Source organism: Rhodamnia argentea, chromosome 2, assembly GCF_020921035.1.
Source record: "Rhodamnia argentea isolate NSW1041297 chromosome 2, ASM2092103v1, whole genome shotgun sequence".
In the NCBI taxonomy this organism is placed as follows: domain Eukaryota; kingdom Viridiplantae; phylum Streptophyta; class Magnoliopsida; order Myrtales; family Myrtaceae; genus Rhodamnia; species Rhodamnia argentea.
Window position 1 is genome coordinate 10,758,967 of NC_063151.1, and position 108,254 is coordinate 10,867,220.

Here is a 108,254-nt window from a genome sequence, read left to right on the forward strand (position 1 = left end):
AAATTCCACAAATGTACTTCTATCTCTGGCTACATGGTCTGTGGCGCCAGAGTCTAGAGTCCACAAAGGAAGAGATTCGGTCAAATATACATAACTAGATACAAAACTAACACTTTTAAGTGTGTACGGGGTTTCTATCTTCTTCGGCTCACCACGGTCGTGCGTGAAGTGACCTTCTTGCCACAATTATAACATTTCCTCCTTGAAATGTTTTTCTTCACTGGGATGCTCCCTGTGCCATTCTTCACAAACTTTGGTTTCTTACCGGATGGTTCCGCTCCTTTATACGCCCTCTTTGTGAACTTGCCGGGATGCTTGCGTTTGAAGCCCGAAGTTCCATGTGAGCTAGATCCAGCCATATAAACATCGGAATGCACTTTGGCTACCAAAAGGCGATCCTCTTCCAGCTCTAAGTGACGCATAGCATCTTTGAAAGTTTTCACATTCTCATTGTGGATCGGGTTGACTTTCATATGCTCCCAATTATGGGGCAAAGAGTGGATAATCGCCTACACTTGCTGTTCATCGGATAATATATGACCAGCATCTTTCGGTTCACTAATCATGTCCGACATCTTCCTCGGATGTAGCCTTATATTATGCCCATGTGACATCTTATATGTATCAAACCCGATCGTGAGCTGTCTCGACTTAGTGACAGAGGTCTATCCAAATCTTGCCTTCAATGCATCCCACATATCCTTACCATTCTCATGTTGTCCGAACTCTCGCATAATGTCATTATCCATACTGCTCAGCAACGTAATGCGAGCAATCGAGTTCTTTTTCTTCCAAATAGCGAAGGCTTCCTTGTCCCTTCTATGTTGTGTAGTGTTACCATTTTCTGGTTCGGTCATGATAATGTTTAGAGCTTCTAGTGCCTCAAGCTCTTCCAGCACATACTGGATTTTCATACTCCGGATTTCATAATTCTCTCCATTCAATTTCTCTCCTTTGTTGAGCTCAGCAACAATATTCTTTGATGCCGTTGCCATAGTATCTGAATATTAGACATTTTGCACGATTTTAAGTCTATTTATGCAACAAATGCAATTGTATTTATGCATCTTGATTATATTGATATATTGTTTCTTAAAAGACTCCAAAATCAATGATTCACTAAGTTCTTCATCATCATCTAGATATTCTAATCTAAAAACCCTATATCAATATAATCATCCATATATGCTCATCATATAGTGACAAAAAAATAATGAGCACTCCCACTCGGATATAATTCAACATCATTGTATTAAACATATGACATGTTCATAACAGAATATATAATTAAAAATATAATATCCACAATGAACATTGAATCAACAATAACAAGTTCCCAAAAATAAATCCTAACTTAACATAGAAATTAAAACTATCAAGAAAAATCTAAAGGTAATCACGCGTCGTGACCCTTATATTGGTTTGACAATTAACCCAAGTAACTTCCCTAATCCAAGGAAGAGAATCTACAAGTTCTCTTGGAGGATTTTCAACTATATTAGGAGCCCATATCGGCACCTTAGGAAAACCTCTTTGAGAACCTATGGTCTTATGCCAAGGCGCATTGTGCCTGCGCCAAGACCCATTCATCCCAAGTGATGACGTCTTCGTTGCTCCGACCTTTATGAACTCTTGTAAGAAATATAGCACGAACAACTTATAAGAAGTAATGAAATCTATCCAATACACTTGAGTCATCGATCCGTGCCATTCCTCGGGTATGGAATTCCTTAGAGAATAAAAAGCATCCATATAGGTTATAACACGTCCAGCCAAAAAAATCTCTTGGATCTTGTTGTTGACCGTTATCGCATGGGTTATAATGTCACATACATTATCCCATCCGTAATGAGTCAATTGTTGAATCTTCTCATTAAGGGCTAGTATTTGCTCGGGTTCCCTTGGTATTCTTGGCGTTTTTTAACTTCGCCTTGCTCATATTTCCTTAGGACCAGGTCTTGATGGCATTGTTCCAGCATCGAATGCAAAATAAAGTGGATTACTAAAATCCATCAATCAAGCAATAATTACGAATATATCATAACCAATAATACCAAAATCAAATATCACACAAGACCCAATAGATTGACCGAGTTTTTTTTTTTTTTCGGGTCAACGGGTCAACCGGGTCGAGTCTATAATGGGGCTTGAGTCACGAGCCGGATCCGGTGAAAACGAAATGGACCAAATCTGGTGAAAATGAAATGGACCAAATCCGGTGAAAATGAAATGGGCTGGCCCATTCTTTTTTTTTTAATAAAAAAAGGCTAGATCTCGTATTGGGTCGAATTTGGCCCAATATGCCGTGGGCCGCAACAACGTACACGGCACGCGGGCCGGGCCTCTACGTGCGCTGCACATGCAACGCGGGCTCGGCCGCTCACGCGCCCCGCATTTGGCCCGTGGCCCGCCGCACGCAGTTGCTTTGTCGGCGCGTGTCGGCGGGTAGCCGACCGTCCGGTGTTATCCGTGCACCAAACTTCCGTCAAAATTTTCATCTCTTCAAGAGACCACAATGGTATATTTAAAACTCAAATTTAACGAACAAAAATAGACATAAAAAGGATGAAACGCCACGGCCTTGAGGGACTCCGCCCCTTCGCGGTGCGTGGCACGCGTGCGGCGGTGTGCAGCGGACCCTCGAGGCCGGCTACCACTCGAATTGATCGTCTCGATGAGCCTGTTCTAATGGTATATTCAATTTACTATTTTGATGAACGAATCAAAACTAAAACGCTATCAATAGTAATGGCGCGATTGAGGTTAAAAAAAAAATCCTTAAACCATACCAAATCATCACAAAAACTGTCACACCCCGGGTCCTGTCCAAGCACGTGAGCATCCCTCGCTACACTAAAAGTACGTTCACTCGTAAGCTAACCCGGGATCTCGACGGCGTTGGAACGAGCAAGAACAAATGATTAGGCGGAAGCACACATCTCCGAACGTTCATAAATTATACAATTGACATTAGAACAACACAACACAAATATACTTATATTACAATTTACAAGTTGGATACAAAATACGTACTTAATACAACAACGATACGTAAACGTAGTTCTAACGATAAAGTAAGTCTTGAAAGACAGACCCAAGGACAGATCGGTAGACATCACGGCCTTCGACTTCATACATCAAAAGTAGACCTCAAGCATTGCATACTAATACATATAAACGGATACTGAAGGAACATAGGCCAAAGGCTGGGGTAGGGCCAATCACTAGAGTTGATGGACTCCTCCGCATCCTCCTTTGGGTAGATCTCCATGTCGGAAACGGGTACGTCGGCCACCTCTACCTAGTGGTCCTCATCCACTATAATAATAACCTCCTCCTCTCGCTCGGGCTCGAGATCAGGGAAGTCGGGCTCGGGGGCGGTTGGATCGGGTATAGGAGCAGAGCCATCGGGATCTCCCTATAATAGTCCGGTGAAAGCCCAAGAGGGTAACTCATAGGGCAATATCTCCGAGGGTTTAAATGGACCAAAACGCCTACCATTTTCCTCAACATACCAGGTCTCGAACCAATGGGGCACCCTATGTACCCCTCCCTCGTCAACCCATATAGTGCTACCGTACCGCATCCGGGTCTTATTTGGTCCTAATGGGAAGTTAATCACATGGGTATCTATATCCTTGGGTAGTCCAAAACGTCGTGCCGGCATCTTCGGGATGTGGGATCTAAAAGTTTACCCCACGGGGCGGGATAAACGATTCGGGTAAGTCGAACTACCCCTAGTCCGGTTTACGGGTACCACAAAACATTGGCAATAAACAAACATATAAAAAGAATTTTGAGCGACAAATACAATTAATCAAAATAAGAATCAATCAATTTCACATAGACCAAGCATAACTGGAAAATCCACATCGGAGGTAAATCGCAGGCAAAAAAGACACAAGGTAGAGCATGGTAGTAATCAAAACGATCGAACAAACGGCGACAAACTCGACCGGTAGTCATCTTTTGGTAACTTTTCCATTTATTAGACTCGGGATCCCAACAAGTTAGTCTCTTTGGCGGGTCTCGATGACGTCTGTCTATAGGCATGCTGCCCTCATCTACTTGTATATCGGTTCAGCAGAGGCCCCGGACCTTCTTTTGTACTCCAATCACCACCTCGAGCCTCCACTAGCCATTAACAAAATTTCACTTGATTAAAAGGGACAACCTTGCCCTTGATCTGATTTTCGATCACTTTCTTGATCGATCATCAGGTGACTATTGAAACGATCCAATTCACCCCGACAATCAGTATTTCACTTCAAACAACATTTGATAACTCAAGATCTCAAGCGACTGGGTATGTCATTATTCAAGTCTAACCCGTTTAACCACATTTCAGAGCATTCTCGAACCCGACATAGTCGGCCCAACATACCATGCACAAATAATGCCATAAAAACATGTAAAAACTCATGTTCTTGCGAAACCGAGCACAAGACAAACCAAGTATGTGTTATCCATACAAGGACCGAGCCTACACAGCCATGAGGCAACAATTTCATGCTTGTTTAAGGTGAAACCTCACGCCACCAGCAAGCAATTGTGAACACAACTCAAGATAATAAGCGATATCTACCACTTTACACTATGAGATCACTCAACTCATGCACTTTAGCTTCCCGGCAAACTAGTCAAGGGTTAGAACGACTTACTTAGGCCTCTAAGTGACTCAAAAACACCACTCAAGGTTAGCAAATTCACCGCACGGCTCACGAACTCTAGCTGGCGTAAAGCGGCTGCCTGTGCACCTCATGGTCTCGGATGGCTTTAGGGAGCTACAGAGATCACATGCACACAAGGTCAGTTCGACTTGAAAGAGGACTCACATACGAAGAAAATGGCGGTGGTTTGAGGTCACAACGACGTTGGATGAGGGAGATATGCCCGTTCAAAGATGGGGGTACGGCGACAGGCGTGGTGGCGGGTGAGCATGAGAGTGGGAGGCCAAGAGGGAGAGAGAGCGAGAGAGAGATGAAGAGAGTGAGAGTGAATGAGAGAGTGGAGAGTTCAAATGAAGAGGAGAAAGAGGAGGTGGAGTGTTTGGCTAGTAGAGATGATGGATATGATGGGAGTAGGTAGCTCACTTTGTACTTGTGAAGGATAGTTGACAAGAGATGGTGATGGTTGTCAATCAAGCCTATCAATGTCTTGTCTTCTTTCTCTTCAATTTGGGCTGACCAAGGGGGAGTTAAATGTCCATCTCGCCCTTCCCAAGTTTAAATGGGTGTAAGAAATCTCGGGGGCAAAAAGGTCATTTTCCCTGTGCGGTCCAATTTCCACTTTCTAATACTTATGGAGCGCTATCCAATCTTTACTATCTTCGATGAGACGTCGTCCAATTTATTAGTATTGGAATCCTCAAATGTCCGGTCTCTAGTTTCGAAGTCTACTTCGCGCTCAAAATCGACCGATTGGAAATTCAGTACATCTCGGACCGACGGGCAGCTCATAGGAGTTACGCATATCGACCCGTGATTTATGTCACATTTAAGAATTATTCGAACCATGGCGACCCTAGTTGTCATGTAACCGTGAGGGTAATTGCCGGTCTCAAATGGACGCGATCGTCAGAAATCGGTTTAGGGTCATTTGCAAATCGCGCTATGGTCCAGCGGTATTACCCGCGATCCAATTGCATGACACTAACAAATTGTTCTGATACCGATCTTAGATCGGCCGGTGATGATTCAAAATATACCGTCGACAATCCTTATGGTCGGGGTGCTAGTCCGCGGTCGAGTTCTTTAATCCACGTACTTAAATCCTAGTCGGCCATTCCCCTTTGGTTAATCGACTCTAGAGAGATCAATTTTGAGCGAGATTACTGAAATACATCAATATTCATTTTATTCATTCATAGACTTCGAAATGAGGTCGGAATTCAGAATGTCACAATTCTTCCCCCCTTATAGAAATTTCATCCTCGAAATTTACAAGACTTTAACTACTCAAACAGATAGGGGTATTGACGCCTCATCGCTTCCTCCCTCTCCCGGGTAGCTCCTTTTGTTCCGTGGTGCTCCCGGATCACCTTTACTAGTGAGATCATTTTGTTCCTCGGGACATACTCCTTCTTGTCCTCTATTCTGATTGGTCTTTCCACATACGTCACTCGATCGTCCACTTCTATAGCTTCATAGTCCAATACATGAGTTAGGTCCGGTTCGTACTTCCTCGGCATTGACACATGAAAGATGTTGTGGACCTGGGATAGGTTTGGCGGCAAGGCAAGTAGATAGGCCAAGGTTCCAATTTGTTCTAGTATCTCAAAAGGATCAACATATCTTGGGCTCAACTTTCCTTTCTTTCCAAACCGAGATAGTCCTCGCATCGGCGATACTTTAAGGAAGACATGGTCTCCCACTTGGAATTCCAAAGGTTTGCGCCGCTTGTCGGCGTAGCTTTTAGCGCGGCTTTGAGCGGTCTTAAGCCTTTCCCTAATGACTTTCATCGCCTCAACAGGCTGTTCTACTAACTCCGGACCCGTTATGCTTCTCTCGCCAACCTCATCCCAACATATCGGGGTTCCGCAAGCTCTGCCATACAATGCTTCAAATGGTGCCATTCGATGCTACGTTGATAGTTGTTATTGTAGGCGAACTCCACTAGGTGCCACTGTTCTTCCCAACCTCCTTTGAAATCTATGACACATGCTCGTAGCATATCTTCCAGTGTCCGAATCGTCCTCTCGAGTTGCCCATCCGTCCGAGGGTGGTAAGCGGTACTGTACTGCAGTTTCGTCCCCATTGCCTCTTGTAGGCTTTTCTAAAATGACGCGGTGAACTTGGAGTTTCTATCCGACGTAATCTTCACGGGAACTCCATGCGGTCGGACTATCTACCGCATATACAGCTCGGCGTATCTGTCCATGGCGAAATCCTTTCGCACTGCCAGGAAATGTGCAGATTTGGTCAACTTGTCCACTATAACCCAAATAGAGTCATGATCCCTTTGACTCCTTGGCAAGCCCATCACGAAATCCGTCGTGACATGTTCCCATTTCCATTTGGGAATCTCTAAGGATTGCAGCATTCCACTGGGCTTACAATGTTGTGCCTTTACTTGCCGACACGTTAAGCATTTGGCTACATGCCTCGCCACATAAACCTTCATCCCGTTCCACCAATAATGTTGTCTAGATTCTGGTACATCTTCGTACTACCGGGGTGGATACCGTAGTTACTCCTATGGGCCTCTAACAAAATCTTTTCCTTAAGTTCTCTGTCATTGGGCACGTATAGTCGTCCTCCGAACTTCAGTATTCCGTCCTCAGAAACTTGGAATTCCGGTCTCCTTTTATCCGCCTCCGTTTCCACTATCTTCTGCGAGTCGGTGTCCGCGAATAGTAAAGCCTTGATTACGTCCCGAATTTCTGGCTCGACTCTCAACGTCGCCACCAAACTAGATAGCCGACGGACTTCAAATTTAAACTCAAAATCTCTCAAATCCTCTAAAAACGTCTATCCCTTAACTAACAAAAGCGCGATGCTTGATTTCCTGCTCAGGGCATCTACCACCTTATTCGCCCTTCTAGGGTGGTACAGAATCTCACAATCGTAATCCTTTAGTAGTTCCATCCATCTACACTGCTTCATATTTAATTCCTTCTAGGAAAACAATTACTTTAAGCTTTGATGGTCCGTGTAAATTTGGAGCCTTTCACCACACAAATAATGCCTCCAAATCTTCAATGCAAAAACGATGGCCGCAAACTCTAAGTCATGCGTTGGATAGTTTATCTCATGAGGTCTCAATTGTCGCGAGGCGTACGCAACTATCTTCCCGTGTTACATTAGCACACAACCTAATCCTTTCGGAGACGCATCGTTGTATGTCTCGTAGCCTCCTGGTCCAGAAGGAATGGTTAAGATAGGTGCGGTTGTCAATCTATGTTTCAATTCCCGAAAACTCCTCTCGCATTTATCTGTCCATTCAAACTTAGTCTCCTTCTTGGTCAATCTCGTCAACGGAATCGCTATCGACGAGAATTTCTCCACAAACCTTCGATAATAACCAGCCGGTCCCAAGAAACTTCATATTTCAGATTCTGACGTGGGCCTTGGCCAATTCACGACCGCCTCAATCTTAGCGGGGTCAATGGAAATTCCTCCTCCGGAAACTATGTGTCCAAGAAATGCTACCTTTTCCAACCAAAACTCGCACTTGCTGAACTTAGCATATAGCGAGTGACCCCTCGTAGTCTGTAGCACAATCCTTAAGTGCACTTCTTGATCCTCTTTACTCCTCGAATAGATCAAAATGTCGTCAATGAACACGATGACAAACTGATCTAAATATTCCTTAAACACACGATGCACCAAGTCCATGAATGCAGCGGGAGCATTGGTTAATCCAAAAGGCATAACCGTGAACTCGTAATGTCTATACCTTGTCCTAAAGGCAGTCTTAGGGATATCCTCCCTTTTTATCCTTAACTGGTGATACCATGTCCTCAAATCGATCTTCGAAAAGACCGACATACCTTGCAACCGATCGAATAGATCATCAATCCTTGGTAGTGGGTACATATTCTTAATAGTCACCTGGTTTAATTGCCTATAATCGATACACAATCTCAATAATCCATCCTTCTTTCTTACGAATAACATTGGTGCTCCCTAAGGTGACGCACTTGGACGTATAAATCCTTTGTCTAACAACTCCTGCATTTGCACCTTTAATTCTTTTAGCTCGGATATCGACATCCTATACGGGGCCTTCGAGATCGGTTCTCCCCCATTAATCAACTAGATAGAAATTCTGTTTCTCTTTCGGGTGGTAAACCTGGTAGGTCCTGGCGAAAAACATTAGGAAACTCTCGTACAACGGGTATATCCTCAAACTTTGGCTCTTCTATTGTCGAATCCATAACGACAGCCGGATAAGCTTCACAACCTTCATCAATTAACTTTGTCACTTCCAATGACGACACTAAAGGGATCAAAGTTCCTCCTCGACTCCCTACAAACTTGAACCTAAGACGACCAACTGGATTAAATTGAATCGTCCTACTACCACAGTCAACCACAGCTCCTAGCTTTCCTAGCCAATCCATTCCAATTATCACATCGAAATCATACATCGAAAGCACAGCCAAATCTATTTTGTCCTCTCTATCATTAATCACTATCTTGCGGTTTGCACACCCTAGTGTAACCGACACACCATCCCTTAAAGGCGTTACCACATGCAAAACTACTTCTAATGGCCTTAAACTTAAGCCAACCAATTCAGCAAATCGGGCAGAAATAAACGAATGTGAAGCTCCAGGGTCAAATAAGGCATACGTAGCGTGATCACAGAGAGAGACCGTACTCGTGACCACACCGGGCGTGTTCTCGGCATCCTTCCTCGTCACCGCATAAATCCTTCCTTGCGCCGGCGGTCTGTTCACATTTGCTTGCGGCGTAACTCCCATTTGCGGGCCCCTTGAGGCTTCAATCCTTGGGGTTGATTCCCTGGGGCTCTGTCCGGACAATTCTTCATTTGATGGCCATGTTGACCACATTTGAAACAAGCACCAGTCTGCAACGGGCATGGTCCACTCCCATGCCTTCTCCCGCATATGCGACAACTCCAATTACTACGATGGGCGGGCTTTCCAATATTCCTTCTCACCGGAGGGACAAATCGTCCGTTGTTCACCATCCGTCCTTTGCCTTGGTTCCGATTGTCCCTAGGCCGGTTAAACCGTTGCACATGAGTAAACCTTCTCCTGTCTCTCATGTCTTGCTCAATCATCTGACCTCGAACATACATCTCTTCATTGGTGTTCGGATTCAAAGCTATCAGCTGGCTACGAAGCTCTAGTTGTAACCCATCTCGAAACCTCATAGCCTTATCTTCCGGGTTCTCAACCATCCTCGGGGCATACTTAGCCAACCTTGTGAATTCTGCCTCATATTGCTCTATCGACATGTTCCCTTGACGGAGATCTTGAAACTCTCTCATTTTGCGTTCTCGAGCAGCCACAGAGAAATACTTATTGTTAAACACTTGGGCAAAGGCAGCCAACGTCCGTCCCACACCGTCGGGGAACACTATGCTACTCGTGGCCATCCACCAATCATGAGCCGTATCTTGCGGCTGATACGTTGCCGGGGTTACCTTTTCATTCTCGGTACAACCTATAACCCTAAAACACTTCTCCATTTCAGCGACCCACCTATATGCCAACTCTGGGTCACCTTTCCTATTAAATCTGGATGGCTTCAATTTGAGGAACCTCTCGATCAGCTGACCTAGAGCCCGAGCTTGCATTTGCTGACCAAGCACGTTTTCGCCTACATGACCTAGATTATTCCCTTGATTCCCCCGTACAGCGTGAACAGCAGCTGCTGCGGCCTAGGCAGGCTGGGCCGCAGTCGCCTAGGCAACCGTAATGCGATCCTTTCCTCGGCTTGACTTGCTGTCGAGGTGGCTCTTTCCTGGGGCTGCCTATTTAGTAACTCTCCAATTTGCTCTAAAGATCCGAGCATACCATCCACTCTTGGATCTTCCACTCGTGGTGAACTCGAGCTAGACGCTCCTCGGGTCCATCTACCACGGTTACTCATTGTTAAACACACGGGGTTCCTCGGCAACTATAATTTTAGTTAGGAATTAGGGATCTAAGCCAACTAGCTACCCAACTAAGCAATTAGAACAACGACAGACCAACATGCATCATATATTCAAACTCGAACACACACCACATTAACTAGTTCTTTGCATACCAAGCAACCAATCATCAATTCATCGAATTTCGATTCATATCTCCGGTCCTCCCGCATCCGCAGCTTAGCAATATCACTCAAACAGTTCAACTTCCGTCACGCAATCGAATCATGCCACTGTTCAGTATAACCAACATAATGCCAAACACATACGCCAATTCGAATGCCATGCACTACGCGCCTATAACACCTATTCACCTAAGGGTCTCGGTACCTATCGTTCTAATATCAGTCCACCTTATTACTCCAAGCCTCAACCTCATGGATCGAGCTAACCTTGCTATGATACCATTCTAACCAGAGTGTCACACCCCGGGTCCCGGCCGGGCACGTGAGCATCCCTCGCTACACTAAAAGTACGCTCGCTCGTAAGCTAACCCGGGATCTCGATGGCGTTGGAACGAGCTAGAACAAATGATCGGGCGGAAGCACACATCTCCGAACGTACATAAATTATACAACCGACATTAGAACAACACAACACAAATATACTTATATTACAATTTACAAGTTGGATACAAAACACATACTAAATACAACAACAATATGTAAACGTAGTTACGACGAGAAAGTAAATCTTGAAAGACGGACCCAAGGACAGACTGGTAGACATCATGGCCTTCGACTTCATACATCAAAGTGGACCTCAAGCACCGCATACTAATACATATAAACGGATACGGAAGGAACATAGGCCAAAGATTGGGATAGGGTCAATCACCGGAGTCGACGGACTCCTCCGTATCCTCTTCTGGGTAGATCTCCATGTTAGAAACGGGTATGTTGGCCACCTCCACCTGGTCGTCCTCATGCACTATAATAATAACCTCCTCCTCTGGCTCGGGCTCGGGATTAGGGAAGTCAAGCTCGGGGGCGGTTGGATCGAGTATAGGAGCGGGGCCATCGGGAACTCCCTCTAATGGTCCGGCGAAAGCCCAAGGGGGTAACTCACCGGGCGGTATCTCCGAGGGTTTAAATGGACCAAAATGCCTACCGTTTTCCTCAACATACCAGGTCTCGAACCAATGGGGCATCCTATGTACCCCTCCCTCGTCAACCCATACAGTGCTACCGTACCACATCCATGTCTTATTTGGTCCTACAGGGAAGTTAATCACATGGGTATCTATGTCCTTAGGTAGTCCAAAACGTCGTGCCGGCATCTTCGGGGTGTGGGATCTAAAAGTTTAGCCCACGGGGCGGGATAAACGGTTCGGGTAAGTCGAACTACCCATAGTCCGGTTTACGGGTACCACAAAACATTGTCAATAAATAAACATATGAAAAGAATTTTGAGCGATAAATCCAATTAACCAAAATAAGAATCAATCAATTTCACATAAACCAAGCACAACTGGAAAATCCACATCGGAGGTAAATCGCAGGCGGAAAAGACATAGGGTAGAGCATGGTAGTAATCAAAACGACCCAACAAATGGTAACAAACTCGACGGCTAGTCGTCTTTTGGTAACTTTTCCATTTATTAGACTCTGGATCCCAACAAGCTAGTCTCTTTGGCGGGTCTCGATGACGTCTGTCTATAGGCATGCTGTCCTCATGTACTCGTATATCGGTTCAGCAGAGGCCCCGGACTTTCTTCCGTGCTCCAATCACCACCTCGAGCCTCCACTAGCTATTAACAAAATTTCACTTGATTAAAAGGGACAACCTCGCCCTTGACACGGTTTTCGGTCACTTTCTTGATCAATCACAGGGTGACTATTGAAACAGTCCAATTCATCCTAACAATCGGTATTTCACTTCAAACAACATTTGATAACTCAAGATCTTAAGCGACTAGGCATGTCATTATTCAAGTCTCAACCGTTTAACCACATTTCAAAGTATTCTCGGACCCGACATAGTCGGCCCAACATACCATGCACAAATAATGCCATAAAAACATGTATAAACTCATGTTCTTGCGAAATCGAGTACAAGGCAAACCAAGTATGTGTTATCCATGCAAGGACCGAACCTACACAGCCACGGGGCAACAATTTCATACTCGTTTAAGGCGAAACCTCATGCCACCAGCAAGCAATTATGAACACAACTCAAGATAATAAGCGATATCTACTACTTTACACTATGAGATCACTCAACTCATGCACTTTAGCTTCTCGGCAAACTAGTCAAGGGTTAGAATGACAAACTTAGGTCTCTAAGTGACTCAAAAACACCACTCAAGGTCAGCAAATTCACCGCACGGCTCACGAACTCTAACCGGCCGAATCTGGCTGCCTGCGCACCCCACGGTCTCGGACGGCTTTAGGGAGCTACAGAGATCACATGCACACAAGATCAGTTCGACTTGAAAGAGGACTCACAGATGAAGAAAATGACAGTGGTTTGAGGTCACAATGACGTCGGATGAGGGAGATATGCCCGTTCAAAGATGATGGTACGGCGGCCGGCGTAGTGGCGGGTGAGCGTCAGAGTGGGAAGCCAAGAGGGAGAGAGAGAGAGAGAGAGAGAGAGAGTGAATGAGAGAGTGGAGAGTTCAAATGAAGAGGAGAAAGAGGAGGTGGAGTGTTTGGCTAGTAGAGATGATGGATATGATAGGAGTAGGTAGCCCACTTTGTACTTGTGAAGGATAGTTAACAAGAGATGGTGATGGTTGTCAATCAAGCCTATCAATGTCTTGTCTTCTTTCTTTTCAATTTGGGTTGACCAAGGGGGAGTTAAATGTCCATCTCGCCCTTCCCAAGTCCAAATGGGTGTAAGAAATCTCATGGGCAAAAAGGTCATTTTCCCTGTGCGGTCCAATTTTCACTTTCTAATTCTGATGGAGCACTATATAATCTTTACTATCTTCGATGAGACGTCGTCCAATTTATTAGTATTGGAATCCTCAAATGTCCGGTCTCTAGTTTCGAAGTCTACTTCGCACTCAAAATCGATGGATTGGAAATTCGGTACATCTCGGACCGACAAGCGGCTCTTAGGAGTTACGCATATCAACCCGTGATTTATGTCATGTTTAAGAATTATTCGAACTATGGCGACCCTGGTTGTCATGTAATTGTGAGGGTAATTACCGGTCCCAGATGGACGCGATCGTCAAAAATCGGTTTAGGGTTTTTTGCAAATCGCGCTATGGTCCAGCGGTATCACCCACGATCCAATTGCATGACACTAGCAAATTGTTCTGATGCTGATCTTAGATCGGCCGGTGATGGTTCAAAATATACCCTCGACAATCCTTATGGTCGTGGTACTAGTCCATGGTCGAGTTCTTTAGTCCACGTACTTAAATCCTAGTCGGTCATTCCCCTTTGGTCGATCGACTCTAGAGAGATCAATTCTGAGTGAGATTCTTGAAATACATCGATACTCATTTTATTCATTCATAGACTTTGAAATGGGGTCGGAATTCAGAATGTCACAAAAACGACTCGGAATCAAGTAACACACGCTCTATACCAATGTTGGGAAACGGACTCCCGTTGTAATTCAATCTAATTTGCGGAAAACATGCCCAATTGAATCACTTGAATCACCGATCATGCAAAGTACATCATGAGAACGTACCTTATTTGTCATCGGTTAAAAGCCCCTTTATGCGATCTTGGAGTTTCTTCGTCGAGCGTCAATCAACAGATAATTGAGAGGAGGGTTTTCTTTCTTGAATGAATATCGTCACGGAACAATAGTGAGAAGAAGGGCTTTTGTATCGTTTGAAACAACGTGACTTTTCATGTTGGTTTCAAACGATAACTGCTAAGGGGGTGTTGTTGCCCACATGGGCGCACACCGTAATCCCATGAACCCCATTCAATATTATCCAATACTTCCTCACAACTGAAACTTGTAACATGGTTAAACTTGTCCACGAAATTTTTGCACTTAATTATAACTAGGAAAATTTTTAAATAATGACATGAAGTGAAGCTTATTTCAAATAAGGGCTTGAAGTAATATTATTTTTTGAAATGGGGGCATGAAGTGGTTATGTCGGTCTCAAAAAAGAGTTTGACCTCATCTGGTCAAAAAAAATTTCATCCTTTACTTTTTTTATTCTTTATTTTTTGGTTTTGCAAAAAATAGAAAAGCTAAAACTTAAGAGAGAGAGAGAGAGAGAGAGAGAGAGAGAGAGAGAGAGGAGAAACCTAGCCTTGCATGTGTGGTCGTTGCCACCTCATCGTCGATGGGGCAGCGACCACAAGCGGGAAGCCCTCCAGCCCCTGTATTTTTCAAATTTTTAATTTTTTTTAGTGTTTAATCTAATTTAACTTAATTATAAGTTTTAATTGTCTTCAAACAAAAATACTTTTGACTAGTTGGAATATTTATTTGGTCGGCGAGGTCAAATTCTTACACTACAAAAAAACACGAATTTAGCCACAAAAAATTTGCGAAGAAAAAAATTCATCGCTAATTTCCGACGAAAATAGCGACAAAAGTAATATTCGTCACTATTTGCGACGTAATTAGCGACGGAAAAAAATTTTGTCGCTAATTTGCAACGAAAATGATCACGAAATGGTTTTCGTCACTAATTTGCAACGAAAATAGTCATGAAAAATATTTCATGGCTAATTTACGACGACAATGGCCACAAAAAAATTTCGTCGCACATTAGCAACGAAAACAGCCACAAAAATATTATTTATCACTATATCCTTTGCGACGAAAATCGGCTTCATCGCCAATTAGAAACGAAAGAACACGTTTCGTCACTAATTAGTGATGAACGTCTTTTTTCGTCGTAAATTCTTTTCTTAAAAGTTGGCAAAAAAAATTAATGTTCGTCACTAATCAGCAACAAACTGTTCTTTTGGACGCAAAATTAGGACTATGAATAAAAATAACAAAGAAAAAATTAAAATTAGCGATGAATAACTATTTTTGTCGCTAATTTAGTGACAGAATGTATTATTCATCGCTAATACTAGGAATGAAATTAACAAAGAAAATGTTAAAATTAGCGACGAATCACTATTTTCGTTGCTAAGTTAGCGACGAAATGTATTATTCGTCACTAACATGATATAAATAAAAATAACAAAGAAAATGTTCAATTTAGTGACGAATCACTATTTGCGTCGCTAATTTAGCGATGAAATGTATTATTTGTCGCTAATATGATATAATTAGCGACGAACAATGTTTTTCGTCGCTAAACTCCTATTGAGCATTTAACGACGAAAACCAAATTTCTTTGCAAATTTGTTGCTAAGCATTTAGCGATGAAAACCTATTTCGTCGCTACTTAGAGACGAACGTTGATTTCGTCGTAAAATTAGCACTATGTAGCGACGAATCATGATTTTCGTCGCTACTATGATAGAAATATGAAAAAGGAAATATTCAATTTAGCGACGAACTGCTATTTTCGTCGCAAAATTAGCAATATGAATAAAAATAACAAAGAAAATATTAAAATTAGCGATGAATCGCTATTTTCGTCATAAAATTAGCAATATGAATAAAAATAACAAAGAAAATATTAAAATTAGCGACTAACTGCAACGAAATGTATTATTCGTCACTAATACGATAGAAATAAAAATAACAAAGAAAATGTTCAATTTAGTGACGTATCATTATTTTCGTCGCTAAATTAGCGACTAAATGTATTATTCATCGCTAATACGATATAATTAGCGATGAACAATTTTTTTCATTGCTAACCTCCTATTCAGCATTTAGTGACGAAAACCAAATTTCGTCGCAAATTTGTTTCTAAGCATTTAGCGACGAAAACCTATTTCATCGCTACTTAGTGACGAACGTTGATTTCATTGCAAAATTAGCATTATGTAGCGACGAATCATGGTTTTCGTCGATAATATGATAGAAATATAAAAAAGAAAATATTCAATTTAGTGAGGAACTGTTATTTTCATCGTAAAATTAGCACTATGAATAAAAATAACAAAGAAAATGTTAAAATTTGCAACGAATCGATATTTTCGTCGCTAATTTAGCGACGAGATGTATTATTTGTCACTAATATATTAGAAACAAAAATAACAAACAAAATGTTCAATTTAGCGACAACTCACTATTTTTGTCGCTAAATTAGCGATGAAATGTATTATTCCTCGCTAATACGATATAAATAAAAATAAAAATAAAAATAAAATATAATTAGCGACGAACAATGTTTTTCATCGCTAACCTCCTATCGAGCATTTAGCGACGAAAACCAAATCTCGTCGCAAATTTGTTGCTAAGCATTTAGCCACGAAAACCTATTTCGTCGCTAATTAGCGACAAACCATGCTTTTCGTCGCAAATTCTCTTCTTAAAAGTTAGTGACGAACAGACATTTTCGTCGCTAATTAGCGACAAATAAGAATTTTGTCACTAATTACTATCCTTAATTTATATTTTTTTCCAGGTTTATTAGAACCATTTTTTTATATTTATTACATTTATAAAGTAGTGAACAAACAAAAAATGGAGGTCAATTTTTTTGATAAAATGTAGCTTACAAAAATATTCAACTCTGATGAGATACTAAATAGAGTAGAGTAAGGATCTAATTAAAAACGATTTGTTTTGCATAATATTAAATCACCATAAATATATATTGTAGTTGTGTCGTTCGGAAAAATGAAATCAATCGATTCTTTCTTCTAAGATGGATAAGGTACTATCAGTGAATAAGAGATGTTCTAAATCAATTAATGAAGTTTTCAAAAACATTATTAGAAAAAATGAAGTTTTTTTCAAAATTGGGAAAAATAATTTCTTTTTTATTTCGACTAATAAAATATCATGAAAGCTTAAGAAAGGCATTAATTGGGGGAAGAATCTACCCGAATAGGATTTTTTTAGGAACATATCGAGAGATAATTGGATTTGGTTAGACAATGTGTGGTTGGTAAACAAGGATCGCTTTTTTTAGCAAGGTACTGAATGTATCGTCAAATATTCAATATGATTATACAATATCTAGTTTCATTCAAGTAATGGATTCTAGCCAATTGAAAAGATCTTCTCATCAATCCAGAGATCATTTCAATTCCATTAGTAATGAGGATTCGGAATATCACACATTGATCAATCAAAGAGAGATTCAACAAATAAAAGAAAGATCGATTCTTTGGGATCCTTTCTTTCTTTAAACGGTGAATGATTTAAATAAGAAACCCCTATAATACGTCGTTTAGCTTAGCTTATTTATGCTATTTAGCGACAAATAATTAGCGACGAACGGTTAATTTTGTAGCTAATTAGAAACGGAAAAATATTTTCGTTGCTAATTAGCGACGAACTCCCTGTTTCGTCGTTAATTAGCTACTTAGCGATGAATTTTAGTTTTCGTCGCTTATTAGCGACGAACAATTATTTTCATGTTCGTCGCAAAAATGTAAACCGATCTCTTTGAATCTTCCAAAATTTTCATTTTCCGGACTTCTCCCTAGATTTCTCTCTCATATCTTATGTAATCTTTCTTTCGACGTTAATTTCTAAAACCCTCCCGCCTATACATGGCCACGGGCTGTGAACCGCCGGTTCCGGTTCATGGCCATGCTTGAATCGGAACAGGCCCTTGAAGGGGCAGTCCCGGTTTCGGTTTCGAGCCTATCCCCGGCTCGACCCAATTTTAGGCCGTTGGGGGGAGGGAAGAGCCGTTCGGAACCAATTCAGAATAACATGTTCCGGGCCGGTTCCAAATTTTTTTTAAACCGTAACCGGCCCATGGGGAGCCGAGCCGGTTTTGGTTATTCCACGGGCCGATTCCGGGCCCAAACCGGCCTATGGCCGTGTCTACTCCTGCCTAAGTTTCAATCCCATGTGCTCTCTCTCTCCTACCTTGACCGAGCGACCCCTGTATGACGTCTTCTTCTTCTTCTTCGTTTCTGCGTCTTCTTCATTTCCTCTTTCCTTCTTGTTCTTGCTTTTTTTTTTCTAGTTTAGTCGAGCGATCCACCTCCACCCGACTACTACATCTTACATCACCACCCTCCGTCCACTCCTGACACTAGCCACGCCTCACGGCCGGCCGGCCTCGCACGAGCCGCAACCAGGTGAGTCGCTTATAGCAACCATTCGCTAGCCTCGTTGTTGTAAACCCAAGACCTTCGCCCTACGACCCTCTTCCACCTAAGCTCCGCCGCCAACAAGCACCGCTACCCATCCACCTCCGGCCACTTGAGCTGGCTAAGACCCACAAATCTGATGACGAGCCCGCCGCGATTGACGATTTGAGCTCCCTGCTCGTGAACCCAATGCTTACCCGAACCACCTAGCCCTTGCTCGGCTCGGCCGCCACTTGAAACTTGCAACCCGAGACCCTCAACTCGTGGCCCAGCCACACCTCTCTAGCTGCCATTGCCACGATGCCCCGAGTTCGAGCCATCGCTCGCGAGCCTAGTTGAGCTCGAGAGCTCCGAGATCCACGAGGCCTAAGTACCGACCCGCGAGCCAGCAGCCCTGCCGTGCCGCGCTATCGTCTTCGACAACCTCGGAACCACCATCCAGGCACTACCCGAGCCCTAGCCATCCGTGGCGCCGTCGACTAGCCGCTATTGATTGTGGAACCGTGAGCCTCGTGACTCGAACCCGTTAAGTTGACCCAACCCGAGGAACCCGCCGACTCCTACGGACCCGACCCGGACCCGAAAATACGATACCCCAACTTATAGACTCGACATGACCCGGTGATAGAACCGTGATACCGATCGTCTACGATCGACCCTACATCACCTCTAGCTTGAGTGCCATAAGCCCGTTAGCCGCCAGCTCTCTCTCTCTCTCTCTCTCTCTCTCTCTCTCTCTCTCTCGGTTCACTCTCCCATCCACGGCTGTCACGGCTCTCTCTCGGCTCTCGGTTCACTCTCTCGTCCGTGGCTCTTGTGACCCAGCAGCTCCACCCCCGCCGTTCACCGTCCGCTGTCCTTGCATGGTGAGTCTCATCCCATTTTGTCGCTATCTCCTCGCCCAAGCCCGAGGAACTAAGCGATTAGTTCACATCTCGCATGTGCAATGGGATGATAGATGCGGATATCAGCACGCAAAGTATCACAAGCGTAAGTCCTCACATTCGCAAGTTTCCATCCACTTGTTTTTTAGTAATTTTAGTTTCAATCTAGCTAATTCAATCTTTGTGCTCCTTAAATGTATATGCTTTATGTTTTATACTTTGATCCGGAAACTTTGTCACCATTACCTCTTCTGTTTAGCATTATGTCAAGTCCGAATAAGATTATAACATCTTTGAGGATCACATGAATATTATAATATATCCTACTATAAATGAATGATAAAGCCTCTTATGTCCAAGTTACCTGCGTTATTTAGTTTATAAAACTTAGCAATTAATCGAATACAAGAATATAGTTACAAGATGTCCTCAAAGAACGACACAAAGTATTATACATATAATGTATCCTACTATAAATGAATGATAAAGTCTCTTCGGTATAGTATACCTCTCTTTCCTGCAGTAAAAATATATATATATATATATATATATATATATATATAAGTTATGAAACTCTGATGGGCATAATTTATTCTTGTCATTATGCATCACTTAAACTTTTAAAGCTGTAGGGTTTGTGTGCGGATTGCAATCTTACTGTTGAGAGAAAAAACTGAACCGAATGCTTGGATGCTTGGCTAGGTCAATGTGACCCCAAGCTATCTATTTATAATAAAGCTAAAAGGCCAAGAATTACAATATTGCCCTTATTGCTACTATTCAGAAAATAACAAAGAAAATAGACAAATATGCCCTCATGGGCCAAATATTCTCTACACTCCCCCTCAAGTTGGAGCATAAATATCACACATGCCGAACTTGACTAAAATAGGATGAAACGATTTACTCTCTAGTCCTTTAGTGAACACATCGGCGAGTTGATCATCGGATCGTACAAAGGGCATATAAATTAATCCACTTTCCAACTTCTCCTCGATAAAGTGTCTGTCAATCTCCACATGTTTTGTACGGTCATGTTCTACGGGATTGTGAGCAATACTAATGGCGGCCTTATTATCACAATATAGCATCATAGGAAGATGAACAGATACACCAAGATCTTCTAGTAATCCTTTAAGCCATAACAGCTCACAAACTCCTTGTGCCATCGCACGAAATTCTGCTTCAACACTAGACCGAGCAACCACATTTCTTTTTTTGCTGCGCCAAGTCACAAGATTCCCTCCTAAGAAAGTACAATACCCAGAAATAGACTTCCGGCCTGGAGATCCAGCCCAATCAGCATCCGTATAAGCTTCAACCTTCAAGCCATCATGAGGAGATAAAAGAATCCCTTTCCTAGGAGCAGATTTCAAATATCGAAGGATTCGAAGAATAGCATTCATATGAGTAGAGTGTGGATCATGCATAAACCGACTCACCAGGCTCATAGCAAAAGCAATATCGGGTCAGGTGTGAGAGAAATAAATCAACTTGTCCACTAACCGTTGATAACAACCCTTATCCATTGGATCACCATCTTTTTCTTGAAGAGGAATATTGGCCTCAATAGGCGTATCAAAAGGGTGACATCCCAATAACCCAACCTCTGTCAAAAGATCAAGGACATACTTCCTTTGGGATAGAAATATACCCTTTGAAGATCGAGCAACTTCAATCCCAAGAAAGTACCGTAGCTTTCCAAGATCTTTTATCTCGAACTCTTGTCCGAGAAACTTCTTCAACCGACCGATCTCATCACTATCATTCCCTGTGACAACAATGTCATCTACATAGACAATGAGAATAGAAATTTTAGCACATGATTTCTTCACAAATAAAGTGTGATCATCATTGCTCTGTTTATACCCAACAAAGACCATAGCTCTCTGAAACCTACCAAACTAGGCTCGAGGTGATTGCTTTAAACCATAAAGTGCACGTTTCAGCTTGCACACTTTACCTTGAGTTTTGTCACAAGAAAAAACTGGAGGAATCTCCATATACACCTCCTCTTCTAACTCTCCATGAAGAAAGGCATTATTCACATCTAACCGCTGAAGACCCCATCCCTGGTTAACAGCACACGAAAGTAGTACTTGAACAGTATTCAACTTGGCAATAGGAGCAAAGGTTTCTTGATAGTCAATTCCAAAGGTCCGAGTAAATCCCTTTGCCACTAACCGTGCTTTCTATCTGTCCACAACACCATCCATATTTTGTTTGACTACAAACACCCACTTACATCCTACCGGTTGTTGCCCGGGAGGAAGAACAACAAGATCCCTCGTGTCATTTTTCTTCAAAGCATACATCTCTTCCACCATTGTTGCCTTCCACTTCTCATCTACAAAAGCTTCCCGCCAATTTTGTGGAATAGAAATAGAAGATATAGAAGACACAAAAGTACGATAAGAGCTAGACAAAGAGTCATATGAGACAAATTGGGATATAGGGTGTTGAGTACAAGTTCTAGTACCCTTTCGAAGTGCAATAGGAAGATCAAAAGAAGAAACCATACCGGGAGTAGGAGAATAGAGATCAGGAGATGATGATTGAACGGGTAATGTCTCGGTGGTCTTAACTCGCTTGTTGGTAGTGGGCTCCCTACGATGATATGTCTTCAATGTCTTGCTATTATCTATAGTTTGCCTAACATGAGTGGGAGTAGACTCCTCCTGAAGTGGTTGCTTTGCTATCTCCTCTTGTGTTACTATACTCTCCTCTTGTGTTCTTGTACTATCCTCTTGTGTTGCATTGTTCTCCTCTTGAGAAGGAGAACACTCTTGCGAAGGAGGAGAATCATCAGAGACTATTGGAGAAGAATGGTAAGTTATATCCATAGGAACATCCAAAGTAGGGAATACCTCTATACTAGACACTTCACACGAAGAGGTGGAGCTGAATAATAGGAATGAGACTCGTGAAAAACCACATCCATAGATATGATGGTGCACCTAGAAGGAGGATGATAACACTTATAACCATTTTGAGCAGGTGAATACCCAAGAAAAATGCAACAGAGACCACGGGGTTCCAACTTACTCTTAGACGTGGTGTTACGAGCATAACAAACACAACCAAAAATTTTTGGGGTAACAATAAAAGTTGATGATCCCTGCAAAACATTAATAGGTGTGCGAAAATCAAGAATTCTTGTAGGCATCCGATTTATTATATAGGCAGCGGTTAAGATAGCATCACTCCAATACGAGAATGAGACATGACGGGAAAACATAAGAGACCTAGCAACTTCTAGCAAATGTCGGTTCTTTCTTTCGGCAACACCATTTTGTGCGGGGGTATCAACACAACTAGTTGATGAATGATACCATAATCAGAGAGATATTGTTGAAACCGACCCTCGGTGTATTCGGTGCCATTGTCACTGCGAAGAATTTTCAAAGTGGCATTGAATTGAGTCTGAGCCATTTTGTGAAAATTTTGAAAACTGTGAAAAACGTCACTTTTATGTTTCAACAAATAAACCCAAGTTGTACGAGAATAACAATCAATAAAAGTGACAAACCAACGGTGATCGGAAATAGAAGTATACCGAGAAGGACCCCACACATCGGTATGAATCACTTGAAAAGGGAAACGACTTCTATTATTTGAAGATGAATATGTTGAACGAGTTTGTTTAGCCAGAACACAGGCTTCACAAAAAAAAATTCTTTATTACAAGCTAAAACGAGACTAGGAAAAACTTTTTCTAAAGTTCCTAAAGCGGGGTGACCTAATCTGCAATGCCACCGATGAAGGTCCGTCAATGCCGAATTAACTTGATGAGGTGTAGAAGACAAAGTTGAAGTAGAAATCCCACTACCCTCGAGCAGATAAAGACCACCTTCCAATATACCATGTCCAATCTCCTTCTCCGTTACCGGATCCTGGAAAACACAATAAGAAGGAAAAAAGGTTACTTTACAGTTGAAGTCTCGAGTAAGACTACCGATAGAAAGGAGATTAATGGAGAATGATGGAATATGTAAAATAGAAGACAAGGGAAGAGTGGAGGAACAATTGATAAACCCTTTTCCAGCAATGGACGAGAGGGTTCCATCGCCTAATCGAACTTTGTCTCTACCAAAAGTAGGGGTATATTGCTGAAAGAGACTAGAAGAACCTGTCATGTGATCTGTAGCCATTGTATCAATAATCCATGGGCTGAAAACAACGGATGTATTAAACCCCCCAAATAAGATACCTGAAGTGCTTAGGTTTGAAGCAAAAGGAGAAGATGAATTGGTAACCGTAGAGGAGGCAGCAACAGTAGAAGCTTTTAGTAGACGTCGAAATGCCTAAAGTTCTTCTTGGGATAAATCGATATCGGTAGTAGGTGCAGCAAGAACAATTTCAATATGATTTGCCTTTTTTTTTACCTTCCTTTGTGCCCTTTTTGCCTCAAAATCTGCGGGTTTTCCATGTAATTTCCAGCATGTAGCTTTAGTATGATACGGCCTATGACAATGTTCACACTTGACCACTTCCTTAGAGGTATCATCAAAATGAAAGAACGAACCGGATTTGGCAATAGTGCCAGACCTGGTTTGTAGAGCAAATCGATCAATAGAGGACTGAAGCATTGCTACCCTATGGCTTTCTTCAGAGTAAACTAGGGCATAGGACTGTTCCAAAGTAGGGAATGGAGATCGGCTAAGAACTTGAACACGTATCTGATCATATTCAACATTTAATTCCGCCAAGAAATCATAAACTCTGATCTTGTCCACATGCCTCTTGTAGGCAGCAACATCTGCATCATTAGTTGGATGATAATCAGCATAATGATCTAGCTCTTGCCACAAACTCGAAGCTCAAGCATAATATTGAGATATAGTCATCTCCTTTTGAGTGGTGTCATGAACCTTTTTCCGAAGTTCATACACCTGTGCATCATTCCCAAGTTGACCATAAGTATCCCTTGCGGCCATCCAGATTTATGCCGCAAGATCAAGAAGCAAATATCCTTTTGCAATATGTGGCTGCATCGAGTTAAGCAAAAAGGACATTATCAAAGAGTCATTCGAGATCCACTTTTCTTGAGTAGTACCCGATGTAGTCGGCATCGTAGAAGTGCCGTTGATGTCCCGTAAGCCCACGGCCTGCAATGGTCAAGAATGTCGATTGAGACCATATCAAATAATTTGTGTCATCAAGCTTTACAGGAATCGCGGCAAAAGTAATATAATCTGCACGACCATCTCCGGTAGGTGTAGAGCCCGTACCCTCGGACATTATGTCTTAAAGCAAGAAGGGAATAATCAAACCACCAAAAAAACTTGGAACGAAGTCCTCCGGTAGTAGTCTAAATTTGTCCTCCAAAAATCAGCCAAATCGGATCAAGGGAAGGCAAAAAAATCGATTTTTCAGGGTTTTGAAAACCTAAAAAAAAATTGATAATTCTGATTTTTCCCACAGAATCTGAAAAAAAAAAATATGGTAGTCCACGAACTGCGGTACTTTGGTGTTCGCAACGAGATAACTGTGGGCTCACGACAAGGCAGAAACAATCTCAAATAAGAAGATCCAAAAAATCGCAGAAGAGGATGAACCACCTATCGTAAACTGCAAAGAAGCTTTAATTTATCTCATAGAGGTGAGATTTAGGGCGGAGACCAGATTCAAAGAATCACCTCATGAGTGCTGCCTTGTGCTATGAAAGAAGGCAAAGAAAAAGGTGAGAAGGAACTGCGGTGGGAGAGGGTGAAGACGAGAAGAGAGAGAGAGAGAAAAACGCTTGCGTAGAGAAGAGATTAGGGTTAGGGTTTCGGTTCAGCCCTAGCTGCGATACTATGTTGAGAGAAAAAACTAAACCGAATGCTTGGTTAGGTCAATGTGACCCCAAGCTATCTATTTATAATAAAGCCAAAAGGCCAAGAATTACAATATTGCCCTTATTGCTACTATTCAGAAAATAATAAAGAAAATAGACAAATATGCCCTCATGGGCCAAATATTCTCTACACCTACTGTTTCTACTAGCTGTCCTTAGAGTTTGCTCAATGATAAATAGGTTTACTTGTCTCATTGGTGAATTATTTGGCCTCCTTATCGCGATGCTTTTCATGCAGCAAGCTATCAAGGTGAGTCAAGTATCCATGGCATCGACCTGTCTTTAAGCTTTTTCACGACGAAGATTTGATTCTGGCCAAAAAAAAAATTGAAGTTTTGATGTGCTTATTCAATGCATGTTATTCATTAATTCCCTGGAATTTCACCCTATGCATCTTTCCAAGCTGGATGTCAATTTGATATTTTGTTACTCTTTAGGGGCTGGTCTAGGAATTTCGCTTACCTCCATGGAGATTTGCAAATGGTACGTCTGCTTTGGTCTTGTCATTTGGGCTTCTGCTTACAGCATTAAAAAAGCAGAAAAGCAAGATCTTGGAAATATGGATCAAGCAAGTTTCTGAAACCTCAAAGGTCTTATGTGAAATCCCATTCTGCTGTGCAGACTACATATACAGTTTAAAAAGTTCATTTATTCTGCGTGCAATCATTTACTTTATTTTATGGCCTATATTTTACTTATGAAAGATATTAAAATGGAAATTCTTCTTTTCTGTTAGTCCAATGTCATGTTATAACGGGACTTAAAAACCAGCCACGATTTCAACATGCTCCAGGGTCGCTTCCGGGCTTCATCGCAGATTATGGTGTGCCATTGATGGTTCTGGTCTGGACGGCAATTTCATTTGCACCAGCTGGAAATATTCCCAAAGGGATACCGGGGCGCCTCTTCAGTCCAAATCCATGGTCTCCTGGCACGTATGAGAATTGGACTATTATAAAGATACGAGTAACTAGATGTTCTACTTATGTTTAGCTCACTATTATTGTTATTCTTTTTGTACTATTAATTAAGTGACCTCTTTCTTGTTTGGTTGAACTCCTGCAGCCTCAAGCAGCAATTAGGATTAGTCAACCGAATCAGGCATCAGGGGCTGCTCAAGCACCGTAGAGATCTTCTTGCTGTGGTTCTTAAGCAAGTTCTGCTCCAGTCACTGCAGTAGTAGGGAAAATTGATTCTGTTATTGTTCTCGCTATACTACCTAACTAAATGCTACTTTTTGTGTGGATGGTAAATCCGTGGCCATCCAATAGAAGAATGAATTCTTCGGCTGCTGTAATATGAGGAAGTAATTACGTGCAGATTCCCTAATGAAAAGTATTTATGTCATTCTTGTGAAAAATGTAGATGAATGTATCTCATTTTCATATTATTATAAAATTTTGATATTAGTAAGTGCTTAATCAATGTTAAATATAAATTGCAGAAATTAATTTTGCTTTTAATTAAATTTAAGATCGAAAAGTGAAAGAAATGATTTTATGATATGAGAAAAAAAATTCATCGCTAAATTCATCCCTAAACAATATTCATTGGAGAGTTCATCGCTAATTTTGTCGCTAAATTATTTTAAATTTCAACACTAAATACTTTTCGTGGCTATTTTCTTTGCAAATGTCGATGCCAAACTTTCAAATTCGTAATCGGCGATGACTTTTACCACGAATTCGGGGAAATTAGCAACGAATTTATTTTCATCGCTAAAGCGACGAATTTTACCATGAATATGTTCGTGGCAAATTAGCCACAAATAATATTTTCGTGGCTAAATTTGATTAGCGACGGAAAAAATTCGTTGGAAAGTTCGTCCAAAAGTAAATCAAATTGAGCGACGAAATTTTGATTTCGTCGCTAATTTTGCCATGAAAATTCGGCAAAATTCATCGCTAATTGGGTTTTGCGATGAATTTTGCCACCAAAAAAAAATTCGTGACTAATCTAGCATCGCTAAATTTAGCGACGAAAACATGTGTTTTCGTCGCTAAATTTAGCGATGAACATAAAATTCGTCACTAAATCCGTCGTTAAATTTAGCGATGAAATTTATTTTCGTGGGAAAATTCGTGGCTAATTAGCGATCAACTAGTTTCGTCGCTAATTTCCCACGGAGGGTAATTCGTCGCAAAATTCATGGCCAATTAGCGACGAAACCTATTCGTCACTAATTAGCCACGAAACTTATTCGTCCCTAATTAGCCACGGATAGGTATTCGTCACTAATTAGGGACGAACTTTGTTTTTCGTCGCTAAATTTTGGGATGCCAAATTGGCAACGAATTTTTTCCGTCGCTAATTTTCGTCACAAATCAGTTTAGAGGCGAATTTTGGTCAATTTTTCGTGGTAAAATTCGTGGCTAATTCTTTTTTTTTTTTTTGTAGTGTTATTTAAAAAAGTTATGGCTACTTCATATCCTTATTTGAAATAAAATCCTACTTGCTCTTATTTAAGAAAATGGAATATTTCAGATCTTCATTTAGAATTTTTTCTTGGGACCACGTCTCGAGACATTAAACAATGCACGTGTGTATCGTAAAAGTACTCTAGAGTAACATGTTGTTTGGAAATTCACTTTGTTAGACTTTTTTTCCACATATAATATGTTTTTTTGTCCGTTAGGTGAAATGTCAAATCTCAAGATATGTCTTGGGAGGTTTTCCAAACGATAATTGAACCAAGAGAAATCTCTTTTTGATTATATCAATATGGTATGATCAACTTAAAAAAAGTCTCACTAAATCTCCAAAAAGAATAAAAAGGCAAAAAATAAAAAGAAAATAGAAAGAAATCGCTAGAGGATTACAAGGCTGTAGTGTAGTTTCTCAGCTTAGTTCTTCAATTATGAGTTCTCCAACCGACCAATGAATCCCACTATGGTGATCAACGGACAAAATAAGCTAAACGACCTGTAGAAAATCCACTCCCTCGACCATGCCTTGATCTTCTTTTGCTTGAAGTACATCTCCATAGGGAATATTCCCAGGGGCCAAAAGTTAAGCGCCCCTAACACCCCTAGGACCGAGTTGAAGTAAGGGAAGAGCATTGCCAACACGGTCGTGGACGCCACGTCCACCGTCCCGAACAGGGATAAGTCACTAAAAGTGTCGTAACTTTTGTACGGCATTCACTTGAGTGCCATAACTTTCAAAACGTTCACTTGAGTGACATATCATAGTAAAAGTGTGCAGTTGAGTGCTAATTCCGGCCAGTCATCCTACTTGTAAATTTGAATTAGCTTTTAATTCCTACGTGTAATTTTTGGAAAAGGCCTGATTTGCCAATGTGGAAAATGTTATCCACGTCGACGGGAAGAGACGACGTCATTTCTTTGTCTAATAGAGACGACGTCATTTTACTCCTTGTATAGTGACAGATTTAGGGCAAAACCGAGAGATTGGGAGAGAATTAGGGCAAGTCTTTGTTCATCATTCTCTGAACACATCCGTTGGTCTCTCACGCGAATTGGAGCTTCCATTCTCACACCGAAAGCAAAGGTCTGTCAATCACTTTGGATTGTATGTTTGAATCGACCTCGGTGTTTGAAGCTCTCAAGCAAATGGGGCTTCTCACGCTAACGAATCTTGGTTAATTGAAGATAAAGGTTAGTCATTTGTTGTTTTTTGTCCATTGACAACAAAATAATTGAAATCTTATTCAATGTTGTGTTGTTGACAGAGTGTAAAAGCTGGGAAAACAACATCCTTTCTCCATCCGTTGAGAGCCAAAGTTAGGGGGTAAAGTTAGTAAATGTTTTTCTGTTCAATGGAGAAATGAGTGAAATTTTATTCAATATCGTATTGGTGACAGAGTGCAAAAGCGAAGAAAATGACATTGCCTAGAATAGGGGTTGCTGCTTGTGTGTAAAAGTGAGTGTGTTCAAGTTGTCCTATATCGCATAATGTATTCAATGTGTAAAGGTGAGTATTCAAGTTTCGTCGAAGAAAGTGAATATAAGGTTTCGAAAGTGGGTCATATATCTCATAAGTTAGGGCTTACTACATCAAAACGTACTCCAAAATCCAGACGATATTTGTCTCATAGATACGACATTTGGTATCATTAGCATAGTTTGAAGGGCTTAAATTTGATTTTATGATAATTCAGTGTCATACTCTGTAGGTACGCATGTGGCATGAGCATTTTCGTTGAATTTTGAACGTATTCTTGTGTAGATATATAGAGAAAACCAAATCAATCCTTTCTCCCTCAATCGGTGGCAGAACCAAACTAATGCTCCTATTATTGCAGGTTGCTCTTGAAAAGGGCAAAATGTAGAAGCAGATATAGGTGGGAGCATTGATGAACAGGAAACACAATGTTGATATAAAGTCTCCGTTAATGAACAAGAATCCGTTAAAGCACCGATAACTTAGATGAATGAGCTCACTACATTTGCAAATGTTGTTGGAACCATCTTTTCCTCGGATGCACAGGAGGGAACTAATCTCAACTGCCCAAGTCAAGATATTAATAAAAGAATTCGAGCACTTAAGAAGAAGGTAAAACTTTGTGAACAAGACACTTCTCAATTATCAAGAAGACAAATCTGACTAAACTTCATTGATCTACGATGCGGGACAAAACGCGGGGACACCTCGATCAACGCAGAGAGCAAAGTCTAGGTGAGATATTTAATTGGTGATTTTCTTTTTTTATATACAGGTTGTTACATTATATTAGTTGTGTTATTTGATTGTGCAAGTGACAAAAACACCAACCGAGGTTCTAGGAGCATGTGAGGGAATCGTTCAAAGCAATAATGTCGAACAAAGCATAGGGCCAACTGAGTCGGGCAGTGTACAACAGATGGGGCCCAAAGATCGGGTGTAATAAAAATTAAGTTGAAAACAATGCAGCGTATGTGCTTGGTGCATGAAGTAATTCTATGCCTTATGCAGGTTAGAAAAAGTATAGTGGTTTTACAAAGAGAGGCACTAAGACGAACACATGGTATAATTCGGAAAAGGATAAGAGAGCATGGCTATGGATTATTTATAGACATGAAAACCGGCATGGTTATTTTCAATGTAAGGAGTAGTTATATGTATTATGCATTTCTAAGTTCTTTCATAACATGGTAACTAATAATATGGTTGTATTGCAGCCTAGGAGGAGTTCAGAGGTGCTAATATCTCAAGGACACTCAACTGGACAAGCTACCGCAACAAGAACAAGAAGTCAAGTGCATGCATTGATAAAAAAATTCAACGATAACAACCCATGCACAATCGAAGAAGCTATTAACGGCAGCTCCAAAATCGAGGGTACCAAAGCCACTACCAAAGCAAGCCCCACCCCCAACATCGGTTCCATCTCGATCAAATGATCCTCCAGCAGATAGGACAGTTGAAGAAGAAACACCATCTAATGATGCCGTGCCTAGAGTTCCAGTCCAAAAGAGTGCAAGGCTCATGAATCATTTCAAGACAGCTCGATGTGAACGCGTTATTCATCTTGAGTAGTGGGGATGATTTTGGAGGGTTGACTGTTTATGTTGTGCTTTTTTTTTTGTGGGAGGGGTGGTTGGGGTTTTTTATTTTTTATTGGAGCTAACTAGCGGGTTTCTATTTTTTTTATGGCAAGGGCCTTTCTGTTTTGTTGGCACATTATGGATCACAACTCATGTATAAAGGGGATGCTGCAGCAACATGGTTTGATGCAAATGTAAGCTGCAGCAACATGGTTGTATTCTGAAATTTTTTCCTGCTATATTGTAAGCTATAGCAACATGGTTTCAATTTAAGGAAGCACGATTTTATGGTCCATTTTGTGCAATTGGTGAGTTCGATGCAAATGTAAGTCATTTGGTGTGATGTTGGGATCATATTAACGATATTGCATAATAATTTCTCAATCTAGAGCCATGATGTGTTTAAGAAAGTGATACCAACATAGCCAATTATTAACAAGTTAGTACATCTATTTGTTCACTTTTACAAAGTCTAGGCACTTAAGTATTTACTTAAGAAAAAAATTAGGACTCATATGACTATTTGCAAAGTTATTTGCAACTTATACTGCACTTGAACAACCATAGCAACCAACGAAAATCCAGCGATAGCCGCTGAACAAAAATGGAAAGAGAGCATCTCTTGTTGCAGCAGACATTGTTCCACACATGCATGCCTCCCATTTCTCATCCATTGAAGCAAATATAATGCATACATTAGACCACAAACTAATTGCTCAGTCAGTAAAATCATAAAGACAACCATTTCCACCAAAGAAATGCAAAATCTTTCAACACAAAATACAAAAAACATATGTTCTTGATGCAGCAACTATTGCGGACATGATGCAAGTCATTTATATTCCTGTATAAGCCAAAAGTTATGCACATATTGCATCATCAATATCCAAACCAGCCGCAGTGTCCAAACCAGCCCCATTGCACATTCAATGAGATTATCAAGCGACAAGATTGAGCACAATGCCATCTACTGAAGTAACACTCCAAAACAAGCCACTGTCATTGGCCGGTTTGGGAACAATATCCAAAAACTAGCGATCGTTGCTCTGAATACTAAACTCATTAGATTGTTCTTATACTATGGAAGACTAAGTTGGTTCTTCTAAAAACCGATTTTGCTTATAAACATGGGGTTATAAGCATACTAGTTGATCGAACTCCCCTAGGGGTAGAATATGGATTGGCTGGGATCCTCGGGTCGTGGAATTAGAGCCTTGTTCCATAGCTGCTCAGGTTATTCATACTCGACTGCGGATGCTTGGTCTTAATAAGACTTGTATATTCTCGGTAGTGTATGGTGAACATACTTTTGTTGCGCGACGTTCCTTATGGGCTGATCTTGTTCAAAGGAGTACTGATTTTGGTGAGGAACCGTGGTTAGTTGCTGGAGACTTTAATGCTATACGGGATATTTTGGATAGAATTGGTAACTCCAACAATTGGATCCCGGCATTTGATGAGTTCGGTGAATGTCTCAAACAGGCGGGACTTGAGGATCTTCGTTATGTGGGGCATAGATTCTCTTAGTCTACTTCCTCCGGGGCTACCCGCAAATAATGGAAAATTGATCGGGTGCTAACTAATGAATGTTGGACTCGGATTTTCTCCTATTCAGAAGCAACTTTCTTGGTGCCCGGTGTCTCGGATCATACGCCAATGGTGATTAGAATGCAGCCACCGCCGATGTCTAGGAAACCATTCAAGTTCTTTAACTTCCGGATGGAACACCCTTCTACGCCGGCATTGTCTCCTAGGTATGGAATACCCCGATATCCGGTTCACATATGTTTGTTCTTGTCGCAAGCTCAAACTCTTGAAGGAGCGCCTTAAGCAGCTTAATTATGAAGCTTTCTCGAACATCTCAGCTCGAACAAATCAAGCCAGGGCAGAGCTCACCTCTACATAGGATGCTCTCGCTCTTGAGCCCTTCAACCCGACGCCGGCGGCTTCCGAGAAGGATCAGCTCCAAAGCTTTGCCACTCTCGGGATTTAGGAGGAATTATTCTACAAACAAAAGTCCAGGATCCAATGGCTCAAAGAAGGTGACCTTAATACTAGGTACTTTCATCATCATGTCAACAAACGACACTTACGCAATCGCATCCTCTCGGTCACGGATTCTCGGGGAACTTTCTTGGATGACCCGGCACTAGTCCAGCAACATATTGTTGACTACTTCCGGTCTCTTCTATTGGCCAACTCGGCTCCAACTCGACCCAGTACCACTCAAATACGGGAATTGTTACCTTCGGTCCCAACCGAAGACCAAATTCGAATTTTATCTCGGCCGGTGCTTGATACAGAGATCCGTAGCACTCTCTTCTCCCTAGCGAGAGGTAAGGCCCCCGGCCCCGATGGCTTCAATGTGGATTTTTTTATATCTTCTTGGGATATAGTTGGACCTTTGGTGATTTCGGCAGTCAAAGACTTCTTTGCCACAGGGAATTTGCTCAAGGAACTCAATACTACCATCCTCACCTTGGTTCCAAAGATCCCCAATGCATCGACTATGGGGGATTTCCATCCCATTGCGTGTTGCAACACCATCTATAAATGCATCACTAAACTATTGGCCAATCGGATAGCTAGTGTTCTGCCGGCCATCACTAGCTTGAATCAAAATTCTTTTGTTAAGGGGCGCAGGATCAATGACAACATCCTCCTTGCCCAAGAGCTCTTTGCTGGCTTCCACATTGAGCCATACCTTCCGAAATGCTCTATCAAGGTGGATTTTCGGAAGGCATATGATACTATCGATTGGGGGTTCATTGAATGTACACTATGAGACTTTAGCTTCCCGTAGTCTTTTACTAAGCTCGTTATGGCCTGCGTGTCCTCCCCCATGTTCTCAATGGCCATTAATGGAAGTCTCCATGGGTTCTTTGCAAGCAATAGAGGGATTCACCAAGGGGTTATTTCTTTGGGGGTTCAATGGAGCTGCAAACACAAGTTCGACATATACTTGGGCTTCTCGAAGGTATGCTTCCTTTCCGCTACCTTGGAGTTCCGGTGATTGCATCTAGACTTAGCAAAGTTGATTGTACACTCCTCATAAATTCGATCAATGCCCGTGCTCGATCTTGGTCCCATCGATTCTTATCTTTTGCGGGCCGTCTTCAACTTGTTAAATCTGTCCTACATGCCATTCATGTGTATTGGGCTGCTATCTTCACCTTACCGAAGTCAGTGCTTGCTAGCATAGAAAAGATTCTACGTCAATTCCTTTGGAAAGGTCCGGACTTGGGCTATGGGGGTGCCAAGGTGGCTTGGGACAAAGTTTTTCTTCCTAAGAAAGAGGGCGGGCTTGGTATAAGAAGGCTTACGGATTGTAATAGGGCTGCCATGTTGAAACACATATGGTTATTATTCACCAACAAGAAATCTTTGTGGTGTAAATGGATTCATTCCACCTTCTTAAGGCACAAAAATTTCTGGATTGCTCCGAAACCTACTGTTTGCTCCTGGACCTGGAAGAAGATCCTAGATTTGAGAATGGAACACTTCCAAAATTTCAGGTGACGTATTGGGGATGGAATCTCTGTCTCCTTTTGGTTCGACTTTTGGCATGAAAAAGGACCATTATATCAAATTTTCTCAAACAAGGAGATCTATGAATCTGGCATTCCTAGGAATGCATCGGTTAAGGACTTCCTCTCTCAAGCCTGGCAAGACTGCGGAATGCTGCACACGTTTAACTCATGGCATAATGCAGTCCCATTACTTGATCCGACTAAGCCTGATCAATGCTTGTGGCAAGGCCACTCTTCGGGTAGATTTTTGGTGGCCTCTGCTTGGGAGTTGATCAGAAGAAAAGGCCGGATGGTACATTGGCACACCTTTGTCCGGGACCGACAGATAGCACCGAGACATGCGTTTCTACTATGGCTCTCTACGTTTAACCGTCTACCGACTCGGACTCTGCTGCTACATTACCACGGAATTGCTGCTTGATCATGTGCCTTTTGTCATGATAGACCCGACTCTATCGACCATCTATTCTTCGGGTGCCCTATCACGGGATCACTTGCATTATACTGGGCCTCCAAATGTAATCTTTCTTGGCAGAATTGCTCGTGACGGGAGACAATTCGGTGGGCTATGCAAAACATTGGAGGCACTTCTTTTGTTCACCGAATGGCCGGGTTTTCTCTTGGGGCCCTTTGCCATATTATCCGGACAGAGAGAAATCATATTTGTTTCGGGAATAAGCCATTGTTTGTGCTGGCGATCCTTAAGCACTTGACAAAGGTTGTCAGAGACAAAGGACTTACCTTTGCTCAGGTTGAAGACATTCCCCGGAGTAGACGAATACAGAGGAATTGGGATATCTCGCCCACGATTTTTGAAGACTCTACCTTGCCCTAACTGCCATTCCTTCGGTTTTATTGCTGTTTGATGCAAGCTTAGCCGACTGGGTTCCTTTATTGGGTTGGCGTCTTTTACATTTTGCCCATTCAGATTTAGCGACACTTTGGCCGCTGTTTTGGCCTTTTAGCCTAAGTATGCTTGCTATTTTTGTATTTTGTTCAGCCGGTACACCTTTGCACCGGCTATGACACTTCCTTGTGTCATTTGGGGTACGAGATTTTTGTGTGCGGCATTCTCTTTGTAATTAGCGCTATGGAAATTTTTATACATATTTATCTTTACCAAAAAAAAAAAAGTGAGAATGCTTAGGGAAGGTTCTCATTTTGTTCCCTCGACCAAAAAAAAAAAAAAGAACGAAACCTCACGGAAGAACACTCAACCAACTAGCTCCCCTTGCTTGTTTGCCACTCCCATCGCTCGACCAGCCAGCTCCACCATCAACATACGCAATCGTCACCTTTCGCCACCAACCGCCACCGTTTGTTGCCGATCGCGGCTAACCCCGCCAATCTCCAAAGAAAAAGGAAAATAAAATAAAAATATATTTTAAAAAAATTCACTAGATTTGTATTGCATGAATGTGTTTTAACAATATGATTTTCTTAACAAATTATGAGACATAAATATTTCATGAAATAAATAGATGATTACTACAATATAGAATAAATAAACTAATTAAGGATTATGCATGAATATGTTTTCCTTTTAGTAGTGATGCTATATAGGTTGACTTTATATTTACAAGACGTAATTATTTGGACAAAATTTTATAGTGACAAAACGCATTTATTTTCTAGGAACATAAATTTTGTGCAATTACCAAACGTGTTCTGATTCTCTAAAACTCATCTAGGGAACAGAATCGGAAAAAATCAATTTTAAACCAAATTCACATTGGACCAAATTTTGACAATCGCATTGGATAAACTAAAGATTTATGGACTACATTTGCATATTGAGCCAAAGTTCATGTACCATTTGTGTAATTTTCCCTTTATACATGAATAGCTTAATTGAATATTCAAAATCTCGATGTCGAGGCTTGTGGCAGAAACTCGAGAATCTACACGTGTCAAATGGGTGGGTCGAATCGCGTTTGGATCGAGTTGATTATGGTCAAACCCATATTGACCCGTCTAACTCGTTTTGACTCATATTTAACCCGAACCGCAATCAACCCATACCCCGTCTAACCCGTTTCTAAAAAAACATATATAACTCATTTAACCCATTTTTTCGACGAAAAAAAAAACCTATTTCAAACTCTTCACATGTATATATTATCAAATAAAAACTTCACATCAAATAAAAAAAAATAAATTAAACAATAAAAAACTTAGAAAAAAATTATATTACTAAAATACTTTCATACAACAAAAAAATCAAGTGAAAATGTTTCCTTTTATTATTTTTTAATTTTTCTGTATTTTTTAAATTTTTAAATTTTAATTTTTTTAATTTTTTTGAAAAGTATTTTTTGTTTTCTTCTTTCATTTTTCTCCAACGATCGGCGGTGGGCGCAATGGTTAGCGGCAGGCGACGGTGACCAACAGCGGTGAGCCGCAGCAACCGGCGGTGGCGGCGTACGACGGTGGTCGGCAACAGTGGGGCAACAATTTTTATATTTTTTATTTTATTTTTCTTTTATGATTTCTTTCATTCACTTATAAAAATAGAAAAATTTAAAAAAAAAATAAGCAAGTTGAGCCTTTGAGGCCTTGGGCCCATTTGCAATTTGTTTGTGGGAGCTGCCCTCATGGATCGAAAATGGGTCTAATATGGGTTGAAAATGGGTTTAAGTGTGTGACCCATTTTTTACCAATCTAATTCAACTTAAATTTTTTTGGACCCATTTTTATTGAGTCATTTAAAAACTTAGAACCCTTATACAACCCATTCAAACAAAATATGGGTCAAAAATGGGTCATTGACCCATATTGACGACTCTATCTACTTAAGAAAAGGGCCATGCACATGGCTAAAGCTGTTGTCCATAGATACAGTACAACTTTGTTATTGCCTTTCAAAAAACACAATCAAGTCCTAAAATTTATCATGAAATGTAATTGAGTCCTAAAATTTTTAAAAAATACAATCAATGAAAGGACTTGATTTTATCAATTTGACAAGTTTTAGAACTTAATTGCATTTTTTGAAAATTTTAAGATTCAATTGCACTTCCATAACAAGTTTTAAGACTTTCAATGCACTCATCCAAAAGAATAATGTATTATGCGCAACCTCCAAAACTTAATCACATGACATCACCCAAAAGCATAAAAATAGAGGAAAATATTTATAAAATAAAAAAAAAGGAAGGGGGAAAGCTCTCGCTAATTAAGAAGCGCCTCTTCAATTATGTATCTGCTGCTTGTCCATCATATGCAACCGCATTTACATTGATTTCTCATCTAAACTTCCGCCAATCAGTTCTGCAAGCGACCCAATGAATCCCACAACTGTGACCAACAAACAAAGACAGCTGAATGTCCTAAAGCAAATCCATTCCCTTGACCATGCCCCAATCTTCTTTTGCTTCAAGTACATTTCCACAGGGAAATATACTGCCAGAGGCCAGAAGTTCAACGCCCCCAGCAATCCCAACACCGAGTTGAAGTAAGGGAAGGACATTGCGAGGGCGGTCGTAGATACGACATATGACGTCCGGAACACCACTCGGAAAGGGTTCAATTGGAATGTGTGGAACAAGGGAATCTTGAATGAGATGTAATTGTTTAGAAATCCATTGCCGGGGAATCTATAAGCGAACCATCTCTCTGCTGTCGCGAAAACAGGCTGACTAAAGACCTGATGAAGGAAAAAGAAGCTCCCATGAAAAGAATATTATCGTAGGTTGTCGAACATCTCGTGACCCTATATTTATGAGAAAAAATCGTGACGACGTACAGAGGTGAAGCAACAAAGAGCAACTGCAGCTTGAAATTATCTAATTAAGACAACTGGTATTTTGCTATAGGAAAGTGCAGAAGCTATCATTTTACGACATGAATATGTTCATAGAAAAGGCGGCGTGTCAACTTAGATATGCGTGAAAGTATTTGTATTCTTGAGCTAGAAAAAAAAATTTCTCAGCAGGGCTAGTTTAAATGCAATAGCACGATACTTACAGGCAAACAAAAGCATTAGGAGATAAAAAGAGTACGCGTACATTCTTCTATAGTACCTGATACGCTCCCACCAAATGAAGCACAATGCAAGCATTAGCGAGGTCAACGAGCCAGGATGGCTCGTACAATCCGAATCCAGTGAGTAGATTGCCTGGTGTACTATCACCGAATGCTGCGTATCCAAAGCATCCACAGCAGAGGTAAAAGAAGGTGATGATGACAATCGCTTTCAATGAGGCCGCCTTCATTGTCTGGTTTTCTGGGGGAGGGGACTTCAAGGTGTCCTGCATTTGACCGACCAAATTTCAAATGTCTACACTGGTCACGGAGCTGGTTAAAACACCATTACTCGAAAGCCGATCCTGTACGGTTTTGATAGTCTACCTGTATCTCAAGAACAATCAAGGTAATAAGGATAGGCAAAAGCAACGTCGGCAAGTGCTTCAAAGGCTAACCATAACTTCTCGAGATTACTCGAAGCTGGGACTCCCGTGATAGATCCCTTAATGGCTCCATTTTCTGCAGCAATGAAAGCGAGTCAATCTTAACTTTTCACACATTCTAGCAACAAGCTAAAAGCTTGAAGCCTTTCTAAATTGAAGACACATTTCCCTTTTCCGGATAATCACATTGGGGTTCTCTCATGATTATACCTATTACTTTTAGAAAGCCAAGTCCAGATCCAATAAAAGCATATGAGAAGGACATGGCCGCTGCAATAATGGAGAGCCATCCGATGCTACGGAAATCTGGAATCTGTGACAATAGTATCTCAACTCCACCAAATAGGAGCATGTAGAAACTATCCCCATACTGGCATAGAGCATTGTACCCTCCTTGATGAAAACAATTCGATCTTAGGATTGCCCTACATCAATGAAAGATCCTTGTCAACCTAGAATCAACCTGTTTCCAGAATCATGTTAAATAGGTTATAGAAGACATGTTAATGCAGGAATATGCAACTCATGGTGCTCTTTAACAATTGTCTAGGTGTTGGGTATGCACGAAGGGCCATTAAAGACATTCAGAAAAGGAAAGACGGGAAAAGCATTGAAAAGGTTTGAAGATTTATAGTGTGAGCAGTTCACCTCACACTGGCTGCAGCTGTTATGGTATAAACAATCCCAGTCCCATATAAGCCTTCATGTGCGAATACTCCACAAATGCATTGCTGCTTCTCTCCTGAAATAGCACCGCCTCTTCGTAAAGCAATGCGATGTTTCTTTTCCAATCACAATCAAGCACGGAAGTGTGAAAGTTCAAGACAACTAACCATTTTTTTCCTCCTCAAACCTGCCCCTTTTTTCATATGGATTATGAATATCTTGCATGTTTCATCGTGTGCAAAACAGAGCCCAAAACTCCATACCTAGGTTACAATCGTCCTTATGCAAAGAGGCAAGAGCCTCAGGCCTTTTGTTGATGCTGCTGTCATGATTTATTAGAGAAGCATACTCCATGCATTGATTGTTCTCAAGAGCAGCCCATCATATACATATTCTATGTCCTTGAGGCTACATAGCATACAGCTAGAATTGACTGCCTATGTTTGCTGACTTGCAGATTCTTTTTCAAAATAGGGCAATGATTCACCGTTACATCTTGTTAAACCTATCAATGATTCACTTGGGGAAATGGCTAGTACCTAAGTAGAACTTGACAGCTTCCATGAAAGATCGGTTTCTGGTGGTTCCGTATTCTGGATCAGGATACCGGTAGCAGTCGCAAAGAACATAGGTAGAGACAACAGCAATTCCTGCAAAGCATATCGTGCACACAGGACCGAGAATCCACCCTAGTTGAGCCACACTCCATGCGAGAGAAAGCACTCCAGCTCCGATCACTCCCGTTATAATATGAGCCACTGCGGTCCATTGTGTCCCTTCATACGGAAATAACTTTTCGGCATTTTAGTAGCATCATAAACATAAACTATTTGCAGGGATTTTCCTTTTTAGTTTAAACCTGTCCGTTTGATTTCGTTGCATGTTCTCTACAACCTCAAAAAGTACTTGAAATTTGAACCAGTAAACACTAAGCAGAATAAATTTGTGGTCAACCCTCGAAAGGCCTGTTGTCCATAAGACCATAGTCTATATAAGGTCCAACTCTGAAGTTTACAAACAGCAAGAGAAGTTGTTCTGGCTCTGAGGTAAAAAAAAACATTCTCCCTTTGATCAACCACAGAACAAGGATCATAACATGAAACAGGATCCAGAAACTTTTGCTTCTTCATTTTACTCTAATCACAAGAACCCCACAGTCTGAACAGGGGGAAAAAAGACTGCTTCCTCTCCATGCATGCAAGCAATTCAAAAAGGACAAGATATAAAATAGGACATGATCATGGTCCAGGACAATCTCCCAATTCTTCTCAAGACATGTTTCAAGCAATGATGCATTCAGATTTTCCAAGAAAGTATCAGCTACTATTGAGGAGGTGATGATGGGGGTGGTGTTGGTTCTTACCGGTTCTTTTGAGAGGCTCCTCAGATGCACCAGCTGAAGAAATGCTTTTGAGCAGTGGGACCTGTTGATCATCGTCTTCGCCCATCTCTCTCTCTCTCTCTCTCCAACCAGAAATAAAACGAAAAATGACTGCTTTTGCGTTGCAATCTATACAAAAGATATTTAAAATGGAGAAGCAAAGCTCTCTGTTCCTTGCTTGCTTTCTTCTATCATCAGACAAGTGGACGTGACCATTCACCAGCCCATTCTTCATAATTTATTAGTCCATGAGTGCTTTGTGCTCCTTCCCCCTGCTGTACAGGGACAAAAATAATAACGTAAAAAAGACTTTAAAAAAAAACGTTCCTTATCTTTCCCTTCATTTGCACTTTGCACTTGTAAAAAATTTATCATGTTAATATCAAGCATGTTGATAGATTTTGACTTTGTAGAGGCATCCCATATCAACATCTATTAGTATGCTATTTAGGACATTGAGCCAAAGGTAGGTGCGTGCATGGCAACACTTCTGCTTCGTAAATCAACTTCTAATCAAAAATTGACTTTTTTTACTTTTGTTTATGAGCAGAAGTTGATTTTTAGACTTCTAGTCTAAAAGTTGATTTCCGATCAAATAAAAGCTCTTCATAACATAACAGAATTTCTATTTTTGGAATAGAAATTCATTTGCTAATAGTTGAAAATTTATAATTCTGGAACATTATTAACACAAAATCTTCTACGAAAAATTATTATCGGTGGTCGAAAAATTTCTACTTCATTTTTAATTTTTTAAATTTCTTTTAAAAATCATTATTTATATTTTACTCCACCGGACAGAGACGGCGACCCGGCGGTGGTCGCGGTTGTGGCGGGCGGAGGTCAGCAATTAAGGGGGGCCTATTGCGGCTGGCGGTGAATGCAATGGCGGTGGGCGACGGCAATGGGCGACGGCAATGGGCGACGGTTGGTGGCAGTGGGCGGTGACGACGAAGGCGTGGTTGGGAGAGAGAAGAGTCGAAAATGAAAAGACTCCATAGAGATATTGATGTTAAGAGATTTTTACTTCTGAAAGAGAAATAACTTTTTTATATTTTAAAATTGTCTCAAAAATAACTTTAGAAGTAGAAATTTGCTTTAGAAGTAGAAATGTAATGTTGTATAACCAAGTGGATTTCTGTTTTTGAAGTTTCATTACCAAATGGATTTCTACTCTAGAAGCACTTCTGGAGTAGAAATTCATTTCCATAAGTGTTATCATGCACGCCCGGGTAACATTATGACTAGAAAAAATTCATTTGGTTAAACATTTCAAATAAGAAGTTAAACATTTCCGTGAATTTCTATACTTAATTATGACAAGGAAAAATTTCAAATAAAGAAATGACATGAAGCTTATTTCATATAAGAGCTTGAAGTGCCATCATTTTTTAAAACAATGACATGAAGTAGCTATGTCAATCTCAAAAAAGTGTTTGACCTCACTAGCTGATTAAGGAAATTTTTGTCCTTTGCTTTCATGATTTTTTTTCGTTTGTTCTTTCTATTTTCTGTTTTCAAAAAATGGCTAAAACTTAAAATAAAAATGGAGAGCGAGGACAAACCCAACCATTTGTCTATGGCATCCGTCGCTCCACCGCCTCCCGCTCCTGCATTTTTATTTCAGTTTTAATTTTTTTAGCTTTTAATCTAATTTAACTAAAATTTAAGTTATAATTGTCTTTGGACGAAAATACCTTTATCAGTTGGAATATTTAGCTAATCAACAAGGTCGAGACTCCTCTTTAAAACAATCGTGGCCACTTCATATCTTTATTTAAAAAAAGATTCACTTCATACCCTTATTTAAAAAAATAAAGACATTTCAAGCCTTCTTTTAGAATTGAAAAAATTCCAAAAAATGGCCTCAAGTACCCTTATTTTTTTAAATAAGAGCCTCAAGTTGACTTTATTTCAAATAAAGGTCTAAAGTGTCATTAATCATTATTATCTCAAAGAATGACCTGAAGTAGCTATGATTGTTTCAAATAAGGATCTGACATCCTCGACCGGTAGGTCAAATTTTTTGCCGATCAAGGGCATTTTTGTCAAAATGTAAATTTAATCTAATTTTTTTTATTAAATTAAAAAAAAGTTTAAAAAGGGAAAAAGTCGGGCCGGATGTCGGTCCTGCCACCTATGTTTTTTTTTTTTTTTTTACTTTTTTTTCAAAATTTCTTCAAAAAAGAAAAAGGGAAAAAATAAAATTTCTAAATGACTAAAATGCCCCTAACTAAAGTGACTCAAACCCTTTTTTTAGACTAATATGATCACTTCAAACCCTTATTTCAAGTAATATGCACTTTAAGCTCTTTTTGATATAATGAGGACATTTCGGACCTTTATTTAAAATAAAATCCATTTTATACTCTTTTTTGAAAAAATGAGCACGCTTGACAGTTGACACCCCTTATTTGAAAATTTTCCTTTAGAATTTTCCTTTGTGGCCACATGTTGTATTGTTCAACGATACACGTGCGCATCTGAAAAGTACCCTAGAGTAACATGCATTTAGGGAAATTCACTTTGTGAGACCTTTTCTCCACTTATAATATGTTTTTTGTCCGTTCGGTCAAATGTCAAATCTCAATATATGTTTGGAGGCTTTCCAAAACGGCAATCGAACCAAGAGCACCTCGAAAGCTACGACCACAAGCGTTGTCCCCCGAGCGTTTGGTGAAAGTAAAAACGACAGAGAAACCTCTTTCTGATTATTATATCAATGTGTGGTATGAGCAACTTACAAAAAGTCTCCCTACATCTCCAAAAGAATTAAAAAGGGATAAAATAGAAAGAAACTGCTGGAGGATTACAAGGCGGTAGTGTAGTTTCTCAGCTGAGTTCTTCAATTACGAGTTCTCCAACTGACCCAATGAATCCCACTATGGTGATCAACAGACAGAGAAAGCTGAACGACCTGTAGAAAATCCACTCCCTCGACCATGCCCTGATCTTCTTTTGCTTGAAGTACATCTCAATAGGGAAGTATATTCCCAGGGGCCAAAAGTTGAGCGCCCCCAGCACCCCTAGGACCGAGTTGAAGTAAGGGAAGAGAATCGCCAACGCGGTTGTGGACGCCACGTATACCGTCCTGAACACCATCCTGAAGAGGTTCACCTGGAGCCCCGGCAACAGGGGGAGCTTGCACGAGTAGTGGTTGTTCACGAACCCGCTGTCGGGGAATTTGTAGGCAAACCATCTCTCCACCGTCGCAAAGACGGGCTGGCTGAAGATCTGATCAAGAAAAGTGCCAGGGAAAGGACAGGTTTATTACAGATGCAAGAACGTGATGCTGATAGGTGAATTGGACATGAACATGAACATTAGTTAACCAATCCTCCTGATGTTACCTGATATCCTCCCACCAGATGAAGCACAATGCAAGCATTGGCAAGGTCAACAAGCCAGTATGGCTCGTAGAACCCGAATCCAGTTAATAGATTGCCTGGGGTGCTGTCCCCGAACGCTGCATATCCGAAGCATCCGCAGCATAAGTAAAAGACGGTGGTCACCACAATAGCATACATTGAGGCCTTCTTCATCGTCTCATTTTCCGGGGGAGGGGACTTCAAGGTGTCCTTCAATACAAAACATCACACATACTGCTTCAATCGTTAAGCTACCTTCTTGAAAACATTACTCGATCCTGTGCACTAGGAGATGAAAGCCTCACCTGTATCTCGAAGACAATAATGGAATAAGGGTACGCAAATGCGATGTCTCCGAGTGCTTCAAAGGCTAATAAGAACTTGTCGAGAATGCTCGAAGCTGAGACTCCTGTGATCGTTCCCTTGATTGTCCCATTCTCTGCAGCCATGGAAGCAAGTTAGCAACTGTGAATCACAATGAAACGGCTCAGTGTAATGATGTACGCTAATTGAATTTCATAAATTGCAAACTCCGAGCATACCTATAACATGAGGCTGCTATTTTGCCTGTACTTGGATTTCAAGTATGATTCCTAAACAAAGCACCTTACCTACCTATTACTTTTGCCACGCCAAGTCCAAGCCCAATCGAGGCGTAGGAGAAAGACATGACTGCTGCAATCACTGAAAGCCAACCCATATTGTGGAAATCTGGAATCTGTGACACTACTATCTGAACTAAACCAAACAGAAGCATGTAGACACTATCTCCGTAATCACATGGAGCATCATGACCTTCCCGGTGATAACAGTTTGACTTCAGGATTGCCCTGCACCATTAAAATGGAAGAAACAGTTATCTTCAATCTGAACTCCGAAGTCAATCACCAAAATAAACAGTACTTAAAACTAGACATGTTAAAGCACGAAGACGTAACTCATGCTTCTCCCTAGTGGTGCTGTGGAAATTGAAAATGCATGAAGGACAATAAACACGTAATATGCGACTTCACGCTTCTGCCTAGCTCTGGAAAATGGGTATGCACAAAGGATCAAAAACACTTGATCGTCAGAAACATTGATCAAATTGTGGGGCTAATTATCACTTCTACAACCAGAAAACCACATTCTTTTCTACCCTAGCCATCCCCTGAAATATCAGGATTAGTGCAAAATAGATTGACTCGTAATGGTACACAAAGTCCCTGACAAAAGAAAGCATATAGGAGATTGGAAAGCTGTAAGTTCACTGATTTTGAATTCAGAATTCATTTGGAGTACACCAATTCAAGTCTCCACAAGTTACCTAAGAGGTTGTTGATTCTTGTCAGGGAACATGATAAATGTCAAGCGGCTCAAACTTGGTCCTAGGAGAAGTTCATGAAACTAATTGAGCATGCATCCTAATGTCACATAGACTACAGATTCAGTACGTACTCTAGGTTGGTCCTCTGATTAATATTTTGCAAACTTGGCACTAAGCGGAGAGGAACTGGTACTGGAAAACGTTTCCATCTGCCTACCCTCTCGTAAAGATTACTAGTATTTGCAGCCTGGCAGGTGATTTTACATGTACAAACCTCAATTAGCAATGACTATTGTACCTCCTGTCAATGAAAGAATATTTTAGGCTTCTAATATAAGTCAAACAGTAGGTTGAGGGAGAGGCAATTATTGCAGGACAACAGAGGCCAGTCTACCCAACTTCATCTCAAGAATGACTTTGCGTGTATAACATAATTTGGTCCAGATAAAGTACATGACTAGCTAAGATACTCCGTGAGGATTGCAAACTTAATTTTCTTTTCTCTCCTTCTATTTTCCTAGTTCAAAGCAAAATAAAAAAAAAATAAATAAAAAATCCAAGAACCCCAAGCTAGTTCTTTGATGAGCAAGGACAGGGAAAAATAAAATAAAAAAAAAAAAAAGTTCAAAGATGATATGAGCACCTTACACTGGCAGCAGCTGTTATTGTATAAGCGACCCCGCACCCGTATAAGCTCTCCTGCGCAAACACTCCACATATCCACCGCTCCTTCTCTCCTGAAAAATCATCGCCTCTGTTGTCATGTGCTTTTAAAATACCGCAAAATTCTCTTACTTTCTCTTTTTTCCTTCTCCTCATATTTTGCAAGGAACTTTGAATTTTGAGAAGTTCAGTAGATATCAACTTGAAAGGTCGACACATTTGCATGACATCTTTTATAAGAACTGTCAAAATGAATGTTGGGAATCTGTACTGACCTAAATAGAGCTTGACAGCTTCCATGTAAGATCGATTTCTGATGGTTCCGTGTTCTGGGTCAGGGTACTTATAGCAATCGCACAGAAGAAATGTGGAAATCACGGTGATGCCCGCAAAGCATAATATGCAAATGGGACCGAGAACCCAACCAAGTTGAGCCGTGCTCCAAGCAAGAGAAAGCACTCCTGCTCCAATTACTCCGGTTATAATATGCGCCACTGCAGTCCATTGGGTCCCTTCAAAGAACAATAACAAAGAATTGCACAGGTTTGTTAACAGTGTTGAGGCGTAATCTATTTATTTTGGATCACTCAGTTATACAAAATTGAATCAGCGGATGGCCTCAATATTTATATTTGAATCGGATTTTTGGTTAGCATGAAGTCCTCCTTCCTGATGTTTCTCGTGGGAACATCTTTGATAACCCCAGACTAAGAAGATATGACAACAGAGTGAGGTTCTGCAAATCCTAGACTAATTAGAGTTATAACCATTGAAGCTCATATTTTTTAAACTCTAAGCTGGCAATTGCAACTTCACAGTGCAACTTCAATTTACCACAGAACAAGATTAGAAATTGGAACTTGTACAAGCATTTGCTTCATTCTGTTCTCAGAGCATTAGAACGACTGGAAACATTGGAAAAGTTAGCTTTCTCGAGAACGGCATGAAAATCAATAAAGAGCTCATAATGGGTGTGTCTCGATATTATTCTTTGACTGGGGGGTAACTGATTAGCTTGGAGGTATCGGAACAACAGCAATATCCTAGACTACGTTGGGTTTGGGGCCTTGGAGCAATAACCACTGAAGCTCATATTTTCCAAACTCAAAAGTCGGCAAAAAATTGCAACTTCACAGGATTCCTGATTTCAATTGCGACTTCAACTCACAACCGAGAGAAAAGGAGTGCCTGAGTTATGAAGTTCTTAACAGGTCCCTTTTGCTCAACCACAGACCCAGATTACAAAAATGCAACTTGCACAAGCATTTGCTCCCTTATGTCCTCTGATCAACACTACATCGTAACAGAAAGCATTACAGAAAGGACAAGACATGAAATCCTCCGAAGGATTCCTAAAGACATCTTTTCTAGTTGACAAGGTTGGCTTTCACAAGAACAACATGAAAAGCAAGGAGCCAATGGGGGACTACTCACCAGTTCTTTTGAGAGGCGCTTCTGATGCACTGTGTGAAGAAACGCTCTCAAGCAACGGCGACTGTGGATCGTCTTCCTCACCCATCACCCTTTCCAACACCCAAAATATAAAGAAACAAAAAAGATCGAAACTTTTTTTTTTTTTTCCTAATGTGGACTGCTCAGAAAAGATTCATAAATGGAGGAGTTTATTATAGCCTTCCCTCTCTTCCGTGTCGTCAAGTAAATCGACAAGCAATTTATACCCATTTTTGCACTGTTCATCATCCCTCCCACGCAACCAGAAAAACAGATGGTTACGCTAACAGAAGAATCTCTCACTAAGCCCACAGAAAAGAGGAAGACAGAAACTTCACATTGACGAGGCAGGTGTTGAACGTTTGGTGAAGCACTAAAAACGACGTACGAAGCAGCGTCGTTTTTCTGGGTACGGTAAACGCTAAGGACCCGAAAGTTCAAACTGAATCTTTAAATGGGGTACGTAACATTTGTGCAAATTCTCCTTTTTCAGTTTTCACTTAATCGAAATTTCGCGACACGCCCGATTCGACTTGAAATGTCCGAAACATCCAAAACCCATAAATACCGGCACGTACATACGCATACGATTTTTCCAATTTAAATGGCATTAAATTTAAATTTTTCTGCAATCTTTTTATCGATATCGGCTGTTTTTTTTCCTTTTTATGTGAATTTGTTCTTTTGGTCTAATTTTTATGTGAAATTTGAAAAGTCATAGAAATTAGAAAGTAGTTTGAATAATCTAAGGCAGATGCTGCTGCATCTTGGGATGCTAGAGGATTCTAATAATTGAATCTCAGATGCACCAATCCCAATCCAAGATCTCACACGATCTTTTTTCTTTACTTTGAACAGACAATGTTTCCAAGTCAGCCCGTCACCGTCGCGAAAAACGGTTGGCCGAACAATATTCATACGAGGAGGAGGGAGAAAATGCAAAAAACGACAGTCGTTTTCAAGGAGTTCGTTTCTTGAACAATTTGCACTTCTCTCCCCTTCTTTCTTTGAATCCGGGGACACATGATTGAACCAAGAGAGTCGGACGGATCCCACCAACTTTGTTGCCTAATTTCTCTATATCGTTTCACGAAAAAATGAATGATTTGAAAATAATTTTTATAAAAATAATTATTTATATCATTTGAAATTATTTGTCAATGAGAGAAAATTTTCATTATCGACAGTAATATATATCTAAAATTTTTAGTTTGCAATGAGCATATTTTCTGTAAAAAAAAATTTTTGTCTATCTATTTTCTTAAGGGATACAAGTAATCGTTTTTTCGAAAAATATTTTTCAATTCATTCATTTTTTTGTTTTGTCAAAAGAACAGAACATCATAATGCGTTTTTCATGGAAATTTTCATGAAATTTTTTTTGCAAATCGATTATCGAAAAGTCAGAAAATAATTTCTCAAAAAAAAAAAAGAGTTTTCTTTAAACAGGCGGACTCTTACTCAGCATTTTGAAATTTCGGGCGACGAAACATTATTGTCAGCACTTGTAACCGTGTCAAAGATGCTCGGAGGCGAAATTAGGCCGGTCAGATTCTTTTTGCCGTGTGAATTTCAGTGCCTGCCATGCCAGAAACTGAAATGACTAATTGACAAATGAGCTTTTGTTTTGTATAGTTCGAAACCAGTAATCATCGTGGCGAACCCATCATTTTCCAACTATCTAGAAATGGAGACTTGGCCCATATTTTTATTTTATTTATTTTGAATTTTTGGAATGTTTTTGTCACCACATGAAGAATTGTCAAAACCCACGATTGTAATTTTGCATTTAGTAACTATTTTCACGAATTTTTTTAACTTCGATCTTAATAAAGATGGCATATTTATAGATCTCGAACCAACATTCGATTTCATGGTACGATATCACGACTCTATACATGAGTACGATCGCACGTAGAAAATACCCACAACACTTGAATGTTTTGCAAAAGTGTAGATGCATCGGCGATATATTCGTAATATGTTAAAGATATAGTTTAACTTGAGTTTGGAAACAAGGACCAAATTATCATGTCTAGATTTGCAAAGCTTCCAGGGATTGGCACGCCGTTTGAAAAGCAAAGTACTATCCGAATGAGCTTTTCGATAACATTGTTTGAAAGCTGGCGCAGTTGAATTTTGCTTTGGAATCGAAGGAAGCTGAAAGACGACCACGTCATTTGAAATTTGCTTAGCTTGGATATTACAATTACGGCCTATTTATAGGTTTCAAATCAAATCGGAGAAAGTCTAGTCTAATGTACCAAACATCTTGAATCCAGACACAAATTCGACTGTAATACATATACCATCACGTGGTAACTGTCTGAATGATTTGCGCAATATATGATGTATTGTAATATCTCCATAATTTCTGTAATTATTTTTTTTTAAATAAAAGCAACTTTGCTAGTGACAAGCGGTATATTCTACCATAACTTAGCTAATTAATGAAAAAATTGGAAAAAAGTAAATATAGGATGGTCTTGATATACAATCTAAGTAGCATCGACACATGACATGTCATTTCTTAAAAAAAAGAGAATTTCGGTATATTGGAATATGTTGTATATTAAATATATACATGATATAAAAATATCAGCGGTGAGTTTCTTCTTTTATTAAAGATTCACCATTAGTTTTTTTTTTTTTTTTCTAGCTAGGTATATTAATTTTGAGGAAGCTAAGTATTTTTTATAAGTTTATATTTTTCCCTTAATTTATTGAAAGTGCTTAAAATTGACCTTGTGCTTGTCAAAACGGTTGGACTTGCTAACGTGTCTAGTCGATCATATGTGAATATCGGAATGTCCGACACGATACGAAGACACCCAAGAGAGTGTCGGTGCTTCTTAGCATACAACTACTATATCCACGAGATATTTCAACATGTTTCCTAGCATTGTCTAACAAATTCAAAATCTACACTCAAAGGTAGTTGCGATTCTCTTTTATTTCCAGTTCAATTAATTACACACGTAGTTGTCAGCACATTGACGGTGTTACGTCATCGAATCCTAGTCCCACTAATCGATGCTTAATTAATCATAATCACCCTGATGCCATTAGACAAGTAGCCCCCGAGATTGCTTTGTCCTAGATTTCCCCCTAGTCTTCATGATCTTGATCGTACATTCACGATGAATATTTTGAAAGAAGAAGAAATTCTATTACCACATTGTAAAATTGAGTTCCAATTGCTTACACATGTCTGAGAAGTAAGAAACGGACACGATCTCTACCGTATCTAATCTCTTAGCGCAAACACTATGCGTATGTGATTCCTTAGGGATCCCCTAGTTTCGGCGCGGACTGATTGCCTTGGATCTGGCGGGGGAGCTGATCTTAGCTCAGACCGCCGAAGCTCGCCGGGAACATCAGTTGATTGCTGCATCAGAAAAGATAAAATCAATCACTGGTGGGGAGTACGAAAATAAGCTCGCCCGGAACATCGGTTTGTTCCCTTGCTCCTCAAGTTTCACTTACCCGCATCACTTCTTCATCGGCTGCTGCCTCCCGCCGTCTCTTGGCTCGCAAGCAATAGAGGATCATGGCTGCCGAGGCTACTATAAATAGAAGGAGGCCCAACAAAACAAGGACGACCACCAGCCACGGGGACATATGATGAGATGGAGATGGCGGCGGCGGCACGGGAAATACGAATTGCAAGACCGGCGGCGGAGGTGGTGGACATGGGTAAGGAACGCACGGTGGTCCGAGAAACGGAGAAGCCATGGGTTGATGCTTAAACTCTCGTCTCTGTGAATCGAGTTTATATATAAAGTGAGCGGGCAATCGAATGTGCTTAGTTTTTAGGGCAATTCGTGAATTCCTAGTATGGAAAGAAAGCAAGTTATGCCTCCTTGATACGGTTTCCCTGAGTTGATTTATTACCATTATTGCACTCTGATTGTTACCACTATTCAGTTTGTCAAAGACCAAAGCTGGGTGATTAAACAAGCTATTTGATTGTTTAATCAAATAGCTAATTGCTAGGCCACTCTTCCTGTCTGGGAAGAGAGAGGTGGGGGATTCGAATCCTCACCTTCAAGGGAGTGGGGTGAGGACGTGCTAAGGATTTGAATCGCCTAACATTGAGATTTTCATAACATACATGACATTACTCAGATCGGCCGATGAGGCTCGCAGCCATGGATAAGCAGACCATGGCCAGGAGTATCACCAATTTACCATGGACAGTAGCATCATAGGCCAACCACGGACGAGCCAAGCTTGAGAGTAACGTTGTCCCTCATCCTCGGCCGTCATCAACATTGTTAACCAGATCTAGCGAGTCGCTCGCAGCCTCTCACGAGGTCTCGAGCTCGCCAAATCTGGTGAGTTCGCCACGACTCATGAGGCCTTGAGTTCTCCGTGACTTACCGATCTCTGACGAGGCGTCAAGCTCGCCAAAGAAGCCGAGGAAGTAGATGAAGGAGGCGATGGTGGCAATCTCCCCGGAGGGTGACGATGTGGAGGGAAGCGCCTGGCAACAGCAGGAGGATGAGGAGCGGCTTGGTTGCGTGAGAAAGATGGGGGAACATGAGCAGAGGCCGCGAAAGGAGGAGAGGCCGCGTAAGGAAGACGGATGAACGGGAGCAGATCTGGAAAAGGAGGACTAGAAAATGACGCGAGGCCAAGAGGGCAACGTGAGGGAAAGAAGGCACAACAAGATTGAAAAATGATTTCCTTCTTTTCACAAATGAAAATCAGCCTATGTTATAGTTCTCTTTATGCAACGGTACGATTACGAAAGACGTTTTCCGTTTAATACACGATAAAGAGAGATGAATATATGGGGGAATTTGTACAACCCGAAAAGTAGATTAGAGCATGGTAACTAGGGCAGTGCTGTAGTACCAGCCCAGTAGAAAACATCCAAAGGTTCCAAACTGAGCGTTGCAAATAACATCTGAATTTCATTACATAGGCAAAATTAAGTGATGTAAATTACATCAGAATTGGCTTATGTAACCTCTAAACATGGAAGGCACTCTCATAGCAACTCTGAGAATCTTGAACGTCTCAAACCATTATTCCGCCGTTCATATCTTTAAATTCCTTTGTTACCAAAAGGAAAAGGAAAATAGGTACCTGTACAAAACCAACTCGCCCGGAGCCATTCAGTGATTACAGAAACACAAAACAAAATACAGATGGAAAAAGAAAAGCAGATCTCTAATGAACTCATCCCATCAATTTTGTGATGGGTCTCAACTCGCGCATGTGAATGACACTAGGCAAGCAGCGAAATAATTCTTGACTACCCTATCATACAATCCTTCTCGATCTTAAATATAAGATGAGGGAAATGTGGAACAAAATCCAGCCAAGGTGCTCGATCAAATATACACTATTGAAAACGCACCGGCAGGAGCTGGAGATGTGTACCGTCACCCGTGGCGTATATGCATTCAGACTAAAGCATCCGCTTCTGAACATCCGACCACGTAATCTCCCTATGTCTCTAATTGTTTATCATCTGTAAAAGATAATAATGAGGAATTTGAATCTTTTATGGCAATAGTAATTTCCATAGAGCAGTGAAGTAAGAGAGTCTACGCGATTTCAAGCAGGAAAACAAACTTTTTTCATGGACATTAGGCACTAACCTTTGGTTGGATCGACATGAACAAAGAAACTGGCAGCGACAATCACATAGGAAAGTATTAGCATCAACCCTTTAAAGTAATTAGCAGTTCCTTCCTGCACATCGAGAAAATTTAATGAAGAAATGTTGAACAATCACTGTTGAAATGGAATTGAGTGGCAACACAAAACGTGGCAAAGACGATGATATGTCCCTGTCAGTTTTGCTGCCATCAGGCATCATGGAGGACAAGCCCCTAGAATTATAGATTTATGCCACCATAACATAAAGGTAGCGAGCTAATGCCTCACAAACCTGGAGCAAGAAGGCCACAACTAATACAGTAATGAAAAGAACTGCCGTTTCAAAGAGTTGAAAATTCAAGTCCATGGGGCGCCCCATTATCCATGCAATAACCACACAAAAGGGTATCTGCATTGATGAAGATAAAAAAATCAATGGAGAATATAAAGGACACCATGAAAACCAAACTAAACTTCACTTATACGCACAAAATTTGAGCATTCATGCATATATAGACAGTCCTCCAACTTTGGTGGAAACCGAAATATACAAAGCTGGTGAGATTGAGAACCTTCTAGTTCCATCACTGCCATCACTCTTTTACCCCATTTCCCTCCACACAATCTTAATCCTGGAGCTTCTATCTTTATATGGAGATTGCACACATAGCAAGATGGAGAACAGGCATGATAACTAAAAATTTGATGAAATCACAGCCATCTCTCTTTTCCCCAATTTCCCTCAACACAATCTTAATCCTGGAGCTTCCAACTTGTTCCAAGAGGCCCGCCATATTCTAAGTCCACGTCTTACTAGATACAGGCAAAACAATACTTGAGGTACTCATGGAAGGAACCTTCTACGTGGATATTGTCACACACAATACATCCATAAGTTCGAGCCAAAAAAAAAAAAATTGCACATCTTTTCCTATAAGGAATCTAAAACAAAACCTCATTCTTTTCAGGGTTGTAATGGAACTATCAAAGCCAAAAATTGGCATCAATGAGGTTAACGATGATAAATCATTCTAATCGTCCGTACATCAATGAAGAAAAAAAGGTCCAATGATGAGAAATGCATGGTTGAAAAAGGGAAAAAAGGTCCAATGATGCTTGAATCACAGAGCCAATACAGCTCCAAAATGAGCCGCTAATCGAAGTTACCGAAGAACGATACGAATGACAATGACAACTGACAAAACATTAATCAAGAACATACAGAGAGGAGTACCAAGATAGAATATTTCCAAGGTATTTCTACGGATAAGGTATTCCTATGGAAAGGACAGCAAACAAGACATTTACAACATCTACATAGATTAGAATAGCATATATTATCAAAATTAATTGTGTATCCGATGTCAAACATCAAAGAACTGTTCTTCTGTCATCTTAACTGGCAAATAAAATTAAAATTGATTATCAAAAGGTAACACGTAGGTTCACTGCAGAATCTGCGAATAGATAGACTACAGAATCAATCAACTTGCAACGACAAATGACTTACCCCAAACATAGATATTTGAGTTGACGATCCTATTGCCACTCCCAAAGATATGTCCTGCCAATGAAATCATAATTTTTGCAAGGGCCGATAGTATTAAAAAAAAACACAAAGTAAAAAGAGGAAAATGCTTACAAGTTTGTCTTTCATCGCAAACATTATAGCGCTCGCATGCTCTGCTGCGTTACCTACGATAGGAAGTAATATCACGCTAATAAATGCAATAGGTACTTTCCATGCTGACGATGCCCCCTGAAATGTCAAACAATGAGGGAACTCTTAAATGATGGAGCCAAAGTAAACTGAGCGGAACCTCATAAGGAAACTTTCAGGAACTTTAACCGTAAAAAAGAGAAGAAAAGGGAAGAGGAACAAGGACACTCGTACTTCAAGAAGCACTACTTTTAAGTTAGCCAATACGATTGAGAATAAGCACTTGAAAGATTGGACAGGCATGCGATAAAGATGAAAAGCGCCTACAATTGCTTCAAGTTGAATATAGAACTCTCCTTTAAAAAACTATGACATATAACTTATGACTACCACATTTTCTAAAATGTTTAAATCTCCCCATACTATCTGACCCAACACCAAGCCCACTGCCGAAAAGAGCTTTTGCCCAGAAGATTACTATGACATCAAAGGTATTCATAAACCACGAAGACAAACAGGAAACTGTGGATAAAACTGCTAAAGCCAAGCTTAGGTAATTTACAATTTGCAGTAATAGCAAAAATATAAGATAAGCTCTATGAGAAATGAATATAACAAACAGAATCCAATACGACCAATATCTAATCTGTCAAGAGTGAATAAAGAAAAAGAACGTTAATACCTCTATGGCATCAACCAAATAGTCCGATAAAAATGAGATCCAAGCAGTCATTACTGCAAGCCAGATTATAGATTCCCACTTAGTAATTTCTGGGGACTCATCGTCATCCTCTGCACTCGCTCCACTTGGACTCCCTTCCTAGTACAAGTAAACCCAGACAAATTTAGTGCAAAAGACTAAATGCATCTCAAGGAAAATTTCGTGAACAACCTTCCCCAAACAGCTAAAGGGAATATGTTCGCAAGCACTACCAAGAGTGGATTACTTAGAAACCCCAACTGAAGCAATTTAAATTAAAAACACCCTGAACACTTTCAAAGGACTCAAAGAGACTATGCCTAAGGCTCAGAATTCTAGAGCGCTACACAATGCTATTGTTCCTAAACTGAAAAGAGGAAATGTTGGCAGTAGCAAGAGGCAAGGGCCTGAGCATGACAAGTTTACTACAAAAATCTCAGATCCACATTTAGTAAGCCTTGAACAGAATAACCGAATAAGGACAGAGGAAGTAAAAGACAGAAGCACTCACAAGCTCCCATTAACCAAGTCATATACAATTGGATCAAAACCTTGAAAGGAAAAGTTGTTCTTTCCATGGATGAACCATGTAACTAAACAAACAAATTCTACAGCATGAGGAAGTAGGCTATAATTAAAACAATGAAACACAGGTTAAAGAAAATATTGACCCTAACCGACCTCATTGAGAGGGACATATTGATTTGATTGACTCCTCAACTGGTAAAAGAGATAGGCAGCATATGCAACTAGCATGACGCAGCTGCTGAATCTCGAGAGAGCCAGTTCCGACTTCCCAAAGTGCACCTCACTGTGTGTGTAGTGAAGGACAGCAGGAAAAAGTAAACCCATGACAGCCATCAGTAACAACCCTGAGTTTACAACAGCAGTTGACTGCACACCAAATTTTAACGTGTCAGGAAGGGAAACATAGAACAGAGGGTGAATGTCAATCATAATAAAAGTGGAAAGCGACAATGGGCTTACCTTGTTAAAAACCTGTTCCTTCTTCATATAAACAAGCCCACCAGATAAGAATGCACAACCAAGGACAAGCAGCATATTTGAGAGGATCGAACCCAGTAATGACTGCTGAACCACCCTAATCATTCCGTTCCTCAGTGCATGTATTGATATAATCAATTCGGTTGCATTTCCAAAAGTTGCATTCAACAGACCACCAACTGCAAGTTCCAATTCAATATGTCAACCTGTAATCCCCTAGAGTAATGTTAAAATATGCATGACCATCTGTGTGCCACTGACCCATAAAAAATTTTACATTTTAAGCTTATGGAAGAAGTAAATTTAACATCCAGCATTTCTTGAAAAGATTAAAAGACTGTCTATTCATACTTTTGTAATAATTCATACAAAAATTTTTACTCCAACAACGAGATGAGGTTCTCCAGTAAACAACTTCCATGATGTATATTTGACAGGACAAGAGGAAAATGTGGGGAGAGAGAGACTCAGATTTCATAATTGCATGCTTATGGGTAAGGAACAATTGTGTGCATTGCACGCTAATGAGGCCCTACACAAGCCTATTGGTATTAACAAAAATAAAATACCAAAAATCATCTCCTGTCAAAAAACAATTCCTTGTGAAATTTTGAAAATTACCCCTTCAACCCTTCAAGTTTTGGATACCATACAATTCTTAGAGAAAAAAAATGTGAAGGCAGAGAACAATGAATATGGTTGCATCTAATTTACACTTGGATTTTCAGTGAATCTCACCTGTAGCACCAGTATAGAAAGCCAGTTGCCTACATCAAACAAGATATAGACATGAGCTTTAACCAAACCACATGTCCAAAAGATAATCAAGCAGAAGAACTAAGAGGCCTTACTCTGTAGCATAACCTAAACGCTCGGCCAAAGGTGTAATACCTAGTAAACTGAAAAAGAAAACCCACCCCTGCAGTCCAGCTACAGAAATTAACAGAGCATTCTTGAATGCGCTATGTTATAACAGATATGAATGTAGATGATCGTAACTCACATGATGGCCAGTCATATTATGAACCAAGATGGCTACAGGACCAAATGGCATAAGCAAGTTGAGTTTATTTGAGAAGACAACTATCTTTATACTTCTACATGCACAACTGAACATGTTAACACCTCCAACTCGTGAAGGCCCCGGAAATGGCCCTTGTTCGGCTGCATGAAAAGAATTCATCTTCGGAAAAACTTTCGTCGTGCTGGATGCACTCTTATCGTCAAAATCATGGATTGATCTTTCCTGAAGCGGTCCCATCTGTTACATAAAATTCCTTTAATAGAAATCATCAGCCGTAGGAATTGGTCCTTCTATATTCCACGGACATAACTAATAGAGAATGGATTAATGAGAAAAGGAATTGCATGGAAAGGAAAGTGTAGAGTATGACAAAGTCTTTCAAAAGAAATATGCTCGTCTAATTTTTTGGATATCATACTTCGATTTGAGGTCGATCGCCAACTTGCAACTCGTGATCCATTTTCTTTTACAAAAAACACGTCAAGAATCTCCTATCCATAACACTGCGGTGGTGCATTTATGTGCCCCACGTGCTTTGATCACGGTCGAAACAAGTCCCAGAAAGGCCAACTGAATCTGGTGCCACATGAAAACCCGAAGCAAATTAGACACACAAAACACGCTGGCAAGTAGATTGCTCCCAATTGAGGACAAACATGTCAGACATCTGCCTCAACATATTCATGAGCACCCATCTCATCATCTAATCCGGTCAATCTAATCTAAATGACTAATTCCCCATAAGTTGATGTGCTATGTTGTAACCGGACCGTCATCTAAATTATGATAAGCCACCTGCCCTAGAACTGGCTCGACCTCTTACACGACAGCATATCGAACAGGCTTCGACTCGCCAATCGAGAAACCGCCGATTCGAACAATCCACGTCCCCTCGAAAGCATCAAAATGCGACAGCATTTCACACGAGAAAGCAATCCGACGACCGCTCAACTGACGATCTAAAACGAACAAAACACACAGACTCGCGCTACCGGCGCCAATCCACCCCACAATGGATTCAAGAAGAGAGCTTTAACGATCCCTCTCCCTGTAACCCCACAGGAGATTGCGCACGCAGGCAAGAATCAGATTCGGATCCAGAGAACAGCACCTCACCTGGGCCAAAAAAAAAAAAAATTCAGGACGATGCCGAAGACCAGTGGATCGGCTGACGACCAGAGAAAAGGGGGAAACGATGAGCGACCACCACCCAGTTGAACCCAAGGAAAGAAGAAAGAAAGGGGAAAACAAAAAGACCGAGAGAGAATCCCTTGGAGGGAAAACAGAGAGAGAGAGAGAGAGAGAAGAACACAGAGGGAAGCGAAGGAAGCGGCACCTGATTCTCTGCGCTGTTCGCGTCCGAGAATGCTTTCCCAAAGGAGGTTATCCTATTCTTAGCAGTCGATCAAGATGAAGAAGACGAACAGGAAATTCAATACATTTAATAATCCCCAAAAATTCAACATTGAATTATTTTTAAATAAAACAAAACCGACGGAGAAATCATTCGAAGACAGTGGATAGTGCCTGAATCTCCCTCGCAACTTCGCGTTTGGACAAAAAAAAAATGTAATAAAAACCATTGAAGACCGTTTCGCAATTAGCGGCGGTTTCCACACAGTTGTCACGCGCATTGCATTTCTTCTTCTTTCTCCCTTTTTTTTTTCCTTCCTTCCCTTTTATTTTTTTCTTTTTCCCCAATTAGTTTCCTTAACCCCGTAATTAACTACGCAATACGCTCACATTAATTACGATTTCCCGGGTGGGGATTTCCGAAGCTTGTCCGGACATAAACATGACGTCATCATTCGAAGTGGGCGGAGCACAATGGCTTGTAAAGGTTATCTCCAAAGGCTTGTCCTAGTCCCCACCCACTTTCTCACCGACGGGAGAAAATGACCGTTGGTAGGTATTTAAATTAGACCCAAATCTTGATCCTAACTCTCAAATCTCTGGCACCAACTTTGTATCGATTCCGGCATTTTTAGGCTGATTTGAATCTACAATCCGTTGGCATTCTGCCCTGTAACTCATTGACATGCATACGTGCCAATGCACATGTTGGCAATTGCAAGATTAATTTGACATGGAGAATGACAAGTTTTCAATATATATATTCATGGGTATGAACAAGTACGCATTTTAAAAGAAGGTTCGTTGAGGCATGAATACCGGTTTTGGCATAGTTAGTTCGGAATAAATTATGTCACGATGCACCGGATTCACAGTATACGTGAGATGAAATTACTCGAGGGCAAATGTGTTATTTGTATTAATTCAGGATTTTTAATGAGGTTAATTCAACGAAAATAACACCATAAATTATAGCCATTTTCTCGTCTTTCCTCTTCCGTGATGTCCCTCATCACACATAATTACCACTTTTTTTTTTTTTTTTTTTTGTTGTCCTTGATAATCATTTTTATAATTTCTCTCCTTTTTTTTTTCTGTTCAATTAATAAATACAGCATTCAACGTGATAGTGCCAAATGCGAGGCACATCACATGGTCTGGGACAAGAACGCCTAAATGTGGGGTTCCATTTTAGGCCCCCCTCTGACCATTCTTTGTCTTATCAAATTAAATAGAGTTTATCATGGCTTAGATCTAAGTATAATATTTTATTTTGACTAGCGCAGACCATTTGTTATATGCCCCTCTTTCAAATTTCTTTTTTTTTTTTTTTAAACATGGCTTAATTGAAAGTTGAAAATTGAGCATATGAGTCGGTCGGTCTACATCTTGCATTTCACGTTAACACTTGACACAAACATCACTCCTATTTCCCACGCTAGCTAGAAAGACTTATATATCAATTTTGATGTTGAAACGTCAAATTTGTTGACCCTGCACAAATACGTCTCCACTTCTGTACATATATACAAGCGGCTGCTCTTGTTATCCAAACCATCCTATGATAATGGAATTGTTCTCTTCTCGAATTACAATTTGTTACCATGGGAGTCAAAGGCGACTAAACAGCAACAGGCCAATGACACCACAAGTTGTTCGGACTAGAACAAGATCAGGATCCTATTTCGTTTGCCAAAACTTGGGTAATAGTTGAAACATGACGAGGAAACAAGGTAACAATAGCCTTACAAGAATCGTCGGACTATGGTCATGTAGTTGGCTTCACGATCTGAGGGAGAGATTTGAGGAAGGGACGGTGACGGCTTACGCACGGTGTGATTTAGCAGGAGCATGAGGGTGAGAAGGGTCAGAGCCCCGGCTTGATGTGCAGTGCCTAGCGAAACAGGCACGTAAGATAGAAGAGTGGATACCCCTAAAGTCACCTGCAGAGAAAAGCAATACTCAGAATCTGCATTCATAGGACGACGAAGACCGCTCTTTTCCAAGAACTCAAAAACCAGGGGAAGAAAAATATCAGTCAGAAACAAGAGAGAGCAGCAAACCAAGGAAGTCACCTGAAGAGCAGCCATGCCAACAGTACTGCCAATCAATGATCGAACTGCTGGATGTATGTCTAGTTTTCTGGTTGACCACCAAAGAGTGCCGATTGCAACCAATGTAGTGGTTGCAAGAATGCGATGGTCAAGCTGTATGTCAAGGACAAGGGATGCAGCAATTAAACAGCATGACCTATATGACACTATTCTCGAGAGCAAGAAATTACAAACAGCAGACCCCATTGAGCAACGATCTCTATCGTGATAGTGCATTGTAAGTGACACTGGAACAATTCCGACACATGGTAGTTGTAGTGCAGTACATACATGCCAGTATCTTAAGACAATAGACACGACCTTATCATGCGTTGAATAACCTAAAAAGTTTTCAGACAATTGTTAACTTGCAGACTGTCGTTAATGACTTCATCAATTCTGAGATCAGTTATTCTTGCACGATTTCTATTGTGACTTTTACAGTCATCTTCGAGGGATTGCATAAGAACCATATAAACCAGTGGAAAAACCCAAGTCCACACCTGCTGTTACTTGGAAGAGAATCCAAAACCATCCTATAAACTATTACATCCAGGGGAATTCACTGAAAAAAGCGAAGCTGGTGATCAAAAAGAGATACCTGCACCAATGATGTGTTCTCAAAGAAATTGCGAATTACTGGCTTCATTTCGAGAATATCATCAGGGATCCATGTATCCCCCATCTTTGGAAAAGTATTAAATGCATGTCCCTGGCAGTAAGCATATGAGGTCATCCTATCTTATGGTAGCAGAAAAAGAAACCCCACATCATCTATTTGCATGTTTTTGAAGATAATTATTGAAGTAGAAAGTGAAGTTACATACAGCATCATTTCCTGCGACAAAGGCTCCTGAGATGGCTGTAACACCAACCAGCAAGCTTAAAGGAAGGGTGAATCTCTTAACTTTTGCCGCCCCACCAACCCAAGCTATTGATTCGGCAGGTGGCTCCGGCATAACGACGGAAAGAGCAGTCCAGAAAAGGCCGCAGTAAATGGCAAAGGCTGAAGTTAGGTGAGCCGCAAGACGATATGGACTCACCCTTGGTTGAGCATATTCAGATGGCGGCTCCTAATTAAAATGAAGAGAAGGAAAGTCCTTAAAGAAAATGGCATGCTGAGATACAAATGAACATATGAAAGTGCTACCTACTTCTAGACCACTTTTAACCATCCACCAGCCAATTAGACCCTGCCCGGCACCAAGAGCGAAAAGACCGGAGAGTTTCAGCCCAAGGCGTAGAGTGATGTATCCCTTTCGAAGGAAGTACGAAAATGGCAAAGCAAACATGATTCCCAGACCCCTTCCCCACATCCGATGGGCATACTCCATCCAGTAAATAAATTTGAAATCTTCAATACTCATTCCTCTGTTTATGCTGCAGGAGATTACATGAGCCAAGCAATGTTAGAAAGCATGGATTAAATGTAAGTTCAATTTGAACTGAAATACCAGCTCTGTTTTATTTATGCTAGCATTTAACAATGAAGTGTTCCAACAACCAAAGAATAAATCGAATTGAAACTTCATAGTATGATACAGAAGCCATTCTCACCCTGAGTATGTTTAAATCTTGAAAAAGACAGTAGCCTAAACAAGTAGGCATCCTGAGCTATAGTGTTAAATAGGAAGAACATTACACAAATTGACCCAACAAATTTACTTTTCAAGTAATCCGTCCGCAGTGATGTCATTTTTTTGCTTCAGAACTGTTAGATGCAATTCAATCCCATGCTTGACCATACCGATTATACTCAGGAGACTGCTTATATTTCTCGAACTCCAGCAACCACTCCTCATCAGACAGAGGAGGAAGGCCACCGCCAAATTTCCAATCAGTCATGGAAAGACCGGAACGAGTCAAACGCGTAACACCACCTAGTAACACCATACTGAATACCCATGCCGCCGACCCAAAAAGCCAGATTCCAACCCACTTTTGAGCTTGAGGCCCTCCAGTCACGAGCAGCTTCAACCCCTCTTTGCTCTGCAAGGGAACGGACGCAGTGGTGGACATGCTCCTCCCTAGCGGCAAATGCCTCACCTGTAACAAGAGTCAGGATCTTCCCTTTGTACAGACAGAGAGAACTGCTCAATGGGCAGCACAAAACAAAGAAAAAACCAGCGGCTTCCATTCAAGCAAGAAATTTAGACGAGTAGAATAGCTCTAACTAGAAATGCAAGTAAATTCTAATATCCCTTTCAATTCCCCTAAAGCCAAGAAGTATCTAGCTTGACACATTGTTATAGCCCATATTTCAAGTAAATTAACAAGAAAGCTTATGATAAACAGCGACAAAAAAACGAGAATGTAGAATTCAAACAGGCATTCCGCCGATATATCACCTCAACGTGATCAAGCGTCCTTAAGGAGAACAAATATTTATCAGATTAACTATATCCTCTTCAAAAGCGAAACCACATACACAGAATCGGTGCAATCACAAGTTTACAATTTCACGAGCTACTCCGATAGGCGAAGCCATTTCATCCCAAGGCGACGCCTTTCGAATCACCCTTCCTGAGTGATAACTCCAACACTCCCCATGTCGGGGATAGAAGGGAGGCAAAAATCGAATTCGAAATGCAGGAGTTGATTCGAAACCTGCCTTGGGGAGCGAGTCGAACACGCGAAACGAGTTCCTCCCGGCGGTTGACGCGAGCAACCCGTACGGAGGGTGCTCGGCCGGAGGCCTGGGCAGCGTCGCGGCGTCTCGGTAGGAGCCATTCAGAGCTCTGTTCCGCTTCAGGAACGACGAGATCGCTCGGCTACTCCTGAACATGGCTCCTCCGTCCTCCCCTCTCTCAGGGCTCCTCCCCTGTCATGGCCGTGAAGGGTTTAGCAAGGGATTAAGCGTCGGGCCGACGAGTCAATCAGCGACGACGTCGCGTGAGCCCACTGTTTTGGGAAAACGACACAAATGTCTCCAACTTTGATAAAACGTTGGGAGGTGGTTTGAGAACTTTAAACTTATTTACTTTTCGATCTCATAAATTTTGTCATTAATTTAATATAATTTATAAAATTTTGATAAATGTTCAATTTAATTATTAAACTATATCAAAATATTTAATATTATCTTTAAACTTGAATTAATTTAATGACTATATTGAATCGAAATGACTATATTGAGCATATTAAAAATTCGGAGATCATATTATATATTGAGTTAAAATCTAGTAGGACGCCAATTTTTTTTGCATAAAAACATATTTCCCTCTTTTTTATTGGGAATTAACCCTTTATTCATAAATACCAATGACGGATCCGATTTAACACATTGTTCATGGATGTGGGTAGACAGTTCGCAATTTGAGCTTTATTCATTAAGTCATTTTTTGATGAGATTAGCATTTGGAAAAAAAAAAATTCCCCTTCAATCGAGTTATAAAAGGGCAGACTTTAGTAAAAATCACATAAACATTACAATTATTAAAAAAAAAAGTCCTCTAACTTTTTATTAGACTTAAGTAATTCCAACTTTTGAAAGTTTAAGTTTTAGTCTTTAAGTTAATTGTAGGATTTCATTTTAAGCTTTCACAAAACACTTTTAAGAGAAATATAAATTTTTTTGGCCTTCTATGAGAGTCTCATTTTTGCTTAACATTTTGTTATATTTCACTCGTTATCTATATTTTCATTTCACTTAGATTTTTCTCAAAATTTTCAGTTCTTTTTTCCTTTTGTCTCTTCTTTATTTTGTCCTTTGGGGATAATGGCACGAAAAATCCATGAATTTTTTAATCAATGCAAAGAATCTCATAATTTTTTCAAAGCAACTAGAAAACATAATTGATTGCGATAATATAATGAATGGTTCTAACCCAATCGAAGCAATTGAATGTACGATTTGAGCCTATACGACATGACCGATTATTAGAGATACCCCAACACTCCACCATTCTTCATCAAATAGTATGAATTGATCTAGCAGTAAATATTATTCGTAGATTTTTTAATTTTGTTCAATCTAGTTCCTGAATATTTTCTATTCTTGCAATGTTAGTTCCTCGGTCAAATGCTTGAACGGAAACGCCGATATGGAAATCAAATAGCCATTGAAGTGCTTACGTGGCAGCCAAATGTCTCCTGGCTTTAACAAAATTAAAAATTTAAATAATAATGAAGTCAAGCCTTTATAAATAAAATTGACAAAAAATCAAAAATAAAAAATAAACTATTTGAGGCGATAACACTTATGTGAACGGGCGCCACCACTTAAGCATTTCTGTCCAAACATCCGACGGAAGGGCTACCGTTGCCCAATTCAAAAATGTTCAGGGTTCCCATCCTGCGCCATTATTCCTTCTCTTTATTCATGCAACCTCGAGCAAAATCGAGACCCTAAGCAATGGCTACGAACCCGACAGCAGGACCAAACATCTATTGTCGGCATCGCGATACTCGATAAATAAAACCCGAAAAGCGAAACACCGAAACGTCGAACAATTAGAAATGAAAGGTTGAAACAAGCGCTGATCATCCATATGTTCTCATGATTATCCGTTGGCAAAGAAAGGGTTTATAGGTTGCTGAACAGTGAATGTAGTTTTCTTTTTTTTTTTCACGACGTTACGCAAGATCAAGAATCTCTATTGAGCAAGAAATGGGCCTAAAACCAATGGGGCCCAAAACCCATAGGTAGCCCTTTTCTTTTTGCCTTTCCCATTGTCCCTAGTGTTCCATCCCCATCACAACTAGAGGTGTGCAACCGGACCGGGTTTACTCGAAATTCGGATCGGCCCACCCGAAAAACAAGATACGAAATCGGTTAGAATTTTTGGAAAGTGGTTGAAACCGGTCCGGTTTCCGGTTCTAAGTGAAGATCCACCCGGATTGGTTTTAGAACCGGTTTTTAGTTATTATTTTTTAAAAAAAAAACCCTAGTATCTAGTCCAACGTCACTTGCCCTTTGGTTGCCTCACGGCCCTCACCTCCTCTCAATCCTCTGTTTCTTCCTATCTCGTCATATTATATATTATATTTTGGATTGTTGCTTTTGGTGGATTGTAATTTTTTTTATTTCATCGATACTCATATTATTTTGTAAAAAAAAAAAAAAAACAGGTTCTCGAGTAGAACTTGGAACCGGACCGAAAAATAGGGTCGGTTTCAAAACTGGTTCCAAGATAAACAAGGTCGGTTCTCGGTTCTAAAAGCTGAGAACGGGCTATAACATGATCGGTTTTAGGGTCTAGATCTGGACCCGGCCCACCCGGCCCATACTCACCCCTAATCACAACCCTTGTTCTTGGAGGCTCCTTCTTTTCTTTTTTTGATTAAAAAATGAATGGATAAAAAGTATTTTTCTAGTTCACAAAAATATTCAAACATAAATTGTTATTGATACTGAAAAAAAAATTGATATAAGATAATTATTTTTAAAAAAATATTTCTTAAATTATTCATTTTTTTCTTTTGAGAAATAGACGAAACTTAAGTCGCCCGACACGTGATACGGGTGTTAACTCGCTTGCGGGGAATAGAGAAAAATGTTTGAGGAAAGTGATTAAAAATTAGACACAAAAGCTTGGAAGTGCTAACACCAAGACTAACCGTTTGATCTGATTGATTTGTGTGTTTTGAGTGGCCATCACACATTTCTAAATAAAACCACGAGTGATATAAGCAAAACTGACGGATCCTACCCATCAATACCATGCCCCCTCTCTTTTCCAACTTTGTATGGTTTATTTCAATCACGTATGAGAATCCAATTCCTCGTGACATTCCACCATGGACCAACTCAAAGTAGTTTTGGCTTCTTCTTCTTTCTTTCTCTTTTTTTTGGGTCCAAAAAATAGTCTTGGCTCTACTTTATAGTTCATGCTAAATTAGCGACTCGTTTCAAGCAGTTATTTACAATTTCCGGATCAACTTCTTCCACACGTTTAAGTTGAAAAGACAAGTTCAATTAACTTTCCGGATGTTTTGCGCCTGGTCTCGGCGCATCTCGACTGTTAGATCCCCTTTGTTTGATGGAATTAACGACTAAACAATGGTCAAGACTTAAAAGTGAGACTCGAGACGAGACCCCCATTGTTAAAAAAAGAAAAGAAAAAAAAACAATGGTTGCTTTGGATTTTGCTTTTCCAAGCTCTCAATTCATTTTGATTCAATTTGGTGGGCTCTCCATCAGTTGGGTGGAGAGCAAACAAAATTTTTGTCATGGACATTGACACTGCCCATGTGAGGACAGTCCACGTGTATATACGTGGATTGCACTCTACACAAATTATGCAAATTTTTTTCTGTTTAATTTATAATGTCAAGAAGGTTATTCCATTGCATGGACCCGTGTATGCGCATCGGATAAATTATTTTACACTGCAAAAAGATGGGCCTCTCCTCACCAAAATATCTCATGTGAGCATTCTTTCAAGGCAGGTAATTGTGGATAATATTATCCTTTTTCCGCTATAATATATGTATTTCGTGAAAATTATCCACATTCACTCATAGAATAGAGAGAAGATTCCAAATAGCCCTCATTTTCTTAAATAAAGGCATGGAGTGATCTCTGTTTCAAATAAGAGCCTGAAGTGATCGTGACTATTTTAAATAAGGGCACGACCTCGTTGACCGACCAAGGACATTTTCGTCAAAATACAATTTTAACATGATTTTTTTGTTATTGCCCCACCGGTGATGGGGCGTCAGCGATAGCTAGCAATCCCGCCAACCAAAGGCAAAGGGCCAATAGGCCCTCCTAGAGTTGGTAGAGGGCCATAACCCTCACCCGGGTCCAAGGGAGGGTCGTGACCCCAACAGCCATTACCGCCGCCCCATCGCCGGTGGGCTGCCTTCCACCTTCGTTTCTATTTTTTTTTTTTTTTAGAAATAAAAAAGGAAAAAATAAAGAAAAAAGAGAAATTTTTAAAAATTAAATGACAAAAATGCCCCTAATAAATGGGTGAAGGGCTCTTTTTTGAGATTGATATGGCCACCTCATGCTCTTATTTGAAATAATATTCATTTCGGACCCTTATTTAAATTAACTAAGGGCAATTCAGACCTTTATTTGAAATAAAATCCATTTCATGCTTTTATTCGAGAAAATAGTGACACTTTCGGTCCTTATTTGATATTTTCCCTAAAATAGAATATAGTTACATTATATTTTTTTAGATAAACGTTTGTGTACTCATCTTCTAATAGATATCATATGGACGCCTCGAGTTCTATTCATTAAATTCATTTTCACCATTTGCATCGATTTTCTTCTCAATGGGAGCGATGAGTTTCCATAATTTGGGTACTAATACGCATCGAATTCTCACGTTTCTATAAAGCTAACATTCTCGTCAAAAGGGGGCATTTCCTCTAATTGCTTAATTTTTTTTTCTAGCTAATCGTACTCAACACTCCAAACACATGGGAACGAGAATTTTCTTATACAAGAGAAAGGAAAGCTTGAAAAGAAATCTTATTGTGAAAAAAATCGAAATTATTGTGTCGCTTGAGGTAATTAATCAATGAAAAATACTTTCATTATTGACAATAATTTATATCTAGACATTTTTTAGGACGACAATAATATTTTTCGTTCGTTCATTTTTTTATGTGATACAAACGTTTTCGGAGGAACATTCTTCACGTCATTCATTTTTCATGAGACAAACCCACTCTTAAGTAATAAAATTAGCCAATAAAAAGATACTATGAGTGTCAATATTTGTGTACAGTGTTCACTTTAGTGTCGATATTTTTTTGATCACTTAAATGCCATTTTTTTTTAAAATGGTTATTTCGGTGCTAACTCTGGTGAGTTTCATCAAAAATATGATGTGGCATCTACATGACTCGCCAGAGCTTTCAAGTCAGCAATAAAAAAAAAGCTAAAAGTTTAAAAAAAGAAAAGAAAAGGGAAGCCTCTATTGCAATTGCCATCGACCCACCATTGTCGGCAATGGCCGATGACTCCGCCATCCCCCACCCCTCGCCACTGCAACTTACGCTTCTTATTATTATTATTATTATTATTCTTATTTACTTTTTAGGTTATTTTTGTGTTTAATTTTTTAAAAAAATGTAACTATTTTTAAGTCGAACAGTCAACGTGGACCCCACGTGACATCCACGTGGGTTGATTTTTATATAAAAAAAAAATTGACACGTAATATTAAAAAATTAATAAAAAAAATTGACACGTAATATTAAAAAATTAATAAAAAAATGTCACGTGTGCTGTTTGGCGAGAATTGACACTTAAATAATCATTTTTCGTCGGAATTAGTACTTCGATGATCGTTTTTTCTCCAATTTGACACTTTAGTGATAAAAATAATAATAATAATACCAAAGTAAGCACCGTACATAAATATTGACACTCCAGGTGCATAAATCAATCCTTATTTTTTTTATTTCATTCAAGTGGATCTTAATGCAATATCGTATTGTCAAGAAAACCTCCATCCTTGTATATCGCATTAATGTAGTTCCGCTGCGGTGATAAAGTAAAGTATCAACTTGTCGTACAGGAACAAAAGGGGGGGAATTCTTATCTAAAAAAGCTCAACGAGAGTTATAACGGTATTTGGATTATTTTATTTTTTTTCGAAGGGAACTCCAAACCAACCAAGCGTAAACATTCTGAATCATATTTTCATTAGAATTTTTTTTAATCAAATGTATGTTTAATCTAATGACTAAAATACTCCGGAAATTTCACCGAAACGCGGAATGTTTCTATTGTCTTACCAGCATTGACCGAGTATCTACGTAAGCATTTTTCAGGCCAAATTGGCCAGGAGAGTTAATTGGCAAATTGCCAAAAAAAAAATTAAGACTGAATTTTAATCAAATTAAAGGTTGAGGACCGAATTGACATTATATAGTAAGCATGGTTGTTGAGATAACTTTGTTGAGAAAATAATGCAGGGAAAAGAAGTAGACTCGTACTGTAACTATTGTTATGCAAAATTTTAAAAAAAATTAAAAAAAAATCAATTTTGTTTTGTTTTATTTTTTGTTACTGCATTGTGAAGAAAAGAACTCAAAAGCATCATCACTTACTGAACACCACCGACATGGGTGTCGGTATGATTTTCATGCTTTTGAGAAGCCAAATCGAACCTGCACAAACAGTAAGTCTTCTAGAAACCCTTCCACGTGGCGATCTCTGCGCACACGAAGCTGTGGACATTAGCTTCGTTGTAAGGAAAAACAACATCACGAACAACTTCGACTGACTAGCCAGTGGCCACGTCAACGCGAGACATTATCAAACGGGGCATGTTTCGCACGTCCGTGCAGCCTTCTAGATGCCTTGAAACTTGGATATCCAAAATTTTTTAAGAGGAAATTTAACGGAACAACACAAAATGTCATTATTTTTCTCAAATAAAAATTCAAAATAAATCGTATTTTCAATAAGGATCTAAAATGTCATTATTATTTTGAAGAATGACCTAATCAAATGGCATTTTTATCATTTACTTTTTTATAATTTTTTTTATTTTCCTTTTTTTTTTTTCTTCTTTTTTTACCCATTTTCTCATTTACTTTTTCCTTTTTTTTTTTCGGCTTTTTTTACTCAAATGGTCACCGTGTCATTTTTCCTTTCATTGTATACTTTTTTGTATTTTCCCGACGTCGGGCGAGGGTGGGGTTGGGAGGGCGATCCTTGCCCAACACCGACAAGGAAAGCCCTTGCCAGCCCTAAGAAAGGGTGAGGGCGGCTATCGCCTGAGGCCAACAATGACCAAGGGAGGCGAGAGGAAAAAGACTAAGACAAAAGAAAAGGAAAAAATTACAAACAAGTAAAGGACAAAAATACTTCTCGATTAGGCCCTTATTTGAAATAATAAAAGCACTTTAGGCTCTTATTTGAAATAAGATCTATTATGGATCCTTATTTAAGAAATTCGGAGTACTTCGACTCCTTATTTAGAGTTTTTTTTAATCTATTTTAGATCGTGTTTCATGTCGTGTAGGCGGGTGATGTCCTAAAGTTGAGAGACATTTACGTGTATTCGAGACATATGAACTACCGTATCATAATCGTTCTCGCCGTCTCCCATTGAGTCTGAAGATTTGAGAATAATAGGCTTATAGAAGCTAGCGGCACACGTTTTCTCTAAATTTTCTAGACCTTATGCCATTTGCTTTGCCGCATCAAAACTATCATTGAAGATCATCTACGCGAGAATGAACAAAGGATTGGAATTCTGCTTTGAAGAGCTTAGTTGGTTTTACGCGGAGGAAAGCATGATGAAATATTGTGCTGTTATTGGCGCGCGCACAACTAAATAGTGTTGTAGAATTGTCAACATATATATGTATTGGAGAAGTTCGTTCTTTACTCTTCAATGCCGGGTCAAATAAAGATTTCAGAGCCGATCTCGTGATGAGCTATTTGAGGGAATCTTTTGCTATATGGCATCTGAAGCTTTTGCGAATATATTTTCCTTTGAGTTTTAACAAGAGGAATAACAATGAACACCACCCGTTGGTTCCATCACCAACAATCCAATGCAAAACTCTTGAGAAAACATGATCAAGTGAGTCTGTTGAATACACTTGACCGGAGAGCATTCGATTGCCTTGCTCACACTCGTGTGAGTGATGACACACTGGAAATGGGGGTAAGAAAGTGTATATTCCTAGGATACGCATATGGGGTGAAGGGATATAGATTGTGGTGTGATGGGAAAATTCCATCCGGATTTATGTTTAGTACAAAGGATACCTTTGACGAGTTTTCTCCGTTTCATGTTGACTTATGGGATAAATGTTTTATCCTCGCGCTAGACTTAAATAGCAAGATTCATTCGGTTTCATTTTATTGCACAACAATAACAATGACTCCACCCTCATAGTCACATACTAATAAAAAGCAAATTTATTTATAATTTTTTTACCAGATATTTTTTTTTTCTGTTAGAATTATTACTTAGTGAAAAGGAACTCACAAGCATCACCGCGGTCAACACCGGAAACGGTTGTGATTTTGATGCTCTGTACGTTTGGAGTGGGCCGGCAAAAATTGGAATATGCTGAAATGGAAGTCTTCTAGAAACCTTTTCCACGTGGCAATCTCTCTACGCATGAAGCTAAAGACATTAACGTCCTCATAAAAAAAAAATAAAACTAAAAAGTACATAAAAGACAACATTGACTGCATCACACTCGCCAGTGGCCACATGCGTTACCGAACGGTCCGAACAGGCCTGCTTGGGGGCAGCAACGGGGGCTTCTAGATGTCTCGGAACTTAGAATTTCGTATGGTGCTCCGTGTCGTGTGGATAAGTGATGCCTTCCCAAGGAGCCCGCCCCATTTTGCACGGAGGAAAGCATGGCAAAGTTGCTGCACCGAGGCCGACACACCGCAGATGAACGGAGTCGCGAAATTTATAATTGAGAAAGCTTACTCTTTATTCTCTAATGGTGGGTTAGATAAAGATTTTTGGATCGAGGTAGGGAATGCCGCTTGTTTATTAGTGAATTGATCACTATCACAGAAAAATGATGGGAAAACTCTTGATGAAATGAGGTCGGTGAAATCTGCTAGTCACTTTGAACTCGGAGTGTTTTGTTATTTTGCTTATGTTCTTGTAAGTGGCGACACGCTAGAGCCGAGGCTAAGGTAATGCATATTCTTAGGTTATGCACATAGAGTAAAGGGGGTATATGCATTCACAAAGATTCCCTGGAGTTTATGTTTAATAAAGCCGTTACCTTTCACGAATTTGTCGGTACTAAGAAATAAACATCATTCATTTTGACCAGCAAAATTAGCCATTGCCATCAAGCTAGGGGCATAAATCAGTCCTTAAGTTGTTCATTAAAGGGCATATTGATGCAATATGGAATTATCAAGGGAACCCTCTTATCATTTTTCCCTTGCAATTATGAAAGTCCGGTTCGATGACAAAGTAAAGTATCTCCAAACGAGATTGTCATATAAGGAATGGGGTAAAATCCTTATATAAATGGAGCATCCGCATCTCGATCGGCGTTACAACCTTATTTGAGCGATTTGATCTTTCTTCTTCGACTAGAAACTTCGAACGAGCCACATACAACCGGTCCGAAACATCGTTTCATCGAATTTCTTTTCGGTTATCAAAAGTATGCATGATCGGATTATTACTACATTGAAAATTTCACGGATGGAAAAAGAGTTGGATCGCCACGATACTTTAATCTCTTGGTGGGTATATTTGAGCATGCTAGCTAAATCTAATTGTCAATGAACATCATGATTGTTCAGAACCAATCAAAGGCATATGTCGTCGAATCTTGTTATTTCTTGCCAAGAAAGAGCACCAACTCCACGCCCTCATCCGGGAAGCCCAAACCGGAATCTAATGAAAAGGGCAGCCTTCTAGAAACCTTTCCACGTGGCAATCTCTGTGCCAATAAAGCTACAGACATCAACGTCACCATAGATACAAAGAATGACGCATTTGCTCGCCGTACTATTACACTCAATTATATCGAAATACAATTAAATACGTTACTTTAAAGACCGTCGGGGAGCCATAGATTCTAGTCCGCGGTTGTTGGCCACGTGAAAGGAGGATGTTACCAAATGGGTATAGTAAAATATCATATCATAAAGGTGACAATTTTAAATTCGTTTGTTTTGCGAAAACACATGTTTTGAAAAAAAAAAAAAGAATTCAAAGAAGTGATCATTTGAATATTTTCGTTGCCCACTAAAATATTTAGGCATGAATTGTTACCAAAAATAAAAATATCTTTTTATTAGCTAATTATTCCAAAGGAATCAATCATTTTAACAAAATATTTTAAATAGCCAATTTTTCAAGAAATAAAATGGACCATATTTCATGAAAATTATTTATTTGTTTAGTGGTTTTGGAAAATTGATTTCCTTCTTGCCAAAAAGGGGTTGTTTTCTCATAATTTAAGTTTCTTGTTTTAGTCCGCGAAAAACTATACATTTTCGTAATTTAAACACCAAAAAGTGGAAAAATAATTTCCCGAAAAGAGTTTTGCTCAAACAAGCGAACCCTAAATATGTCCAAACATATCATTCTCAACATGAGTAACTTGTAAACATTCTCAACTTAAGTATGAACCAAAAAAGACCAATTTACAGCACAAAGACGATTAAGGTTAAGGCAAATTCACATAGCCCGATTTGTTGCAACTATGGAATAAGACTGTAATGTAATAACTATTCCTAATGTAATGAAGCTATAATACTTGACTATTTGGTTTAGGTGACGTAATATCTATTACACGGCTTGGTTTCACGGATTACATATGCAATAAGAGGGGCATAATATCATAATTTTCAAAAAATATCTTAAAGTCGGAATTAAAGAGCTATTATGCAAGTATTTATTCGAATTATAGTAATCTTGTTATGATTATCATTAAAGTTAAGGACATAACATGTGATTATAGGAAAACAAATTTTATACTTAGTAATTATTACATGCATATATGTATATCATCGACACGTTTAAAAATTAACATTTTGATTGTGATCTATCATTTGATAATTAATTTACTGATTATAGTTTTGGTTATGGTTTTTAATTGTATAATATTTCATTATACAAAAGTAAATATTATGGTAAAATAAAATAATTGGGGTATTATTAGGATATCAAATATCATTGGCACTGTCCCACGCCCGTACCGTTGATTTCGCAAGGGCAGACTTTGGACCGGAGCATCTGGAATCGAGGAGAGAGTGACACGTGTAGCTTCCGAATAAGGTGCGCGTGTGTATCATGTCTTCTAGAAGCTTTGGCACGTGCGAGACTTCGCCCTCCTTTGTTCCCGGGATGGTTGCTCAACGGGGTCGTTCGGCCGGACCATTTTTTTGGTTTGGCCTGGCCTGCAAGCTAAGCTGCTTCCCACTAATTATTATTTGATCACATCGATTTTAATTTAGTATTGGATCATGCGAGAGATACGAAAATTCGGTTTAAGACGGAATTTAATAAAATAAATTTTTCGAAAACGATTCGGTGGTTTTTTTTAATTATTTAATACGTGACCCACTTATTGTAGTCACAAAAGAACTCATCAAATAGATTTGTCGAGGAATTGAAATTATAAACAAGTCTTTGTGTCTTGCATACCATGTCGTTGCCATACTCAATGTATAAAACAATTTTTCGATCTCCTCATTAATTGCGGGATTGTCAAATCGAAACACGAAGATTCAAATAACGCTTCAATTTCTCGTCGTGACATCGATCTCTCGCGTTTCGATTAACTATTCCACCGCTCGACTGAGCTTGATCGAAACTTTTTCTTATTGATGGCTCGCAATTAACGGACAATTTTTTGTCATGTTGTTCGGTGCAAGTGTTAAATATGCCTAATACGTGATCGACGCAAAGTCACCCTATGAAATCTTCATTAATAAAACATCTTGAAAAGAGCACTAATGAAAGATATATATAATTTCTACGTATGATTAAAAAAATGTTAAATTCAAATTAAAGCATGGTAATTTAAATTAAATAAATAAATAAAATGACAAGCGAATACAATGGAAGTAGAGTGGCCGATCGAGAGCTTGATGACCATAAAAGAAGAATGTAACCGTGACAACAGCGGACATGCTTGTCAACCCACCCTTCAATGACTTGCACCGATAAAATCACCACACGGTTCACATAATTTTCTCACTAAATCGATCTGGTTTATCCTTACTATTTCTCTCTCTCTCTCTCTCTCTCTCTCTCTCTCTCTCGCAATTCCCAAATCTTATGAATAAAACCTCATTGGGTAATTGAGTCATAAACATTTTTGTTAATTCGAGCGAGTTTCAACCTTAATTGAAAAATGTAACCATATCTCAAAGTTTGTTATGTGAAAAAAGTGCAATTGAAGAATGCCACGAAAGTAAATTTTGAGTGCCATATGAATTATTTATTGAGAGAATTTGATTTCACTTTTTTTTGGATAAAGTGAAAAAATAGATCGAACTAATTGAAAGGGTTAGATTTAAATGTGTTACCCGCACAAAATTAATGACAAAGCAGACTATATTGACTGTGTACAAATTGCCTTTCGTGTATTAGCATAACCATGCCATGTGGAAGGGTTTTGTTAAAGAGAACTCGGATAACGCTTTTTTAAACGACTAATCAAGGGAACTATATAATTTTCAGTATACCGCCCATCTCATGTCATACGATATGTGTAATTGTGATTTTCGAAAAAGTCATGTGCTTTTTTCGAGATCGAGAAAAAAAGAAATATTTTGTCAAGAAAACTTCCTCAAAGCATTTGTTAAGTGATTGAACGAGGAAACGAGAACAAATTTCAATGCATCATCGATCATTGCCGTGATATGCACGATTGACTAATGTTATGAAAATCGAATAATTTCTCATTGAGTATGGTCAGGCCATTGGTCAACAAAAGCCGATCAAAAGAAGTCTAGTCATTTAAAATTTTTTAATCACATTTTTTGAGCTAGGATAAAAATAAAGGACTCAAGACACCTTAAGATTCCATTTATTTCGTGAAATATTAAGAATTTATAAAAAATTTTCCTGAAAATGATGGTTTGTATCTCTTAAAATAATTAGTCAATTGAAATTTTTTTAGTTATCACCAATAATCCAGGGACAAATATTGTGAACAATGGTTCCACCACCTGTCCAAGGGTTGAGTCATGGGAAAATCAGAGATATAAACAATCATTTTTTAGAAAATAGTTTTCAAATCATTTATTTTTCGAAAAATAAATGGAACCTAGAAAAAAGGCATTTTTTTGTTGGTGGAAATTGAAAATCCAACACATAATTCAATGACACCCCTCCTTGGAAAAGGAAGATTGAGTAGGGAGGAAGATGGAAAGACAAAGAAAAAGGAAAAGAAAAAGAAAAATTGAACGTAAATGTCCTTGACTATGCAATAGAAAAAAAAATATGTTGTCATCGCCTAGCGAAAAATTAGCCAGCCGACAAGCTTAGCTTCTGCCACTTCAATCCTTTATTTAAGACGAAGCAGCCACTGCAAATCCTTATTTAAAACAAAGGAAAAAACCACCAAAAACCCCGAACTATGTCACGTGACACGTTTCCTAAAATTTTTTTGTGACATCAAAAATCTCAAACTTTTACTCTATTTCAAACTTTTTCTTTGACATTGAAACCCTAAACTTATCCTATGACATAAATTTTTTGTGAATCCTAAAACTTCCTTTTCAAAATTACAAAGTTAACTTAAAAACCTTTTTTTTAAAGAAAATGCTTGTCACATGCATACAAGTTTAAGGTTTTTAAAAAACATCAAATTAGGGTTTTTTTTTTTTGTTAATTTGAACCTTTTTTTTTAAAGAAAATGCTTAACACCGTGGAAACATCAAATTGGTACACATGTAAAAAATTTACCGTACACTTATGAAAATTTTAATTCAAACTAATTTTTTTATTACCAAAAAACCCAAAGCGATATATTTATGACTAATTTACCATTCGTCAATTTCCGTTAAATTAGATTTATACCACTAGAAATCCCACATTGCTACCCCTGTAGCAAACAAATGGACAAAATCTCAAACTAGTACAACCATCAACTACCACGTGTCAAGTAACTCAGCAATTTGACGGTAAAATTTAATGGAAACTAATAGCAGGTAAATGTATCACCGGTGTATTAATTTGGGCTGGTGATTAAAAAATTAATTGAGGTAAAATTATCATAAATATATTAGTTTATGATTTTTCATGATATTATTCAAAATAAATTTTCTTCGTACTTCTATTTGAAATTTTCACATTTTCCGTGGCATTGGCCCTACTAGAAAAAGCTTAAGGACAGATGTTCTAGAAGCCTAAACTAGAATCCGGTCTGCCACGTCATCGGCTCGCCCGCCCCCTCGAACTTGCCACCCAAACAACAGGCTCCACACACGGATTTTTCCCCTCCGAAATTCCAAAATTACCCCCCAGATTGAAATTCTTCAACGCATATAAAACGGCACCCCCCACCCCCATTTTCTCTCTCCCATACATGCACACTCGCAAGAATTTCAACATCCCCATTTTGCCCCCAGACTCTCATCCAATTTTCAAATGTCCCTAACCCTAACCCCACCACCTCCGTCTCTCGCCTCTCCCTCCCGCTATACCGTCGCCGGAGCATCTTCGTCCGCCGCCAGGCCTCCGACCTCGAGGCCACGCGTCTCCTGCCTCGCCACCTGCCACGCCCCCCCGCCTTCTTCGTCCGCGTCGATCGCCGAGCTCGAGCCGCCGCGGCGTGGGGAGAGGCTGAGCCTGTACGAGATCCTGCGGGTGCGGGAGAACGCGTCGGCCAGGGAGATCAAGGCGGCGTACCGGGCCCTGGCGAAGGCGTACCACCCGGACGCCGCGGCGGGGCCCGACGGCGGGGGCCAGGACTTCATCGAGATCCACAAGGCGTACGAGACGCTCTCCGACCCGGCGGCCAGGGCCGTATACGATCTGTCCCTGGGGAGCCGGAGCTGGAGGCGGGGCGCGGCCGTGTTTTGCCCGAGCCGGCGGTGGGAGACGGATCAGTGCTGGTAATGTAACATTGCGCAGAACAAGATTTTTGTCTTCTCCTCTGTCATCTTCTTCTTTGCAATTTGTGTGAACCCTCTTGTGTGCAGAATCAGAATGTGAAGGGAACGGCTGTAAATTCAATTCCTCAGTCATGAATTTTTCTTTTTTCCTGACAGAAGAGAGTAAAGGTTTCCCTTTTTTTTTTTGTTGTTGTGATGTTTAAGAGTAGTAGATGGGATTTTCTGCCCTTGGAAATGAAATAGATTTTCCATTTTTTTTTCTGTCTATTTTATTTTTTACCCATTTGGTCCGGCAGTCCGTAATTTCTGCGCGAAAAAGTTTGGTAAAATAATGTTTTGACTTTGGGTGAATTGATTGCGCATGGTACGACAAGCAAACGCCACAGAAATCGTGAAATCAAGAAAATAATTTGTGCGAGCTTCTTAATTCTTCCGCAAATTAACGTTAAATCCGTTTGGAAACTCCTTCGATTTTCTCACGGACTTTCCGGTCACGGGGCAACGGCGGAGACATCCGAAAATCGGTCACGTGGTCCGACTCGCCGTGCTCGAATGACGAAATTAAAAAGAAAAAAATTAGTGCAGAGGGCTAGAGTGAAAGTGTAATGATAATGGTCTAGATAAACTTAATGGGTTACTCGGAATTATGTCGAAATTCAACTTAGCACAGCTGAACACCCAGGGAAAAACGTATTTGATAAGAAAAGTATATAAATTTTTAATGAATTGATTACGCATGATACGAGAGAAGAACGGCGGATTAAATGTTTCCGGATTGTCGGGGGCACTCGTCAATTGGTTCTATTGTCAGTCAATTAGGAAAACCGATGCTGAATAGAGAATACCCCACGACAAAGATGTCTCGTCAACATTGATGGTCGGAAGGAACGGGCCCCGGCTTTCATCGCTTAAGAAATACGACTTGGCCAAGATTGTAGTGGGAGAACGGCCACAAAAAAATACACCAAATTAGCATCGAGCTAGACCCACACGACGACCGTTTGCTGTTATTTTTAAGGTAGCAAGTCTTCATGTTTTTTCCACGGGAGTTGCACGACAGACATCAGTCAAGTATGGCAGATTCTTCTGGCGCATGAATGTGCCTTATTTGCCTCTTGCCTCTTTGCCCTCCCACATCAGTACTCTCTCATAAATATTTATAACAAAAGATCCATTTGATAGGAGGAAATCCATTTTCGAAAGATTATTTTCCCACTTTTCAGTGTTTTGACATACAGAAAACTAATCCATTTGCGAAAAACGTTTTCCTTGAATTGAAAACAAGATCGAAATGCGAGAAATACGACTTTGCTTGCCAGCAAAAAGGAAATCATTTTCCCAAAGCTCCGTTTATTTCGCGAAAAACGAATGATTTTGAATTTTTTTTCCTAGAAATGATTATTTATATGACTTGCAATAAAAATACTTTCATTATCGATAACAACTTCCGTCTTAACATTTTTGTGGACGATGATAATTTTTTGCACTAATTTATTTTTATATATGATACAAGCAATCATTTTTAGAAAAGCATTTTCTAAATCATTCAATTTCCGTGAAACAAGCCTACCCTAAAGCCACCAAACAAATGAAAACTCATCATTTCCATGGAAAACATTTTCCAATGTCACGAAGTTTTTAGTGAACCAAAGAAGCGCAAAGAAACATAGATGATGGAATCACCCCATGTCACAGATCTGTTACCTGCCCAGAGCAAAGAAAGGCTCGTATGTTTTGCCTCAACTGCCATGAGAGAACGGCGGACCGTGAAGGTAAGCGAAGAAACGAGCATGCGCAAACAATCATGGATTCTTTCTTTACTCTTCTTTTAACGTTGGGAGTCGGATCCTATCTTCACAGTGTCGGTAGCTACAGGAACTTTACAGCCCTAGAAACCTCCAACTGAACTCCCTAAAGATCTGTACAGATTCGCTAAAATTACTATGGGCCTCATTTTGACTTTGCCCTACTACAGCATTTCACAGGTATTATTGTCAACTAGAGGTCATCAGCATGGAGTTAATGACATGCATGAGAAGGCGTATGCTAGAAAGCTCGGGACTGGCATTGGTCGGCAGAGTACGTTGATGGCTCAGTATTCGGTAAACTTGCTCGAAGATGGGCCGCACATGCACCGCGATTACCGGGTCTGACGGGTTAATGGCACCGGCCACATCTGTCATCCATGACAGCTTCCGGGGCATGTCTTTGTTGATGTCGCACGCCAACTGCTGCAAGAGAGACAGTAGTACTCCTTGGCTTAATGGGAGAGGTGCGATTGTCAAGATCCTATGTAGATCGACCTGTCAAAAGGACGAAAAAGGTTAAAGTTTGACATCTCTCACAAAATCCAATCTATCTGACATATCAAGCAACTACAAATGCAGATGACGCCTTACAAATCCATGAACAAACAAAAGCAAAATTTATCGTGATCATTTGGAATTTTTATCGTAGTAAATCAAATCACTAGTTATAAACAGTAATTACGTCCCAGGTTCGTTCAAGTTTAACAGGCAAGACAAGAAAATCCTGAAATAAATGTGATACTTTCTACAACAAAATCAGCAACTGAATACCTGAGAACATAACCAAGCTACAGTGGACACATCACTTCTTTGCAGGGCCAAGGTGAAAGCTTCCTCATATTTGTGTTCAGATATTACTCTCAACAGCTCTTTTGTTGGATCAAATGGCTTGTCAACCTGTTAATAGATGACATCAGTTCTCTACAAAGCACAACAAGAAAAGGGGGACAACTGAAAGTAGTAGTGACATCATATTTTGGCCTTCCAAGCAGGCCCAATAATTCAAATACTTCCGAGTGTTGAATCAAAGTACATTAAAGCTAGGCATCAAAGGTACTGTTACAGTGACATCCCATTATGCATGTAATAGATGATTGACAGGAAAATTTCTATTAAGAAAAGCCACATGCAAGGCAGATGAAGCAACATACTTTCTTCGAATTGGAGACTCATAGTAAAGAGGCTCATGGAGAGATGTACAGAATTTGAGGCACAACCACCTACAGTTATGTTCAACTTATAATGCGGAAAACGTTTATGTAATTGCTCCTCGACAAACGCCAGACAATCTTGCAATTTGTGTAGAAAACATGACACATCTCTGTAGTGCCAAGTGGCGGCCAGAATTTCATACAAGAAGTCGAACCTTTTCCTGTGGACCACCTAATGGCCCGTTGCTTAATTCTGTAACCAATGGGCTTACAGGTGAGTTAGCTCCAGCTACGGCAAGAGCTAAAAGCTTCCGTTGAGCATCAGCCAGATCTCCACTCAAGGTCAGCGTCATTGACAATGCTGAATTAATGGCATCCTGCAAAATAGCATGAAAATTAATATTGTTCTAGACCATCTAGGAGAATTTAAAAAAATTATTTAAACCAATATAAACAAGAAAAGCATTAGTATTTCCTCATCTTCTGACAAGTAAGAAGAGAAGATTCATTAGTAAGGCACCAGGGTGTATGAGCCAATTGAAATATCTCATAACTAGTGTTTGGTGGCACACTGTAGGTCAGATTAAAGTGTCCAGACGGTATGGGATTGTTAGGTATGGGATTGTACTTACCATCCTGAGAAGATCTTAATTTAAACGGGAAAAAACTAAAAGAAAGAAGAACGAACAGTTTGCAGCATCAGGATAGTTGCCTAATCTCTTCATTCTCTCCTCCCCCCTCCCCCCCTTTTTCTAGTTATGCATTGTACTTACCATCCTGAGAAAATCTTGATTTAAACAGGGGAAAAAACTAAAAAAAGAAGAATAAACAGTTTGCAGCATCAGGATGGTTGCCTAATCTCCCCTCCCTCCCTCTCACAGCATCAGGATAGTTGCTTAATCTGCTCCCTCCCCCCCAACCTCCCTCTCCCTCTCTCAGATGGCCAAACAGGACCGAAGTTACACTTGTTCTTTACCACGATCCACAACATGTGTGTGGGATGGTGCAAACACTACAACAGAGACGATTGCAAAGTTATAGACCTTGGGCAGATGATTGCCCAAGATTAGGGCTATTTATTTGATTTTTAAAGTTTTTACCCAATTGTATTCTATTCCCCACCAAACACCCTAGGAAAAAGGACATGTCTCTTTTTAACCTTTTATCCAGTATCGCCCTAAAGAATGGCAGAATATATGAAATACGAGGGATTCCTTATTCAATCCAATTGTATCCCAAATCCGACTGCATTTCTAGACATATAATCACAGCCAACGGAAAACAGGGTAGCATTATGATTGTTAACATTTGTAGGGATCTTGCCATCTTATACTTTTGAAGCCTATATTCAGCATTTTCTCAAATAAGAAGATATGTATCCAAGTACCAAGCAAGAGCTGACTGTTTAAATCAATTAGATATTAAGACAAAATATAACAAAGGCATCAAGGAGATGTGGAATCCGGTTGAGAATTGCTTTCTTGGAGCACTTTTTAATATTAATCTGGAACAAAGTCTAGGTATAATCTGATCGTTAACGCAGTTTATGAGAAATCGATGTCAGATATGTCTGCAAAATCTTTGGAGATGATCTCACAGGACACTGCTGCACCAAATTTTACATTCCTTTAGTTAGGTTCACACAATCCCAAAGAATACTAAAATCGTTCAGGACACTGTATCAGTCCTGAATCTGGTTTCAGCCAGATTTCCAATCCCAAACCTTCTGATGGTCTTAATCTTAGTATCATTTTATTTAGCATGGAAAGTTTGCATATCACAGCCAACAAACTGCCAAGACATGATAATGATCGAAGTAATTAAGGCGGTAATGCCAGACATAGTCAAAGTTGGAAAGCAGATTACACACCTTTAAAGCAAGTGCCAATGGAGAATGAACAGATTCTAAATGCTGCTGAGCTGCAGAAGTGTGTTCAATGATTCCTTTCTGGAATGTAGTATCTACTTGCTCAAACATAGCTTTACAAGACATCTCAAAAGCAGGGATCACCGAAGCTTCCAAAGTAGACTTTAATGCATCCTGCATGACATTCATCATTTCATGCAATCATATAGGAATCTCAAGACATGAATGCATATAAGTAACTTGGGTAATTAACTAATGTGCAAAATGTACAAACCTCACAATAAGTAGAAGCAAAAGGAAAAAGAGCAAGGAGGAGGAGGGATATAAGCAAAAGGCCAAAAAAAAAAATTTCTTACAAATAGAAGCTACAAAAAGACCTTGCTGATGAAAAGAAAATGATTTCTCAAAAGCAAAGAGAACAAGAATTGAGCACTCATAAAATGAACAAGCACAAATATTCATTTAAGGAAAAGAAATTGCCAAACTCCTTTGCTTCAATTAATGCACAAACACGTACTAAAGCCTCATTCACTTTTGCAAATGAGTGCACAGTAAAGTCTTAATTATCTTCTTTAATGGGCTTGGATCTTGCATGCCTTAGAGAATTTCCCTATAAAGACAATTTGGTCAAACTTATACTAACCTGAATAGCTTGCCTGCCAGAAGTTTGGAACTGTGCCAGGATTTGTCGGGCGACTGTGGCTTCAAGTTTTGAATTAACCGATTTCTCTAGTTGACTAACAGCTTTATCACCAACTCCTCTCTGGATCATAAGAAATAGAAGAATCAAAATGAGAAAAGGAGGAATCAAAATAAAGGAGATCTCCTGCTAAGAGAGAATTAGACTTTTACCTGGAAGGACTCTGAAAGAGCTGAAGATACTGTCTTCTCAACAGCTGGCATGATGGCACGAACTACAGATGCTTGAACAGTAGCCAATTCCTTTTTCACAATTTTGTCCAGAATGGCTGGCATATCCCTGTTCATTAAGTTATTAAGCAAATTTGTTATTTGCTGCATACGGTCCTGTGCCAATTTCTCATTTTTGAAACTCTCTTCATGAAACCGAGCCCAAAAGGCATCATTATTAGCCTTGACAGTTTTCTCCATGGAACGCCCTAGGGAAGCCTCCAGCCTTCTGCCTTCTTTGGTGATCGGCACGTTAACAGTAGCAGTCATTTGCTTCTTCATTTCTTTTTGCATGTTCATCAGCTGCAGTAGGTGATCATATCAAAGATCTAAAACTAGCACAATAATCTTCTCCAGAACATTCTCACTGCAGAATTAAATTAAGGAAAATACTAAAAACATACCTCACTTTTAACCCAATGACTGCTTATATACCTCTATTTTTGCAAACAACATTCACACGCCTCTAAGCAAAACCCGACAATGAAAAGACCAAATCGCCTCTCCTTGCAAACTCATTTTAGCATCTTGTACAGGGTTTGTGTGGTTTGTTTGTAGATGGTTTCGAGTGTTTTGGGAGGGTGTAAGAATTTAGGATTTGGGAGGGGCATTTTTGCAATGAAAATATCGCATTTATATAACTATAGTCACCGGATAATTAAAGTCAACATGCAAAGTGGTCTCCAAAGGTAAAACTCAGGTATGTATTTGGTATTTCAAAGTTGAGGTATGCAAGTGGTCATCAGGCAAGAGGTGAGGTATGATTTGGTAATTTTCCTTAAATTAACCATTCAAATATGTCAAGCAACTAGGTGAAAAGAATGCATTCCAAAAGGATCGCTTGCTCCTTTCCAAAACAATTCACAACTCAAATCTCATTTTCCCCGCATCAAAACAGACCAGAACTTGCTGAACTGGGGACCTGACACATTTGACAAACACAAGCTACAAAAAATCTTCCAAAGTAAATATCTACATTGCCTCATATTGACCGGACTCTATGATGAAAACCAGAGAATGATTACAGACCTTCTAATCATCCCAATAGCAGCACAAGTTCTAATAGAAAACTCAAATATATAGCAAAAAGACTATAAACTCTCAGATGCAGGCCAAGCTCCTAAAGCAGTGAAAATATAAACTTCAAAAAAAGATATATTTGATTCTGGTAAAGAAAAAAACAGTACTTTTTCCTCAACCTATGAACATTTCCTAATCCAATGTGTTTCGCATTTACCTGATTAAGTTTCTCTTCCATTGCGACAATGTGAGGAAAAGCAGCTTCCATTGATGGAAGACTTGAACTTGCGATAGCTTCATTGTAAGAATCTGTTGAATTGGAAGCACTTGGGGAAGATGAAGATCGACCTGAGGCTTGGGAATTTCTCTCCTTCTGCTTTTTACTTTTCACACTTGATATTGGGCCTGGCAAGACTGTTGCGGCCATACCTGGCTCCAAAATCTTTTCACATACATATTTTGATGAGTCATGGATTTCTTCCACATCAGCAGAAGGGGATTGACCAGGTGGCTCCATCAATCTACTATTGGCAACTGGATTAGCTTCTGCCAAGCTTTCTGATAATTCACGGCATTCCCTGGCCACCTCCATTCCAAGATCTGAAATTTGAGAACTAAAAATTCTCTCTCTGTTCTCTGCAACAAAATCCCTAGTCCGCTCCTCAGGAGAAAATTCATCTTCCTTTGTAAATCCTGTATCTGCTACAACTCTGATCTCCTCTGGTGTATTAGCTGCGTCACTACTAACAACCACATCTGGAGTATTTGCCTCTTCCTCACTCTTGCCTCCAAGAAAACTAGTTTCAGAGGATGAAACAGCCCTTAATATTTCAGAGGGAGTAATTAAGTGAGTAGGATGTTTGAACACAACAGGACGGTTAAGCATGGTGGATGCATTATCTTGCGAAACTCTCTTTTCATCATTCCTCGACTCATCCTTCATCGGATTTACATCTGCCATCTGTGCAGGGACAGTTTCCACTTGCCTATCTGCAGAAGAATTCATGACTTGTCCGTTGCCATAGTGATCATTAAAAGGAAGACCAGAATCAGAACCACCTGATGGACTTCTAAAACCAGAAAGTTTTCGAGACAACCTAGGACTTAAAGGAAGAGGAGGGGCAGATGCAACGACGTGAATATCAGATTGACTAGTTGGAGGTGCCACATTAACGGTTTGAGAATCTTCATCCAAGGGTGTAACTGCTTGTGGAGCGGCCATCTCAACAGAAGCAGAGCTTATGGGGAACCTGATAGTCTCTGTAACATCAGGGCTGCTTGTTCTCTCGGTTATTTTAGGTGCTGAAGCAGCTGATGGAAATTCAGTAGGTTTGATTACGGAAGCATCTGCAGCTGTTGGTCCTTCAACATTCATCACATCACATGGCACATCAGGATCAGACTTCTCTAATCCCACCTTCTCCAAAAGTGGTGGTAGGCACAAAAATAAGTCCAAGGCATACTGCTGAATAGCCTGCGTCTGGACACAGTAAACCTGAATTACATGTACCCCATATGGTGATATGTCACTTACCCCGGTAAAACTCAGTATGGGCATTGTTACGGTAAACTCTGCCAAGTAGTCCATGCGAGTACTTGTTGGATTGGGACCATATTCTAAGTGCACAGCATAGATAGCATTCTTCTTAGCATTTGCAATCAAAAGAAGACCAGCTTGAGGTAATACAAGAACTTGATTGAAGAACGCATCCTGAACATGCGGTTCAGATGAACTCCTGAGGTCCAACGTCTGTGTGCACTTCCATAATTCATCATCACTTGGCAAAAGCCAACCTTCTTCGCTTGCTGAAGCCCAAACCTTGAGTTCACGATTTAATGGACCCTAGAAACAGTTGCAACAATTTCAAACAAATAAGCACAAAATGAACCACACACGTGTGATCATAAGTGCGGGCACTCCAACTTTTCTGTGTTGGAAAATTTGAAGGTAAAAATCTAAATAATCAACACTCCATGCACATACATTGATACAAGTTACATATCAGTACTAACATCATCCAGAAAACAGATTAGCGTACGAGCTACATGTGGAATCCCAATTGCCAGTTGCTGTGTACTGCTGCCACCAAAACTTTGGTGGAAAATGACAAACAAATCAAGAAAGAAAAGAAGGTCATTGAGCTTGTACCGCTGTTATAAGTATTATGTGGTCTGGCCGATGGGAAGAAGTCACAAATGCAGCAGAACTAACAGGATGGCCATCATACGGTCTCAGAACAGCAAGTGGCAATGTTTTACGATCTTCCCAAATCTTTATCTGCCGCACAACACAGGCTTCCAGTCAAAACAAGTCCAAAGACTAGGGAAAATAATTGCCTATCACCATCAACACACTTTAGCAATAACCAAAGAACATGGTGGCACATTACCACAATAATAGCATGCACAAAATTCAGTGTAATAGGGGATGATGCATAAACAGAGGAGCAGAGCACAGTGTCAAAAGATTCAGCAAAAAGGAAAAATTTAAGGATGATGCATGAAATAGGAGAGCAGAGCACAATATAGTAAGTGGACTCATATAAAAACCACTCCGCTTTGGGTAATAAGGCCTAATTGTTATTGTCACTATGCATGAAAAAGGAAGCAAGGTAGAAAATAACTAAACTATGTGGGCCGCAGCACCAAAAATGAAAAAGGAACTGCTTTAAAGGAAAGGCTGTCAAGGGGATTGAATGAGTTCAGGATAGGCTTAGTTCAGTTCACAGGAGCTTAGTCATTTTCTTATTCTTACTAAATGGCTAAAGGAGTCTAAGTGTCGGTTCACGGCCCTAACAGTGCAATTTCAGCGCATCTTTTGAAGTATTCATCTAAACGAAATGCTGATGCTGGGTATCTTCTTGGCCGCCTGTCTTAAACATTGTGGATTCCGATTCACGCGGCCGTTCTCTGTTGCATTGGTGTTGTCACTCCCCACTCTCCACCATAACAAAATGTTTCCAGAAGTTGAATGGTCTTCATGACCAACCACAATCATTGTAAGTGTGACTTTGAGAAGCAACATGAGAATGCACATTTCTTCTTTTTCTATGAAACAAAGCCAGAAATAACTGCCAGGTTGGATGTTATAAAACTTCTACAGAGCTGAAATACAATATGGTAAAGAGTTCTCCAGACATTTATTACAATAATACTCTGACATCTATGCATGAAATGATTGTGAGACTTAGTAGGATCACTGCCAATTGTTTTAAAAGCTTAAGTTGTTAGATGAAGATGTGGTATAATATTACTCTATCTCTTCCCCTCACAATTAGCCTGATCTTTTTTTTGCCTAGTACTAAGCGTGGAAATATTTAATCGGGGGAGGTAAAAGAGGGCCGGAAAGATTTGAACTCAAGATGTCCTGCTTTGATACCGTGTTAGAAAGGTTTTTTTTTCTTTTCCAGAAAAGTTGCAGGATAGTATACCAAGCAAAAAAGGAAAATGCTGGTCTGGGAGATACAAAAGGCTATTTAAACACTTACTAATTAGAGCTTACACCCGGCAAAGAAATTATAACATAAAGGACCAATCGTATTAACTATCAAAAGTTAACTTCTTGAGGAACCATTAGAAGCAGCGGCCACACACTCCCCTGCAGCTTTTCACAAAATCCAAAAGTTTGCTAGGGTCTACAGTCATACGCTATCGCAAACTTCAGATTCCTCGATAATCCTTTTTATGGCCTGCTTTATGGCCAAATCTCTTCACTTTTAGGAATCAAGAGTCTCAGAGCCATCCTCTTTCCCTCTTCCCTAGTGTAGATAAAGATCTTATGGACCATGCCAAAAAGGTGAGAAGGAACTGCGGTGAAATAGGGTGAAGGCAAGAAGAGAGAGAGAGAGAAAAGAACGATTGGGCAGAGAAGACATTAGGGTTAGGGTTTCAGTTCAGCCCTGGCTCTAATACCATGTACAGTTGAACCACGCCAACCTGTTCTAAAAGCTTAATCTTTGGGGTTGGACTTTCAAACAATGATTATCAACTTTGAGCAACATAATCTGAGGATTACTAAGAACTAGAAATACAACTTCAAAGGTTAATTTCAATAAGTTAATCAAAAGCATAACAGCATAACAATGTCCACTATGACATTTTTAAAGAAAGTTGTAGACTTCGTTAGTACCAAAAGCTGTAGGAACTGGAAAATAAAACCAAATAAGCATGAATTTCAACACTACACTGGGAATTCTTCTCAAGGAAGCCAGTAACTGACCTAGATTGCCATCTCTGCTATTGATTTGAAATGTGCGATGTAACTAGAGAGTATCACTTTTTCTAAGCCCTTTGGGTGACAGACCATACAAAAATGACATACAGCATAGTAATTACGTTGATCTATTCTAATCGAAGCAGACCAATAAAATATTCAAATGTGCAACTTGAGCATATATTCACTTAAGCTAGCATTAGCCTTTACCTCTCACAAAAATCAAACGAGACAATGACAGTGGAAGTCTTACAAATTGTGTATATCCACCACTTTAGTCCTAATTTTTTTCTTCTTCTTTTTTTGTGGGGGGGGGTTTCCTAAAACTTGTCGCAGTTATTCTAATTAGTCTTTCCATTAACTCCGTCACCTTTCAGTGGACGGAAAAATCCGAGCCAGCCTTTTTCATTATCACTTTTATCCACTTGGTTGTTATTTAAACAATGGAGCGTTTAAAGTCCAAAACGGTGTTGTTTTCATACTTAAAATTACAAAATGAACAGATATTTAAAAAAAAAATCGAAAATAAAAAAAGTCAGGGCAGAATTGGTCATTATAAAGGAATAACAAAGAGGGCAGCTGCCAGCGAGGGCCGACAACCCTGGTTGGGGTGATGAGGGCAAGGGGCCCCCACTCAGTGCTGGTGAGACAGCCGTGGCGACCATGCGAGGGCACATAGCTCGTGGCAAGGGGGGCAACAAAGAGGGCAGTGGTGCCACCCCACTTCCTGCCCTTTCAGCCTGATCTCAATCAGAATTTTTGCCCCTTTTCTTCATTTTAGTCTATTTTAGAAAAAGTGATGAAGCTAACAAAAGGACTAATTCGAAGGACGTCGACAAGTTTAGGACTTCAATGCCTAAAAAGAATTCTAGGACTAAAGTGACAATTGACACAAGTTTTCAGACTTCCACTATGGTTATCCCAAATGAAATACATCAAGAACTCTTTCAGATCTAGGAATTGAAAGTAGTGAGCCAAGTATAAGTGGTTTGCCATGTGACAATTAGCTGCAAGCCAAAATGCTTAATCAACAAAAACCTGTACAAGATGACACATGCAAGGGCCATACCGTGCCATCGACAGAAGAGGAAACCAAACGAGAGGTCATCCACTGGCACATTGACAAATCGGTCACTTCTCCATCATGTTTTCCAACTAATTGAACCCCTTCAATGAGAGTATCAATAGGACACATGAGAGGTTCCTCTGCTGAATAAACTTCACCCTTCCCCACTTTAGTCGTATCAATTCTCAAAACATGTTCTCCTATTCCAACCACCAGAATTTCCTGAATAGTTTCAAGAGTATTCACAAAAGTCAAATGATTTGAAACTTGACTCAACAACCAAAAGGTCAGCGAGGGAGAAACTGCACAAGAGAAAGCAGACCATACTCCAACGATATGAATAAGTACATGAAGAATAAAACACCTGTTTGTGACAATGCCAACAAACTCGTGGATGGACAGACTCCTCTTGTGTTAGTTGAATGGCAATGATGATGTTTCCAGTAATCTGTTGCTTATTATCCTCCTCTAGGCTTTCAGAGACTTTCCACACATAAATCCTTCCATCTGTGCTTGCACTGTGAAAAAGCATGCCCTATGAGGCAAAGGAATGGCACGAACAAGCTTAAAGGAGTTAAGTGTAAATTTACCTGGCCAAAAGGTGAACATCCTCTGCAAAGAAAACCATGTCTGTGATCCTCTGAGAGAAGCAAAAGTTACTTAGATGAACAGAAAGGTCCAGAAAGACAGCAATCACAAGTGAGATACTTCTCGTCAAGTCTGTCTCTCTCCGAAAAAATAAATTAGACAACAGAAAACAATTCCCAAAGTTATCTATCCTACGTCACTTCATGTCCACCACGAGAGAGCTGCATGCATACAGTGAAGTACCGAATCAAAGAGAGGAACCTGCATGAGTACATCAAAGCAATGCCTGGAGTATGTCCTATATGAACTATCGGACAGTCAGCATCTCATACTATGTAGGAACCTCTCCCAGGTAAATCTAAAGTCAAATGTACTTCTCCTATGCAATAATGGCCAGCTGTTCAATGAAGACATCCATATTCATCTTCAAAGTACTAAAGCTAGCAAAGCCAATCTATTGTCTAGTTTTGCGGAGAATGAGCTCGAGTTAGGAAAAATAAACGTCAGTCACTTCGCAAGAAATGCACAGGTATAGCTCAGGAACAATGATAAAAGGTCTATCTTCGCACATTATCATTTCGTAACTGCGAAGAATTTAACTTACTATCATACCAGAAATATACTAGCTCGACCTTAAATCCCAAGCATAGAAACAACTATCAAACTTCACATGATATCCTCGCAAAGCTAGTCCACCGTAATCGAATCTCGAGATATACTTTCAAATTTGATGAACCAACCTGTGTGTGACCCCGGAGCAAAGACCGAGAGGCAGTATTCATATTAAGCACCCTTATGTTCCCTTGCTTCAAACCATAGCATATATATGACTGGTTCACCGCAATCTGCCGCCCCAACACGAGCTGGGGGTCCGAAGTGTACTTCGTGATTGGCGTGACCTCCAACTGCGGCTGCACCTCGCCAGCCAACCTTACATCCACGTCATACACCACACAATCCCCCACCAAATGCCGCCCCCTCGGGGCCTTACTGCTCGGCATGCGAGCAGGCCCCCCCGGGGCCAAGACTGAGCTTGGCGTGGGGAGCTCGGATGGGCCCAAGGATGGTTGCGGCAACGAACTTAGCAAGGCCATGAGGTGGGCTCCGGCGTTAGGGTTCGGGGGATGGAGAAGTGGGGTAGGGTAAGAAAGAGAGCGCTGAGAGAGGAGATGCTCTTGGTGGTTGAAGGGAGAGGTCTGAGGGGGAGAGTAAGGAAAGTGGCCGGGGCCGACGGTGGGCAGAGGATACGAGGAGGAGGAGGAAGGCGGCGGAGGATAAGAAATGTGGGCTTGAGCCTGCGACGGCGAGGCGGGCGGCATGAAGAATTTGGCCATGTCGAAGGGGGGAGGAGGAGATGATGGCTGGTTAGGGTTTCCCGGGGAAGCCATGAGAGAGGACGAGGTGCGTCTCCAGACTTGAAGATCTACAGAGAGTGGAGGAAATGGTCGCTTCCCGTGACCTCGAGAGAGAGAGAGAGAGAGACTCGTGTACTGGAGATTGCAGAGAAGGAGAAGAAGATGATGATTTTGTACAGGCTTAACTTGGTGAAGAAGGATGTGCTTTGCTCTGCTCTGCTCTGCTCGGTCACCGTTCAAATCGCCGGCTCTCTCTCCGGTCTCGGGTTTGGGTCAACCCGTCGATAACAATTCCGACCCGACCTTACTTTGCACGACCTTTTTCAAATACTTAAACGTTAAGTCACCATTTCGAAAAAACAGAACAAACGTCGAGTCATCGACCATGTCATTTCGCTTGGTATTAATACCTTTTACTTCATCCCTTAAAAACGAAATACAATAATCACCTTTATTTAGCTTAAACACTCCATTTTTACGGTGCACTCACTATACTACCCTTGGCTTTTTTTCTCATCACCTGCAAAGAATCAAATGTGAGGCACATTTTGGATCTTTTTTTTTTTAAATTTATTTATCCTTCTCTTCACTTTCCTTTTTCCTTCTCGGTGTTTTGTCGACTAGGGTGCTACCTCGCCTCCGGCGTTGGTTTATTGATGAGGTTTCAAGCTCCCTATCGTCTCGAATGTCCAGTTGCAAATGCATCGGGGTTGTCCTCTTCATGTTCCAGTCTTTGCTAGCGTTGCCCGTGAGGCCGAGCACCACGATCAATTTATCCCGATTCTCGAAAATCATTGCGATAATCAAAGATCGCCGAAGAGAATTACAAGCCCTCTCTTCGTTGGTAAAGCTCGGAATGATCCTCTCGAACTACCAAGCCACAATTCTCAAAAGTATTCTTCCAAAATCCTTATCGAAGGCGGCGAAATCCAATCGCCGACTCGACCGACGATGGAATTCAAACTTCCCTCACGAATTACAACGTGACCCTCCCTAACATCTTGATGGATCATTCGTGACTAGGAAATTTGAATTTGCCGGGATTGTACTTCGAAAGCCCAAACTCCAAGATCTCCAATATATTCGATCTCAATCTGATTAGTATGGTTAATCCTCGTCCTACTTTGGAGGCTCAACACCAAAGCCGAGCACAACAAGAAAGTCTCTCGCTCGCCAACCTATTTCTCGCGAATAATTTGAACTACTCAATGAACCTTAAGACCTGCTTGGGAACAAGCGGGAAGTGAGGCAATTGGAGAAGATGGGGCAATAATCGGCGAGCAATGTGGTCGCGGCATAGAACAAATTCCTCTCATCCTTGTCGGAGGTGGCAACCATGGGATGGTCCCTGAAGGCGGCAAGAGCTTGTCTTCAGAGTTTCAATGCGGCGTTTGAGGAGGAATATTGGAAGGAGGAAGCGGATGCTACGGACCATCCGGGTAAGAAGCTGAGGGACGAGATCAAGCCGTCCATCTTGAGGAAAATTGGAAGATGAAGATGAAGAAGTGCCGGTGATAGGCTTCAATACAAGCGAGAACAAGAAGAAGGAAAGAGAAAGAAAAAAAAAACAAATGGAAAAAGAAGGGACCTCAAATGGGTCCCACATTTAAGTCGTGGGATACAACATTGAAGGGAGGAAAATCGAGGGGGTAATATGGTCAATACACTATAAAAGAGAGTGTTTTTTGTTGTTGTCAAAAGTAACATTTCATTTCATTCATTTTCTCGAGATAAAATAAAGAAATCGCAATTCAACCGCAAACCAAAATACACCATAGACAATTTTAAAATAAAACAAGCTCCAGGATAATAAGAAAAATTATTAGAACAAGGTTATGGGTACTCAAAGAGCACATCTATAACTTCTTCAAACTATAATTAGCGGTTGATCACCGAATCTGTCTTCGATAATGAGCATACATCAAGAATTCCATTTGTTATTATGGCTTTACCTTTCGGCGGTGCGTGCCTATATTAGGTGTCCTCAACACCATCATTGAGCAGAGTAAAAATGTTGAACGAGCATAGATTAGGTGACACAAGCAAAATTTTCACGAAACTCCTCCGATCTCCTTCAAAACTAGATTTGTTTATCACAAAAATCGGAGGAGAGTGAAACCCCGAAAATATGCACCCAAAAAACCCTAAATTTAAACTAGATCGGGATAAAAATATCCTAAAAATGAGAAACGAAAACTTCTAGATTTAGGCTAAATCAAAAGAGAAAAGCTCTCAATCGGAAGGAAAATAAGAAAAAATCAAAAGAAAATCAAAACAAATTAAGACAATGGTGAGGGGAAGGGAGAGAGGGGCCCTTAGGAAATGTTACTGAAGGTTAGGGTTTGGGAGGGTGGGGAGGTGGGGGCAAACTGGAAAGTTCAGTTTGAGCCATATGAAGAGTGAAAAAAGCGTTGCCATACTTTTTACTCCATCCTTCGAAAATGAAATACAATAATCATCTTTTAAACTGCCCTAATTTATTTTGTCCGATAACGAAATTAGACTCATTTAACGAATCCACTTATATTTGAAGCACGAAGATTCATTTGTTTGCGGCAAGTTGCATATCGTGAATTCATGTGATCGGCTTGTCTAAGATACTGTCATCCATATAGCATAAAGTTCGATTAAACACGGACAGCCTCCAAACTCCATTTTCATAGGATCCATCCATTACGGGCATTAGATAAATTTGGGAAGAAAATGAAAGTACACAAATATATTAATTACCACACAGATATTTCTCCACTTAAGGCATACGAAAAATAAAATTTTCAGCAAAACTCATTAAGAAGATTAATCACCTTCTTCACGATTTATTTCGCTATATAACGTTTAGAGGAGTAAAGAGATCAAAGAAATGGAATTGGTGACCATGTATGTCAAAATGGTAAAAACGTAATTTTCGCTTTTACATGCACGTTCACATACGTAAATACTAAAAAAAAAATCGATAATTCTTTTTTGGTCATAGACTTATTTCCAAAATTTGAGTTCAAGCACAAACTGGAATGAGTTTGATCCGATTTTCAAGCAATATACAAACAAGTCAAAGGAGAACTAATTTGAATCGAGCTCGAACTTGAAAAATCAAACTCGAATAAAGTGTTGGATATTGAATGTCCAAATAGAGTCGAGCCGACATTAATTTGAGACTTGACACCCAATGGATAACCAATACATGGCCATAACTCGATATTACCCGTTAAGACCGGCAATCTACAAACCTACATAAAATGAAGCTAAACATTATTGGTCCCATCTTTGACAATTGCCATTGTCAACGGCAGATGTATTAGTTTTAGACACACAATCACAATGAAATAAAGAGCAAATGCGAGAAAGAGAAATTGAGACACAAAGATTTATCTCGATTTACTCTTAAATTATAACTACATTTAACAAATGATTCCACTATAAAAGCGAGACCTCGTGCTTTCTGAGAATGAACATCACCCCAACAAGGCGCGATCATCAAAATCTTCCTAGTCTTTCCAATATTTTGCTTTAATCATCGACCGTGTCCGACCGAAGATGATTTGGCAGATATGACACGAATCCCTGCAAAAAGAGTGTAGTAGATAGGAGGAATAGAGCAAAGAGAGCAACAACAAAAAAATTACAGCTAATAAGGATCTGCTTCTCCTTCCAGGCAATAAAGCTATGTGCAGACACAAGCTGGTCTGTCCGGATGGTTATCAGGGCAATTGGGAAGGAATATTGTAGGAACAAGAATCTCAACCTCATGCACGTAGGTAGGGATGTCAAAAAAGTCCGACTTGATCCGAATATTTCGGGTATTTTCGAGTTAAATCTCATTCCGTTTCGAGTAATATGTAAAAGACCGAGCATCGTGAAACTTTGGGTTCAGATTCGGTACGAGAACACATGAAAATAGCCTACAGTTTTTCAGTTCCAGATCTTGAAGCGCACTTCTCTTGCTCCCAAATCCACGTCTCCAAGATCTTGATAAAGCTTGAACTAAGCAGAAGCAAACAATATAACTTGCCTCTCTTGTAAATCCCACTCATGCCCTCAAAATCCGAATTCTCTCGGGCCCAAGGCCGAGGCCGAGTCCCCCAACGGAGGCAGCTCCACCGTTTTGAGAAGGAGCCGATGGAGGCGTCTGGTGGGCCACATCGGAGACTTGATGATGATGGCGGTGGTTTATTGTTCACGGCCATACTTGATGAAGAAAGACCAGAAAAGGAGGAAAATCTATCTAGCTCTCGCTCTCCTCGTTTCTCTCGTGATCTTCTTCCACATCTAAAGTAGGAAATTGGAGTTTGTCTCTACTTTTGCTAACAGAGAAAGCCCATCAACTTCAAGAATGGCTAAGTTTCGTTTCCCTTTTGGACCTAAGCAAACTTCGAGGGTATTTTCAAGTAAGAAAGGAAAAATATTAGACTAATCCTTATACACTACCATGGTGGAGCTTATAATTGTCCTTTCCATCTTCCAAACTGCACAAGCATATGCTCACACGTCATTCACCCCATTGTGTCCTGGAGTTTTGGATCACCCAGAAACACGCAAGAAGTCAACTGATAACCCAATCCGAACCGAACCCGACCCAAGTTTTCTTTCCGGGTTTTTTCGGTTTGTGTCTCGGTTTTGGGTCACAGCAAACACACGGCCACTCTGTTTCGATGCGGCTAACATCCCTAGATGTAGCGAGCATCACCCAATAAAGCAGAATGCATATCCAGCACCATGCAGACATGCTAGCAAAATGGCAGTCTTGCTCTTGTCCCTCCAACCCAAAGTAAGTTGGACATGGGTTCTCTCCTCCTCCTCCTCAATCCGTCGCACGTTACAGATTGACAAAACATCCGCTCGCAAAAATGCTAACTGAGCTTTTAATGCTCGTGTCAGCTTCAAGTGTTGCTCCTGCAAAAACCAAAAACTATCTGGCCGACGCCCAGCAAAGCATAAAAAGTTTCCATCCGCTTGACATTAACAACGCATAAAAACAAACACCTTACGAGCTCGCGTATAAGAGAAAACCCAGGATCAATTCTACCTGCGGTTGGCAATTTCAAAGAGAAGTGAGAGAAACATGATGATCTTCTTATAACGCTTTCTCTTGGCAATAGATTACATACTCTCCACCTCTCAATCTCCGTAACAAAAATTTGAGCAATCTAGTCCGCGAATAGCATCAAGATGAAGCTCAAAAGAATCCCAATTTCAAAATCTCTCGGCAAGTCTTGCACTCACGGCTCTGAGCTTCGAGTACACCTTACCGGCGGGTGAACCCAGAATCAAGCTACAGAGCGAATCCCTAGCAATCTTGATGTTGGCGAAAGAACCCAGTATGTGGATCTTGGAATCCGCGATCACGATCCTCGTCTTCGTCGCGTTCTCGATAGCGAACTTGGTCTTGCCGCCTTTACCCGACAACCTCCCGATCGCGCGCGACAGGTGCTCGCCCCGCAGGGTCTTCACGTCCTTGATCTCGAAGGACTCCACGTAGAGCTCGTCCAGCCGCAGCAGCGCGACGGCGTCCGGGACGTCGAACCCGAGCATGAAGGCCTGCACGAAGTCGGCGCACTTCTGGAGGTTGCTGACGTCGGGGGTGTCCCGCCTCGTCTTGAGCTCGACCTTGCGAGCCTTGAGGTTCATGCGGATGTCGATCCTCATGTGCTCGTAGACCGGGGTGTAGATGTCCATCCACAACTTCTTCAGCGGCGAGTACCGGTGCGGCGGGACGGACACCTTGCGGAACTGGACCCGCCCGTCGGACATCTCGTGCGCCTTCAGCGGCGCGAACAGGGGCTTCGCGGGCAAGTTGGGCTCCGCCGGAGCCGCCTCGACGTCCATGGAGGCAGGAGATTGCAGAGGCTCCATGGCGAATCTTCTTCCAACGAGCTCCGCTCTGAGAATTCCAATGGGATAATGAAAATCAAGAACCACGGAAGCAGAATCGAGTCCCCTATAGTATAGATACGAGAATTCAGGAGCAAGAGATTTTACCTTCTTAATAGGTTTGGGTTGCAGATCGAAGAGATGAAGCAATGGAAGGCAGAAGCTTTCGGTCGGCGCCAAACAGAGGAGGAGGAGGAAGAGAAAGGAGGTTCTAGGGTTTTGTACCTGTGAGAGGAGCAGGGATTTATATTGTCGGGTTAGCGAATCCGGATCCGGAAGTCATTGGGCTTTCGTGATGGGCTGGGTTTAATGTTTTGGTCAGATTTTCTCATCTGTTTGAAAGAATGTTTTATGTTTGAAAAGTTTTTTTTTTTTGGTCTGGATGTCTACTTGTTTTTTTTTTGTCGAAGTATGGCTTTTTTTTGTCGAAGCATGTTCGAAAATTTGAATATGCACGTATTTTGAACTAATAACCAGTTCATAAGAGACTGCAGCTTTTGAAAAAAGAAAAATAAGTGAAAATTACTCCAAAGTCTAAACAATGTGGAATGCTTTCATTTTACTTCTTACATTTCCACACCTTGCATTATGTTACAGAAAACATTTACTATCATCCATTTCAACGTTATATGTTGTTATGTACTTCAGAATTTGTTGAATTTCAAAGAAATCAAAAGCACAAACTAAAATAACAACAAGTGACCCAAAACAAGCCACGTACCTAATAAATTAAAGCTACACATTTATAATTGTTAGTTTATTGGATCTTTCAATCACACCAACATAAATTGATAAATAAACATACCAAAATCAAAAGAATCCATTGTTAATCCAATGAGAGAGAATATGTCTTTTTATGGATATAAATCTCCACCACTCTCCTCTATAATAATTATAATGGAGTGTATATTTTTTCTCTCTCGTGATTTTGTAGAAGAAGCGAAAGTGTAAGAATGCGGAAGCGTGAAAGGAAGCAATAGCCGTTCTCCACAAAAAGAGATCTTATATAAATGAAGTGATGGGATCAACCTTAAAGTTGCCAAATCGCAACCGTTCATCAATGTTTAAAGATAAGGGTTCTAGAACCTCAATTGAATATAGCAAATCTATAACAAATATATGCCCATACCATATTTAATTAAATAATAAACCTGATAGGTTACATATTTGGGTGGATCTCATCAAATCCAACAATCTCCCACTTGACCAAAAGTTCTATTATCTATCTAATTCACGAAACTTAACACAACCTAATCAAGCATATGAAACACTCCTTAAGTAAGGTCATGTCCGACATTTAAATAGAAATGAATTGAAGCCATGTTCCAATGCCACAAGTACCGTTCTCTAGTTACTATTCCCAACACAATCATCAAATACAACATCTAATGGCTTAATAGTCATGAATAATAACGTTTTATAGTATAAACATGTTCTTGAGGTCCATATATAATTGTTTGTTTTCAAAGGCTTCAAATGTGCACATATAATAAGAAACAACAAACCATAAATTCAAAATCCATTACAAAAGGTGATCACAAAAAATAAAAGTACATCATGTGTCCAAAACCATGATCTAAACTAAAGGCTATCAACCAAACCCATGCTAGCAACATGCTCTCGAAAGAGATTGGGTAGTAAGTCTTTTCATCATGGGATTCGCTAACATGGTTTTCGTACTAATATGTTAAATGGATACAATTTGATTTTGAACCCTTTCTTTCACAACAAGACACTTAATGTCAATATGTTTGGATGCACCACTCGATTTTTTTTTTTTTTGAAAAGAAAATAGCAACCTGGTTATCATAGTGAATCTTCAATGGTTTGAAATAGTATCACTACCTCAAGCCCCATAATGAAGTTCCTCAACCATAAACCATGAGAAATCTCCTTATAACATACTACGAACTCTGCCTCCATAGTGGAAGATGCAGTCATGGACTACTTTGCACTCTTCCATGAGATGAGTCCTTCAACAAGCATAAAAATATAATCTAATGTGGATTTCTTGGTATCGATGCATCGGGATAATCAAAATCAGAATAACCAATAACCTCAAGGCTATCTGTTCTCTTGTGGGTAAGCATAAAATCTTTTGTACCCTAAGTAGCGTATCTTTTAGTTTTCTAATGACCCATTCTCAGTTTATTTGGTAACGGCCAAGCTTTCCAACAATATATGCACCCATATTACTTGAGGGTTTATTTGGCAAACGGTCCTAGGCCCAAAGGCTATTTTTTCCAACAACAACGGCTGGAAGCATTCTAACAACATACTCTGAAGGCCGTTCGGTTGGTGGGGGGTAATGCGGTTCCGGGCACATCAATTTGGCCATGTCCTTGAGGGTACATGAAACTCCTTTATGCAAATGCATAGGGAATATGCTCCATTTGTACAAGCTCTAGTTGATTTATAAGGCATTGTAGTAAGCTAAATTTGTCACCCTTAACAACAAGGGCAACACTACGAGAACAATAATGCATATTGAAATCTTTTGAGAATCTTTTTAATATAGACTCTCCGAGATAGTCCTAAGATCCTCTCAAGATCTATTTTTATGAATCTCAATGCCCATTACATAAGAGGCTTAACCAAGGTCTTTCATCTCAAAGTTATGTGAAAGAAAACTCTTAATCCCATACAATATGTCCATATCACTACTAGCAAGTAATATATCGTCTACATACAATACGATAATGATAAATTTATTTCTCACCGATCTTAAGGTATATATTTTGATCCCCTACATTTTCTTTAAAACTGAAATTATCAATCACATCATGAAACTTAAGATACCATTGCCTTAAGGTTTGTCTCAAACTTTAGATGGACTTTTTCAGTTTGCATGTCATGTGTTCCTTGCCCTCAACCACGAAACCTTGTGGTTGTGCCATATAGATATCTTCTTGCAAGTCTTCATTAAGAAATATTGTTTTCACGTCCATTTGATGTAGATCTAAATCGTAATGAACTACTAAACCCATAACTATTCTGAAAGAGTCCTTTGACACAAGGAAAATTTGTCGTTATAATTCACTCATTCTCTTTGAGTGAAACCTCTTGCAACCAATCTAACTTTATACCTTTCAACATTACCTTTAGAGTTTAGCTTAGTTTTGTAGACCCATTTACAGCCTACGACTTTGGCCACGCCATTAGTTTTCATTGAGTTTAACTCATCTTTCATAACTTTAAGCCACCGAGTTGAATGATCGCTTGTAATGACTTTATCATAAGAGATGGGATTAGTTCTTATGCCAACATCATAGTTTGACTCATCTAGATATACAATGTAATTATTAGAGATAGCTTATTTCCTTTTTCGTCCCAATCTCCTAAGAGATTGTTCATCAATGGGAGGAAGAATAAGTTCTATATTATGAGGTTCTATATTATGAGGTTCTTCATTAGGCACCTCCTTTAGTGGATCGAAACCTTTTGATGAAGGTAATGGCACACTAGACCCTTATATAATAGGAAACAAAACAAGATCTCAAGTACAAACTTGATATCGGGTTTCCTCAAGGTCTATTATTCTAGGGGTACTATAATTAGCATTTTCTAAAAACATCGCTTTTCTAGTTTCAATAAATTTTATGGTATATGAAGGGTAGTAAAATCTAAAATGCTTTGATCTTTCAAGGTAACCAACGAAATAACAATTTATGGTTCTTTGGTTGAGTTTCTTCATTTGAGGTTATATATTTTGCTTCAGCCAAACAACCCCATACATGAAGATATCCCAAACTCGATTTTCTTTGTGCCCATAGTTCATAGGGTGTTTTAACTACGAATTTATTAGGAACCCAATTAAGGATAGGCATGGCTGTTTAAGAGCTTCAACCCAAAGACATTCTAGTAGAGTGTTATAGCATGTCATACTTCGTACCAAATCTATTAAGTAAGATTTTGTCGCTTGGCAACACCATTTTGCTAGGGAGTACATGGTATTGTATACCGAGCAACTATGCCACATTACTCCAAAAATAAAGCAAAAGCACCAGGATTATAACCTTTGTTGGAGAACCTTCCATAGTATTCTCCTCCATGGTCATACCTTATAACTATAATCTTTAGGTTGAGTTGATTTTCATTTTCAGCTTTGTAGATCTTAAACATATCTAGTGCTTCAGATTTATCATGGTTAAGATATACATAACCATAATGTGAGTAGTCATAGATGAAAGTAATAAAATACTTATGACCACTAATACCAAAAGTAGGGAACGGTCCACAATGTTAGTGTGGATAATTTTGTGGCACCATGTTTATTGCCCTTTGGGAATTTTCCTTTAATACATTTAATACATGTGTCAAAATTAGATAAATCTAGAGAATATTGTAATTCCATCCTTAATGAGGCGTTCCATTTTGCCTAGTGATATATGACCTAGACGATCATGCGATCATTTTGATGAATTTTCATTCTTTGATTTTCGTTTCTTACTAGTTTTGGTAGCATCATCATTCATATTCATTGAAACTATTGATTCAACAAATGAAGAATCTAAACACGGTTTGTAAAGGTTTTCCTCTAATAGACCATAATCAACAATCTCATCATAACAAGAAATGAAGTAATTTTTATTTTCAAACTTAAATGAATAACCATAAGTATTAAGTTTTGAAATAGAAATTAAATTTCTAGTAATATTGGGAACATAAGTAGTATCAACTAAATCCAAATTAAAACCACTCTCCAACACCAAATGGAGAGTGCCAAATGCTTCAACTGGAACCTTTTCTCTATTTCCCACTACAATGTTACGGTCTCCCTTGTTTAGCTTCTTTTTTGAAAGAAATCCTTGCAATGAATTAATTATGTGTAGAGTTGCACTAGTATGATTCCACCATGTATTTAAAAGAACATCAATAATATAGGACTCATAAAAAACATGACTTAATAAAGTATTACCTTTCTTCTCCAGCCCGTGCCCGAATTTCTAGCATTTTTTCCTCACATGTCCTTTAGTTTTACAAGAATGACACTTAGGACCACTTGGTCCTTTTGAACCAGAAGGACTTGCCTTGTTAATCATACAATCATGAGTACCCTTGTTCCCATAGTTGCAACCATTGCCATGCATCTTTCCTTTTCCTTTGTTTGAACCAAAAGTAATTACATGAGCACCGTCAAGTTGTTTGGATTTCAATCTCTATTCTTCTTGGACACACATAGAAATCAGCTTCCTCATCTTCCATTTCTCTTTTTGTAGATTATAGTTGATCTTAAAAGGAGCAAACTCTGTTGGAAGAAATGTCATAATGAAGTGAACAAGGAAACCTTCAGAGGTTTCCATATCCAAAAACTTAAGTTGAGCAACTATATCATTCATCCGCATAATGTACTTGCCAACACCATTGATTCCATTATACTTGAGGATAATCATTTTGAAAATAAGAGCAATAGCTTGTACTTTAGAAATACTCTTATCTTGCTCCTCAATGTGAGCAAGGTACTCCTTAGCATTATTAGAGTCGGGAATAGCTCTTCGGATAGCGGTCGTTATAGAACCTTTCATAATCATTAGAGATATGTGGTTGGATCGCTCCCACTTTTCATAAGTAGATTTCTGCTCATTTGAGCTTTCATCCTTGAGTTCAATGAGAGTGTCAAGCCATAATGCATAGTCCAAGTCCATCACCCAAGTAATGATGCTTATTTTCTCTTTTCACTTTTTAAAGTTTGTACCACTCGCTTGTTCAATGGAGGAAAGATAACTTGTAATAGCACCGGGATTGTATATTAGATCAGTAAAATTTTGCACATTAGTACCTTTTAGAAAATCCACAAAAATAATAATTGATTTAATTCATCATCACGATAAACATAAAAATAAACAATTCTTTACATGGAAAGGTAAAATACACAAATTATTACAAAAAAAAAAAAAAATCCAAGAATCATCTATAGCCTTCCATTGGGCCAACTATAAATACTTTAAATGGATTTTTTCTTAATTTACCAGCAAATTTCATAAGGCAATAATAAATCATATTAAATTACCGTTAGGTAGAATTAATTCGAATTGCATATTTGCAATTTATCTTGCTTATCGATTATCATTCTACTCAAAAGTAAATATCTTAAATTTCCATGGGGTTAGTCATAAATTTAATTATGAGTATAACATAAGACAGTTTTATCAAAATCAAAATCTATTTAAAACAATAATCTTCCATTGGGTCGATTATTGTTCAAATAGTTTACAAACCACAATAAAGAATAAAATTTATTTGACATAATGGAGTCGTGCTTTACAATTTTAACACAACCCAATCACCAAAAGAATATAAGCAAGTATTGAGAAAAGATCATGATGATTTTAACAGATTTATGCCATTAGCAATACTTGTTGAATCAAAAGAAAAAGAGAACAACACATAATTACAACGGTATTCGGCGATTTCAAACAAAATACAAATTGAACCAAATATCTAATTTCATAGGATACTCGAAAAATCGATCATCATCATATATGTATTCCATCATCAACAAAATACCATGAATCAATCATAGAAGGAGACGAAAGATCCGAAAAAAAACATATGATCATGCGTTGAATAAACCATCGCTCTAATACCACATGTTAGTTTGTTGGATCTTGCAATCACATGAACATAAATTGATAAATAAATATACTCGAATCAAAAGAAGCCATTGTTGATCCTATGAAAGAGAAGATGTCTTCTTATGGGTATGGATCTTCACCACTCTCCTCTACAATAATTATAATGGAGTGTGTATTTTTTATCTCTCGTGATTTTGTGTAAGAATGCGTAAATGTAAAGAAGCAATAGCCGTTATACACAAAAAGAGATGTTATATAGAGGGAATGATGGAACCAACTCTAGAGCTGCCAAATCTCAATTGTCCATCAAGGTTTAAAGATAAGGGTTCTAAATGCCCAATTAGATATAACAAATCTATAATAAATATATGCCCATAGTATTTTTGATTAAATAATAAACCCGATAGGCAAAATATTTGGGTAGGTCTCGTCAAATCCAACAATAATAAGATATGATGAGTAAATAATTCTGGCTTGGATGGTTTTGGAGGTCGCTCGCAACATGTTGTTAGGCTCGTTCACCGCCCAAGAAAAAATTTACAATACCTTTGGTTGCAGTAATGATCATTACATTGTAGATCTATTTCGGATTGACTATCGGCCATAGACCCAAAACAAGACACGTTTCTAGGAAATTGAAGCTACACATTTATAATCATAGGTGATGACTAAACAATAATAGGCTTGGATAGTTCTGGAGGTCGCTTGCAACATATCGGTAGGCTCGCTCATTGCCCAAAAAAATAATTTACAATATGTTTGGTTGCGCTAATGATCATTACATTGTAAAATCTATGTCGGATTGACTATCAACTATAGATCCAAAACAAGACCTGTTTCCAAGAAATTGAAGCTATGCATTTATAAGATGACTAAACAATTCTAGACTTGGATAGTTCTGGAGGTCGCTCGCAACATGTTGCTAGGTTCACTCATTGCCCGAATAAATAATCTACAATACATTAGGTTGCAGTAATGATCATCACATTGTAGATCTATTTCGGATTGACTCTTAGCTATAGTGTCTGGTTGCAGAAATAATTATTTCAGTGCAATCCATATTACAGCCAAAAAATTGTAGTAGTTATCATACCATCTCTTTTCTCCAACTTAATTATGTTAGATTGTTAATTACAGTTAAAAATTAATGTAAATTATAGCTAAATTTATTGGTAAAATTTATAATGATATAACCAATTCTAATAATTTGACATATAATATTGAATAAAATAAAAATAAAGTTATGTTGATAACGACTAACTATTTATTCTACAAAAGTTATTCAAAATATAATAATTATCATAATATTTTGTAACCGTGACAATTACATGGGGCATCCACTCATGATTGGCTCTTAACGTGATAATTACTTTCATATGATATTTATTTCTTTTAAATAATCACGTTTTAAGTGTTTAACTTGTAATTATAAGTAATTATTACAAGAAAATAGATAATAAGTTGTATATCCAGCAATATATGGGTATTGGAATCACTAGTCGTGATTGACTAGTGATTATTAATTGCTAATTATTATTATATTCTTTTTAATTTTGATTATAGGGACAATTTGAAAATTTTGATGCTATTCCTCACTTATTACTTACATCATCCATGAATCAAACAGAAGTTCTAAACCTATTGTATAACGGCTAATTTTGTAAAACTTTTCAATCGTGCTAAATTAGTCCTAAAGCTTTTGACAACTTACCAATTTAGTCCTAAACCTTGTCAATTTATACATTCTGGCCAATTTTGGCTGAAAAATTGATGATTGGGTGGTCTAGACAGTGTCGGCCGTCCTACATGGCGCGAATGGCATTAGTGCGGATAATTTTTTTAAAAATTTTCTAATTTTTTCTCCCTTTTTCCTTGTATTTTATTTTGTTTTTTTTTTTCCCTTTTCCCCTCCACCAGTAAGGGTGTTGAGGCCCTCACCAGAGGTTAGTGAAGGCCCAACGGTGGTTGGTGGAGGGCAAAGGAAAAAAAGAAAAGAGGAAAAAAAGAAGCAAAAATTCAAAAAAATGCGAAAAAGTGTCCACGTCAGTGTGTCACATAAGACGATCAACACTGACTAGACAACAACGTTAACAATTTTCGACTAAAATTGGTTGGAAAGACTAAATTAATAAATAGTCAAAAGGTTGAGAACTAAATTGGCAAATTATTATATTGTTTAAAACTAAATTGACACAATTGAAATGCTTAGGATTAAATTGGCGAATAGTTAAAAAGGTTTAGGACATAATTGACAAAATTAAAAAATTTAGAATTAAATTGCCAGTTCCACAAGAAAATAAGATTTTTTTGGCAACTTTTCCCGGGATCAGTTTTTAAGCAACTCGAATCGAACCACACGAGCCCTCGTTACTCCAAGCTGCTAGTGTCCAAATTGTTTATGGGTCTTCGGGCCTATTGGACTTGGGCGGGCGGCCGAACTGGTCGGGCCACGAACAGGCCTAATTTGCGAATGGGCCGCGCCGACTTTCTCAACGGTCTTCAACGGAGGGAACGAGCTGGGGGAACGAAACGCGAACGCGAACGCGAACACGCCACGCCCTTGATAACAGACTCGACGAAACGCTCGAAATGGAAGCAGAATCCTCAGGCACGTTTGACTTCGACCCGCAGATTCTGTGCCTTCATTTCTGCAAACTCAGCTCTACATGTTTGTCCGTCTCGTCTCGACGGATGTTGGTGTTCTCCAATAAATTCATTGGCAGATTGAGCAGCCGACAATCTTGGATCTGTACGATTGGTGGTGGTCTCCGATGGACAGGCAACCAGAGAGTCAAAAAAAAAAAAAGATAGTCGAAGACGGGTTCTTATTTGCGTCGCTCCACTGCGATCCAGGAATCGGAGGAATAGAATGTAGCTTCGATCACCAATGCCGAACCTATGGACTGTGGAGAATCGATTGTACAAGTCGGATTGTTCGTTTTCGAAAGCGGGTCTATATGTGCTTTCACGGCACACGATAACCCAACATGCGATGATTCCCCGCTTGCATTTGGTTCGTTTCGGTAGTTTCGAGTTGACAAGTCTCAAGTAGAATGCAGAAACAATTTTTCCTGAAACTTCGATCTGCAAATATTCTTCACCGAAGCATCAAGGGCGGTTGGTTCAATCTATAGCAGGGTAGCAGCAATGGAACGGCCGATTTCAGTGTTGGTCGCTAGTCGACTACTG

General features: G+C 39.7%; 7 protein-coding genes, 2 long non-coding RNA genes and 1 pseudogene across 15 annotated transcripts; 2 read left to right on the plus strand and 8 right to left on the minus strand.

Moving 5' to 3' along the window:
- Positions 1–3,407: 3,407 nt before the first annotated feature.
- LOC125313962 lies at positions 3,408–25,571 on the minus strand. The gene is made up of 4 exons (XR_007197709.1): positions 25,404–25,571; positions 11,209–11,215; positions 5,657–5,664; positions 3,408–3,418 (listed from the first exon to the last, which is right to left on the minus strand). It is a non-coding gene; the product is annotated as an uncharacterized LOC125313962 (long non-coding RNA).
- On the plus strand, positions 13,064–43,840 carry LOC125313961. The gene is made up of 3 exons (XR_007197708.1): positions 13,064–13,075; positions 28,143–28,273; positions 43,741–43,840. It is a non-coding gene; the product is annotated as an uncharacterized LOC125313961 (long non-coding RNA).
- Positions 37,481–41,125, minus strand: LOC115728427 (annotated as a pseudogene).
- On the minus strand, positions 43,610–47,991 carry LOC115754147 (probable amino acid permease 7). The gene is made up of 7 exons (XM_030693103.2): positions 47,689–47,991; positions 46,530–46,766; positions 46,235–46,328; positions 44,901–45,115; positions 44,591–44,724; positions 44,268–44,495; positions 43,610–44,151 (listed from the first exon to the last, which is right to left on the minus strand). The coding sequence occupies exons 1-7, from the start codon at positions 47,771–47,773 to the stop codon at positions 43,750–43,752; spliced, it is 1,395 nt and encodes a 464-aa protein (XP_030548963.2). The 5' UTR covers positions 47,774–47,991; the 3' UTR covers positions 43,610–43,749.
- A 2,792-nt stretch (positions 47,992–50,783) lies between these two features.
- On the minus strand, positions 50,784–51,490 carry LOC125313960 (protein TRACHEARY ELEMENT DIFFERENTIATION-RELATED 7-like). The gene is made up of 2 exons (XM_048275353.1): positions 51,193–51,490; positions 50,784–51,094 (listed from the first exon to the last, which is right to left on the minus strand). The coding sequence occupies exons 1-2, from the start codon at positions 51,439–51,441 to the stop codon at positions 50,954–50,956; spliced, it is 390 nt and encodes a 129-aa protein (XP_048131310.1). The 5' UTR covers positions 51,442–51,490; the 3' UTR covers positions 50,784–50,953.
- Positions 51,491–52,605: 1,115 nt separating this feature from the next.
- Positions 52,606–59,230, minus strand: LOC115754148 (vacuolar cation/proton exchanger 3-like). 6 transcript variants are annotated; one of them, XM_030693105.2, is made up of 14 exons: positions 59,045–59,132; positions 58,825–58,876; positions 58,127–58,284; positions 57,688–57,945; positions 57,536–57,603; positions 57,423–57,451; positions 56,667–56,863; positions 56,361–56,573; positions 55,662–55,799; positions 54,962–55,078; positions 54,830–54,883; positions 53,612–53,728; positions 53,319–53,412; positions 52,606–53,188 (listed from the first exon to the last, which is right to left on the minus strand). In XM_030693105.2, exons 3-14 carry the CDS (start codon positions 58,166–58,168, stop codon positions 53,166–53,168), a joined length of 1,350 nt encoding a protein of 449 aa, XP_030548965.1. In that variant the 5' UTR covers positions 58,169–58,284; positions 58,825–58,876; positions 59,045–59,132; the 3' UTR covers positions 52,606–53,165. The 6 variants fall into 6 exon arrangements, with proteins under 6 accessions (XP_030548965.1, XP_030548968.1, XP_048131307.1 ...); XM_030693108.2 differs by having other exon boundaries at positions 57,688–57,961; positions 59,045–59,126; XM_048275350.1 differs by having other exon boundaries at positions 58,745–58,876; positions 59,045–59,121.
- A 1,167-nt stretch (positions 59,231–60,397) lies between these two features.
- On the minus strand, positions 60,398–64,064 carry LOC115754172 (cytochrome c oxidase assembly protein COX15). Its single transcript, XM_030693132.2, is given in 8 exon segments — positions 60,398–60,868; positions 60,870–61,004; positions 61,137–61,268; positions 61,756–61,866; positions 61,982–62,227; positions 62,309–62,534; positions 62,902–63,200; positions 63,766–64,064. Coding segments are annotated over 8 exon segments (1,362 nt in total). The 5' UTR covers positions 63,940–64,064; the 3' UTR covers positions 60,398–60,829.
- A 14,029-nt stretch (positions 64,065–78,093) lies between these two features.
- On the plus strand, positions 78,094–78,808 carry LOC115754152 (chaperone protein dnaJ 11, chloroplastic-like). Its single transcript, XM_030693112.2, has one exon. The coding sequence runs from the start codon at positions 78,179–78,181 to the stop codon at positions 78,647–78,649; it is 471 nt and encodes a 156-aa protein (XP_030548972.2). The 5' UTR covers positions 78,094–78,178; the 3' UTR covers positions 78,650–78,808.
- A 1,631-nt stretch (positions 78,809–80,439) lies between these two features.
- On the minus strand, positions 80,440–92,757 carry LOC115754130 (enhancer of mRNA-decapping protein 4-like). Its single transcript, XM_030693069.2, has 12 exons — positions 92,008–92,757; positions 91,270–91,319; positions 91,044–91,197; positions 90,683–90,901; positions 87,550–87,678; positions 85,618–87,243; positions 84,324–84,683; positions 84,115–84,234; positions 83,475–83,645; positions 81,820–81,981; positions 81,225–81,350; positions 80,440–80,948 (listed from the first exon to the last, which is right to left on the minus strand). Exons 1-12 carry the CDS (start codon positions 92,653–92,655, stop codon positions 80,640–80,642), a joined length of 4,074 nt encoding a protein of 1,357 aa, XP_030548929.2. The 5' UTR covers positions 92,656–92,757; the 3' UTR covers positions 80,440–80,639.
- Positions 92,758–97,671: 4,914 nt separating this feature from the next.
- Positions 97,672–98,692, minus strand: LOC115754132 (RNA-binding protein pno1). Of its 2 annotated transcripts, none has more exons than XM_030693071.2 (2): positions 98,653–98,692; positions 97,672–98,534 (listed from the first exon to the last, which is right to left on the minus strand). In XM_030693071.2, exon 2 carries the CDS (start codon positions 98,470–98,472, stop codon positions 97,813–97,815), a length of 660 nt encoding a protein of 219 aa, XP_030548931.1. In that variant the 5' UTR covers positions 98,473–98,534; positions 98,653–98,692; the 3' UTR covers positions 97,672–97,812. The 2 variants fall into 2 exon arrangements, with proteins under 2 accessions (XP_030548931.1, XP_030548932.1); XM_030693072.2 differs by having other exon boundaries at positions 97,672–98,516; positions 98,635–98,690.
- Positions 98,693–108,254: the final 9,562 nt, after the last annotated feature.

Bases quoted from the DNA above. Each gene is read 5' to 3' on its own strand.
- LOC115754147 (XM_030693103.2), bottom strand. From the start codon at position 47,773: ATGGGTGAGGAAGACGATCCACAGTCGCCGTTGCTTGAGAGCGTTTCT. The intron at 46,767-47,688 runs GTGAGTAGTCCC...TGTTCTTTGAAG, and splicing joins AGCGCCTCTCAAAAGAACTG to GGACCCAATGGACTGCAGTG. The intron at 44,496-44,590 runs GTGAGGCTTTCA...TTTGTATTGAAG, and splicing joins TTATTGTCTTCGAGATACAG to GACACCTTGAAGTCCCCTCC.
- LOC125313960 (XM_048275353.1), bottom strand. From the start codon at position 51,441: ATGGCTTCTCCGTTTCTCGGACCACCGTGCGTTCCTTACCCATGTCCA. The intron at 51,095-51,192 runs GTAAGTGAAACT...TTTCTGATGCAG, and splicing joins CCGATGAAGAAGTGATGCGG to CAATCAACTGATGTTCCCGG.
- LOC115754148 (XM_030693107.2), bottom strand. From the start codon at position 58,168: ATGGATCACGAGTTGCAAGTTGGCGATCGACCTCAAATCGAA. The intron at 56,864-57,422 runs GTGAGATTCACT...TGGAACTTGCAG, and splicing joins TTTCTATACTGGTGCTACAG to TTGGTGGTCTGTTGAATGCA. The intron at 53,189-53,318 runs GTTAGTGCCTAA...TATCTTTTACAG, and splicing joins TCATGTCGATCCAACCAAAG to ATGATAAACAATTAGAGACA.
- LOC115754152 (XM_030693112.2), top strand. From the start codon at position 78,179: ATGTCCCTAACCCTAACCCCACCACCTCCGTCTCTCGCCTCTCCCTCC.
- LOC115754130 (XM_030693069.2), bottom strand. From the start codon at position 92,655: ATGGCTTCCCCGGGAAACCCTAACCAGCCATCATCTCCTCCTCCCCCC. The intron at 91,320-92,007 runs GTTGGTTCATCA...TGCTTCTCTCAG, and splicing joins TGCTCCGGGGTCACACACAG to AGGATCACAGACATGGTTTT. The intron at 84,684-85,617 runs GTAAATGCGAAA...CACCTACTGCAG, and splicing joins TGGAAGAGAAACTTAATCAG to CTGATGAACATGCAAAAAGA.
- LOC115754132 (XM_030693071.2), bottom strand. From the start codon at position 98,472: ATGGAGCCTCTGCAATCTCCTGCCTCCATGGACGTCGAGGCGGCTCCG.